Source organism: Festucalex cinctus, chromosome 16 (assembly GCF_051991245.1).
Source record: "Festucalex cinctus isolate MCC-2025b chromosome 16, RoL_Fcin_1.0, whole genome shotgun sequence".
Taxonomy (NCBI): Eukaryota; Metazoa; Chordata; class Actinopteri; order Syngnathiformes; family Syngnathidae; genus Festucalex; species Festucalex cinctus.
The window spans coordinates 10,285,108-10,407,003 of NC_135426.1; the positions used below are offsets into that span (position 1 = coordinate 10,285,108).

At 40.3% G+C, this 121,896-nt stretch overlaps 4 protein-coding genes and 2 long non-coding RNA genes across 11 annotated transcripts; 2 read left to right on the top strand and 4 right to left on the bottom strand.

Annotated features, from left to right (window-relative positions):
* Positions 1-669: 669 nt before the first annotated feature.
* myf6 (myogenic factor 6) lies at positions 670-3,266 on the bottom strand. Of its 2 annotated transcripts, none has more exons than XM_077499818.1 (3): positions 2,756-3,266; positions 949-1,042; positions 670-867 (listed from the first exon to the last, which is right to left on the bottom strand). In XM_077499818.1, the coding sequence occupies exons 1-3, from the start codon at positions 3,146-3,148 to the stop codon at positions 767-769; spliced, it is 588 nt and encodes a 195-aa protein (XP_077355944.1). In that variant the 5' UTR covers positions 3,149-3,266; the 3' UTR covers positions 670-766. The 2 variants fall into 2 exon arrangements, with proteins under 2 accessions (XP_077355944.1, XP_077355943.1); XM_077499817.1 differs by having other exon boundaries at positions 2,660-3,266.
* Positions 3,267-33,036: 29,770 nt separating this feature from the next.
* Positions 33,037-40,699, bottom strand: LOC144003494 (uncharacterized). The gene is made up of 4 exons (XR_013279001.1): positions 40,475-40,699; positions 37,730-37,792; positions 35,669-35,768; positions 33,037-34,536 (listed from the first exon to the last, which is right to left on the bottom strand). It is a non-coding gene; the product is annotated as an uncharacterized LOC144003494 (long non-coding RNA).
* A 1,319-nt stretch (positions 40,700-42,018) lies between these two features.
* Positions 42,019-43,548, bottom strand: rps16 (ribosomal protein S16). Its single transcript, XM_077499419.1, has 6 exons — positions 43,431-43,548; positions 43,289-43,340; positions 42,716-42,817; positions 42,534-42,630; positions 42,297-42,344; positions 42,019-42,218 (listed from the first exon to the last, which is right to left on the bottom strand). Exons 2-6 carry the CDS (start codon positions 43,334-43,336, stop codon positions 42,073-42,075), a joined length of 441 nt encoding a protein of 146 aa, XP_077355545.1. The 5' UTR covers positions 43,337-43,340; positions 43,431-43,548; the 3' UTR covers positions 42,019-42,072.
* A 10,558-nt stretch (positions 43,549-54,106) lies between these two features.
* Positions 54,107-90,283, top strand: ppp1r12a (protein phosphatase 1, regulatory subunit 12A). Of its 5 annotated transcripts, none has more exons than XM_077499414.1 (27): positions 54,107-54,665; positions 55,383-55,842; positions 67,400-67,530; positions 69,664-69,782; positions 73,582-73,741; positions 74,415-74,559; positions 74,644-74,718; positions 74,788-74,879; positions 74,945-75,111; positions 75,284-75,405; positions 77,298-77,528; positions 77,598-77,689; positions 77,930-78,043; positions 79,177-79,329; positions 79,533-79,739; positions 79,882-80,034; positions 81,069-81,159; positions 81,263-81,427; positions 81,507-81,678; positions 82,650-82,771; positions 82,858-82,923; positions 84,095-84,111; positions 84,181-84,307; positions 84,386-84,490; positions 84,572-84,619; positions 85,972-86,022; positions 86,739-87,078. In XM_077499414.1, the coding sequence occupies exons 2-27, from the start codon at positions 55,606-55,608 to the stop codon at positions 86,874-86,876; spliced, it is 3,300 nt and encodes a 1,099-aa protein (XP_077355540.1). In that variant the 5' UTR covers positions 54,107-54,665; positions 55,383-55,605; the 3' UTR covers positions 86,877-87,078. The 5 variants fall into 5 exon arrangements, with proteins under 5 accessions (XP_077355540.1, XP_077355543.1, XP_077355544.1 ...); XM_077499416.1 differs by lacking the exon at positions 86,739-87,078 and adding an exon at positions 88,772-90,283 and having other exon boundaries at positions 54,185-54,665; XM_077499417.1 differs by lacking the exon at positions 79,177-79,329 and having other exon boundaries at positions 54,178-54,665; positions 86,739-87,079.
* A 798-nt stretch (positions 90,284-91,081) lies between these two features.
* Positions 91,082-118,010, top strand: pawr (PRKC, apoptosis, WT1, regulator). Its single transcript, XM_077500507.1, has 7 exons — positions 91,082-91,245; positions 91,449-91,934; positions 108,608-108,739; positions 111,917-111,954; positions 113,788-113,887; positions 115,530-115,634; positions 117,437-118,010. The coding sequence occupies exons 2-7, from the start codon at positions 91,557-91,559 to the stop codon at positions 117,521-117,523; spliced, it is 840 nt and encodes a 279-aa protein (XP_077356633.1). The 5' UTR covers positions 91,082-91,245; positions 91,449-91,556; the 3' UTR covers positions 117,524-118,010.
* Positions 104,333-115,928, bottom strand: LOC144003864 (uncharacterized). Its single transcript, XR_013279104.1, has 5 exons — positions 115,216-115,928; positions 113,665-113,910; positions 111,215-111,356; positions 108,531-108,783; positions 104,333-108,436 (listed from the first exon to the last, which is right to left on the bottom strand). It is a non-coding gene; the product is annotated as an uncharacterized LOC144003864 (long non-coding RNA).
* Positions 118,011-121,896: the final 3,886 nt, after the last annotated feature.

Sequence of the window (121,896 nt, forward strand, 5' to 3'; positions counted from 1 at the left end):
GCAGTTTAGTTCATTTAGTAACTTTGAATTATAATGTCACCTTGTTTTAGTGTCGAATATGGAAACGAGGAACTGCTAATGCGGAATAAATATTTTTGACTGGTGAGTAAAATATGCTATTTGTAGGATTTAGCCTACAAGTACGTTCAAACACACTGGCGAGTATGTTTGAACTTACTCGCAAGTCAGTCAAAAATATTTAATCCACATTGGCAGTTACATGCTTCCGTACATTTTTTATTTTATTTAGAAAACAAATGAATTTTTGTACGTTTGTGAACCTGAGCTGTCCCTAATTTTTTGTCTCTTGACTGCTTTTCAGAACGTATGAGCGCTCACGTGAAAGCAAACTTTCCCTATCCATCCTGATGAAGATGATAAAGCACGGAGGGAAGTGCGGCGTGTCAAGTCATGAGCGGGTGAGTGAAGTGGGTGAAGTCGCGGTCCAGCCCGGGCGGGGGGGGGACCACCATAAAAAATCACATCACTGTTGGTGCGATCAGGTTTCGTGCGTCTGGTGCGTGCTCAAAACAGCTCACACGCCAAACACTTCTTTGTATGGGAGCCCGTTCCATGCGCTCATTCAAAAGGAACAACATTTTTGGAGGTGATTCCAAAAGAACTATTTATTTTTATATATAAATTATTAAATAGTACAACAACTTCTTTAGTTTGTCCTCACTAGATTATAAAATAAATACATCTGAAATCTGACAGTTTTCAAATATGTACACCAAGATAAAGATCAGAGAAACTCTGCGGGAAATTATTTTTCCGAAGCGGCAGTGTCGCCGCCGCCGCTGCTGATGCTGTCCACGATAGACGATAGACGCAGAAGGCTGCACGACGCCGAAGACTCGCTAGACCCTGAATGCAAAAAAACAAAAAACATTTACGTTTAATCATGCCGTGTTAATCGGTAAATGTCATGGGTTTAGCACGCTTTACCTTCCCTCTGGTTGAGCAATCCAGCGCTGGAATGGTCGGCCGCGTTGGTCCAGGTCACACAGGACTTTTTCCAATGGTTTCCTGAAGCAATCGCCTGGAGACACAAACAAAACCCCAAATTTTTAATAATGAAAATATTGCTATATAAATACCTTAATAAACACGTATACCAATTGCCGTTTTGGCGCTTTTTGTAATAAAGTAGTCTCAAAATGATGTAGCTCAATCTAGCTAGCATGTTGGCTAGCATCTGTGTGCTTTGGAACAAATGCAGTAGCTTTCCAGTAGTAGAGAGAAGATCCAAACTTTGAACCTTAGAATTGTGATACAGATGTTAACTACAAGTGCACTATACAGATAGTTAGTTAGCCATTGATGTTCAAGTACTGGATCGCTATTTCCAAGAAGATTTTATTTTTGGATCTTAATGTTTAATGTTGCGTCCTTTTGCACTTCTGGGTTGGGCGTCAAGAAAAACTTCTCTGTTTTGGTTCATATCATTTTCTTTCTGTTGCATTTGTAGTTCTTTGGTTGTCATAAGCTAAATTGTTTATTAGCCATTGATCCTGGATCTCTTTCTCAATAGGATCATCAAATTCAAGTAGCATTGCATTCAACTTTTCCTCGTCTTTTGTTCAGTTTTTGATCTTCTACTCTTTTATCTTACTGGTCGTCACAAGCAGATTCACATGTAAATTGTTAGGTAGTAATTCATGTCAGATGGCTCGATTTCGGTGAAGTCCTGGTTGACTTTCTTTATAGGAGTTTAAGATGTGGTCCTTTGCACTTTTCCTAGTCGGATAACTTGAAACTTCACAGTTTGGATCAGTTTTCATTTATCCACTGCATTTTTTTTGTGTCAGATTTCTGGATCTATGGAAATGTTCTTAACTAATTCACTCCCAGGCATTTTAACTGAAGCAAACTCCTTCGTCCCAGCTGTTTTACTGGATTTGGACTGATTTTGCAAGGCCCACAGTACTAAGTATGTTTGTATCTGTGTTTGTTTAGCAGCAATTAGCATTTGAGTATAGCTAAGTTTCATCATTATTCACAAACCTGTTGAAAACACTGGGAAAAAGAGCTTGTTGCAACATGGCCCTGGCTGATCTCTTATACTCTGCTATCACCTGCTGGCCATTTTTTGTCATAACTAACATTGCTTAAAGCGACCTCTTCAGATCAGAAGCTGCATCAAAGCCTTCTGTATGCTACAGTAAAGTAGAAAAAAACATTTTAAGAAACCCATATAAATACATTTTTGGGAGGGAAGGACAAAGTATTTAAAACATATTTATATGTTTTTGGGGTTGAATGAGTAAATAGCTGACTTGTAGGCATTGAATTCTACTTGTTAGAGTCAGTTATCTGAAAATTATTTCCGTTTTGGTCAGTTTTTGGTCTCTTTGCTGCATTTTTGTCTTGTCGGTCAAAAGCAGATTCAACTGTACTTTTGTAGGTAGTCATTCAGTTTAGACAAGAGGATTTCCGGAAGTTTTCTTAATAGGACCTTCAAGATTCAGTAGCGTTGTATTCCACTTTCCCAAGTCGGATATCCGAGAACTTCTCAGACTAGTTCCGTTTCTTGGTCTTTCCACTTCATTTTTATATTGTCGGTCATCAAAAGCAGATTCATTCACGTGTTAGCAGTCATGCAGTTAGCACGCTTTCAAGTCGAGTACTAGCACGTGGACCTGCCCGGTCCACTTACGCCGTCTCGCTTTGCCGAGTGGTCCTGCTCGTCCAGGCTGTGCAGAAGCTCCTGCAGCCTCTCAATGTAGCTGATGGCGCTGCGTAAGATCTCCACCTTGGGCAGGCGCTGGTTGGGGTTGGCCACCGTCTTCTTCTTGAGCGCGTCGAATGCCTCATTGATCTTCTTGAGGCGACGGCGCTCGCGCAGCGTGGCGGCCTTGCGGCGGTCGCTGGGCGCCGACTTCCTCTTGCACACCTTGCAGGCCCACATCAGGCACTGGCCCTCGCAGTGGGAGCGCAGGCCGGGCGGCGCCAGGACGTGCTCCTCGCCGCTGCTGTCCTCACCCGTCTCGGACGCCGCCGGCGGGCTGTCCTCGTCCTCGGCGGCGGCGCGGTAGAGCGGCGACACCCCCGCCATGTCCAGGTGCGGCAGCGCGCCATGGTCGCTGTCGTCCAAGTAGCGCAAATCGTTGAAGAGGTACGCGTTGGTCTCGAAAAGGTCCATCATATTGTGGCGGCGCGGCGTGTGCTTGCTCGAGCGCCGACTGCTGTGGCATTTAAATAGCCGCGACACTCGGCACCCGCCAGGCTTATATATAGAATGTGAAACTCTATCCTGCACTTTGGCCACGGCCATCTTTTTTTTTTTTTTATACATACAAACACTGTGTGAGGAAATACACACACCCTATACTATGTCACGTCACGTTTCACAACAGGTGTGCCAAACAGTGAATATTTTATTTAAACTCACGACTAAAAATACAATCATGCTTTAATTTACCAATTTAATTGGAATCTTATCTGTTGCCAGGAAACCTCGCTGAAGGTGAACAAAAAATAAAATACAGGGAGTCCTCGAGTTACGTCGGAGTTGGTTTGTTTTATTGGTTTTGAACATGTAATCAAACACATTACAAGTGCAACAAAAAAAAGTCAGTTAAAATAAAATACAAATTTAAAGGAAGAAAGGAAAATTTGTCAAAAATGAATTCCATAATACATGTTCAAGGAGTAGGAAGATGTACACGTACTTATCTTAGTCCTACTCCATATTATTTCAACTAACAGATTGTTCCTATTCAATAATATACAAATAAAATTAAAGCAATAAATATAAACATGCCTATCCCAATGTGCACAGATAATAAAGAAAAGGGAAAGAAACCAAAGCAAAGGCCCACATGTACAACACAAAACATTCTCAGAACATTAGTTGTTGAATAAATGTTGGCACACATTCACATGCCCATACAGGCACAAGAGTACACACACATATATATATATATACAGAAACATGCACTTACAGTACATGGACACACAAATGTATTTGCATTTATACCTGATTTACATATTTTTGGAACATTATCTTATTTAGTTCCGTTCATCCGCTAGCGATGTAACCCGAATTTCGACTTAAGTCGAATTTCCCCATTAAACTCAATATTTATATCAGAATAATTTGCATAAAAAATCTAAAATACATCAAAGTTTAAAAAAAAAAAAGATGCTGTCCGACTGTCCAACTGAAGCCCAAGTCTTTGCCGATGTTCGTCGGTGTCTCTCCTTTCTGCGATCATCTTGTGATGTTTATCTTCGTTTCCATGGTGATTGCTTTGCTTTTGACTTGACCAACATTGATAGAAGACGTCGCTTTCTTCTTCTTTGGGGCCATGATGTGGAAAAAAAAAAAGAGGGTGAAAAAGCCAAAGATGCTCCTGCACAAGTGCACAAGCGCTAGCATTAGCTAAGGGCTAAATAGCGGACAAGGGGAAAACACTGCGGGCTATAGGGCGAACAAGGAGCCAAAATGGTGGAGCGAGCGTAACTGTTATAAAGTGTAAATGCCTTAGGTCGGGTGTGCCGACTCGAGGACTCCCTGTAATAATAATCCATTGACTACTTGCCTGTTTTCACACATGGTGCACCCCCCAAGCTGAGCGTAAACAAAAAACATGGTTGACTGCTTGATAATCGCTAGCATGGCTAAAACACACAAGTTGTGTACCTCCTTTCTCAAAAGTGGAAACAGTTGGGAGGTTGTGAACTGGCCCCACTGCAGAGGCACAATTGGTAAGCAGGAATGTGGTGGATTCCTATTTATACACGTCTGCTTAACCTTGTGTGATGAGTAATCTCTTCTACCTAGCATTAGCTGCTAGCCAGCTAGCGTTGCTGTGCGGGTTCTTGCCTGTAAACACAACAAAGATGGACTTTTGCCAAGCATCATTTACAAAAAAACCAAACATTATTTGTCCCAAATGAGCCCGTCGGGACGCCGTTGTTCTCGCGGTGGTGGCAAAGATGGCGCACGGGTCACTCCACAACCGTTTTTAGCACATGAAGCAGAAAGCCAAATACTTTCTGTACCATGTGAAAGGAGTCATGCATTACTGTGGCAACCATTTGTGATGTTATGAAGGAGTCACGCTTTAATGTGGCAGCCATTTTGTGACGTTGAAAAGAGTCACGCGTTACTGTGGCAGTTATTTTGTGATGTTGAAAGGAGTCATGCTTTACTGTGGCAGCCATTTTGTGATGTTGGGGAAATGCTGAGCACGCACAGTTTTTTAAACATTTAAAAGAAATAGGGAACAAATAAATAAATAAATATAAATAAATAATAAATCAGAAATACATTTAAAAATATATAAAATGTGAAAATAAACATACACATTTTATCTTTGATGTTATTTTTTCCCCAAATAATGACCTGGCCCATCGGTCTGTTTTCGAAATGTTGCCCATGCGGCTTTCAGTTAGGTGATGATGTTCGCCCTTAGCTGACTTTTTAGGAATCTCAAAATTTTTATCTTGAGATACATTTTGAACGTAAAAGTATTGTTCCTTTTCCCCTCCCTGCTGTGGGCCCCCGATTGTGTATTCTCGTCCGCAGGCTACTGTGCCGTAAATCCAGCATTAGCGTCAGGGGGAGTTGAGGAGTTGAGGGGTGCTGGGCTCGAAGCTTCAGCTGTCAGGGAGAATCATGACATATCCTGGGCGCAAAGTCAAGCAGGCCTCTCCGAGCGTAAATCTGTCCTGCAAGACCTCAAAAAGTCGTCAAAGATCACAATTTTGACATTCACAATAGTTATTTTAATGTATGGAGAATTTTGTTTTATTTGTTCTTTAAAGTCAAACATGAAACTATAATATATCATGCACATTATGATAGCCAAATGGATTCATGGAATACAACTAAATAAATGATACAAAAACAGTAATTCTAAAATATTTGATAGAGTACATAGCAGAACTAAAGGATTGTCAAACATGTTATAAAACCGTTTTGTGTGTATGTGTGTCGTCCGTGCAGGTGGGAGCCACTTAGTCGCAGTGCTGACACGGACACTCAACAGCAGACCCTGTTAATGAACGTGAACTTTGGGACCACCCCCTCCCTCCTCTGCAAGCTGTCCGCTTTCCCTTCCGTCCCCTCTTCCCAACGGGACGTCCATCTCCGGGTGGGCTCGCACCGTGACGGATGCTGCCGCGCATGTAAGATGGCCGCACACCTGGGAAATGGATTAGCCAATCTTTACACTGACTCATGTGAAAAAGGAAAAAACGGACTCATCTCAATAAAGTTTTATGCAACAGTAAAAAAAAAAAGAAAAAAAAGAAAGAAAAACGACATTCATGACATACAGCTTTTCTTTCTGTAGGAATCACCACTCATCCGGTTGTGCACTGGGACCTCAACGGGTCTGGAAATCAATGTAAGTATTGATACTTGACACTTGATGGCGTAATTAAAGACATCGGCATGATGTGTCTCATTCCAAGAGCTGTGGAAAGTCAAGAAAACAATTGCTTAATTCATTTCTACCAGACCCATTTAGGCATGTCTTGACATCAATTGCTAACATTCTGGGTATCTTTCTAAGGGGGAAACATACCCAAATAGCTCTGGTAGGACTGAAAGTGTCAAAATAGTGTGATGAGTTGTTATTATCCAGTGCTACCAGACCCCTTTAGGCATTCTGCAACTCTAACACAAATTTTGAACAAATTAGGAAGTTGGAACTGCGATTGTGATCGTTTTAAAGATGGAACATTCCTAGACGGGTCTGGAAGGACTTTAAAAAAAAAAAAACAGTTTGATGAGTTGATTGACTTCAGTTCTGTCAGACCTGTTTTGGGATTCTGCTGCTTAAACAAGAACATTTAGCATTATTGTGGTCTTTATTGATTTCCCATTGATAGTCTTACGGATCCTTAAACAAGTCTGGAAGGTAAGACTCAAAAACAGTGTGATGAGTTGTTTTTAAACCCCATGCTGCCAGACCTGAGTAGACATGCTGCTGTTTTGGTAATTCAGTCCGATCAGACCCATTTAGGCGCTTTGGTGTCAGAGAGAGAGAAAAAAAAAGGGGATGATGTGATGGTTTGAGGATCCAGCATGCCTCAACGGGTCTGGTAGGACTGATAATCCGACCAGACCCGTTGAGGCATGCTGCAACCTTAAAAAGCTCACAATATCACCCCCACTCTCAAAATGTTTCAACTTGATGTAAAAAAGCAACACACCAAATGGGCCTGGTACATAAACACCAAGCAAGCGCCTCCCCCCCCATTGAGCTAAGCTAACAGACGGCTCCTCTCACTCGTGGCCCAAGATGGCGGCCGACGCGGCGGGCTTGGGTTTCAAAGGCGGCCCGGGAAGGGAGGCCCCTGATGGCATCTCGGGGCTAGAGCGGGTAGGGGGTGGTTGGATTCGCTTCAAAGTGCTCTCGGCTGAAGTTTGTCAATTAGCGGCGGGGAGGAGCAGGCCGCTAACTCCCCGTGAACTGGCGGCGTTGGCGTTATAACTCAATAACGTCGTTCTCGCCAATGGACGGTGGGGCTAATTAGCGGCGGGATGGCAGCTGCTGGTCCTTTTTTTTTTTTTTTGTTTGGCTGTGTTTTCAACGGGCCGCTCTCGTAATAAAGGCGGCGTATCGTCGTCGACTTGTCACTGATTCCGTCTTCATTTAGGAAAGTGACGGATTAGTAGCGCCGCCTCCCCCCACCCTAGAGGGACTGATGTGGACTCAGCGGGTAGACGATAGGCCATCTCGTCTGCCCCCGTTGACCCCACGTCTGGAGGCGCTCAGCCAAAACCTCGAAAGTGCAAAATAAAAAGGATTCCGTCAGGCTTTGTTGTCATAGATCCGATTGAAGATGCAAACCGACATCGCTCAGCTAAACTATAAGATTAATCGACTAATTGGATTAATCTAAATTTTGCATTAATGTTCATTACAGAAGCATTTTTTTCCCCCCAAATTACAGTTTATTCACCACTAACCAGTGATTGGTGGTTGTTTCGTATTTTGAATTCGTATAGTGATTAAAGAAAAGGGGAATTGATGTTGTACTATGTTACCGGTTCGGTCATTGTTTTCCAAAGTAAAAACAAATGTTTGCAAATGTAACATTTTGATTAAACACAGAAGATAATCAGTCTTCTTTCATCAAGGACTACATAAATTACTGTTCATATGCTGAAATCAGAGCATTTGGACAATTTTAAATAAAAAAATGGCTCCAAACAATTACTCGATTATTAAAATAGTTATCCATTTGTTTGATAATTGATTAAATTTGACAGCTCCGCTTCCATTGTTGCCATAAATGGACGTTATTTTTTTTGGTATAAAACAAGAAATTATTTCAGATGTAACAATTATTAAGACAAATACAATTCTTTGAAACGCTATAATTAAATATAATTAAAAAAATAAAAAATATTAAATTTGTTATTTTAGATATTTAAAAAAAGCTGCAAATATATAAATCCATCCATCTATCCATTTTCTTGACCACTTATTCCTCACAAGGGTCACGGGTCAGCTGGCTTTGGCCAGTAGGCAGGGGACACCCTGGACTGGTTGCCAGCCAATCGCAGGCAAATATATAAATATAATGTATGTTTTTAATATTTTAATTAATAAATAAAATTATATTTTTTTTATATTCATTCAATTAAAATTTGTATTAATAATCTTTTTTTTTGATGATGATGCTGATTTTGTAATTGAGGAGTATAATAATTGTGGGAACATTCCCACATATGTTATTGTGATTTTTATTCTCCACACTTTTTTGCTACGTAACAACTCCCACATAATACTTCCAATTTACAATGTTCAAATTTTAACTAGCTTCAAAAAATTCACGCCTCCTGGGGTATATATCGTCTGATTCAATATTACTTACATTATTTGCATAATTTTAAACGTTTAATATCAACTTTTTCACATTAGTTTTCAATGGGACAGGCTTTCCACGCCCACTTCCATACATATAACTTATCATCATTACCAGGTGTCTGAGACTACTCGGTGACACAGTTGGTAAAGTGCATTGCCCAGAAACCAGAAGGTTATAATTTCATAATTTATCACTCCATTTACTTCATAAGCATTCCACATGCATTCAAATCTTAGCATTCAGCATTCCCACGCAATTTATCCAGAAATTGCACTTAGTCTAGTTGAAATTGAAATTGAAGTTCGATTAATTGCACAGCCCTAAGTATAATTTTTTTTTTCCTGTTTTTGGTCACATGACATTGCGTATAGCAGAAGTAAGTTGACATTGAATGCTCTTCCACTTGATGGCAGAAGGTACAATTTTTTTTCTCCATGTTAATGTGCTTTGGCGCAATAACGCTTTGTAGACGGGGCTTTTAGATAGCCACAGTGACGAGCGTCCACCAAACAACAAAAGCGGATGGCGTTACACTGAAAAAGAGACTTTTCATAATGCCGGCGGCTCCAGAAACAATCTAACGGGATATTGATGGATGTCGGCGTTGACATCATGCGGTGCGATGGCCCGCTTTTAAAACAACACGCGGCAAATCCGCGCCACGCCGGGTAAAGAACACGGGCCTTTGTCACCCGAAACCGCTGTCTGATCCCGCTGATGCTCCGTGTTGATCATTTATGATGACCCGGCGTGACCGACTTTAATGACATCTCTTTATCTTATCTGCTTGGAATGAACTCGATGACAGATTGATATCGTAATCATAATTAAAGCTGCTTTATTCTTGGCGCCTGAAGGTCACAAACAAGTCAAAATAAAACTGAGCTTTATATATACAAGTTTTCTAACATTAGCGCTAATATTCACTGCCAAAACGTCATTGCTATAATGCTGTAAATGGTGCAAAGCAGTTTAGTGCCACACAAAACACACACTTGATGGTATAAAAGGTGGCAAAGCACAACGAGAACACTTTGTCTAATCACAAGTGCCTCGATAAAGTTCAAGTATGTCACTTATATATATATCTATGCATCCATCTTAAGATGCAGATTAAATGCAATTATAGTCAATTTATTTAATTCATTTGGTATTATTAATCATGTATATGACACTCATGCGGCATTCAACCATGTGGTAATATCAAAAAGTAGTTTTGTAACTGTATTGCATGCAAATGTGTAGTTTTTATATTACAGCACATTTGCAAGATAATTTACAGTACTTTACATTTTCTAATCGTTATAATGCAGAATGCAAAAATACTGTTTTATTTGTATTTAGTTAGTTTTTATTTAATTAGTAATTAATTAATTAAAATTCCATTGACATTGATTGCTATTTTGAGTATTTTAGTGCTCACTATACCTCAAATTCATTTGAATTGAGGAATATTTAAGGTATAATTTATCCTGCTCATGTTGATAAATGGGCTTAAAGCTGCACTGGGAGTGTGTGTGCGTCTTTTTTTTTGCTACATTGTGGGGCCCATACACGCATGTTTTTCCAGGTTTAACTACCATTGTGGGGACCAACTTGAAATTGTGGGCTCATTTCAGTGGTCTCCACAAGTTCAGGCCTCTTTTTGAGGGTCAAGACTTGGTTTTAGAGTTTAGGTTGGAATTGGGTTATGGTTGAGGTTAGGGTAAGGAATGGGGGTCGGCAACCATTTTTGATGGTTGAGGTTAGGGAATTGGTTCGGAAAAACCATTATGTCAATGAGAAGTCCCCACAATGATACAAAGACAAACGTGTGTGTGTTTTGCCACAGGATTTGAATTATTTTCAACAGCTTGCTTCTCCAAAAAAAAATCATCTGGAATAATGTTACTGTCCAAACACACATTGTGCATCGATCGTGCGTGTGTGCATGCGCGCGCGTCACTCAGGTGTGAAGTACACACTGCACACACGCACGCACACTTGGACACGCACACTCAGAGCGTGCCTGGTGCCCAACATTTGAGCGGGCGTGAAGGTCGGCGCCACCTGTTTGATACAATAAAAATTCTAGTGTTACCTCCGTGGATGTTATTGGAGCTTGTGTTTCAGGATGGGTGTGTGCGTGTGTGTGCGCATGCAGGTGCATGCAGGGAAAAATAAAAGTCAGGCGGGATGTTTCACTCTGCGCTTGTTATGGACATGCTGAGAGATAACCCAAATGTCAAATTGCCATTCGAGATTGTAGAACTGTTGTTTGGCATGCTTGTCGAAATTGGCTTCCAGGAAAATTAAGATGGAAACCGAGAAATCAATTGTGTTACTTATAGCATTTTTCTCACTGAAGGAACTTTATCCAACAACAACAGGAAGTACTCTCTAAACTGTCCAGGGTAATTCATGTGTTTATGCTGCATTTCCACGACAGAAACATAACCAGGGAACGAAGAACTTTCAGAGGACAGTGGAGTGTTTACACTGCAACGCCTATTGTATAAATCTACTTATTTTTTACGTGTTCATTTTAACCACAGAACTTTTAGAGGAGCAAAATTCATTCGACTACTGTTTAAATTTAGTTCTCGGGTAATTTATCAGAGCTGTAAGAAGTCCATGCTTAGGGGGTTGGACTTTTGAGAGGGAGTCCTCAAGTTAAGGCACACTCGACCTAAGGTGTTTTGACTTTACGACGGTTACACCCAGTCCACCATTTTAGCTCCTCATCAACTATTTAGCCCTTAGCTAGTGCTAGCGCTTGTGCAATTGTGGTAGTATCTTTGACTTTTTCGCCCTCTTTTTTTTCCCACGTTACGGCCTCAAAGAAGAAAGCTTTGTCTTCTATCAATGTTGGTCCAGCCAAAAGAAAAGCAATTACCATGGAAACTAGATATCGTAAAAAGATCGGAGCAAGGAGAGACACCGACGCACATCGGCAAAGACTTGGGCTTCAGTTGGGCAGTCGTACAGCATTTTAGATTATTATTATTTTTTTTAATTTTCGATGTAAATATTGACTTTATTGGGGAATTTCGATTTAAAGGCACTGTCTTCCGTTTTCACTCAGGAAAATGCACTAAATAAATACAGGATTTATACTCCTGAACTTCTCAAGCTACACCTCTGGGCTTACGTTAATGTGTGGTGGTGATTTTTTCCTAAACCCCCACCCCCCCAGCCTGTATTTTGCCATGTTGTGTTTGTTTTGTCAACAGCGGGAAATTTCTGTGGACAGACAGTTGTTTATCCCTCCAGCCAATCGCAGAGCGGCGGGTGGCGGGGGTTGTGTCGCAGACAGGGCCGGGCGGATTTGATGTCACTTCCGCGGCAACTTGACAGCATGCACGTATTTATTTATTTTTTTTCACTCACTCACTGAGTGAGTGAGTAAGTGAAAAAAAAATAAAAGAATTAATCCGTGCGTGCTGTCAAGTTGCCACGAGAGTGATGTCATGCAGCCGACAAATTCACCCGGCCCCGTCTGCGACACGTCCCCCGCCACCCCACCCCCCGCTCTGCGATTGGGTGGAGGGGTAAACAACTGTCTGTCCACAGAAACAAAACAAACACAACATGGCAAAATACAGGCTGGGGGGGTGGGGTTTTAGGAAAAATCACCACCACACATTAACAAAAGCCCAGAGGTGTAGATTGAGAAGGAGTTCATGGGTATAAATTCTGTATTTATATAGTGCATTTTCCTGAGTGAAAACGGAAGACCGTGCCTTTAAGTCGAAATTCGGGTTACATCACTAGTTTAGAAACGGAACTCTATCAAGTTGTGGAGCAGTCGACGATGCTGAACACAAAACTAAAAGTTCCAAAAACAAAAAGTGGAATTCTAGCTGGATGCGAGGCTTATAATATTCTGTTGCCGTCGCCATTGTGAGTTCAAGTACCAAGAAGTAAAGGTTGACAAGGAGATGAGAGTGCGTTGCGTCCCTGGGCTGCACTTTAATGACTTAATCCAAGTTCACTCTCCTTTTGTGCGTCTCTGCCAGCCAGCGTAATCCCGGCTGGGCCGACGAGAGCCCGGAGATGACCTCACTGTTTGCTTTTACGGGGTCCCCGCGGACGCCACTGGGAGTGAGTGGGGTTGCGGTTTGGAAGCAGGGGGGGGGGGGGGGGGGGGTCGTCGTTCCACGGCAGTCCGGCTGCGTAGGACACGAGGGTCCGCAGGGATGACGGTGGGCCGGAGCTCCTGTTACTGGAGGCTTAGTCACGCTGCGTGAAACTGATGTGCAGCAGCCACGGATCACGTTGCGCAATATCAGCAAAGTGTCCCAATACTGAGGGCCACCGATAGCAATACTCAAAAACTACTCAAGTACTGAATAACTAGTGAGTTACTTGAGGAAATTGTCATTAAGTAATTGTTCATACTCAAGAAACAGCGCAAAATCAACACGTCTTTTGAAAACGCATGAAATCCACAACATATTTGTGTTGTTTATGGTCGCAGAGGAGAAGATTCATACATTGGGTGGGAGGGTCACACATTGAGATAACGCTATACAAGGTGGTCACCGTTAAAGCAGACGCTGCTCGTCCCCCATTTGGAAGGCGGAGCCCTTCTAATGCCTTGCTTCACACTGGGCCTGTCGTTGATGGCTGTAGCCCAGCGAGGACCACCTCGCAGGCGCCTCTCAGGGTGGCGTGGGGGGGGGTGGCTGGACAGGTGGGACCCCCCATACTTAACATGGACCTCCATGAGGGAGGGTTCCACGTTTAAGTTGTCACAGAAGAAGAAATATCGGCCTTTTTTGGTGCCTTCTAGATAACCAAACCTAAGAGTAACCAAAACCTTCCTGGCGGAGGTAAAAGAGTGCATTTGCTCTCCGTGTGTCCGTGCTAATCTCCATTATGGCGCCATTTAGCGTCTCCGTGCTACCTAGCCGAGACATAAGGCTGCATGCGGCCCACAAACAGGCAGCGTAAACAATGTGGCTTCACCTTGGCGTTTTATCTACTTGCCACCCACGGTTAACGCCGGTAGGGAGCTAAATATCCCCCCCAAACCCGAAGACAGACCAGCACTCCTCAGCCCATCTCGAGTGCTTCAAAACATTTCCATGACTTGTTCCCATTTTTTTATTTCCATATTAGTAACATTGTAGTTGACTAAGCCAGTGGTTCTCAACTTTTTTTCAGTGACGCACCCCCTGTGAAATATTTTTTATATTTTAATATTTAACAAAAAAAACAAAAAACTAAAACCGAGTGCTGCGCCATCAATCTGATTTATTAAACTTTCGTAAACTATTTGTATTTATGTGGTCTCTTGAACTATTTGGAAATAAATATATATATATATATTAGGGGTGTTAAAAAAAATCGATTCGGCGATATATCGCGATACTACATCGCGCGATTCTCGAATCGATTCAATAATAGGCCAAATCGATTTTTTTTTTTTTTTTTTTTTTTTTTTTTTTTTTTTTTTTTTTTTTTAGGATTCACACCTTAAGCATGGAAGAATGTTATATGAACGGAACATTAAGCCTTAATATTTTATTTTAATGCTGTTTAAACATGAAACAGATTACAACCTCTATAAGACTGAAATTTCAGATAAATAAATAATACATTTTCATATAAATCTTACACTCTACAAGCTTACTGATTAGTATTTTCTAAATTTGAATGAAAAAAAATCAACAATCGACTTATAAATTCGTATCGGGATTAATCGGTATCGAATCGAATCGTGACCTGTGAATCGTGATACGAATCGAATCGTCAGGTACGAGGCAATTCACACCCCTAATATATATATATAGTGTTCCTCGCTATAACGCTGTTCACTATTCGCGGTCTCAATGTTTGGCGGATTTTTTTGTGTGCAATTTTACGTGCATTTTATTTACGGTAATGTACCTATTTTATAAAATTTATGAAGGTTTGAACATTGAGAACATTTAAACGAGGGAAATGTGAGAAAATGTAAGTGCCTCGATGAGATCAGTATAAACTGTGTTGTGAGGGGGTTTACAGCCTTAAAACATTTATAATAAATGTAAAACATAAAGCTAACTAGTTCACAGATTTTTGGAACCTAATCCAAGCGGAACACTGTCGCTAAAAAAAAAAAAAAAAAGTATAATTAATTTATCTATAAATAAAGATTTGTGCACTTAAAACATAGTTAAGTGTCCTCCTTTGGGATCATAGTAAAGCTCTGTTTTCAAAAAAATTAATAAATAAAATAAAATATTGAACTGAATTTAAAATAAAGTTTACAAGTGATTGACAGGTGATTCTTAGTGGCAAATGACAAGTTTGCTCGAACCATTCTGTTATGGGGAGATGTTGGCTTTCTACGATACTGAAATTGAATATAAAATTAATTTTATCAACTTCGATTTTTATGAAATATTTCCATATACTTTCTAAATATATTTAAAAATATCACATACGCCCATTTGAGAACCACTCCAAAAATTCCTCGTTCCAAGGTAAACTTCCTGATTTTAGGGTTCCTGCAGTCAAAATGTGCTGTAAGTACAAGGGGAGGAACAAGTACACATTCCGGCGTCGTCAACTATAATGTGTATATAATATAATGTAATGTAATTGGTCAACTCTAAGCTTTTAACCTTGATGCAGATGTATCGTCGACTCAACATCAGCTCAACTCATCGTTTCTAACTGTTTAGAATGAACATAATTAAACTCCAGTAGAGCTGAATTTGAAGACCAGTTCATGTCATCTAAATACAGGACACAGTGGTCCTCCTCAAGTTCCAAAGTCCACTTTTTGGTTCCAGTGTTCCTGCAGTCAATTTGCTCGATAAGTAACTCATATTCGTAAACAAATACTGATGTTGTTAAAGTTGTACATACACATAAAACACATACTAATATTCATAAACGGGTAATATTAGTAAAGTACTAATACTGCATTTGTAAAATACATTCCTCTAAAAAGTAAAGTTGAGTGATCATTGTTTATTCTTGTAGTGGTAGTTTGTATTGTATCGCGTTTTATCTCCTTGCCACCCACAGTTAAAGAAACACCCACAACACCCCCCCCATCCCATCCCATCCCATCCCCAGTTAATCACCATAACCGAGACTGGCGCTACAACTCCTAAACCTCCTTTTGGCTCACACTCAAAAAGTCTCCAGTGTCACTTAAAAGTGCTCTTGTTATTATTTCACAATTTCCCACAATGCAATCTGCCCCCAACCCCCCCCAACTCATTTGGACATTCTTTCCAGTGAGCAAGTTTGACTCATTTCTTCACGCTTTCTCCCAAATGATGATCAATAGTCGGCGATGGAGTCATCCGTGAACCCACGTTGGCCCCGTCATAACCGCACGGGTCGTGGCCGCCGCACATCTTTGCTCCCAGCGTGACGCTAATGAATCACCCTGAACCCCAGCGACGTTGCGCTCGTTGGCGACGGGGATTTTTTTGTTTTTTCCCCTTGATGCCGTCTCCCCGTGTGGTCGTCGGACGGGCCTGTTTGCTGAAGGCGACATCGTCACCTGCAACAACACTCGGCAAAGTGCTTGTAAACGTATCAACGTGCTTGAAAGATGCGTGTCAACAACGCTGAGATTGTAACAATCTAATTGCCTAATTGCTTGGGTTCGGGTTTTTAATTGTTAACTAAGACAATCCTATATATGTATATATTCGGGGTGTCAAAATTAGTGCATTAATTTTGAGTTAATGTTTCACACCACAAATTTTTTTTAAACGTGCAATTTATAACCGCCCCTTACTTTGAAAATGTGTATTCCAGTCGCAACACAGCAGACACGTTCACATCAAAATTTAGCAGTAATAAATGTAATAATGCATATATTTGCGGAGACAAGTTGTATATTACCATTTTTATAATGTACAGAATTTCACAAGTTACTCCATGTTAAAGATTAGATATCTCTTAATATGAAAATTGAAAATGTACTGAGCTGTCCCTGTCTTAAAAATGCACTTATGCCATCTAGTGGCAGAAAAATGACCTTTAAATTTTAACTTAATTTTATGAATTATGAAATTACTGTGGGCGGCACAGTGGCTGACTGGTTAGCACGTCCGCCTCCCAGTACTAAGGACGCAGGTTTGACTTCAGGCTTCGGTCTTCCTGGGTGGATTTTGCATGTTAATTATTGAAGTCATGTGATTAACCATGATGAAAATGTTTAATTGCTTGACACCCCTAAGATATATCTATATATAGTCATATATTGGTGTAATTGTGGGGAAAACATCCCCCATTTGTTATTCGGATTTTTATTCTCCTCACTTTTTTTGCTGAGAAACAACTCCCACATAATACTTCCGATTTACACCGTTCAAACTTGCTTCAAAAATTCATGCCTTCCGGGGTATATATCGTCTGATTCCACATTACTTACAGTACTCGCACAATTTAACGTTAAATATGAACTTTTACCATTCATTTTCAATGTGAATGACATTGAACATTTTCTCCCACTTTCCACGTCCACTTTCATACATACAACTGATCATCATTACCAGCTCTCTGATACTGCTTAGTGGCTCACTTGGTTAAGTGCGTTGTCCAGTACCCGAGAGGTCGTGGGTTCGAATCCCACCTCTGACTGTACATTGCAACTATATCCATGGCAATTATGCTTAGTGATATTAATGTATACCAACTGACTATCATATCAGTAAATGCATTAAAATTTCACTGCAATGATTAAAATGCATGTTGTCTTGCTGTTTCTGATTACACTTTTCAAAATCAATACGCCATTAGCCATGAATCTGAACAAGGCAAGTTATCTCAGTCCTTAGAGGAGTTGCCTCCCCCACAGAGGACCTGGATCAAACCCCGCCTGGACTATATTTTAGTACATTCGATGGTTCGAGACCAACTGACTATCAGAAAATGGATTATAATTTCTCGGAAATTATTAAATCCCACCTTAGACAGATTGCAGTTCAAGTTTTCTTTTTATTCATTTATCTTTCAACTTCAAATCAAACTTTGTCATTTTCACGTAATTTGTCATTCAATTTACTTCATAAGCGTTCAGCTTAGCATTCGGCTATTAACGTTCAGCTTTCAGCATTCCCACGCAATTGCTTCAGAAATTGCACTTTATATTTGCCTACCTTGTGGCAATTTAAGGTTCAGCGTCTTGTCCGAGGATTCTTGGACAGCAGACGGACGACTCACTCTACCATCTGAGCCACTGGTGCCCCAATATTGGTAAAACACATCCCAATATTCACCAAACATTTAGCAATGTTTGTAAGTGATTGTTGCACAATAGTCCAAGAGTCAAGTTGTTTTGCTGTTAGTAATGTAATCGTCAGTGTGCCTCATGCTGCTCCACATCATCGTTTTTTTTACAAATGAGTGTCTTAAATTTATGCCGTTGCCACTTGTGGTATTTGTCCTTCCCCAGCTGTTTGCTCTCCTGAGCTCAATCTCCATAAATCAGCCAGAGTTAATCTGCCGTGTGTGTGCGCGCCTCACTTTTGAGATCGGGGGGGTGCTCTTTACCTCCATTGGTTACAGAGCATCCATCAAGTGCTCAATGAAGGCTCAACCGAGAAGTTCCCTGTAACCTCGTCATCACCCCCCCAACCACCCGCCACCGTTCCTCCTAATTCCTCCTCATCTTCCTCTCGAAACTTTATTCGGCGCGCAGTCGCATCGAGAACGCTTCCGGCGTCCGCAATCGTTCATGCCGCATCTCGCGCGCTCCTCGCCATGTCCGAAAGTCGATCCGAGTGGCCCGTCGTCCATCATGTAACTTTAACTGGAGGTGACTCCGCGGCGATATGACGCCTGACAGCAAATCATCCCGCGCGGAGACGGCTGTGGAAATTCCACTCTGCTGGGAAACGAAAAAAAAAAAGAAAAAAGAAAAAAAAAGGACTCCCGAGATTGTCCATTCGTTTGGGCTCCATTTTGCTCAATCGCTTTCTTGAGGCACTTTCATCCAGCTTGTGTTCTGCTAAGCATCGGTTTCTAAGTACTAAATAGGTCTGATAAGACTTCATTCCAACACAGACTTCCACAACTTCACTCCTACCAGACCCATTTGACATGCTTCAATGTTCACATTAGCATCCCCAATTTCCACAAAATGTTAAACGGGCCTATTGAAAAGGGCCACACGTGTAAACGAGGGATGGGTTCCAACTTTACTACAATTTGAAATATGTACGTTAAAATACAGCTACATGACTCAACAGGTCTGCTCGCACTTGATTCAAATAACTAACTCAAATCCTACCAGGGCCCGGTTGTTCAAAACTCGGTTATATATTTTAATCACTGGTTAAGTAGATTTAACCGACTGTTAACTTTCACGGCACTCTTATCTTCTTGTTCGTAACTCTGTTAACTTTAACCAGCTGTGAACTTGCTGTTAAATTAACACACTTGAGGACTGCCGCTGTCTTTTTAGTGTGGTTAACTCTTCGTTCGTGCCTAATGATGCCGTTGAGCACAAGAAAAAGAGACTATCGAGGCTTGACTTTGACATTGGCGATTATTCTGATGAAAACTTTCGCACACGCTATACCGGTTAGCAGTACTACAATGCCAAGTCTCATGCTGAGTCAAAAGAGAAATAATAAAAATTTGTTTTTTTAAAGATTAGCTCTAAAAATGGACAGAGAGAGGGCTTGCCCAACATTTAGTGGGAGGTGATTCCAAAGAGAGGTTACCTGTGATGTTTCTCGTTTGCGTTCACGTCAATAATCAAACAACACTAAATAGCTGATAATTATTTAATTTAAATGAATTTAAATTTGATTTAAATATAATACGGTAATATTTTTTTAATGAACTTTAATTTAAAACAGAAATTAAATCTTTTTAATAATTACAAATAGATTAAGAATACACACAATCGATGTCAATACAAAAACAAGACACATAATTCAAAACTATTCTATCAAAATATTATCCATAAATAGTGCAGCTCACTCATGTTCATAAAATGTCAAATATTTATAAAATATTATATATGTGTATATATATATATATATATATATATATATATATATATATATATATATGTATATGTAATTATTATTTTTTTAACAATCTGTATTGATTCCACAGAACTGTATCTGAAATGAACAAAATGAAACATTATATATTAGAATATATTCAAACATTCTGTCACACTTGTGAATAACTATCCATTATAACTAGTTAATAGATCATTAGTAAACTGTTAATAATTATGAATAGTGTTCCAATAACATACAGTATATAAATTACTAACTGATACACAAGTCACTAGTAGTTTACTAATAGCTTGTTTATGATCCATTCCTCATTTAGTTGGTATAGTTATAAATCATTAACTATAACTAATTACCTAACAGTTTAATTATATGATAACTATCTACAAGCATCATTATACATCCTTAAAATGTGAGCAAACAACACATCATTAATGAGTCATTAACAGTTTACTAATGCTTTATTAACTAGTAATAACAGATAATTATTATAAAGTGTTATCAAATATTCTTAAAACAAATACCAATATGCATAAAAGGTACCAATATTAGTAAAAGACAAACACATTCATAAACATCAAAATATTACACAAAAAATACAAATCAGTCAAAAATACAAATATGTTAGACAAAAAAGACAAAATATGAGAAACAATATCAGACAAAAGCATACAATGTTATATGCTACAAAAATATTTGTAAAAATACAAAAATATTACACAAAATACTCACTGAAAATACACACAGTAGAAAAAAATTAATTATGTATCATGAATTAAAAAATAAATTAAAATTAAAATTGAAATTGCTGCAACCATTGATCGAACTTTTCTTGTCAGCAGAAAACTTCCTGCTTCTTTTTTTTTTTTTTTTTTGACGAGTGCCAGGGGTCGTTTGGATAGTATCCATTCCACTTTCTTTCGCCGACCCGGAAGTAAACAAAAAGAGGAATTGTGGGATATACCGGTGCTAACCAGTGATGTAAACGGCACAGTTAACTTTGACGGTGCTGTTAACAAACAGGGTGGCTTACCATGATTGAACATGACCAATGCATATTTACCGGCCGGTTAGTTAACGGCGGGTTAAGAATTTAACCGGCTGTTAGGAGTTAAACAGTCCTTAAAATAACCGAGAATTGAACAACCAGGCCCAGATCCATTTTGGCTTCATGAAAATGATGACAATAACTTCGTTGACTTCACCAAAATGTTAATTCCAACACATATTCCCACACATTATGTCATGCCAGATCTGTTTAAACATGGCTTGAAAGTTCAAAATAAAATTTAATTTAATAAAACTTCACCAGAGTGTAAATTTAAAATCAAATAGTTCAAATGCAGCAACAAAATACAGTATCATGCAAAAATGTTAAAAAAGTGTATTAAAAAAGGAATATGATATGGGCAGTATGGCCAAAAAATTAAATCTCAACTTTTTTTCAAGTCATTCAGGATGATTACAATTTTAATTGATCAAAAAAGTATTTATTAAAGGGATACTTAACCCATTGAGCCATTTTCAGCAGTAAAAAGATAATATTTTGCCTAAAATTAATTAGATGAATTCATTATTTTTCATGTACAATTAATACCATTAAAAACTCAATTTTTCCATTTGCTGTCGACTAAAGATGACATCACCTGTGCTGAGGAAGCAGGTAACAACCAATCAAAGCTCAGTTTGCTGACCAAACCCAGAAAACAGGTGATTCGTGATTGGTCGTTACCAACTTCCTCAGCACAGGTGATGTCATCCTCAGTCGACAGCAAGTGGAAAGATTGTTTTTCAAGGTGTTAAATGTACATGAAGTAATGAAGTTATCAAATTCATTCTGGACAAAATATTCACGTTTTACTGCTAAAAATGGATGAATGAGTCAAGTTTTAAAGGTTTCATTTATTCATATATAATTCTTGTGCAAAATGTTAGTACAACAATAATGTATACTGATTCTAAATCAGTTTTAACATCAATTTAACATTCATACTTTGTGCTTAAATGTCACAATGAAGTCGTTGGTAGCTTTTGTAAACATGTCCGACCGCCAGACCCGTCCGTCATGTCTTACAGTACATAACCACGAATCAAATCAAAGCCAAGCAGCCCGAGCAGGGAGCACCATGTCGGAAACGTGATACCGAAGGGAAAAAAAAGCTGAACATGAAATTGGCGTTTGCTAGCGGAGCCAAATGTGCGACGGCGCTGCCTGCTTAGGCCGCCTCCATTCAAGTGAAATCTCAGATGGACCGCTTAACGCCGCTCCCATGACATCATCGCTGTTTTGGCCAAAAAAAGAAAACACAATCTCTGGCGCTCAAAGCATCCGCTCGCCATGTGCGGGATTAACGGGAGAATAACGCTGTCATTTTTCTCACGTTCCAGATGATGAAACCTTTTTGTGCAACGGCTCCACTTTGGAGTCGTTTTTTGGGGGGGATGACATTCAGGTGGCGGATGGAAGCAGATGTGCCCCCTCCCTCCCCTCCGTACAGATGTGCGTCCAGAGTGACAGCGCGTATAGCCCAATTACGAATATCCTTCCACACCTTGTTGGCAGGACCGGAACCTTCCCGTGTCTCGTCGGGGGTGGGCTCCATTTGACGCATGAGAGGGGTCACGACCCTCGCCGCAACGCGCTTCCTGTTTCTGCTGAGGTGGTTCTCTGAGGACCGCCGCCATGGCTTCGAAAACAATGACAGACGCAAGGTAAACTAGCGGGATTCAGGTGGATTGGTCACAGGTTCAGACACCAAATAAATACATTGGTTATTATTAATAATCATAATAAGAAAAGAGACAAATGACAACAACACACATGATGAAGCCTGTGTTTGTAAAACACGGACGTGTCTGTTTTGAAAATGTGCTAATATTCTGAAACGTACCAATATTCACAAAGCATATTTTTAATATATATAAATAATGCAGCTCGCTCATGTTCTTAAAATGTCAAATATTTACAAAATATTATATATATATTTTTTTTAACAATCTGTATTGATTCCACAGAACTGTATCTGAAATGAACAAAATGAAACATTATATATTAGAATATATTCAAACATTCTGTCACACTTGTGAATAACTATCCATTATAACTAGTTAATAGATCATTAGTAAACTGTTAATAATTATGAATAGTGTTCCAATAACATACAGTATATAAATTACTAACTGATACACAAGTCACAAGTAGTTTACTAATAGCTTGTTTATGATCCATTACTCATTTAGTTGGTATAGTTATAAATCATTAACTATAACTAATTACCTAACAGTTTAATTATATGATAACTATCTACAAGCATCATTATACATCCTTAACAAACTGTGAGCAAACAACACATCATTAATGAGTCATTAACAGTTTACTAATGCTTTATTAACTAGTAATAACAGATAATTATTATAAAGTGTTATCAAATATTCTTAAAACAAATTCTAATATGCATAAAAGGTACCAATATTAGTAAAACACAAACACATTCATAAACATGTCTATTATTTAGATTCCGATAACCGTAAGTCACATACCAAAGTTTGTAAAAAACAGTATTCAGAACAAATAATGTCATATTTGTGAGACACATCTAATATTTACAAGATGTATAAGTATAATATTTGTAAAAACCGGATCAATATTCATAAAATACAGTACTTATAATTTTCATAAAACATAAGCATGTTCATTAAACACAATCAATATTTGTACCGATATTCATTGAACATGTTGACCAAAATTGCTATATTCCAGTTCCTTGTGAGACTAATAAAGGTTATCTTCTCTTAAATACACAAATATTTGTGAAAACATGTCACTATATTTAAATATTCAGCATTAGTCATAAAGCAGTATGTGTACAATCGGAATGGAAAATGTGTCAATTCACCAACATTGCTCAACACGTACTAATAGAAATTGTTTGGCATTTGAACAAATGAAGTGATTCTGGTCTCTTCCAAACGAACCCAATCTCCGCGGCTCCCTGACCCCCCGGCGCCCCCGTTGACGTCTGTCACATTCTGATTTAAGATGATCTTAAAATCAGGAGCTGTCCACTTTGGACGGGATGAGGACTGCGTATCCGTGTGTCTCCCCCCCCCCCCCCCCCCCCCCCCCCCCAGAGGGCCTGTAAATCTGGACACTTTACTGCGGAGAGAGCAGGAGGGAGCCGGCCCCCCCCTTGCCCGCGCTCGCCTCGCCCTCGCCCGCCGTAATCCCACCACTTCCTCTGGCCCGGCTCACGCCGATAATGCATTTTCTGTAACTAACAGCCGTTGTTTCCCGATTGTCACGCTTCCATCTCGCGGGGAGACGTCGGATAAGGTGTTGGCAGAGATGTATTATTTTATATATATATATATATATATATATATATATATATATATCTGGGTCCATTCAGACTGCCGTTCAAGATGTACCTGTAGGTAGATGCTTTTATTGACCTCAGATCTACAAAGCTTTCTGCTACTAAGTACTAAACAGGTCCAATTGGACCTCATTCAAATAATGCTATATTGCTTAAATGTTCAAAATAGCTTTCACTAAAATTCTTCGCTAACATCGCGAGACCTTTCAGTTGGGAAACCGCAGCATTCCTAAACAGGTCTGGTCGGACTCTATTCAATCAACCCAGCACAGTTTTTCCACACATTCATGTTATGTCCTTGAAAAGTTATCACAATAATGTTTCCAACTTGAAACTGATCTCAACACTCAACATTCATGACTTCTTTTTTTTTTTTTTTTAGCATTTGCAACGTCACCAAAATCTTACACATTTGTATTGAAATCAGCAACATGACCAAACGGTTCTGGAAGGACTCGATTCAAGCAACTCTCCCATCTCGCTGGGTGATGTCAGATGAAGTGTTGGGTGATGGTGATTATTAAAAAAAAAAAAAAAAAAAAAAAAAAAAGGGGGGGAGGCTGGCAGGTGAAGGTCTGGAATTGCAGTTACAGCTAACATCAGCCCTCCTCGCTGTCGGCTGATCCGCTGGCTCAGGCGGCCAGGTGGGACGCCTCAACCTGGGGGCCCCCCCGCTTCCGTCACGCTCACCCCCGAAATAAGAACACATGGGTGTCGAGTGAAAGCTGTGGCGGTGGGGCTGGACGGATGGCACGGCGAGGGCGTTTGGCAGCAGTCTCGGGGCAATCGATTCGCAGCCCTTGTAACATTCTGAGCCACGACGCTCCGGGGCAGCGAGAGGGGCGGGGGGTCCCGCAACAGGTTGTCGGGAGGCTTGCCAAGAAAGATTTGCCGACGTCCCGGTGCTCGCCTTTCGTCCTACGTTTGATGCCTCGTTAAGTGCGCCCCGCTGCTTCGACAATTTTGTGTAAATGAGGACAATTTTGTTACCTGGCAGACGAGCAACAGGAAACATTTTGTTAAGTTACATGAAAGAAAATTTTAGGGCCCGACCGATATGCATTTTTTGAGGCTAATACCGATTTTTTTTGGCAGAAAAAGCTACCGATTACCGATTAATCTGCCGATTATTTATTAAGGCATAAAATGAACCACTTTCTCAATTCCTTTTCAATGGATGCCACTTACACACAAACCTTTGCTATTAAGATTCTCTGCTTTGAATGACAAGCCAATATCAGAAACATTTCATGACGTATACAAGGTTATTGTATAGATTTGTGTCAATAATAAAACCATTCTTACTTGTTTACAACTGCTGTAAAGCATTAACAATTTCTTTGATATATATTTTCATCTTGTGTTACTTTCACAAGTCTTGTACTTACTGGGCTAACCTGGGACCTCGGGGATTGTATTTCGTGCCATGTCATGTAGAAATGTGTGTTAAGCCTTGAATTTTGAGAAAAGAAAGTCTTTGAATTCTTGAAATATCAACTTCACAATATAACTTGAAAGGACAATGACAAAATAAAATCACTATGAAATTGAAATGAGAATAAACTAAAATAATAGCAACTGAAGAAAAAGTAAGAACAAATACTGACTTTTTCTGTGCATTTTGGGCTCTTGGGGGCAGTGTGGTGCCGTGCATCCATGGAGTACACAGTTAAAGTGAGTACAGAAAAAAAGTTGCGATTTAATTCTATTAAAATAACTCGTTTTTCACACATTGGGAAGAATTGTTCAATTGAAAGTGTTATCTCATCTGTGGGCACATGTTCCCACAAGATTTGTGTGTGGATATTTGTTATTTAAAGGAAAAAACACTCCTGAAGTTGATGCTAACTTCCTGTTAGCATTTGCCAACTTCCTGTTAACTTCCTGTTTTAAAAACGAAGCATGTTTTGTATTTAAATATACAGTGGTTGTAATTCTTAACGTTGTGTATTTAGTTTTACAGTTTTACTCCAACTGTGGTGCCATTAGCTTAAAGGACGCTTACGGACAACAGAATAACCAGAATAACGTACGCTACACACTTGCTAGTTGCTAATGCTACGCAAGCAAAATGGTGCTTTCAGGGTAATGTCACAGCATCGGAAACTTCGGTTTTCTTTGATAATGTTTTGCTAGCACTTGATTCAAACAACTCATCTCACTGATTTCCATATATTCAGTCCTTCCATACCCATTTAGGCATGAAACGTTCCTAAAAATGGCTGCAAAGGAACCCTCAACTTCACCAAAATGGTGTTTAAAAGAGAGCGCTTCACTAAGTCATGTCAGGAAAAAACCAAATGTTCCAATCAGAAACAAATATTCTGTTTCATTTCAGGTCGTGTCGCCCAGTCCTGCGACCAATCCATAAATGGAAATGTCAAAATTTGTCAAAGTGCAGTGTTCCAATTAGAAGCTCACAAAAAGAAAGTGTGCTGCTTTAACTGCAACAACAACAACAAAAAAACCGCAGTGAGCGCGAACCTGCAGCCTTCAAAGCATGTCTGGCGTGCCGCCTCGGATCCTGAGCGGGAACCCTGACCTTCCTACCAGACCCAGGTTGGAGGTTGGAGCGATGTGGCCTTGAGCTGGGGTTAAAGTTTGCGGGGTGTGCAACCTCGCGATTGTGTCGGGACGTCACGGTCGAGCTCTCGCTTGCCCTCGAATGACCCCACTCACCCCCCACCCCCAACGTGGGTAATCGATACCTGGCAGTATCAGGAGAAGTTGGATGGAGCAAATTCTCGGAATGACCACAAATGTATCCTTTCCAGTTAACGGAAAGAGACACTATTTTTTATTGTATTTTTTTTTTTTTTAACTCCCAGCCATTTTCATTGAAGAAACTCAACTTTGACAGGCCCACAGAATATTGTGTTCTATTGCTATCAAAACATGTAACATACAAAAACAAAGGTTAGAGTCTCTTCTTTCATCAGGAAAAATATATAATTGTATCTGTTTCCATTTTGCAGCCATTAGCATTAGAATATAGCTACGTTTCATCAATATTCACATTCCTGGTGAAAACAATGACAAACAGAGCTTGTTGCAACATAGCCCTGGCTGATCTCTTATACTCTGCTGCCACCTGATGGTTGTGTTTTTAACAACTCTCATTGCTTTAAGCCACCTCTTCATGTCAGAAACCGCATCAAAGCCTCTGGTATGCTTTTGCGCAACAACAAAAATAAATACAATTATTATTATTTGGAAAGCCTGTACTGGGGAAATTCCAGTCGCAACACGTCCACGTCAAAATGTTAGTAGTAATAAATGTAATCAGAATGCATATATTTGTGGAGACTGGGGTCAAATTATATTTTACAGTTTGAAAAATGTGCAGAATTTCACAAGAACTTCACATTCAAGATTAGATAGCTCTTACTATGAAAAGAAAAATGCACTGAGCTGTCACCGTCTTACAAATGCAATTATGCCATCTAGTGGCAGAAAAATAACAACACAAAAGAATCTCAATTCATTTTTTTATAGAACAGTTCATCTTTTTTCTTTTTTTTTTTTTTTTAAACTCAATTTTATGAATTTTTATGAAATTACTGTATCAATGACTCAAAGATGCGGCCATTTTTCCCCCCACTTTTATGTTAACAAGAGTATGAAAACGTAGAAAAAATATTTGATTGTACATTTTATTGTACACGTAGAACAGATAAAATTAGCCATTAATCGTGAGTTAACTATTGAAGTCATGAGTTTAATTACGATGAAAAATGTAAATCGCATGACACCCCTAATGTAAATATTTGTGAAAGTTGAGTTCAACTGTAGACTAAACGGGGGGCCGAGGAGTGACGTCTCCGGACTGCACTTGAGACCCGAAAACAGGCGAGATGAATCAGTCATCATCGGCCGGTTATGGTAACCACGGCAACGCTGACCAGAGGATTGCGGGACGGGCATGTGTAAGCAAACGTCAGCCATTTTAGATGCCAGAATTGAAACTGGTGATGCAATCAAGTGCAATCGGCCAACTGAGGCTCCCAGTTTTCACTCGTCGTCGTCCACCGCCATCTTGTCAAATATTTTCATATGCCTTCATGTTTTGATTGCACTGCGGTTGTGCCCCAAAGTGCAAGTGACGACAAAATGCATCCTGGCCCGGCACCTCGGTGTTTGCGAGCGGAGGTGTTAACAGAGGAAAGGCAGGCGTCAAGTGTGTGCGCGTGTCTCCAAAAGGAGTCAAAACACATTTTTTTTGGGCAGGATTTTTTTTTTTTTTTTTTTTAGGTGACAATGTGTTGTGTTTCAAGACTTATTGCAAGAGTTGATGACGGTGCATTGGCTTCATAACGAGCCGTGACGTGGGCAGCTGCCACGTTAAAATGGTGATCACGTCTCATTTGACATGCAGACGTTTACAGGGATACGCCGCATCAGGTGCTAAAAATAAAAAATAAAAAAATAAATCATTTCTTACACTGACTTTATTTGTTGTTTACAGTTTGTGATAGCTTTGTATGAAGGTGATTTTCTTGGCTATTTATTATTTATAATGTTTAAAAATGTACAAGCGGACAAGGATCCCTGGAAATGACCCTGAAAAAGACAGCAACGTGTACAACTTCCTGCATGTCTTTTTAACTCCCAAAGACATATTTATACGTTTTTTTGTTTGTTTGTTCTGTATGCTAGAGCATACAGAAGGCTTTGATGCAGCCTCTGAGCTGAAGAGAATGCTTGAATCAATTGTAGTTATTACAAAAACGGCCTGCTGGCAGCAGAGTGTAAGAGATCAACCAGGGCCATAACGCAAAAAAACTTTTGCCACAGTTTTAAACAGATTTGTGAATAATGATGAAACGTAGCTAAATTCTAATGCTAATTGCTGCAAAACGGAAACATAGAAATATATTTTTTCCTGATGAAAGAAGAGATGCTAATCTTTTTTTTGGGAGGTTCCATGTTTTTATAACAAATATAGCAAAATATTCTGTGGGCATTGCAAAATCAGTCAAAATCCAGTAAAACAGCCAGGAGCAAAGGGAATTACTTCAGTGAAAAATGAATGAGTTAAGCATGGTCTCTTGAGATTTTTTGTGGGTATGCTAGGCTGATATTATGCACTTTTTTTTGTGTTTTTTTTTTTGGCCATGTGCATGTCAATCACACAGTTTGGACAATGTTGAACTGTCAACCAAGCTAGCATTTAGCATCAGTGTGGTTAAGCTCGCATTGACTGCTTTTCCTCACATGGTTTCTCTGTGCCCCAACATGTCTTTTTACATACTTCTTGTATGTGTGAGGGTTTTCTATTGATATTGTATTATGGATGCTTTAATTACACAGCACTTTGAGTTGTATTTTTGATGTATGAAAAGTCCTATATAAATAAAGTTTGATTGAATGCCTGAATTTTCAAAACAAATACAAGTGGACATTAATCCTAACCCCACGCCCCACCCCCTTTTTTTTGTCTTAGGTCCCCGCTCTTCTTCCTGGCCGACCACGTCGCCACACGCAGGCACGAGCAAGACTGTCAACCAACTTGTAACTTGTTTGCTTTGTGATTTAATGTTGACTCTGCAAAAAAAAATCAAGCTTGATTACGAAGAATACTTAAACTCTCAATTTATACACATCACATAACTTAAAAAAAATATATTTGGAACGATAAAAATTTGACGTGAGCAGTGGGCACATGCAACCATCTGACACCTCTCACTGACTGGAATCAAAAGTAAGTGCCATGTACTTTGCAACATCATCGCATACTTCTGGACATGTTTTTAAATGTCACTGTTGTTAACAAAGTTGTTGCTGTTGTCACCTAGAATGTGTCACTTAAAATGCTCTTGTAAATAAAATTACGTTGACCTAAATCTGAACATCACTTCAACGAATGTTGCGATATTTTGCAGTGTTTGAGATTTTCCTGCTTATTAAAACGGTTCGGTTTCTATCCACTAGAGGGTGCTAACGCATCTGGGTAAACCGCTCTGTCGTGGTGAAAGTTTTCGAGGAAAAACGACTCTGGCCACGCAAAAATAACTTTCTTTCACAAACTAGGTGTGCACTTTCTTTTATATTTTCCCTTTGTTGTATTTTTTAACCTTTGATGTATTTGACAAACCAATATTCTAAGGAATACACTGCATGTATGATACAGGCTATTACTAGTACATGGTATATTTACTGTACATGGATTTTGATTTTCAACGTTGTGAATGCTAGAAATGTATCAGTGTGTTCATACATAACACATATGTTCAAATAAGAGATCTGATTACATGGATTTGCTTTATCTCCTGTCTTTGGCTCCTGATATAACAAACAAGATACTTGATAAGAAAGCCAATTTTTCACAGTACCAAATGAATGTATTATAACAGGTTCCGCTGTAATTTGTTGGTCATAATGAATATATGGTCCTAAATGGATATTTAAACGATTTCTGTGTAACTGACAACCAATTGTCATATTTACTTTTTAATTTTTATCAATGGCTTTCTACAGTAACCATTTTCCACATTATAGGCCCTGTTTTATCAAGAGTTAAAATCAATAATTCCATTCACTTTGTACAGGTAGGATAATTAAAATCAATTATAATTGTATTTTCAATTATAACTCTTGCTACAAGGTCGAAGGCTGCATTATGCAGTCCCACCTACTTCGAATCGTGTTATTTTACTTTACTTTGTACAACAATGAAGTGCTATTTGCTTTCCACTCCTCTCATTTGACTTCCACTTCCCATAATTTCCTCCCCTGTGGGTCTCCAATGAACCGACGCATGCGTTGTGAGCAACGCGCTATGCTGAGCAACAAGGCATGACTGGAACATGAAAGTGGAAACGCCGATTGCAATACATTATATAATCGCAGTAGCTGGGGAACAACATGGCGTCCATATGTCATGTGACCAGTAGTTGACAAATCACAGCGTAGTATAGCTGTGAAACTGAGTTGGCCAAAAGCTCTCCACAGCGCTGTGTCGCTTGAGCGCACGCCCCCTCCTGTGGCCGATGGTGGTAACAACATGGCGTCCGTGTTTTCAGTATGAGATACGATGCAATACTGCCCTCTTGCGGATGACTGGAGTAACTACATTCAGGGTTGAAATAGATTTGACTGGTTCGTGAGCTGTTAATATATGAAACAATCCAATCGTTGGATTCCTACTTGAGTAGATTACATAGCTGGCTACAAAGACGTGGATGAGGGAATTGAAAGTAATTCCCCCCAAACCCCACACCCAACCCCGCACCCCCGGGAATCTGATGGTGTTAATGGCTAGTGGGGCGGGGTGACGGTTGCGGGTGCCCTTCAGCGAGATTTCGGATTACAAGAAGCGAACTCATCACCTTCAAAATTTTTCATCGCCGGCACCGTAAACAGATAGACCAATGGAAAAAGACACCGACTCTCGTACTGGTGGCATCGCGTTCGATCCTCGCGCTCTCCTCATTTTCAATAATTTGAGAACTACCCACAAAAGCAGAAAATATCGGGCTTCGCACCCGTCTCTGGGTTTGTGGTAACCGAAACTTTAGTTTTACAGACCACTCAACTAAACCCTGTGTTGCCTATTTCGGATCTTATTGAATTTATTAGGGCCATATACTCCTGTGGAAATTCTACAAATACAAAAAATAACACGCCGAAAAACTTCAACCATGATGGCCGACTGGTATAAAACTTTGCCTCCGGTTCAAGTGATCCGGGTTCGATCCTCGCTTGTGCACTTTCGAACTACATAAACTTATATGACGCAATCAATAGATTGCAGAAAGCGAGTCTCGAACCCGAGAACAAGTAAACCAAAGGCAAAGTCGTATACCATTCGACCATCTCGACTTTGGAAACACGAGATCTTTCGCTTCTTTTCATAGAATCAGTGGTCCAGTTCCAAATTCCATTTGTTACCTCATAGGATAAGTATGACCTCAGGGAACAGAGCCAACATGTGAGTTTAGTCAAATGGCTAACGCAACGCGCTTCGGTTCAGACCACCGTGGTTCGATCCCAGCACCGTTCAATTTTCCGAACTCATCGGGATTTTCTGTCCACATGCAGTCGAAATACTTTTTTTTTTTTGTGTGTGGGTCTCTTAGTTAAATAAAGCTTTTGAAAAAAAAAAGCACGTGATGACGTTGTTGCCGAAAACCTATTTAAGGTGTGACTAATTGAACGAGAGATCCTTCTTTTCTTCACCAGTCTGACAGCATCACGTCGACATCGTCCGCCTGCTGGTCTCCACTCATCTCGACAAGATGACCAAAAGCTTTGACAAATGGTTTGTTTGCACATTCTTCGTACTCTCGTGATTGTAACTTAACATGTTCACCTTTTCACCGTGCAAACACCTTGCTAGCATGCTAGCTAAAATGTTTGGTCGATTGCGGTCAAATTAACGTCAACCGCGTGCTAAAATGACACAAACTCATATTTGACATGTTTAGCGATAAATGCTCGCGGTAAGTACTTTATTTATTAAAACTTTTATTAAATGGCACTTTGAAATGGAAGATGTTGAATAACACGGCGTACTTCTTAACTAACTCCCTTTTTTTTCTTTTCCAGCGTCTAAGAGCAGTTTGGCAGAAGGTAGGTTGCCAGCGTTTGTACATTCAATTCAATAACTATTAACTCTGAACTTTTAATTTGTCCACAGGCTTTTGCATCTTGAAGCAAATGGACTTCCCTTGAAATGAAATTGCACTTTATTTTATTTTTTTCCTCCTCCCTCCTCTTTCTGTCCCCTGGCTAAATGTACTTGCATGTTTCTAAATGTCACTGTATCTTTCAACCCAGCCAGCATGCCATTGACACGCACTGTGTCCAGCTCAGTCCTGTTCTCGTCACTGGTGAGACACAAACACTCATACACATTAAAATGTGAAATCATGTTTTAATTAGTTTCAGCACATGGTGAAGATGAGCTACAACATTCTGAATGCCAACAGGAGGCTTCGAGTGATGTGATTCAGGTGCGACATTACAAGCAAAAATGTATGAATTTCTAAGGGCCAGGATTGCAAAATGTTGTGCTGTACACTACCTCATTGTTAACTCCACTCTGTAGGCTTCTCGAAAAACAAGTTGTCTGTTTGGCCTCACGTTGTAGTTGTTGTCCTGGACAAGACTGAAGGAGGGTAAGAACATGTCATGTGACTTGCACTGACCATTACTGACATGTTGCTTTTCTGCGTGCAGGTAAAAACTGCATCTTGACTTGAGCTGCCTGAGGCATAAGAATTGTGTAAGAGGCTGGGTGAGCATGCTGCAAAACAAAATGGCTGACGTTAACATTTGATACATATTTTTGAACATCCCTTTTTGTAGTTTTCCCGACGCTGACTTGAACTGCACTGCACTTCACTTGGGACCCTCAAAAAGGTGCGTTTAATGAGTTAACGTTGGTTTTCTTCTACTTATGTCCACTAGGTGGTGCCAAAGCATCTCTGGGCCATGGAGAAGCTAAACTACTCCTCCAAAACTGGAGGGTTCCTGTCTGCCTGGCCACCAAGAGCCTGTACCTGTGGGGAGAGAAAGACAAACATCTGTCCTGTTTGAAAGTGCTATATAAATAAAGCTAACTTGACTGCTAATGTGTTTGTTTTTTGTTTTTTTTGGGGGGGGGCACATGTTAACGTGAAGTAGAAGTTGGACTGTTCATTGCTTAGTTCCTGTTTGTCCACTGCCGAACTGCAAAGTGAAAGGTTGGAGTAAGCCAAGCCATGTGACCAAAATGTTTTCTTCGTGGTCTTCTTCCTGTGAATGCAGCTGCGTCATCACTGACAGTCCCAGAAACAACTCGCAGGTCGTCTTCTGCACGGGTGAGTTTCATCTTGCATCAAATATTTCCTGCAGTCAAAAGTTCTCTATTTTGTGTGTGTGTGTAGCATCCTTCACTAGGCAGTGACTGTTGTCCAACACTTGTTTTCTTGGTGCTGCATTGATGCCATCAGCTGGAAGAAGTTGACACAATTTAACGGTAAGCTTTGAACATTTTAGACTCGGCGAGTCTCTATTTCTGCCACAGGCGATGCAGCAGTGTGAGCGATTGGCCCAGATCCCCTTCTGTGCTGGTGGGTTTCGTTATTTCAATAACATTTGCTGCAAAAGTTGACTTGCCTCACTGTTTTTGTCTTAGGGCCACATGCTCTGCTTTGGCTTGCTGACGAGTTGACCTGGTGATGACGAGACGGCAATCAAGTCATCCAACTTTAAGTTTAATTTTTTACAACTTTTTAAGTTATTTTCCACTTGTTTTTTTTATTTTTTTTTGCTTGCCATTCAACATGTACACTGCAAAATAGTTGACAAATTTTATCTTTTCTGTGTTTTGTCTTGGGCCCACACAATCTGCTCCAGCTTGCTCAATTCACCTGGTGACAAGGACACAGCAATTAAGTCATGTTATTTTTTGCCCTTCATGTGCACTACAAAAAAATAAAGTTGGCAAATTGAATCTTTTCTGAACTCTTCTTGTAACATTACAAAACCTTAGTTTCACAAAATGTAACCTGTAAAAAAAAAAAAAAAAGGGTGGGGCCAAGTTGCATGGTAGGTGGGACTATGCAAGCTACTGAGCAGGAAGCAATCTGATTGGTAGGTTCAGTAATAGTACCAGAATCTGATTGGTTGGCTCAATAAGTGGGTGGGGTTTATGCAAATTTTTCAATCTGGTGATTTGCATAAGTAGGCGTGGCTATGCAAATTTAGCAATATACCTGTCTGGTGTGAAAAAGTGGGTGTGGCTATGCAAATTTATTTGCATACAGCCAGCTGATTGGCCCAATCTTAGAGGGTGTGGTCACTTATGCAAATTAATTAGGACTTTCCCAAAAGTGGGTGGAGCTTTGTCCATTCATTTGCATGTTGAAGCTTAATGGCAGCAAGAAAACATTTTTTTGGGCCTTGAATGGATTGCAAGTGTATTGTTCGGGTTGTTCTTGAAGATGTTTTGGCCTCTGGTACGAGCAGACTTCCTCGATTCATGCTCAAAATCGCGCCATCTGGCCTTGAAAATGAACCGAGAAAGCCAGGTCGGACGTGAAGCCAAAAATCTTCTAGAACAACCGGAACAATCCACTTGCAATCCATTCAAAAAATGAGAATACAACCGCATGACAATGACAAATAGTCACAATTTGAAAACTCAACGTGCAATTAGAAATAAAACACGGAGACACTGATTCCAGTTGAACAATATATTTGACTTCAGACAAGCAGTTTTTTTGGATACAGCAATAATGTTGGACTCAAGTTACAAATGTTGGTCGACAGGCTGTACATGGAAGCAGCAGCACACGACACCATGTTGTGTGGGTGTGTGATGTCACATGAGCACAAGCGACCCATCTCTACATGGGACAAAACATAAAAAACACACTAACAGAAAACATCTTTCGATGCTTCTGGACATGTGCCAAAGTTTTTTTTTTAAACAATGACAAATGGCTTAGTGACATCACATACCTGAAGCACACAACATTTGCCTTCAAATAGCGCACACACCTGTCCTTGAGCAGCTTGCTGTCAATGTAGCACAGACCCATCCACATGTCCTCAAGTCTTGAGGCTGTTGGCTGCGTGTTAATCCAAGACCTCCTCCATCCTGTCAGGAAACAAAAACAAAACGAGTCAGTCATGCTTATTCACATCAAAGTACAACACTTTGCGCTCGCAGCTAAGTCAAATGCTAACTAGCTCAATCAAAAAAAATGACAGTAAGTAATGATGCCAAAATATCATTAAAATGCCTCAGTTAAAAATAATTAACAAAGGTTAGCATGTACAATCATCAGTAAAAACAGAACAATTTTTCGCAATTTTTTTTTAACTATTTCTATGTGCATTTAAGAAATGAGAGTGTACCTAATATTTGGACACTTCATTAGGTACACTTGAGACGTATTGACTGAAGCCTCATGACTTGTCTATATACGATCATAACCTGTACACATTGGTTAAGACAACAACTAGGGTGTACCTCACAATTTGGCCATTTTGGAAAGTCATTCGGTACATGAGCGCAGCCAAAAACCAACTGGCTGACCCAACTCTCTATGGGGTAGATGCCACAAGTTCCAACTTCCAGGTTTCCAGACATCAGTGCCATTTCACAACACTTCACAGCTAAGTCCAATGCTACCAGCTCAACCAAAAAAAAAAAAACAAAGAAAGAAAAAAAAACTGACAGTAAGTAATGATGCCAAATTGTCATTTAAAATGCCACAGTTAAAAATGAATGGTTAGCATTAATCATCAGTAAAAGCAGAACAATTTTAAAACTATTTCTATGTGCATTTGTAGTAGCACACATCCCTTAATACCATGTTGAAGTTCACACACCAAATGGAACAACATGCAGAGGCTCTACTGTCCACTCATGATCTATCTGTCAATAGATTATGTCCACATGGTCAAGAAATAGACTAAGACTAAGAGTGTACCTAATATTTGGACACTTGATTAGGTACACTGACACCTCATGACTTGTCTGTCTATTATCATAACCTGTATACATTAGTCAAGACAACAAACTAGGGTGTACCTCACAATTTGGCCATTTTGGAAAGTCATTCGGTACATGAGTGCAACCAAAAACCAACTGGCTGACCCATCTCTCTATAGGCCAAACCCAGTTCATCGACTGCACAACACTGCCACACGTGGAACCAGACAACAAGTACATCATTCAATGCTCCTGGACATGTGCTTTGAAGATTTTTTTTTTTTTGTACAAATAGTATTTATTTTAATAAGTAGGTAACATAATATGTCAACCTAATTGATTTTTAAAAAATACATTTGAAAAAACTTTTTATTTATTTTTTATTTGAAACATTTTCTAAAGAATTTATTTTTCAATCATTTGGGCCACACCAATGTGATTTTAAAACAGCACATGTTCAGAATCATTGTATGTTGTTCTGGTGTGTCTAAGTACATCAAGCGCAAGTCAAAGTTCACTGACAAATGGCTAAGTGACATCAGACACACCTCCTCAAGCACACAGCATACATTAGTCAAGACAACAACTAGGGTGTACCTAACAATTTGGCCATTTTGGAAAGTCACTCGGTACATGAGTGCAACCAAAAACCAACTGGCTGACCCATCTCTCTTTAGGCCAAACCCAATTCATCGACTACACAACACTGCCACACGTGGAACCAGACAACAAGTACATCATTCAATGCTCCTGGACATGTGCTTTGAAGATTTATTTTTTATTTTTTTGTACAAATAGTATTTATTTTAATAAGTAGGCAACATAATATGTCAACCGAATTGATTTTTAAAAAATACATTTGAAAAAAGTTTTTATTTATTTTTATTTAAAGTATTTTATTTTTATTTGAAACATTTTCTAAATAATTTATTTTTCAATCATTTGGGCCACACCAAAGTGATTTTAAAACAGCACATGTTCAGAATCATTGTATGTTGTTCTGGTGTGTGTCCAAGTACATCAAGCAAAAGGCAAAGTTCACTGACAAATGGCTAAGTGGCATCAGACACACCTCCCCAAGCACACAGCATGACACTTTTGACTCAAAAAAGTACACGTACCTGTCTAAAAGCAGGTTTCCAATTGCATGGTTGAAGGGCAGACCCATCCACGTCCCAAACAGCCTCGATCATGTCAAGAAAACAGAAACGGAAGAAGTCAGTCATGCTCATTTGCATATTGTAGGTGCTAATTTGCATAAAACACTTAGTTTTTCATACAACCGAAATACTCTTAATATTCGCATCAGTACTTCCTAAATATCATATTATTGAAGTTTTGATGAAAATCTGATTATTTATGATTTTTCATAGAATGCAAGTGATACATGCAGTCAGGTAAGCAGGTCAGTGCAGTCCAACCTAAGCCACTCCCCACCCGCTCACTCTGCTCTGCTGACTCCACCCTTCTCACGCCCATCACCCGCACAAGACCGCCTTCGCTAACCGCTGCTGCGCCGCCCTCTAAAACTTTCATGCTGCATTCAAGGATGGTCGGAACTCGGATATTTCCGAGGTCATGTGTACGGAGCGCCCCCTTGAACTCGGAAATTCCCACTGATTTGAATATATGACTGGATAGCCGATAGGCCAATATTTTTGAAGCCGCGAGGCCGCCATATAGCTCCTCCCAAGAAAAAAATTCTCGGTATACAATCCTGTACATTTTACAGTATCAAAATTGGAGAATATTTGAGACAATACTTAGCATAAATAGAATGGTTTTATGTTTTAAATTCATTCAACAAACAAAAAAAGACATTTTACAACTTGCCTTAAATACATGCATAAATTATATGCTTAATGTTAATTATATGCTTAAAGTAGGAAACGTGTATTTATTTTATTAAAGTTTGAAAACTAATTCAACATAAGATGCTTCTGCCAAATCTAATATAATAAGAATATTGGGGTCTAAAAAAAACTGAGCGATAAAAGAAAAAGGGGTTCGTCAAAGCAGCACATACCGTCCACTTTTTTTTTTTTACTTGCAAGGACACGGAAACGGGAAACAAACCAATTTCCGTTTTTTGTTTTGATGTATATGAACAAATAACGGGAAACAAGTCGTCTCCCGTTTTTGTTGAATTAAAAATGAAAATGAAAAACGTGAAACGGGCCCTTATCCGATGTTCTATTATGTGTTTATTTAGCACAAATCGGGAAATGAAATGTGGCCGTAAACCGTTTTTCGCAAGCTGGTTTCTCCTTGACCCGGAAGCCGTCATCTTTTGCGGCACGTCACGCTGCTGCTGCTGCAGTAGCAGCTTGCTGCCCCCTAGTGTCTATTTCGAGGTCCCTGTTGGCGCCTATTCTTCGGGACTTCCAAACATGGCTTTAGATGGCTATCACAACTTGATAGTGGAAATGAAAAATAACGGCATGACGTCTAGTGAAATCGCTACACATCTGGCGTTGCCAATAAGAGGACTTTCGGAGAGAAATGTCCGAAGGTGGCTCTCAGATCATTGTCTGTCAGAGGCCTCGAAATAGACACTAGGGGGCAGCAAGCTTCCACTGCAGCAGCAGCAGCTTGTGACGTGCGCAAAAGATGAACGGCTTCCGGTCAAGGAGAAACCAGCTTGCGAAAAACGGATTATGGCCACATTTCATTTCCAGATTTCTGCTAAATAAACACATAATAGAACATCGGATAAGGCTCGTTTCCCGTTTTTCATTTTCATTTTTATTTCAACAAAAACGGGAGACGACTCGTTTCCCGTTATTTGTTCATATAAATCAAAACAAAAAAACGGAAATCGGTTTGTTTCCCGTTTTCCATGTCCTTGCTTCAGAAGGAAAAACGAATGGCCGAAAAGTACACGGACCAGATACACAGGTCAGTGGAAATTCCACTTGCGAGGTCGGGATTTAAAAAAAAAAAAAAAAAAAAAAGACGCGAACTTCACCGACGGACTACGAGTGACGTTACTCTACAAGAGCGACTCCTTCGGAAACACAGACCGTGAATGGTAAAACACAATTTACTTGAGTATAAAACTAGATATCTATCTCCCTGCATGAAATTATACGGTGAACTATATAGAATACTTATGAAATACAATAGAAACAATAAATGAAACCAAATTGCGAGAAAGTAAGTTTGCTGGAGGTAAAATTGAGTTTTGAGGACCAAAATAAAAAAACTAACAATATATCACTATCCGCCATTTTGGTTGTTTACGTTCGTCTCGAACGCTTTCCGGTCGGAAAATGGGGGGAAAAAAAGGCGGGGGGGACACTAACTGATATATACGACTTCCGACCATCCTCGAGTGCAGCATTAACTACTCCCACAAGCTATCAGGAACACTCATTAGAAACACAGGTGTCAGAGTCTGGTCCTCGAGGGCCTGGGTGAGTCCTGCATGTTTTCGAGTTCTCTCTACTCCAACAGACCTGATTCAATGATCAGAGATAATACCAGGCTCCTGCTGAGCTTATGAATCGGCTGTGTTGAACGTGGGAAACCTCTAAAACATTCAGGACTCAGGCCCTCGACGACCGGACTTTGACACCACTGCATTACATTTATTTTCACGCGCTCAAACTGGATTTTCTTTCATCCTGCTGCATGTTTTTGTATTTATTATTATTATTATCTCCCACTTTCTCCTTTTTAACAGGCAAACTAACACATTTTATATTGGACAATAGCATCGTTAGATTGTGAAAACGCAACTAAATGTTTTAACTTTTGATCTAATCGAGTCAACTGAGGACACACTAAATAGGAGACGATGGTTCTTTTTAAACAAAAATGTACTTTTAGAGGACCATGCAGTGGAAAAGTTGAGCATGAGTTACCTTTTCACAACACGTGGTTACTTTTCTTCATCTGACGTGCAAGTAGACGGGCAGCAGCCGACGTGGAGACAATAGTCCTTTATTGTGGACGCATCTGTGCATGTAAACAATAAAAAATTACCTACTAGTACTATCGTAACTTGGCTCATGTGGTCGAAATTCGGTCAATACAAACAAAACGCCATGGCCGATGCCAAACTAGTCCGAATTTTCTTTTCCGGTCGGTGTTTAACTTCCGGGTCGCAGCTAAATCTAGAGCTAACTAACTAATGATAATAAATTATCAACGCCGTAGCGAATAACGAACAAGAGGGCAAATTTGTCATTGTGTGTCGAACGGTACATCCAGAATTTAAAGTTTAAACTTTAAACATTTTAAATGACTTGTTCTTGTTCCCACAAACCAGGGGTCACCGCCTTTTTTTTTTTTTTTTTTTTTTTTTAAATCTTACCTTCAACAATTCTTTGACAAATTGGAATCTACAGCCAGAACATAGCATACAGAAGCAAAATAGTAAACTTATTTATTAAATTTACAATACATCATACCTAACAAAATCCCAACAGCAAAGATAAACACTGAAACAAAAGAAAAACAGAATTTAAGTGGAGAAAATAAATGCCAATGTCTTGACAGGCTTCTTATTTTTAGAAGTAAACATATAAAGTTAATATACATCTTAAAAAAAAAAAAGGCACTAACGTGGGACGAGTATCCCATGAGCCTGTTCCAAAAATGGCTCACCAGTGATTGTGATTTTTGAGGAAATGTGAAAATGTAAACAATGGAAATGATATACAGAAATAAAGTGTTGCATATTAGTATTTGTTTCACAATTACTCTGAGAAATCATGAACATGTTCACAGTCGTAAATGATATAGGGCTGTCACTATTACAGTCAGAAAACAAGAATTTTTCAAGGAGGTGGATCTGGATTTTAATGCTGACATTTTTACATGCAGAACTATAAGTGTGAATGTACAGACTAATCAAGTGACCCTGCTGCAGAGTGATTTCATGGACAGTCAAAAGCAATCTGGATATCTTAAGACTTTTTTTTTTTTTTTTAATTACCAACATCGCAATTATGATCTGAAGTTGTCAACATACACCCAACATTGAAACAAAAAAAACATTTTAGACATTTTGTTGAGAAAACAAACAAACAAAAAAAACTACTTGACTCAGTAATGGGGTGTATCACTCAAACCGACACAACCTATCAGAAAAAGATGTTGGCCTATTAAAGTGTTTCAGTTTTCATTATATACTGTAGCTGCCAAGTTAACATAGCAGCTAACACAACTAGCACGTTGTGATAAAACTTTAAAAATAAAAATTAGTTCGTTTAGGTATACATATTAAAAATGCACTCAAAAAAAAAAAAAAAGACCTGAACCAACTGTCCATTTTTTACGTTAACTTCATAAAATAATGTTCACTTATCAAATATTTTTCTTGTCAAGTGCCACTTTAAACAGAAGCATCCAACACAACGGGTGCTGCCGTTCCAAACAACTCGACAAAAACAAGGACAAAAGGTCACTTTCCTTGGATTCACCTCCACTTTTATTACAATGAAAACGTACACAGCCTTTAACGGTAGGACTTCTGGTAGCGGGCGCGGGCTCCGGGTCCACCAAATTTCTTGGACTCGCAGCGGCGCGGGTCGGCGACCAACAGGGTCCTGTCGTACTGGATCAGGATGTCCTTGATCTCCTTCTTGGAGGCCTCGTCCACATCTGCCATGGGGAACAAAATCTTCATAAAATGTAATTTAACAGATAAAATGACAACATGTGTTGTCGTAATGGACTTACACTTCTGATAATACGCCACCAGTGATTTGGAGATGGCCTGACGGATGGCTGGAAGGGAGAAAAACAAAATTAATTGCTGTCAAATTCGCCCTGTGATTGGCTGGCAACCAGTCCAGGGTGTACCCAGAGCCAGCTGAGATAGGCGCCAGCACCCCCCGCGACCCTTGTGAGCAATAAGCGGTCAAGAAAATGGATGGATGGATGCTGTCAAATTCAATACATTGTTTTGCTTCTTACCATAAACCTGTGCCACATGTCCGCCTCCCTTCACTCGGACTCTGATGTCAACTCCAGCAAAACGCTCCTTGCCCAGGAGCAACACGGGCTCCAAAAGCTGAACGAGAAAAGAGGACACAAGGGCTTTTATATCGATCTACTGTAAACACATTCACACATTTATATGCAATCAACTTGCTCACCTTGTACTGGAGGGTGGCAGGCTCTACCATTTCCAGGGGTCTGCCGTTCACTTTAATCAGGCCATTGCCTCTCTTGCAGTGGGCGACTGCAGTGGCAGTTTTCTACAAGACAACAAGTAAACATTACAGCATAAATAAGTAGAGATTGTCGTGATTAATGTGTACGCTAAGATAGCTTCAAAATAAGCCACAACTTGGCTTAACTCAGGAGCCTACTTAATTTTGAACAAAGACTATCAAGTTAATCGCAAAATGTCAGATAGTGAAAATAAGCAACATAACTTTTTATTGAAGGGGAACAATTCAGTCGTGTCGTAGTGATACATCGAAGCCGGCTAGCAGCGAACTAAACAAAAAACCACGTTCCATCATCAAATTTTACAACAATATGTACAGTCACATATTATGTCGACATTAACATAAAAATATGATCGTGAGTGAAATTGTTAAATAATACGTCAATTTTAATAAAATTACGAAAGAACGCATTTGTATACGTTAGCTGGCCTAGCTAATGGTGCCCAGGCCACACTCGGTTAGTCGCACCGCCACACGTGTATCTCTTTTACTTACTTTACGTCCAAAAACCTGGACAGATTGCAAGGGACCTTTCGCTGGCATGTTTCTGAAACACACAACGCACTATGTTTACTTTGGAAAGGGGGACAAAAGTGTTTTATTTGGGGTTAATAGCGCATCGAGGCGGTGGACATACCGTATTCAGCTAGGTTGCCGCACAGAGAGACCGACGGGGCTTCACGGGCGGAGCATCAGGGGCTGTTGCGCGACTGTTGCAGCCATTTTGCGGCAAAACTTTACGACGGTTACTGTTGCTGTACAGTACGTCCATTTTACATGGACGAAGAAAGTCCCTATGAATTAACTTTAAGTATATTTCATTTAATATATTTAATTTTCTATCTATCTATCTATCTATCTATCTATCTATCTATCTATCTATCTATCTATCTATCTATCTATCTATCTATCTATCTATCTATCTATTACTTTTCATCATCCCTATTTTATCTTTTTCTCCCTTTTATCCATCCTACTTACTTTTCACATCATCCTTGTTACCTACTCTTCTCCCTTCCTACCTACTTGCCCCATCCTCCCTTTTTCCATTCATAGCACGTCACCTTTTTGTCCTTTCTATTCTTCTTTCCATCCTTCCTTGCCCCTGCTTTATTAAATAATTTAAGCCATTAAATAATTTAAGTCAGCTGAACATTTTTTGCATTAATTTCACATTTTATCTTCTGTTTTATTGTAAATGTTTTGCGTCTGTTATTAAACAATTAGCTTTTTGCATAAAAAAAATCAGTTATACAAACTTTACTGTCGTTTGTGCAATAGCACCATCTAGCGGTGATGAAAATAAAATAATTCTATTCATTGTTCAGTTTGAGGCTGAAGTTGCATGCAACCACATGCTGACTTTTGAAAGAGAGCACCGATGACAAACATGTTGCTGTGTTGAAGTGAAACAAAACAAGCACCCACTCTGCGGTTTGTACAAATTTGATTGCAAAGCTCGCGTTGTGTGTAGACTCTCCAGAAATCATGATCTTTTGGCTGCCATTGAGGTGCGGTGTTAAAGGCCCAGTCTGCCGGTTTCACTCAGGAAAATGCACTTTTTAAATACAGGATTTAAACAAACAAACTACTTCTCAATTTACAGACGTGGGCTTCTCTTAATTTCTAGTGGTGATTTTTAATAGTTTAACCTGTAATGTTCTTATTTTGATGCATCAGAAGATGCCCTGGCACACATGGAGTCCCGAGGTCAAGACAATAAGTGTCTGGATTAACCTCTGTTTACACAATCCCCCCTCTCCATGTGTCCTTCCCTCCTCCCTCGCCGCCCGCATAGGAACACGTTAAAGCCTTGCTTGTGTGTCAAGTCCACCTCACAGACGTCTGTTGAAAGCACGGCATCACGTTTAACATGATAGCATTTTCAAAAGACAGCATTTGAGCCTCTCAGTCAAAAGTAGTAAATAAAGAGTGCGCCATATATGTGCATTCCCTCACTGCCCAGGCTTTATGGAAACACATCACCTGGAGGCGTGACCCGCTGACCCCGGGCTGTCACAGCGCCGTGAGCACGAGACAAACGCGGCAAGATTTAGTGCGGAGGAGATGCCGTTCCCGGCCCACCGCCGCCGCTCCTTTGACCATAATAGGCCAACGGCGCGCTGGGGGAAACGTGTTGCCGGTAATTGAAGTTCACCCGGGAGAGGAGAAGGACGGACGGGAGAGCGCCCCGAGCTTCTGTGAGGTACACACCAGCGCTGTTGTCGTGGCAACCCAGCCGGCCGGGAGAACTCTTGTGGGTTCAACGGGCGGAAAAGTCCGGCTCGGGATTGATGTCAACACGCCTTGCCTTTTATATCCCTCACAGAGCAGCCTTGAAAGGCTACAGCTACCTGAACAGGCCTCGTTTTACACCTCATTTCACTTTACTGTGCTTGTAGCCTCAAAGAGCATCAAAAAGACTATAATGATCTGCAAAAGGCTACATAGTTAAACTTGGACTTAGAATTTAGCTCATTATCAAGACCATAAAGTCACTACTGTAATCCACAAATCGGGCAAGTTGAAATGAGATTACAGTAAATTACCTTTAAAATGGCACAGATCGAAGTAAAATGACCATAATATACGAAAAACTTGCACATGTTAAAGTAAGATCTCCACACTCCACACAGGTTGACATAAGATTACCGTAACAGCCCAAAATGGGTTAAGAAATAAGACTAAGTCTGGGTCCAGAATTGAGGTTAAAATGAGACAACAGTACTGTAATGTTCCGCCTTCTATTATTCAAGAAATGATACAGGAATATATGTTGTTAGCTGATTGCTATTTATTCAAGCACAGCCATTTCACCTTGGTTCCACCTGGTAACTCTCGTTCTGTGTCCTAACACACAAACATAAGGCTATACTGCCAACTAGTGGATAATGATATTACTGCTATCATTACAAGTACTACCTTAAAAAGTTGTGCCGGTTGAAATAAGACTACTCACTCCAAAAGCACTAATTATCTTACGACAGTAAAAAGTTACACACTTTACCCCCCCCCCCCCAACAAAAAATACAATAAAATTCTTGACAATGATTATGTTCTCTGCAGCCCGACTAGTCTAACTATGGTATCCTGGTTAATATTGCGTTAGTGGAATCTGAGTTAAGCACAAAATCCAGCCGTTTTTATCAGTATCAGAAGGCAGCCATTTTGCTACTTGCTATCGAGTGAAAATGACATCACAGTTGCCCAGGTCTCAGGTTACAACCAATCACAGCTCAGCTTCAGACAACAGGTGAGCTGTGATTGGTCATTGCCTGAGCAACTGTGATGTCATCTTCAGTCGACAGCAAGTGGCAAAATGGCCGCCCCCGCTAAGCTGGATAAAAACGGCTGGATTTTGCTGCATAACTCATTTTCCACAAATGTAATATTAATCAGAATGTCATGTTTAGATTAGTGAGGTCATATATAACATTATTGTCAAGAAATGTTAAAGATGACTTCCTCTTTTTAAATGCAAAACTACCGTAAATCACCAAAAATCTTAAAGTACTACTGTAAATGTCCTAAAAATTGTACAAGATTAGTACAATTGCGTAAGTTTAAAATTAGACTACCGCAACACCCTAAAAAGTAGTACAGGTGGAAATTACACTTATATAACACTATAAAAAAAGTTGCATAAAATAAAATAAGATGACCATAATGCCCTAAAAGTTGCACCAATTAGCATAGACCAGGTACTTGTCCCAAAAGGTAAAATAAGACTAGTGTAAATCACCCATAAAATGCACACATCAGAATGAGAATATTGTAAATCAATCCAACAATTGCGCAGGGTAAAAGTAGACTACTGTAAATCACAAAATTTGCAGGTTAAAAGGAGACTGATATAAACCATTCAAAAATCCTGTTTAAAATAAGACTATCCTAATACCACTAAAAGCTGCACAGGTGAAAAAAAAAATCCATAAATGGCAAATAATTGTGCCATTTAAAATGCACAAAATTCAAAGGACCCTACCGTAAATCTCCCAATAATTGTGCAAATTAAAATGAGACAGTTGCAAAGGTCCTGCGCTCGAAATGTGGTAATAGTTATTAGCTACTTAATGAATGCTGTCAAGTCAAGTCAAGTCAAATTTGGCAACACACGCAAATGCACACACACGCACACACACATCCTCACGGTGCTATCTTTGTGGGACCCTCTCATTGACATAATGTATTTCCTAGCCCCTTCCCCTAACCCCAACCATCAAAAATGATTGCCTACCCCCATTCCTTACCCTAAACTCAACCATAACCCAATTGAAACCTAAACTGTAAAACCAAGTCTTTACCCTCAAAAAGAGGTCTAAACTTGTTGGGCCCAGCAAAATGGCCCCACAAGGACGGTTGGGCCCCACAAGTCGGTGAAATCCCAAAAACTTTGCCCCACCATGTAACAAAAACACACACACACACACACACACACACACACACCACTTCCCCTCTGTTAGTGTCACTCGCCTCCTTCTCTTGTTCCATCGCTCTTATTTTCCGTCATCTTTCTGCCAGTGTGTGTATGTGTGTGTGTGAGTGCGTGAGTTCAAGGGTCACTGATGACTCAGCGGGTTGAAGACGGGGACACGGCATCCAAAGCACTTACAGTATATTGCTTTCATTCTTATTGTTCTTGTCTTGATAGCTTGACTACATTTCACAGCCTGGAAGAGCTTACGCTACGTTACACGCGAAACAAATTAAGCAAGAAATGGCGGCCATTTTGTGTGCATGCGCGCGCATCTCCCGAGAGGATAGGCTGGGAAGCGGCGATGGGAAAGTGGGCCAACGCTGTCAGGCCTCCGCTGGAGAGCTCCTTAAAAGGCGTGGAGAGATGATGTCGTGGACTCTTTCCTCCCGCCCCCCCACCTTGAAGTTTTTTTTGCAGTCTTTGGCCAAACTCATCATGCAGAGAGAGAAGAAGAAGAAAAAAAAACCCGCTGATGACTTCACCCTGCTGCGCCAGCGAAGGCCTGCGTGCATCAGGACGGAGCTGCCGAGGCCTGTTATGAAAGATGAGACTTCGGGAAGCTGGCGTGGCGGCGAGCGTGCCGAAAAGAGGAAGTGGATGCAGAAGTATAGCGTGGTGTCAGTCCTGCTTCCGGGCAACCAATCAGATCACATCCTGACTCCGCAGGTTTCTCCTTTTGACATTTGGACCAGTGATTCACTGATTCACAACCAATAATACACCATATATTTTTGTTCAGATTTCACATGGAATACATTGACATGATGTCATTGTTGTTTCAGTAGGCTGGGGTTTGTCTCATGTCAAAATGACTCGGTACAGAGTATGAAGCTTCAAGCCCTGCTTTTAAAACCTTGCACAGTATCAAGGTGAGCCCTCTACACGCCCTAATTGCTCTGTGTACGTGTGAGTGCGTGCACATTTGCGTTATCCGCAAGCCATCTGCCGTTATCTGGGGAATGCTGTGCACACACTTTATGTACATATATGTACCCTGGCTATTTTTAGCACTGCACGGCCTCCTCCTCGTCCTCCTTGGTGCAGATCTGGATAAATGTGCAGTTTTCGCGCTGGATTATGCAACAAAATTCCGACACATGCGGCACTATAAGACTCGAATTTAATAGCGGATTTGTTTTTGTGGTTGTCGTTGTCATGCTTGGATAGAGAACAATGTCAAGTTTACAGCTAAACCAAATAAATGTGATAAAATAATGAGTTCTGTCAAAGTTAAGGCTTTAAAGCAGGGGTGTCCAAACTTTTTCATTTGAGGGCCACATCCAGAAAATTAGAAGGACGCAAGGGCCACATAATGTTATGAATAGAAATTGTGTTTAGTCCTAAAAATTGTACAAATTATTTTTTTGTGCTTTTGCATATTTTTAAAAATGGTACAGTATATAAACCATTTTATTTGTAATATGGCAGTAGGGTTATTATAGTTTTGGAATTTTTTATTTTAGTTAGTTTTTATTAATTTTCAGAGTGGTTCTGTTAGTTTTTATTAGTTTTAGTTCTTTAATAAATGCTTACTTTTAGTTTCAGTATTAGTATTTTTTATGTGTATTAAAATGCAATAAAAAAATTGCATACAATGCGCAAAATGCAATGCGCAATATTTAAAAAACATTTTTAAAAAATGCAATGCGCAATATTTAAAAAAACATGGGAGCAACGTCATCTGAAGGTGCTTTTCTATTGGCTGTTGCTAGATGACGTCACTTCTGTGTGACATACTTTCATACATCATTATTTCGGTTGATATCAAAATAAATCTGCTAAAAATCACAACAAAGACTAAAATGAAGGACATTGTTGCTATAATGATAGTTTTAGTCAGTTTTGTAAACATAAAATGCAATTTCAGTTTTAAATTTTTAAAAAGCATTTTTGTTTTTATTTTATTTCATTTACGAAATTGTTTTTTGAATTTAATTTGAGTTATTTCATTATTTTTAGTTAACTAAAATAACCTTTAATTGCACCTGTGTTTTTCGACACCCTCCCTTCTTACTTTGACCAGCGCCAAACATTTTTGTTTTTATTTCATTTGAGCAGAGGCAAATGCTATTTTCAGAATATGTCGCGGACCACTGAAAAATGAACGGCGGGCCACAAATGGTCCCCGGGCCGTAGTTTGGACACCACTGCTTTAAAGCTTTCACTATTGAGTAAAGCTTTAACAAGTTAAAGCTTTTAAAGCTTACCTTTGACAGCACTAAAAAATAATTAATAAATAAACTAAAATGTAATTAAAATAGGTGCCAAAAATAATAACAATAATAAAAAACATGTTTAGGAATATTCCAATTGATGTGATCGGTGAAATCTGTTGTCATAATTTGTAACAACATGTCCGAAAGAAAAAAAATATAATAATAATAATAATTAAAAAAAATAATTACTTGCTTCATTGCTGTATAATAATTATAACAATTAAATTTTAATGTAAATTTACAAAGCCCCTGACTTAGGACAAGAAGGGATGAGAAAGTAGTCCATTGCTAGTACGCTAGCATGCTAACACAAGCCACCCAATAACCACATTTCGGTTTGTATTTCTAAGTGAGAATTAGTGCAGGACCGAGTTTGGTTATATTTTAATCTGGGACTTTATTATAGAGACATTGATGCTTTACATACAAGCCGTCACCATTTTGTTTTGCCTGAGAGAAGAGACATTTAAAATGTCAATCTTGTAGTATGCTAAATAAGCTAACGCGTGCAGTTAAAGACATTTATCATCCTAATGAGAAAGTTTCTCATTCAAATGAGAAAACCTTCTCGTTAGATTAGATATTAAAAATAATCATTCAAATAAAATGATGACAATTAATTAAACATCGAAAAAGTAGTTGCACGCAAGATTTTTTTTCTTTTTTTTGAAGAAAGGATTTGCTAATCATATCTGTTTTGATTTGTGCTTGTTTTGATGGTTGCTGGAAAGCAAAGCGAGCCGCCCTGGAAGGCCGCCGAGCCCACACACAGACCTTGTTTTCAACCTTCCTCTGCCATACTGTACTCTTCTCCCGCCTCCGTCCTCCTCTTCCTCCTCCGCTGCCCCCAAGCCCCCATCACTCTCACCCACATCTTCCATGCAAATCTCCCCATCTCAGACGCATTGTATGAGGGGTGGGCAGCAGATATGACAGCGTGGCAGTAACACTTGAAATTGATCCTTTTTTTTTTTTGGGTAAAATAGTGGGAGCCGGACCTTTATTTAGAATGTACAAGAACCAGTTGTCATGGCAACTGCACAGTCAGTATTGGTATGAGCGGCTGGTTTTTAGAGATGATGAGCAGACTTTGGAAAAGATAACCTGCAGGGGTTCGTGAACTTGTTGAGTCCAGAGAGAAATTTTATTTTATTGACATTTAAAAATGGGCAATTTTTGAGAAAAACATCAGAATGTACAATAACACATTCATATTTTCTCAAGAAACAAATGGAATTTTCAAAAGAACAGAGGCAAAGTTTGAAAAGATAAAAATTTGTAATCTTATTTGAAATCAGTTATGATATTAAAATCAAAGTTTAAAATTGAAAAAAAAAAAAAAAGTATTCTGAATTTGACACATTAGAGAGGTTCGTTAATAACTCTGCGAAATTTTAATGGTTACAAAATGGCCAAGTATGTAATATGACATTTCAGAAAAAAACAAAAAAAACAAAAAACACCTATTCTCTCCGATCTCAAACGCTGTGGGCGTGTCCGCTGAATGCGCAACTGTCAATCAAATGTCTCTACCCCGTACTGGAAAATGCATGCTTCCTCATCTAGCATCTTTCTTAGGCCTACACAAAATTGCATGTTTGAGCGTAAAAATATATACACTCAGGGTTGTCGCCAAAACGAGGCGCTCTAAAGCGGCCATACAACCATGAAGCCCCTGTCCACAAGCTAGCTGTCAAGTCTTGCCTGTTTTTTTTTTTCTTTCTCCATTTCTTTTCCTGTCCTTGTGCTTCTGCCTTTCTCATTGTGTCATGCAAGTACTTATGGCTGACAACGAGGCACTCTAAAGAGGCCACAAAGCCCTTGTCAATTAGAGTATCTTTAAACATGTGTAATGTATGTAGAAAGAAAACTTTATAGAGTCTTCAAATGATATCGGAGACTAGTCAGAGACTTTGCTGCCACACCAACCATCTTAAACCATTAATTCAATCTCTGGTGTAATAACCTTATTTATTGATTGATTGAATTATTTTTTATTTTATTATCTGTTCTCATTGCTGCTGGACATGTAAATTTCCCAGAGGGAGCCATCCCAAAGGGATCAATAAAGTCAAGTCTAAGTCTACAATATACATAGTAATTCATTGAAAATGAATTTGCGGACGCCCAAGCTAAGGATCATGGAACCCCAGTTTGATATATATACGACAGCATGCGTGACGGCGGCGTGTGGCCAGTGACAGATGAGGCCTCCCGTCACATTTGAACCTCAGAGAATTCACCAGCTGGCCTGGCAGGGCCTTGGACTGTTGTTTGGAAACAGAAATGGAGATGTTTGGACTGGTTAGCGTTGCGAGCATCTGCATTCTGTCATCCTCTCGCCGCATCGTACGCTACGTCTTTCTTTTCTACTTTGTAGTGCGCGGCCAGAAAAGTGATGAGCTTTTTATTTCCACATAGTGCTGGGCCGCGATGATTCACACGAGCTTTTTAAGCGCAAAAACACATTTGCCGGGCCCTCGGCGCCACGGTCTATTATTAGCGCCGGGAAACAAGGTCACTGGCCCAGCTTTGTCTTATTAGGCTGTCACTGCTCAAGCAGAGGCCTCGTACCTGATGCCAGAAGTGATGCCTAAGCGGCCGCCTTCTCAATAACCGCATGTTGCTGTTTACACTGGATTTGTTTTTGCTGTCAAATTGGCACTTACCCATGTGCTGCCTGAGGGTGACGATGCGCCGTCCAAGGGCCACTTGAACCCAATGGCAGAGTGTTCTGACCGCGTCATCCGTGGAACGTAAATAAAATCCTTACGGGCAGCAGTTTTATTCACCCGGTTTACTGAGCGTGGCTGTTGCTCAGCAAAACAGCAGCACTAAATGACGCATGTCTCTTGTACACAAGAACTGCCAATGTGGAGTAACCATTTTTCACTATCTAATACGTATTTGCGACTACATACACACCCGCAAGTACGTTCAAACAGATTCATGAGTACATTCAAACGTACTTGTAAGCTAAATATTGCAAGCATAGCAAACTCTCCCATAATCCCTCAGGGTATTGACTTGTGAGTATGTTTGAACGTATTTACGAGTATACTTTCAAACATACCGGTATTCACAAATATGTTTGCACGTATTTGGCAGTCAAAAATGTGTACTCCACATTTGCAGTTCCACACTTCCGTACAATTGTGATGCATGATGCTGTAAGATTTGGCACTGATACTGGTGTCACCTTTAAATCGTTGGTTGATTCATCATGAAATTTATCAATCTGAAGGAATTTCTTTGACCTGTTTGTGTCTTTTTTTCCTCCCTCAAATATACAGAATGCCTTACACAGTTGACACAAAAGTGTATTTGTTATTTAAATTACACTACTACATTTGTTTACAGTTTACTAAATGTACATAATTCATTTTAATCTCTATGGATAATAAATTTACAGGAGAGATAGAGAAACTCAATTATCAATGTCATAACACTGATGATAGAATCAATACAAATATTGGTATCGATATTTGAATCAATCTGTCCACTTGTCGGATTCAAAATGTCTTCAAAGTAAAACAGCATGTTTTTCCACAACAATAATAGCAATTAAAATACTAATGTGAGATGCTAATCTTTTCCAATTTGATATGAATTCAGACCAACGTTTGTGTGATGCGTTTCATTGCTGTTTAGTGGGTCAGACATGTGAGATATGGTCATGTATGTAATTGGAAATCTTAGTTTCGACATGTCCCGTTCTGTACTTGTATTTGACTATTGTGTTTGTCTCTTGAAGTGACAACATCTCATTTGAGGAAGCAGTGTTGCATGAGCAACTTAACACATTCTTAAGGTACTTCCTCTTTGGTGTAACTGTCACTGGGCTCATGGCATGCAACAAGCTTCTGCATTTTTCTAACCCTCATATTTGACTCTGACCGTTTGGTAAGTACATAATGGGTCGAAATTGGACAAACAATCCAAATGCTGTTTTATTTATTAGTTGTACATGATTTTGGCATTCCCCAGTCATTGTTCTACTAACTACAACATGTGTTAAGCTACTGCCTCTTTTTACATCACTTTTACATCCACAACAGGCTTTTTGATATGATTCATTTTGATCATCAGAGATGGGTAAACCAGGTCAAGAAAGTAAAAACCCTGCCATAGTTCAGCTTTAGCCACAGGTGCTTCTCGTAATGACCTTGTTTACCTGCCGATTGAGTATGAGCATCTGTAGCTAAAGCCAAACTGTGGCAGGGTTTTTACTTTCTGGGCCTGGATTTCCCATCTCTGTTGATCATGCATAATTCATTTTAATGTGTTCTTGAAAATCCTGTCCACCCTGTCATTATAAGGTAACTATCCCTTTAAGAGGTCCACTGATATTTTCATTGTCAGTGACACCACTACCAGCTTAACATTTTCTGTGTAGTTTGATGCTGTCATAGTAACATATCAATTGATTGAAGAATGTTTCAAAAATGTGAAATATATTTACTAAATGGTGCATAGTCAGCTTGTTAACTTAATCATGTTGTGAATTGTCCACCATGTCCACCCTGTCATCAAGCTCATGTATTTTACGTTTTCATGTACACTGTCTTGATTGCAGTTTTTTTTTTTTTTTTTTTTTTTAAATGTGGGAGCTTGACCATATGCATTTCTAACAACATAACATCTACTTATGACAATGAATATGAATGGAAATCTCAACTTTTTAGGTAGTCGGGAGGTGAAATGACCAAGTCTCCAAGACACCTTATGACGATCTTGACTCGGAGTCTTAATGAACACAGCTAGGCGGCTGTTCTACTTGCAGCGTCTCAGGAAGCCATGGTCAGAGGTGTCAGTGCGCTGATATCACGTAAAGTCAGTTCGGAGGCACCACCCCAACGGCAGTGTCTGGCATTGATTGCAGCCTTTGTAAAAATCGCACGGCTTCAATCACACCCAGCCCAAACGGGCCCAAGTGCTCGCGATCCCGTTTTAGGGGGGCCACCCTGGTACTCACGGAGGGAGATAGTGAGTTTCAAGTGTGGACAATTCCCGCTCCCATGCCCTTCGTGTCACCCATTGCCTGCGTTTGGCGCCTCCGCGATGTGGAGGGCCACTATCAGGAAGATAAGACACGGGACCCGGCTTTTATGTTCTGTACGCCCTCAGAGAGATGAATCACTACTGGAGGAGATTGACAATTGTGTGGAGGGGAGAACAGGTAGGTGATATCCATATCTGCAAATAAAGGCTGTGGCCTTTTCTTGACTATAGTTGGGGGGGGGGGGTCTATTACGAATCACTAACATCATCAACACCCTACGTCAGAGTCTACTGCAATGCGAATCAATATCTTAAACGTGGTGGAGGTCAATCGTGGTAAGTCACAGAGAGGCTGTTTATGTGCCTTCGTATGTGCTGCTGTTTTGGTTAGCAACAGAGTTCATAAACCTGATTCAGACTATGTAAACAATAGCTAATGCTGCTTTCGCTTTTTCGGGCGCCCCCAGTTAGCCACAATGGCTGATGAGATTGCGGTTGCAAACTCTCTATGCATATTTAAAATATTATTGAATGATTAATAATAGTCTACATTTTATTTTATTTATTTATCTGAACATATAAATATATCTTCTATATTCACCAGGGTAAATCAAAAGTTTGTAAGATGTGAGGAAAGAAGAAATGAACGGAAGTTTGGATGGTATAAAGAAAGGAAGGAAGGCTGGAGGCCGTATGACAGTGTGGACATGCATGTCGTTCACCTATCCAATGCGTATTTATATAAATAAAATAGTTGTCTATATGACGTCATAACGGTGCCTACTGACTGTTATGTAATATTTTCAAGCGCTGCCTCGTCTTATTTGGTGTACACAGTCAGTTTATAAAGGATTACCCGTCTCACTCTCTCTCTCTCCACCTTCCTAATCCACAGTGGGTGACGTCACACTGCAGCTCCTCCATCGCGGAGATCACGCGAGACTACGAGGCAACAATCTAACCGCCCTCTTCTCGCGCTGACGCCGATCTCCGATCGTCCCTCCTCCTCCTCCCCGCAAGCAGCCCTCCCTTCCCACGCCCCAGTGCGCTGTGGGATAGTGCCACTATAAAGTATATCCTCTCTCGGAGGAAGATAAGAAGCCCGAGACAGGAGGGGGATGAAGATGGCGGACGCCAAGCAGAAAAGGAACGAGCAGTTGAAGCGGTGGCTGGGCTCCGAGACGGACCTGGAGCCGCCGATCCTGAAGAAGAAGAAAACGAAGGTGAAGTTCGACGATGGCGCCGTGTTCCTGGCCGCCTGCTCCAGCGGCGACACGGAGGAGGTGCTGCGAATGCTCGACCGCGGCGCCGACATCAACTACGCTAATGTCGACGGGCTCACAGCCCTCCACCAGGTTGGTGTACCCACCCTCGACTCACAGCCCGAGTCGGGCCCGGCCGCGATCGTTTCTCTCCGGCGCCACGAATGTCCCTTGAACACCTGTCAAGTGGAAGCCATTCTCCTCCCGTTGTTTACCTACTTGGAGCCCCGGAGCACGGCCGCTTACACCGCCCTGTTCCGAGTGCTCATGTGTTCAATTCCACCCGGTATTAGTTGTATTTTGACTTGTGTACACGTAACCAAGTTAACGGCTCTGCTCGTTGTTACTGGTAGTTTTTTACCTTCGCCTTTTGGAGGCTCCTGTACTTCATGGCCGTCAGCACACACCAGGCGATAATCGGAGCAGTGGGCGCAGTCTAATTGCTGAAAATGCAGCGACTGTATTGCTTCAGTAAGATCTGTCATCTTTTTTTCTTTTCCACGTGTGAATCAGCGTTTTGCTGTTTTTACTTTGGATGGTGTTGTCACCGATTGAGACTTCATTTATTTTACAAGGTAGAAATAAGGGTACTGCAGCTAAGTGCTAGCGGCTAAAGTCGGTTTGTTGATAAACCCTCTGTTAGCAACAGTGGCTATTTGGCGAGCATAACTTATTACGATCGCACATTTGTGTTGCCCACTACTTGATTTATTGTCCTGCTGGTATTATTATTAACATATTTCACAGTGCTATGTTGGTTCCATGGTGAATTATGACTGGGTTAGCAGGTAAATGCTAATGCTACGTTAGCTCAAGTATGTCGCTCCTAGTTAGCCACCATCGGTCGTTCATTTGCGTTTGTCTTTGGAATCGCTAGAAAGAACCGTCAAGTGTGTGGGTAACGTTTTGCCCCGACCAATCTATCATTTAATGACTTTTAAAGTGTGAACGTGTGCTTTTAAATCCCCTGACAAGTCAGCATTCCCGAGCTAGCTTCCACTCCGCTAGCGAGACGAGCAGTCAAATGATGAGATGGCAGCTCTTTGGCCTGACGATTGTCACCATTTACTCGTCCTCCTTAGCCAAACATAATCAAATCTCACATTTGTGTATCATGTGTTAGTAGCACATGTTAAAAGATTGCAGAACTGCGCTTGTTATGAGACACTGTCACAATTTCAAGTGACTCAGACGTGTACACAAGTCTCATTAAATGGTCCAATTTGTGTTGGTACAGCATTTATCACAGTCTATTGTTTCTGATAGCCTCCACTCCAGTTGGGTTTTTTTTTTTTTTTAGCAAGTCTTGATGAAAGCAGCTTTGTTGTTGATGTTTTAACACGTTTGTCCAGGTGCTAAAGTCGTCTGGAGAGCAATGCCAGAATTTTGGTATTAAACCTATAACTCATGCACAGATATGGAGTAATGTCACCTTCTTACTCACTGACGACTAAGCTCATGTGTCATCACCTGCTTACCTTCCTCCACTTCAACACCTGTTAACATTTTGTAAGAATAATCTCTGTCAATCATTGTTAGCTTTATTAAAATGTATAATACATCCCTCCATTCCTCCCTCCCTCCCTCCTGCTCTCTCTTTGCGTAAAGATCGCAGTTGCCTTTTTTTGGGATGACGACTCGCAAGAGAGCGCTGCCCCACAGATGTAACCATCTCTGGAGAGGAGAAGCTGCGTGTGAGTGTGTGTGTGTGTGTGTGTGTGTGTGTGTGTTGAAGGGCATGTGATGTTTTTGCAGGGTAGGCTTTTTAAGGAGCTAAGGTGGCACTGCGGGAATTTGCGCCCTGGCTCGTTAATCCTAGAAGTCAAGATGTTGAGGACTTGGACAGTTGGACTAGACGACTGTTTTCATGAAGAGCTTGCCGGTATTTGTCACATTGGCGAGGGAGGCCTGGCACATCTCTTGGGGGGTGGGCGGTGGGGATAGTGGCATATCGCTCCCGAAAGCCGTTGACCGGGGCAGGGTTATAAATACCGCGGCCGCAAGTTTTCCCGACTGTGTTTCAAGAGATGATGCTAACTTTGGCTATGACTCAGATGGTGGCCATGCTTTGTAGTGGCCCGAGGTAATCTGGCATTGGGAAGGAGTCACCAGCTGCCTGTCATGGCGCAGAATGGCCACCCTAGGTAGAGAAAGGCCATCACGTTTATCAGAAGCACTGAAAGTTATTTACAACTTGAATTTTAATATTTGGCACTTTTATTTGTGGTCTAGGGTCTTCATTTGGTAGCATTTTTTTCTTGGTTGTATTGCTTCCACATGTATTTCGATAAGATTTTTATTTATTTATTTTTGGTCCAATCAGATGTCATTCTCTGTGTGTTTCCAGATCAGTCTTATCTGCCCCGGGCCTTCAGAATCAAATAGTGCTGGTAGTTGCAACTTCAGCTGTAATGCCAATGGGACAGTTTCTTTAACCAATCAGATCTCAAATTTGCCCTCACAGTGATTACGTCAGCATTTTTCCACCTTCAAATTGTTTGGTCAGCGCAAAAACGGTCAACTACCATTAATAATACCTTCAGTGTCTCTTGTGATTCAGATTTTTACTTTTTGGTTTTAAATAGCATTGATGGTTTCTATAGTTGCAACATGATAGTTGTTGTTATTAATAATAATAATAATAATAATAATAAGTGCCCTCTGAAGGCACAAGTACAAAATTTGTGGCCCACCATTGACCAATACCTGTAGGTGCGTTTCTGTTTCCGTACTGGTGTTTTCAGATGCAAGCAACGAGGTGCTCGGGTTGAGGTGGGTGTAAAAAAAAAAAGTGAAAAGCACGTCCTAGAAATGTACTACGGCGTCCTCTTTGCTAAACTGGTCTCGGGAGCGTAGCATTCCGAGCGCCATCGACTCGGCCTCCGCATTCCTCACATGACAGTATTTGGAAACCATGGCAAAGAGCGAGCGGCGCAGACATTCCTCAGCTGTCACCTAAAGCCCCCCCCCGGCCTGTCCCCACGTCGCTGAGCTCCATCAAGCCAATTAGCGTAGAGGTAACCAGGGCTTGTTGTGGCCTCTCGCAGAAAAAGCTCCACGCTGACCCACACCTGAACTATTGCTTTTCTCCCGCTGGGCCAACGCATCTCACGACCAATTCGGCGGGTCCGCCCGCCCACCCCGAAGTCTGTGAATTTATCTGGAGTGGGTGCCATGGTGACGACGACTCGAGCAGAGTGTGTTGGTGGATTTGCATGTACAGAGTGGGAGTTGCATAACCGAGTGCGAGAGGCAAAGCGTTTGGCAGAGCTCAACAGCGAGAAAATGAGTCAGGCTGGCGAGTTGTGACCCATGTTGCCATGGAACGGTCGCAGTAGCCGCATGTGGTGGACCTTGTTGCGTCCAGTCAGCCGGGCTGGGATGGCCACACTCTCTCTCGAGGTTCCCTGATGAATGACTCAGGGAAATTAACCGTCATCTAATTAATTTCAGATGACAAGAGTGAAAAATTCGGCTGGACGTGGAGGCTGTCAAGTTTCGACCGAAAAATACGGCTTTCCTATTAGGCCTTTTTATTATAGTTTTGACTGCCTCAGAGATACATAAATACTCATTCTATTCAGTACTACAGAGTGCAATCTTTAGTGAACCTTACGTTGAGTAGCCTTCCTCTACCAGACATTTCTCTGGGTCATCTGGAAATTTACCACGCTGCTTTCTCTGGCCTTAACCCCTTTTTGTGATTTTTGCCTGGAATCTTCCATTGCTATCAGCTGGTGGCCTCACTCAACATTTGAATTACCCGGTATGAGTTATTGTTAAGCCTCCTTGGTTTCCAATACAACACGATATCACATCTTCCATCTTGCGCTCACCTGTTTTGTGCCTCCTATAAACCACCAGACCCAAATTCTCTCTAGAATAGCGTGCTTTGATGGTGACGTCTGTATTGGTGTCTTTTGAAGTTTTTTCAAGATTTATTCTGAAGGTAGCTCAGGAAACAAACTGGATGCTTAGGAAGACTGACTGGAAGTGTTGAAGAATTAGCAGAGCTACTTGATCCAGGTCAATCCAAGTAAAATTACACTATTTTTCAAAGTTGTTGATGTTCCATTGTGCATTGGTTTATCTGTTGCAGTTTCCTCCCACATGATTGTAAGCCTTTGTATGCAAAATGAGGGGCTTGTTGAGAGTCACTGGTGCATTTTTAACATTTTTGCTGAATACATTAAAGTGCACCTCAATAATTCATGGACTAGATTCTAGAGGTTCTTGATTTGATTTCGTTTTTGTTTTATTTAGTCACTCTTAACCTAGACAGTGCTGTGGATGATGCTAATTCTCACATACTGATGCTGTTTTTTTTCTCCTTCAAATGTATTTTTTCTTTCTTTTTTAACATGTTAGCTGTGTTTATAGCACACTGTCATAATTTTGATGCAATTAACCACGCTGTGTTAAACCGGAAATCAGGTCAACCGCAATCTGTGGCCTGTTTTTTTGTTTTTTTTAAAATGTATAAACAGATGGCAGGAGCGAGCATGTCCGGCTAAGTCAGCTCCAGGAACAGTGTTGGAAATCTCAGTTTGGAACCTGGCAGCGCTCGGGTGACTAAGCGCATGCATTCTCGCGCCTGTAATTGGCAGGTCTCTCCTTGTCAAGCCGACCAACCCCGTAATCATCCAGCAGGAAGTCCCTGTGATGTTGATGATGCGATGCCAGGTCGGTGGCGGCCGTGACTCGACGGTGACGCTCACCTTGCGTTCTCTCTGTTGAGAAACACAAGGCGATAAAGTTATTTTAGAACACGTAAGTTGTCGAGTATTCCGGAGAAGTGCAGCGGCAGGTTGGAACTGGTTCACCCTGGGTCGTGAGGAGGAATTCCTCAGGGGGAGCAAACCTGCTGCTACGCATCCGAGCGGACTCGACCCAGGCCCCAATTTGGCTTGCAAAAAAAATTCAACTCCCGCCTTCGCTTTTGAAATGTTTGCAGGATGACTTCAGCTCATCAAGGCACGCTCGCACCCTGTGTCATCACGTCTGTCTGTCTTCTGCTTCCGAACAAAAATGACGGCGGCGATGACGGGAGGGCCATGGTGGGGGTAGGCTGGTTTGCTTTTTACGAGCCGTCTTGGAAGTGCAAACACCTGGACGGGATGGAGAGACTGCAAATTCCTCTTTGTGGAAGCACGTGTGTACTTTTGTTGTCCGCCGAGAAACATTTCTTTTGCCCTGGTCTCAAAATGGCTACAACCAGCGTTACCGTCTTTTGCGCATGTAATCGCAAGGGTTACGGACCAAGCCCATTCATGAATAGACGCTCACCCTAAAAATGGTAATGGCAAAAAACGTACGCAAAGTTGTGACTCCCAAGCACCTGAACATCATTTAAACACATCATACAATGATTAGCTTCCCTAATTAATTCACCAACAGCTATTTTCAAAGCAGTTCCCCAGATTGCAAGCAGTTTTACAGCATTTTGAAGGCCCATGGAATATTTGTGTATTTGTTCTGCTTTTGATGGCAAAATAATCTTTTATTTATCTGACGTGAGCGACGTTAACTCGCCTCATGGCTTGTCATCTTGTTCACAAGTGAGTCACACAGTTTCAATTTTCAACTGTCTGGGATGCATTGTGTTCAAGTTTGTGAGGTACCAAACTTATCCCACTTTTAACTGATATTTGTTGCCCTAATAATTGATGTGACCAGCCGAGATTTCTGATAATTGATAAACCGATGCAATGCTGCCATCTAAAGCAATATGTTTGTCATTATAGTGGTTTACACACTGGAATGCCAGATTACTCAACTTTATTTAGAGTGCACTTTAAAAACAACATGGCTGCATACAAAGTTCTGTAAGAACCTCTTTCACACCTACATGCTGAAAAACAAACTTCAATATATTCGTTGTGACAGTAAATGTTTACGCCAGGCACATATTTCATTGTATGTTCTAACTTTTTGCATAAAAATTGGTGGCCCGTGGTCCTTATTCTATTAACTGTCAAACCCGCCAATGCGTTGCAATGCGTACAATGTGTAGTTTATTTATCAAAGAGTGTTGACAAGACGTGAGATTGAATTCAATTTGCCCTGGTGCGCTTTTGTGTTTTATAGAGCTTGAAGGCCAGGTCACCCATTCCACTTAAACTGAATGTTAATTGACTGCTGAGTGAATAATTAATGAGCGCCCACCGGAGCAGCTGAGCTCATTTGCATGAGGCGAGTCAAATTAAGATTTATGAGGGATGTCAGGTTGAGTTTTTGTGTTTTTCACAAATAGCCCGAAATGCCTATACTGATAGTTTCAAATTCATAAAAATGCCACAAACTATGATCCCAAACATGGCGACAATTACTGTGCTACTTTCCTATTTAGTCTGTGTGATTCAAGTGAATTGCTTTTAAAAAAAAAAAAAAAAAAAGAGGGGGGGGGGGGGACCCCTACTTAGCAGATTTCATAGCCTGCTGACGTGCAGACTTTCAAGTTGGACACAGGAATGGCATTGTCATTTGTCTTTGTTTTTTATTGAAGGGGAGGAGATTAATCAAAATCACATTTTGGGGATTTTTAAGGCTGTACTGCCCTGCCCTACTTTGGTGGCATCCAAAGATTGCAAGCTAGTAGCTGGGAATTTAACAATTATTTCCGTAATCGATTAATCTGTCATGTTCCCCCCCAGTTTATTGATGAATCGGATAACAAAGTTTGAATTTACAAAAAAAAAACACACAAAAAAAAAAACAGGACATTATTTTAAATTGACAGTACACACAAACAATTGTGAATCAGTTATTAGTTTGGTCTGTAATGTGAGGAAAACAGGCAGAAATGTTGATTGCTCCCCCCCCCAAGTAATAATTTTATGCAGGTCTGTAGAAATTAGAATATTTACTGTGACGGAGCTGAACTTCCGACAATTTGGATGCTATTTATCGATTATCAAAAATTAGCGATTCATTTGGTAATTTATTAGTTGTCGATTTAATTGTTGCACCTCTCCTGGGAATAGTTTGCACAGAAAAAGAAGCCCAATAAGTGAATTTGTGACTAGTGATCACTAGTGACTATGCGTGTGATTACTGAATGACTTTTATCCGGCAGTTTGAAAAGGGTTTCATATTGCAACATTTACAATTGGCATTTCCAGTCAGCTCCCCGCCAAGGAAGGCGACGTTATCTCACTTCCTGGATGTTCACGTGGAGGAGGTGTTAAACAAATGACACGTCGGTGGCTCTCCAGGATTTCGCTGCATGAGAGCGACAGGCCATCGGAAAGCGTCGCTGGAGCTCTGAAGAGCAACAGGAAGTGGCTGTTTATTTTTCTCATTTCCTCTTTGCTGAGGCTGCCTCCTTCCACTCCCCTCTCCTGTTATCATCGCACATGAACGTGTGCATATCCCGCTGCCCGTCCATATTGGCTCATGATTGGAAATGGGGATCTGCTCGGGAATATTCGCAGCCCCTTTCTCCAGCTACAGTCTCACCGGCATTTTTTTTTTTGAACCCTCTTCTTCCTCAATCCTGCTCCTCTTTTTCCACGGGAATCCCAGGCCCTTATATGGTTGTCATCGGTAGCAGCTAGAAGGCAGTGTGTGGCTCTTTCTGTGCGTGTGTGTGTTACAAGTGAGCTCATCTAGTAGTGTGTAGGGACCCAGCTGGTCGCCCTGTAGCCCCCTCCCCCTCGCACCCTCTGGCCTCTCCAACCCAGCTAGCAAGCACAGGAGCTCGATTATACAGCATGTACGCACTCTTTTCCCAAGTTGAATTTCCTCATCTTTCTTTGATCTTTTTGATGTTTTTTTGTTTTAAGCGCTCCCCACCCGGACCCCCACATCCACAGAGGAATTCCTTTTGTGGAAGCGGCCACAAGAGGTGCCGGTTGACGAGGGCCTGCAGGCGTGGCCAGAGCGCCGCCGATGCCTGAAAAGCCCCGAGGCTAGGAGTAATACTTATCTGGGAATTTCTCCACTGGTATGCTAGTCCAGGGCTAAGAGAGGGCACTTTTGTGGTTGGCGCTGTTGGGTGAAAGCACCGTTTGTGGCCAAAAAGCAAAAATAAATCCACACACAGGAGCGCCGGGAAACACAATCCCTTCCTCAAGGCTGTTTGACTTTCAGTCTGTTCCTGTTTCACATTCAAAATTGTCTCCAAAGAAATAATGCAAAATTATTCCATCTTTCTCCAAAAAAATCTTGACAGGTCTCTGGTTGATTGTCAGAATAAAAAGTCAATATTTTTGGAGGTTTTTTTGTGTCAAAAGTAAACGAATATAAAGTCTTTATTTCCCATTCATTCAAAAAATCTTGGCGACTTTCAGCCGTACAAGGTCGTAGGACTTGGTTCCAGTAACAGTTCAGTATTGCCTGTGAGAGTTAAAAAATAAAATAAATATTGCACCTCTAAATGTTTCTTGCCACATTATGGGCTGCCTTCAGGAGCCATGGGAACATCTTGAGCACCTTTTAATTGGCACGCCTCCATTTTGTGTGTTTGGAACGGCACAGCTCACATGAACGGATATTTAAAAAATAAATAAATAAATAAATAAAAAATCATCCTGTCAATTTTATTGTCTGGAATGGTCTGTTTTAGTACATTTGTAATATACCCTTTGCCGTCTACATTTCACAGATGAAATCCCCTTCAATTAACTCGCCGTGACCTTTTGCTGCTCATTTCGCATGGTTCATGGATCATGTGGTTGCTGTCCATTAGCCAATCAAATGGCACATCCATTGGTTGGGGTTAGTGCAGCTTTCCATGATTAGCAGTCTTAGTTTATGTTCTATTTTTTTTTTCCTTTTTCTTTTTTGAAAATTCTATGGGTCAGTAGCTTTCATAGTTCCAAGTGCATCCCCCACAAACAGCAAAATCAGTTAGTGTTGCCAGCTTGGTCCCTCTATTCAGTGACCTTTTGCCCCCATAATGGCTATTATTTTTCAAAAACACAACCAGCAGCTTTTAATTCTTGTGAAGGAACTGTTTTGCGTATCAAAAGAAAGGAGCCTGTGGAAAGCAATCAGGAAGTCATTGGTGCTGAACATTGGCAGAGACGTGGTGGCTGCCTCTTTATACGTTACAAAATCAGGCACGTTTGAAACGTTACCAAGCTCTTTTTATTATGTGAAAGATTTAAAATTGTCTACTTTAACAACCGTTAATTGTTGACTGTTGACAAAACAGGCTTTTTTTTCCCATGGAGGAAGCACTTATTTACACTTTTGAAGTTGATGATGGGGGGAAAAAAGTGAAAGTTCCTTTGACTATATATATATATATATTTTTTTTTTTTGCTAATGTAAAAATTAATTAGAATGAAATGTCATGTTAAGCCTATATCACTTTTTTCCGCAATACCCATCTTGCGGGTTCCTCGCCGCCTTGCACCGGCTAAACAGGTTGAATGACAACGTGCCTGCTGGAGAATGACTCACTGCATGCAGCTTTGAATGCTCCACTGTGTGCGGCCAAATGGCCTTCATCAATTTATTAAGTTGGCGGCGGTGCGCATCTTTGTCCCTCCTCGAAGAGCAATATGGTCATAAAATAAAATTTCATTTTTTTTCTTTCATTCTGGACAATTGCCATTTAATCTAATAAACCCAACAAAGGTTAAAGGTTTCATTTATTCAAAAATAATTCCTTCCCAAAATGTCCAGACAACAATAATGCATACTGATTCTAAATCAGTTTGAACATAAACTTAACATTCATACTTTGTGCTTAAATGCTGCAATTAAGTAGTTGGTAGCTATTGTAAACTAAACACGTCTTGTAAAGCACCCATCCAGCATTTTTGCCACTTGTGCCAAATTCCAACTCACGATAACATTTGATACGATAACAGCTTTTAATAATCAAGATGACAAGAGTGTGTCTATTTATATGCACCTTGATTTCATGATTGAGCAAATTTTCAACGATCCAATCTTTAAAATGACAATATGATTTAATGCACTGCCCTACCCTGAGGGCATTTCCATCATCTCGTCAGGTATATAAAATTTTCGGAAAGAGCAACATCAATTGTTTCTTCTTTTTAGGAAAGGAGCGAAACAGACCCTTTGAATGTGGTTTATTATGATTTAAAAACACTTAGTAATGACATAAAAAAATCTGCTTTAGCTTTATTTGGCCATTTAAATGCCGCTGAATTTTAATTTTATTTTTCCAAAACATAGCTAGCAATGACGTCATCTTTACTGTGTTTATAAACTAACGTGACGAGTCGGTTGTGCTTCTTGTCCCTCACCTAATATGTTCTGCATTAGAACTAGTGTTGGACTGGCACAAAAATAAATCAGCTCTGGCATTTTAACTTAGGCCCACTGGCCCAGCCTAGTTCTTGCCTAACATGTAGTTCTGCCAATTATGTTTACTGATGATGCTTCAGTTTGCTATCTATATTTAAAATTGGAATGGTCCTTCAAAATTGCGAGCCAGTCTCTTGTGGCAAAAATGTAGGAAAATAATAATTTAAAAAGCACTCAATCGGCCCCCAAAGAGGCCGGCCCACCAAGCATCTGCCCTGTATGCCAGATGGCCAATCCAGCCCTGATTAGAATCCGAATAATTTTATTACATAATTGCCTCTCCACCCTGCGATTGGCTGGCAACCAGTCCAGGGTGTACCCCGCCTACTGCCCAAAGCCAGCTGTGATAGGCTCCAGCATCGCCCGCGACCTTTGTGAGGAATAAGTGGTTAAGAAAATGGACGGATGAATTGCCTCTCCATCATTTTCTTCCTTAGTTTTAAACAAGGAAGAATTGAAGCAGTACTCTTGAATGTGGCACCTTTGCACAATCGAGTGTGTGTGATTGCCCTCCAGGCCCATGAAGTCCTCCAGAGCCGTCATTGTTTTTTAAATATTATTATTTTTTCTGTTGTCATCCACCTGCTACAGAAGATGTTCCCTTCATGCGCTCACACACGCAGGGTGAGATAAGCTGAGCGCAGATACTCGGCAGCCTTGGCCATCTACGGCCGTGCAAAGCAACCAAATTTGGACAAGGATTGCAGGCAGATAGACGTGTGCCCTGAACGTGAGGCCACTCTGTGCGTGCGTGTATATATGTGTGTGCCTATCTGTTGTCAATGACTTTGTTGTCATAGCAACCCCCGGCAGAGAGAGAGAGATAGAGACAATCCAGGCGCTGTGTTGAAGGATAGTGGGTGAGTGGGATTTTTTTTACGAGTGTGCTGTAGTAATTCCAAGGCCAGTGTAGCTATGAGTTCACTTGTTTATTCTATAAGTAGTGTCATGTCAGGCAGCATGTTGGATGAGCAGTTAATAGATTTGCCGCACAGTTCAGGCTTGTGTGGGTTTTGTTCTGGTTACTCCAATCTGTCGTTCCTACCATATACCCAAAATATTGTTCATTGAAGTATTATTTGTCCAGAGCTACAAATGTGAATGCTATTTGGATTAACAGTTTGTTTCCACTCAAATAGATACACAATGCATCTTTTGTTCATGTATCTATGTGATCAATGTATGGTTGATATTGATAAGCTGATCAATTTAATTCTCTTCGACGTCCAATTAACAAGTGTGTGCTTACACTTTTTGTGCCATTTTTTTTTTGGGTATGCTGGCGTGTTGTAAAATATCCACCTTTTGGCAAAGGCCATTGCGGTGTCATGCAAAGTGACTGATTGGACGTCTCTCCCCTCAGGCCTGCATAGACGACAACCCAGACATGGTGACATTCCTGGTGACACACGGGGCCAGCATCAACCAGCCCGACAACGAGGGCTGGATCCCCCTCCACGCCGCCGCCTCTTGCGGGTACCTGGGCATCGCAGAGTGAGTGGCCTCCCCGTAAACAGCATGACTCATCTGATTTGTTTTGTTGAGAAGATGGGGGGGGTTCGCGTGGTTCTTTCCAGGGAAGCAGATGGATATTATTAGTAGGATATCTAAACGGGCTAAAGGGAGTGCTCAGTTCCCGTTGAATGACCCGATTTGCTGTCACTGTATGGCCTGACTACACATTTAGCCACACTTTTTGGAAGCAGAAGGAGACATTCAGTGCTATCCACATGCGGGGGAAAATAGAATGGAGAAGTGGAGCCACGAGTGAAAGCAAAGGGTCAAGTCGCTGGTCAGACTGGTGACTAATGGAGACATTGTGTCACAGAGGGAAGAAGAAAAAGGCTCGTTTTAGTCAGACAATCCAGCAAACAACAACTTGGGACCACAAAGCAGCCAATGTCGAGATTCTACGCACGGGGTCAAAGGGTCAAAGGGGCAAGTGTGGCCCATGGCTCCGCTCCGATCTTTCAGCAGGCACACAGAGGCATTTACATTATTGAAATTCCTGTGATATTTGTTGTTTTTGTTAATGTAGCCATTTTGAATGTCTTTATCACATTGATCTTATTTAATAATGAAATTATTTATCAATCAATCCATTTCTCATAGCACATTGCCCACTTTTGGGTAGGGGCTGAGCTGACTGTGCGAGAGTCAGGGCACACTCTGGACAGTAATTCATTTACTGTAAATAACCACATACAATATATTAATAAAATGAACAATTATTAAACTCATTATGTTAAATGTATATGTGAAATCTCATGAAATAATCATTTAAAAAGTTACATTAATTTTTTCAATAATTAAATTCGACAAGCCCTACGGAAGCGTATTGCATTCACTTGGGGAAAAGAAAAAACTCCTGTTTTTCTGACAATTTTTTAAGGGGGAGCTTTGTTTTTTGTGTAATTTTTTTTCTGTTTTTCTGAATAGTTTTTCTGTTTTATTGAATATCTTTTTCTGTCATTAAAAAAAAAATCCGAAAAACAGAAAGAAAAAACCCCTCAAAAAACAAACAAAATATTCCAAAAAACAGCACCAACTTCTGTTTTTCTGAGTATTTTTTTTTTTCCGACCTCTGAACTCCAAATGACTTGTTGCAGACCACTAACCTGAATAATGACTGGATAGCCGATAGCCCATACGCGCCAGTGCAAACCACTGAAGTCACAGGGCGACCATCTTGTTACTCCCACGTCGCGAGCAGACTACTGTATAAACTATACGGTATACGTACAGATGAAACATATGCAGCTCATAGGCATTTAGTATAAGGCCGGAGGCGGGGTATGAGGTTTGTGGCAGGGTGGTCACTTTTTAAAAAAAAAATTTTTTTATTTTTTTTTATTTTTTTACAAGGAAAAAACAAAACAGAACAAAACACCCACTCCACCTCCAGCCTTATACTAACTGCCTACGAGCTGCATGTGTCATCTGTATGTATACTGTATAGTTTACACAGTAGTCTGCTTGCAAGGTGGGAGTAACAAGATGGCTGCCCTATGACTAAAACAGCTTGCACTAGCGTGTATGGGCTATTGGCTATACAGTCATATATACAGGTCAGTGGTCTGAAACAAGTCACTTGGAGTTCAGAGGTAAAAAAAAAATACTCTGAAAAATAGAAGTTGGTGCTATGTAATTTGGAATATATATATATATATTTTTTTTGAATATTTGTTTTTTCTGTTTTTTTGGAGTAATCCTTTTCAGAGTAATTTTTTCTGGTTTTTGGAATAATTTTGTTTTTTTTATGACAGAAAAAAAAATACTCAAAAAAAAACAAAGCTCCCAAAAAGATTTGTCAGAAAAAAACTTTTTTTTTTTTTTCAAGTGAATGCAATACGCTTCCGTACTTTTGAAATACAATGCCTGTTATTTAATGAACACTCAGTACACACAGTATGAGCTGTTGTGTACGCTCATGAACCTGCCCTTGTGTTTACTATTTAAAAGTGATGCTGTGTTCTGATAACCACTAAATAAGCGCAAACAGCCTCTGGGTTGTCGCAAGTGCAAAAAGCCTCCTTTTTCTTTTTCTTTTCTTTTTTTTCCCCCGCCAACCTCATTCCCTTGATGGCTGGAATCGTTGAAAACATGCGGTCTTGTCTTGACTGGCAGGTACCTCATCAGCCAGGGGGCCAGTGTGGGCGTGGTCAACAGCGAGGGTGAGACGCCGCTGGACATCGCCGAGGAGGAGGCCATGGAAGAGCTCCTGCAGAATGAGATCAACCGGCAAGGTACGGATACAACAAATATGCAATGTTAATGCTATTATTTTATGAATGTATATTTTTAGGAGGATGTTTGAAGGTGGGGTTTTATCTACTTTAATCGGGCTGTTTCTAAAAGTGGTGAGCGTAGAGGGATTAGGGGCCCCGTGCAGTATGTCATGCATGTATAAGTATGCGTTGCTCAGTTCTCATTGACTGTCAGTCACCTGCTTCTTTTTTCCACTCGCTTGCATAATAGCAAAAAAAGTCACATCTTTTCTATTCTCGGCCTCTGATGACTACACCCCTCCCCCCTTGTGTAAAGGCATGCTTGAAGGAGTTTGATGTAGAAGAACAAACCTGTCAAACACCATGAGAATGAAGAATAGTTTCTCATCCATTTTGACTTCTTGTAGGTGTGTAGTTGGGATTTAAAAAGATGGAAAATGGCAACCAAACAGCCCAATAGAAATGGGTATGCACTATACAGTAGGGTTGGGCGGTATTAAGATTTTGACACGTTTCACCGTCTCCCCGTTACACCGGGGTATACGGTAATATCGTCACATTTTTTCTCTTTAGTTTTCTGGGGGTTACATTTTGTTGTGAGTCTGACTCGCTATTTTTATTTTTTACAATGCACAGTTCAACGAGTTTGCGTGCACTGCTTTAGGCCTACCCATGTTTTATGGAAAAATGTATGGATGCTGGATTGCTGGTTTTAATGAAGACTTAAGAAAAAAAGAGGGGATTTGAGGCACCTTTGTGCAGTGATGGAAACTCAGGTAAATTAACGAGTCCGTCCATTGGCAAAAATATTAGTTATATTATTAAATATTAGCAATAGTTCGCGCATTGGCACGACTCCAATTCGTGCCACAAAATTTTGCATGTGTCAGCCTTGCATAGCCACATGGGTCTCCCAGGCGGAGGAGCGAACCCACGCCAACCGGCACTGAAAGCAAGTGATGGTTGCCTCCGGCAGTGGTTTCTGCTCCAGCTCACTCCTCCACAGTGAAGTCTGCCATGCAGGGCCCCATGCATCGGCAACGCACAATTACCGTCTTCATGCACAGTCTGCATATTGCCTCGTGGACATCTACCGGCTCGTTTTTTTTTGTTTTTTTTTAATCGGGCCTGAAGCCAAAATACTGCAAAATTGCAGAAGCGGCGCCTTTTTTTGCGACCAATGTAGTTAACGCGTAGGGAGCTGCAAGCCAACTTGTCTTTAGTTGTTCCGGTTCATAGGCTGTCACATGATTAATTACTGCTATTAGTTTTTTCAATAGTTATAAGTAAATAGTTATATTAAGTTGAAAAGAAGTACACATTTATATTTTCTCTCAAAAAATATATTTAAATATTATTATTATTATTATTATTATTATTATTATAAAATGGCTGTATTTAAAGTGACACCGTTTCTATTTTTAGACACCGCGGGATACCTTATTACCGTATTACCGCCCAACCCTACTATACATTGATACCTACCTTGACTTAAGAGTGCCCCAACTGAAGAGTTTTTTGAGTTGACTGAGACTGGCTAGGGGTTAACTCTACTTTGATACGCTCACTCATCAGGCCAGTCCCCACCTTTTTAAAGCCACACCCACTCAAAGTCTCAGCTATTATGATGAGGATAGTGACAAATACAATTTCCAGCACCCCCTGTGACCCTTGTGAGGAAGAAACGGTCAAGAAAATGGATGGCTGGATGCATGGTTTCACTGTATTTGTAATAGAAGCCATTTTCAGATTATGTATTTATGATGTCAACTGTAATTTGCTCAAATGGGTAACTTGAGCGAGTGCACATTTTTGTTTTTTTATTTTTGGCCCGCCGGCGGCTGCCATTTCTCATTTGGAGATGCCTGATGACTCTTTGACGCGTGTCTCCATGGCAGGGAAACCTCTCGTGTGAGAAGATACGCGACAACGGCAGCATTATGCAACTGGCCGTTGTGTAACACTTGTGTATGTTTGTAACGTGATTTTGTTATCATTGCTACTACATGTTATTTGTGTGTGTGTATAGTCTACCAAGAGATGCACATGATTTTAAAAAAAAATAATAATTTTGGTCCACTGGGTTTGTCTTCATTATTCCCGGTACTCAGGTAGAGGATATGCTGTTCTCTTGTTTAAAAAAAGAAAAAAAAAATGTCAGCGGCTTTGAACTGCTGCCAATTCCTTGCTGGCTGGCTTTCTTTGTGCAGTCCTACTTAAAGGCCATTAGGCTCCCTGCTTTTTATAGACACTGTGTAGGCAACTTCCCAAGAGATCACGGGGACAACCTGCCAGGCCGCACCGACATCAAGTCCAGTCCCGTCTTATATTGTTGCTCACTTTGGAGTCTCAGCATCATTGTCCTTTATTGAAGTGGAAAACAATGTTGAAGAGATTAGCATGGATCCGGACAACTTTTCACTTGCTGTAGTTGGATGCTATCTGTGGATTGCTATGACTTGCCAAGATGTCTCTACCAACCAGGAAACAATTTAGGAAATATCCTTATGCAGAATCAATATGGATATCTATTTGAAATTTACATGCTCTTGATGGTTGGCTGTGTCGTTCTTACCCGTAGTGTAGTTCAGCGTGGGACAAAAGTATCTATACAGTGTTCCCTTGTTTATCGCGGGTGTTACATTCCAGAAACTACCCGTGATAATGGAAGCCCGCGAAGATAAATTGGCTTTATTTCCCCATTAATCATGTACATTTTTTCCTTGTTTTTTTTTTCCTTTTGGTATGATATGACAGCAGAGGAGACGCTACATGGAGGAGTTTTATTGACAATATCCCACAGTCACTTAGCCAATCATGATGCAGAACACTGTAAAAACCAGAAAAAAACCCCAACACGCTCTAAAAAAATCTGCGAAACAGCGAGGGCGCGAAAGATGAAGCCGCTATAAACGAGGGAACACGTCACACTTTTATTTATTTATTTTTTTAATTAACACTTAACATAAGTAATGGGGCAAATTACTTGAGGCAAGAACAAAGAAACAATTGTAAAGCAGTAGTAAACATATACCACAGGTACCTGTAAAAATCTAAAAAGTGGGCTTGAGAGAAGGACAGAAGGAGGAAAATCAGGTTTAAGCAACGGAAGAGCAGATGCGCAGTCAAAAGTAGATCAAGAAAAAGAAGAGAAGGAAGGATGAGGCTAGACCCTGGGAAAAAAAAAAGCAAATCGGAAGATTGAAAGTAAGGATGCAAAAATAAAAACGAACTGAAGTAACGATGGACGTCAGGAAGGAAGAAGGAACTAAACTGCCAATGTAAAAACATTTTAAAATATTTACTGTACCTACTGTGTGTGTTTAAAACTGCCTTTTATTTATTTTTTTTTATTTTTTTTGTGATGTTCTGAACCCTGAGGAAGCTTACGTGGCAGCTAAGAAATCCAATCCAATTTGCCCCCCAGTGTTTCTTGAGAAGCACCTTTTTGACAGTGAAATAAACTGCCTCCCATACGTTGTGGCCCCTGTCCTGTCTTCAGCTCACTGTTTTTGTGTAGTAACACTCAGCTGACAAGTCGCTAGTGTTTTCTGCTGATTTAGTTTAGAGAGCGGACCAGGTGTCTTGAGAGACAATGCAGGCCTGTTTTGTGTATTGCGCCGACACATTGACCTACTTAACTGGCCGCTAACTCACTGTCACGTTGACACAACGTTGGCTTGAAAACCCATGCTGCAAAGCGCGGCAATCGGACAAACCTTTAAACACAACCGACGGCGAATTAGATCTCACGGGCCTGCTTTTTTTTTTTTTTTTTTTTTTTTTTTTTTTTTTTTTTTTTTTTGCTATGTGGCAGGCGTGGACATCGAGGCGGCCCGCAAGGAGGAGGAGCGCATCATGCTGCGCGACGCCCGCCAGTGGGTCAACAGCGGCCAGATCCAGGACATCCGGCACGCCAAGTCGGGAGGAACCGCGCTGCACGTCGCCGCAGCCAAAGGCTACGTGGAGGTTTTAAAGTAAGCGCTCGACACCCGGACGACTCACTGAGGACTTTTGATGCGTGCACAAGGCTGGGGGACCACAGCTGTGTCTCCATTTGGTCCGGGAAGGATGGTAGCTCAGATGTTCACGTAATGAGACAAGGGTACAAATTTGATCAAATTGGCCTCGTCTTGCATTTTGCTTCTTTAACGGTAATTCCCAACCACTTTTGCTGTGAGAGCTCATCAGGTTTGCCAATGGAAATGCCGGTTTCACTTTAATAGTCCAGCAGTGAAGTATATAGTGACAGGTAGAACTAGGGCAGGGTTTTAAAAAAATCGAGTAATTGTTATTGAATTGATTTTCCTTGTCGAGCATATTGATTCATAAAACCATAAATCGCTTATTTTAATCTTTTTTTTTTTTCTCTCCCATAAATTAACAGGAAAATCTAAATTTAAAGGCCAAATTTTTTTGTATCTGACTGTTGTCTTGAAATTTGCTATTCACATGAATTTAAGTTTTTTTCTTGACTTGACTTATTACATTTTATGACAATTCAGAATCTTTTTAATTTATATTTACAATTATTGCATTAGAATTCTGAAAAAATCGAATTAAGGAAATTAGAATCGATACTCAGCCCAAGGTAGAACAATTAAAAATACTAATTATTTGTATTTTATTTTTTATTTTTGTATTGCGCAGGCTTTTAATCCAAGCAGGGTATGATGTAAATATTAAGGACTATGACGGCTGGACTCCTCTACACGCGGCCGCACACTGGGGAAAAGAGGAGGCCTGCAGGATACTCGTGGAGAACCTTTGTGACATGGACGTCATCAACAAAATGGTTTGTGTTCCCAACATTCACCCCACAATATCTATTTACATTTTTATTTTTGTTTTTTATTTTTTATTTATGACTTTGCATCAGGGCCAGACACCTTTTGATGTTTCGGACGAAGACGTTCTGGGATACCTGGAAGAGCTGCAAAAGAAGCAAAATCTGGTAGGAGTTTCCCCAAGTGCTGCTAATCACCTGTTAAATGTTCAGTCTCATTTTAAATCTTCATTCCAGCTGATGAGCGAGAAGAAAGATGACAAGAAGTCTCCTCTGATTGAAACCTCCACTACGGGGGACAACAACCAATCACTGAAACCACTGAAGAGGTAATCAAAGTGAGGTGATGTCACGTATTTGTCACGTTGCGACTCTAACGCCACCTGCGCCTCAGCAAAGAAACGCTGCTGCTGGAGCCGGAGAAGAGCGCCCTGCGGATCGAGACCCTGGAGGCCGAGAAGGTGGACGAGGATGAGGAGGAAGAGGAGGGCAAGAAAGACGAGTCCAGCTGCTCCAGTGAAGAAGAAGAGGAGGAAGATTCCGAGTCGGAGAACGAAGCAGGTGAGTTCTCCATCTATCTCTAAACTACTTGGAATAATTAAAAATGGGGAAAAATAAACTAAAATAAAATTCAACTGATCTTTTATTTGAAGGTTGCATTGCTCAAGTCTCGTCTGAGCATTGCTTTGCTCTCGTTATAAATGAGCTAACTGTGATTTCTTCTTCTTTCTAGAAAAGAGCAAACCTTCGGCATCGGTGGGCAACAGCACGACACCCGCCCCGGCCAGCATCACTGTATCATCCCCCACTAGTCCCACCAACCAGCTGACTAGGCCCTCGTCGCCGACTAAGAAGGTAACGCGCACCAAATGGGCAACCCAAAACACATTTCAGCCTTCGCTAAGGTTTGAGTACATTGAGTTAGTTGGCTGTAAAAGCGACAGGCACTACATTTCTGCATGATGCTAACATCTGCAGGCTAACAGAAGTGCCATTTGTCCTCATTTGCAGCTGCTGCCCTCTGTTGGTAAAATGGACATATTAGTAATTTCTCAGTAAAAAGAGGGTTGTACAACATGGTGTTGAATAAGTGATATTTTATAAAAGAGGAGTACCCTGCTATTTGAAACTCAAGGTTGTCTAACAAATGTGTTGGTGTACCTGAAGTGGTCTGGCAATTGCATGCCTCCTCCTTCATTATTGCTTATTGAAAATCCAAGGGCTGCTTTTTTTTCTATTTGAGATGATTCACTTTGCTGGGTGCGTTTTCTGTTCTGCTTCTTTTTCATGCAAATTTTATTTATTTTTTTTAATCCTCCTTTGAAGCCTAGTAACCCACACATTAATCTTCTGTGGAAGAAAATGTCCTAGTGACACAATGTTAACAGACATTTGCACTTGGCAGCAATGATTGTGTGGTGTTAGTAGACCTCAAACAAAAAGTCTGTCCTTACTACAAAGTGTTTCTTTTGCTGCTGCTGCTTCAACCTCCTCCCTTCTCTCTCTCTCTCTCGCTCTCTCTCTCTCTCTCGCTCTCCTTTTTTTCCTGTGTGCTTCTGCTGGCTCTGTGACTTTTGGTTGGCTTTAGTTTGATTGTGTTGCCCCCCTCATGCCCGTGGCGGAGCCGGGCTGTCCCGCATTGTGGCGTCAAGGCTTGCGCAAAACTGGCATTTCTCTAGTCCCCCAAAAAGCCACGGTGAGGCCAGTTCGCACCGGAGTTTTCTGTTACCTCACGCACCTGTACTAAACAACCCATTACCTCCCCTCGTAACAATCCTGGGTTACACAGACACTCACTCATCAGACCCACATGGTTTGCTTTTGTTTTTTTAAATCAGTGAATGCATAATTGTGTTGTCACTTTGTGTTGACGTGGCTTATGTTTTGCTTGTTGGTGATATTTATGAGCACAGTCAGTGTTTCTTTGATAGAGTGACCATGAAGGAGAGGTGGGAGATTCGAGTCACCAATTTTAGGATTTACTTTTGGAAGTACAGACACTGAGTGATAATTTAGACAAATGATTTGCACAAATGTGATTTACTCCCACCTCTGCCATGATGTAAGAAATACAGTTTTGTAGGGCTGGGTTTAAAAAAAAAAAAAAAAAATCGATTTTTTTCCTTTTTGAGCCTGATATTGATTCATAAAACCATGAATCAATTATTTTAATCTTTTTTTCCCCCTATAAATTCGTAAGAAAATAGAATTTTAAAGGCCAGTATTTTTGCATCTTACTGTTTTCTTTAAATTTCTTGTTCACACGAATTCAAAAGTATTTTCTTGCATTTATGAAACAACTGACTTATTGAACTTGAAGACCATTCAGAATCTTTGTTTACAATTGAGTTAGAATTACAGAAATATTTTCATGTCATCCTTGCTGATGTCAATGTTTGTGTAACACTTAAGTGATTATAACGTGTTATTTTCATTAATAAACTAAATCATTTAACCAATTACAGCTTCTGCAAAAATTTAATTTGGAATTTGTTTGTGGAGTTTTTGATCATTACCTTGATTTTTTTTTTTTTTTTTAAAGAAGAATTAGCAAATATCGATTGAATTAAAGCGGGAAAAATTGAATCAAACTGAACTCATTTGAATCTAATCGATACCCAGCCCTAACAGTTATTCTGGTTAGATGTGATCCTCTTAACAGGCATGTCCCAACAAACCTGACTCTTAACCTGGATTACTCATTTTACTTCAACTGAATTGTGACTAACATTGCGTTTGCTTCCTAGATTGCCACTCAACCCAGCACCAAGGTCTCGTCCAAAGTGGAGGAGGAGCGCAAGGACGAGTCGCCAGCATCCTGGCGCCTGGGCCTGCGGAAGACTGGCAGCTACGGTGCGCTGGCGGAGATCACGGCCACCAAAGAGGCACAGCGTGAGAAGGACACCAGCGCGGGGGTGATGCGCTCGGCCTCCAGCCCACGCCTCTCCTCCTCACTGGACAACAAAGACAAAGAGAAGGTCTGCGCACAGAGGAAGACTCCCCCCCCAAAAGATTGAATGTGTAACCAACTATGACTATTTCCACAGGAGAAGGACAAGGGAACTCGGCTCGCCTATGTGGCGCCAACCATTCCCAGGAGGCTGGCCAGTGCATCGGACGTTGACGAGAAGGAAAACAGGTGAAAAAAATGCTTCAAGGTTTATACCGGTGATTGGCATTTATTTTTTATTTTTAATATAACGGACAGATGGGTCCCTTTTTTCATATTTGAAGTATTTAAAAAAAAAAAAAAAAGAGGGTAAATGAGAGTGAAAATAGGATAGAGGGTTTGAGGGGCCGTGGGAGCAACAAGAGAATAGGCACAACAACAGCGTAGGTGTCGTGAGAAATTAAGCAAGCATGCTGTGTGCCTCCACAGGGACTCCACCACGCTGATCCGTAGCGGCTCATACACCCGGCGGCGCTGGGACGACGACATGAAGAACAGCGAAGGAACCACCTCCACCAATAGAACCTCTAGCTACCAGCGAAGGTTAGCCGCCGCCACCACCACCACCGTCATCCCAAGACCAAAAGCTGGAGCTGCTCCACCTTCATGCACATTTTGGCGAGGTCCCCGTGTTGTCATGCTTTCATGGAAAACGCTTTCACAAAGTCAGCTGCTTGACATATGTTGCGTTCATGTCATGTCAGGGCTTTTCATGGCTCAAATTGAGACACCACTGGCTCTGATACTTTTCAGCCAAGTATTGTTTATCTTAAACCATATATTACATTAAGATACAAAATGAAAATACAGGAAGTATAATCAATACTAAATTTAATACAGCGAACGTGCACATGCAAATTTATATTCTATTCTAGTATCTGTAATTTTGAGTGTGCTAATTTTGTGATTTAGTCGTAGAGAATACTCCAGCTATTTATTTATTTATTTATAAAATATAGGTTTGTTGAGCAATGTTTAGGGTTCGTAAAATGTTAGTTAAAAAAAATCTTCTTCAATAGACATCTTTGTTTTAAAAATCTAACAAAGTTCGGGATCTTCCAGGGGCAATAGAATATCTTCAAAAGTTAAATAAAAACTTAATAGCTTCTTATTGTTTGCTACAGTAAAGTTTTTGTTTTTTGTTTTTTTTTTTTGTTTTGTTTTTTAATTTCAAAAATATCTTAAGTATTAAAATGTTACTTATCTTAGTTTTAATTTCAGACAAAAACATAAAGTGCAGAGTTGCCAGGGTCAGAAGCATCTGTGAAAATTTTAATAATTAGTTTCCTGATTTTTATTTTATTTCTTTCCCCGAAACACTTTCTTTGAATGGATTTATCGGCCGATGCCGCTATTCGTCAAAATGCTGAATATCGGCGCCGATAATCGGCCTAGCCAATAATCAGACAATCTGACTCTCTAATAAATATATTGGGGATTTTTATAGGACATTTTAGAGTACTATAATATAATTAGAAATTAGTAAATAATTCCAAAACAGCCACAATTTTTACACTGTCATTAATTTTGCAGCCCCAAATGTGGCCTATTTTGAACACCTGTGTGACATGAAAGCAACAAGTGTGTGTCACAAATTTGTGCGTGTTTATATATGTATGTTTGTGCGTCTCCACTGCTAACATGCTTCTTCCACCCGCCTGCCAACCCCCCGCCAGCACGTCCCACACGCTAGCGCTAGGGCGGAGCGGCAGCACGCGGGACGTGCCGGCCAAGTCTTCGTCCACTTCCAGCTTGGACCCTAACACCTGTAACACTAAACCCTGGCAGCCGCCCGCCTCCCACTACCAGTCATACAGCATTTACCGCAGGTACACCCATATGCGCGCCACTGGTGTCCCACACCAAACCTGTTTATATGCTAGCAGACATCTATTCACAGCAGCCTTTTGCTTCTTGTTTTTCCCATATTTGGGGGAAAACCCAAAAAAATCTGGCAGTACTTGTGCCGAGAGGTGGCAAGAGTACTCAGTTCTGGTTTGTCCGTAACTTTGCGCGTTTTTCCATCCCATAGCGGCTCTTTTGGCAGACGGTCTGACGACTTGAGCTCCTCGACGACAACCACCACGCCCACCTCGGCCTCCTCTTCCTTGTCCTCCTCCTCGACGACAACTACTACCACCTCCTCATCATCGGTTACCTCGCCCATGGGCCACCGAGGCCTCCTCTCCAGCCTGGGCTCTGCCTCCACACGCACTGGCTCCACCAGTCTCACCAGCAGGTAGAGTGGATGCCTGCTTTATATATGCTCCCAACTACTGTTGTGTTGTGCTTTTTTTTTTTTTCTTTCTCCCCAATCTAGCTAAGATATGTTCCTCTGGTTCAGTTACCGGTTGTGACACACTGGTGTAACTTTCCAACAGGTACTGGTCAGAAGAGAATGCGGAGAGGGAAAAGGACAAGGAGCGTGAGTCGGCCGCGGTCATCCCCACCATAAACACTGGCTCTACTACCACCACCATCGGCACGTCTGGCACAAACATCATCACCACGGGCACGGGCCCTGAACGACGCAGGTGAAGAAAATGTGCTCAGAAACCAGATGAGAAATAACAGTGATCCCGAGGGAATGATCAATGTCCCCATCTAAAAAAATGTTTAGAATGGCCTTTATTGGGTAAACTCATGTTGCTGTAGTCTTCTCTGTGTGGTAATGCTAACTTTATCAGTCTTTTTTTTAATTTTTTTTATTTAGTTTCAATCATGCTTATTAGCTTTTGTCATAGTCAACCTCATTCCATTTCCATTTAGTCCATTTTTATATATCTTAGTATAAATCTAGAATTTTAGTCTTTATTTTAAGTCCAGGAACATTTAATTTTGTCTTATTTTAGTCAAACAAAAACTGTCAACATTTTAGTCAGGAAAATTATTTTACCCCTATTTTTTTGTAAGCAGATAATGTTGAACATTTTGGATCTAAAACTATTTCACATAACATTTTCTCATCTTTTTTTTTTTCCCAATTGACGCACAATTACAGTATATCAACAAGTCGCTACTACGGCTCCATGCTATAAGCTAGTAAGTTAAACAGCATGAGTTAGCGGTCGGATTAACATTGTTGGAACATTATAGCTGTTGTATTAATGTTACGTTTATAGCTAGAAATTACTTTTATTTATTTTTTTCAAACCGTGAATCCACCTCCTGCCTATCCCCACTTGCTAGCTGCAGATTTGAAAGGGGGTGTGTCTGTGTACATGACAGAATAGCATAGATGAGATTTTACACAATCATTATAATTTTTGTCTCGTTTTTGTTCATCAACTAAAATGTCCATAGATTCTAGTCCAATTTTAATTAAGTCGATGAAAATGCAAACTGATTTAGTCCTTGTTATTGTTTATTAATACGAGTTTTAGTCCAGTGAAAAATGTGCTTTGATGAAATTATACTTTTTTGTTGATGAAATTAACACTCCTGTGTAGAACAGCAGACATTTTATCTATTATTATCATTATTATTATTATTATTATTATTATTATTATTATGATCATTATTATTATTATTAATTTTATTTTTTATTTTTTTTCTTCCCAATTTGTAGGTCGTACCTGACACCCGTACGTGACGAGGAGTCCGAATCGCAGAGGAAAGCTCGCTCCCGACAGGCCCGCCAGTCAAGGAGGTCCACCCAGGTGTGTTGATTGGAAGCCCCCCTCGCCCCCAAACAAACAAAACAAAAACCAGGGGAAAAAAAAGCATTATTTTATTTTATTTTATTTATTTTTTTCTCCACAGGGTGTCACTCTAACCGACCTACAAGAGGCCGAGAAAACCATTGGCAGGAGTCGCACCCCAAAGAGCCGTGAGGAGGAGAAGCAGGACAAGGAGAAGCAGGAGGAAAAGAAGGAGTTTGAATCCAAGGAGGACGACTACCGTCCAAAGTACCGCAGCTTTGAAGACGTACGTTCTACATGCATTTCCTATTTAGCCGTCGGCCTCATTCTAGTATTTGACCCGGCCTTCCTCTCGTTCTAACCAGCGCTACCGCACCTCCTCCGCAACGTCGTCCTCAATTTCCACGCTCAGCACTGCCTCGGTCCCGTCTTACTCCAGCACCGCACTGACCTCCAGTTCCAGCTGCCTCAACAGGCCTAACAGCCTGACGGGCATCACCTCCTCCTACGGTCGTTCCTCCAGGGATACCGAGAAAGGTCCGCCCACGTTCCTCTCGCAACACAAATAACGACTCCATCGGGTGTTGGCGCACCTCAATATAATCCTCTTAGGTTGATTCCGGTGCCGTGATGATCAGCAGTGTGTTTTTGTCACCGCTGACGGGAAATTGGGTAAAGCTGTGACGCCTCTCGGGAGGAGAATAGAAGGTTGCTGTAGTGCGTTCATCTGAAGGAAAACACTCGCTGCTTTGTCTGCCCGTGACAAAGGCCGCTTCTTCCCTCTCCAACTCCTGATTATTACTTTTTTTTTTTTTTTTTTTTTTTTCCAACGTGGGCTCCGTTTACCAGTGATGTCAAGGCTAATAACATGGTTACAGTGGTTCCCCACTACATCACGGTTCATCATTTTTTTTCAGTGGATATTGCTCGTTTAGTTATTACATTGCAGTAAGTAATTGTTTCAGACCCACCCGTAGTGTATGAAAATCAGAGATATGACGGGATCATGTAAGTTTATGTATAATTTTACGCCTCGCACAGGTTTTAAACACATTAGATTTTTTTTAATACACTTTTGAAAGCATTCATTACCACCGTTTCTCTTTGACTCGCACAATTCTGCAGTAAGATACCAAGTGTGCTTGCTTTAAGCTGATTGTCACTCCCAGTTCCAGTTTACTGTAAAACTGACATAAAACTAGGGAAGTCAAAATGGTATATTTCTAAACAAACCAAGAAATTGTATTTAACATGTCTGCTAGCTTAATGACAACAATATAAAACATCAAAGACAGGTTAAAAAAAAAAAACTAGCATAGTTGTGCACATTTTTTTTAACACGCCTCTAAAACCTATGGGTGACTTTAGAGCATTTGTCAACATTTTTTTTGTAATAACCTATTAATTTTTTTTTTTTAATATAATCTGTCTCATAGGTGGGTTGGTATATTGATTCGCTGTAAGTGACAGACATGCTTAAAGGAAAAATGTGTTTGTTTTGGCTTTAGAAACGGACAAAAAGGAAGAGGAGAAGGAAGGTGACGACAAGTCTCAGCCTCGCTCCATCCGGGATCGCAGGCGGCCCCGCGAGAAGCGACGATCCACCGGCGTCTCTTTTTGGACCCAAGATGTGAGACGCAATCAGCCCTCCTTTTTATGTCTGTAATAAAGCAAGTTCTTTCGGGTCCTTACGTGTGCTGTCGTCATCATTCACAGGGTGATGACAACGACCCTGACCAGCAGTCCGACTCAGAGGAAGGCAGCATCAAGGGAGAAGTGCAGGTAACTGACTCAAAATGGCTCCGTGACATTTTAAAAATTCAGCCACCCCAAGCTCTTTTTGGATGGCGAGACGTCAGCTTTGATATTCGCTCTCACCTCACCCTCAGCCTTTGATTTGAGATTGACCCCCGCGCACACACACGCACACTTCCTCCAATGATTGTCAAAGGCAAGTATCCTTTTATCAGAGCAAGTGGGCACAAAGTGAAAGGACGTAAGCCTTGTTGCCTACAGATAATTGACAAAAACACGCATCGTGTCCTTTAAAAGTAGTCAATTGTGCAAAATGAAAACCAATCTGAAAAAAAATACATCATTAAATGGTTTGAATTTGTAGTCAGTTAATATGCCCACTGAGCAAATGATTACATTAGCAAGTGTGCTGTTTTTTTCCCCCCCCTCTCAGATGGATTAAAATTTATTTATTCATTTTAGTTTGTGTTTTTCATTAAATATTTTATTCATTGATTTAACATACCATAAATAAATATTTGCAAAACAAGCAGTTTGGCATATACAATGTATTAAATAATAAAAATTAATGTTTCTCCTTAATTTATTGTCGATAAATAGGAAAATAAAACCTTTGTGATAAAACACAATACGATTATTTTTTTTTAATTAAAATATGAGTATCTATATTTATTTAGTTTATTTTACCTCATAACTTGGAGAATCAAATGTAGCCCTTAAACGCACCAGTTTGCCCTCCCTTGAATTATACTTTGAAAGTTGTATACCAACAATATTAATATATTGAGCCAATATGAGCGGCTGCCTAATTAACTCATTCACTGCCAGCCATTTTAGAAAATTTCAAAATTATCAATACCCACGCGATATTACGTTTAATAATTATATATAAACCGAATCTACCAAATGACAGCATAGACTTCCTACTTTTTGCCTCGTCCCGTTCTTTTATAATTAACAGTCGAAGAATGTAGGTTGCACAAAATACAGCTTTTATTCCCATGGACTCTGAACCTGTTTATTTCGTATAAAATGGGGCGATTATGTCATCTACCGGTGGTTGGGCATCAGTAAGGCTGTTGACCTAAAAAGAAGTTTTAAAATTTGCTACCTTGAAGCTTCAGACACCCTGAAAATATTTTAAGACACAAGCCTTTAAAAAATATTTTCTAACAACTACTTTCTGGTTTCCTTGCAGGTGGACAGGTTGTCCAGGTGAGTTTAAGCCTCGTTTGCTTCATTTGAGAAAATCCGCCCATTTCTTAATGTGCGCTCACATTGCAGAAATGACAGCGGCACCACGGCATACTCCCTAGACCGCAACGACCCGCTGCTCACCCGCAGCTACGGCGAGAGTCGGAGGACATACTCCAGCCGGCTGGACAGAGATGACGCCACCGACTACAAGAAGGTAAACGAAACGCCGTTTGCTTTGAATGTCACGGATGGCGGGTTACTGGATTTGAATGGTGTGCGCTTTCCTCTTCAGCTCTACGAGCAGATCTTAGCTGAGAATGAGAAGCTGAAGGCGCAGTTACGTGACACAGACCTAGAGCTGGCCGACTTGAAGCTGCAACTGGAGAAGGCCACGCAGGTGCTTTCTCCTCCTGTTCCACATCCTCACCACAAACCTTCGCATTTGTTGACTCTTCCCTCCCGCTTTTTGTATTTGCAGAGGCAGGAACGCTTCGCCGACAGGTCACAGCTTGAGATGGAGAAAAGGGTAGGTTGATAAGTCATCACTACTAAAACATACCAACAAGCTTTTAGGTTAAGCCTCCAACTATTATTCACCATATTACTTGCAAATTCTAATATGGAGAATACTTTCGGGATATATTTAAATCAAGTCTCAGTCAGTACAAATGTAGACAATAGAGTTAAATTTTTGTATGTGAAAGACTTTGTGCTGATTTATATATCTGTAAAAATGTTAGCTTATCAAATAAATGCACAAAGCTGTTGGCATATCGATGCACATATATGTGCAAATTCGTGTTTTTTTTTGTTTTTTTGTTTTTTTTATGCTGAGTGCCAAGCAGGGAGGCAATTGGGTCCAATTTTTATAGTCTTTGGTATGACCCGGCTGGGGGATTGAACGCACAACCTCCCAATCTCAGGGTGGACACTCTACCACGAGACCACTGAGCTTGTATTTATTTATTTTTTTATTTTTTTTTTAAAGAAAATGACCATGCATCTAAAAAAAAATTACTTTTGTTTTAAATCTTTTTATTTTAATTTCAGTATTTCTGTTGGCGGTTTATATGTTCAATAAACAAACAATATGAAATAAGGCTCCAAATAGTAGCACTTAACTACATTTATATACGTAAAGCTATGTACATTTTGTCTACTGCTTAACTCATATTCAACAAACGCAATAGACTAGTGTGGGGATATGCTTCATATTATTGTAAAGAACATTATTGGGTTGACTTCCCCTTTAAGGAAAATTCTATAGAGTTGGTAAAGTATGATTAATTTTACCGTTCATTGTTACATTTGTTCAATAAAATAAAACTGCAATATTTGTAAAAAGAAATAATGTAATTGATTTGACATAAATGAATAAAATACTGTTTGGTATAGCAAATGAAATAGAAAATAAAATTAATTGTCCAAATATTTGACACTATATTATCTTTTGAATATATCTGAAGGTAACGAGCAGGCCTCAGTATCATCTGGGCGCTGGTATGAATTCAAGCTGACTTGACCTTTTTGCTGCTGTCCCTCGTAGCCGTGCACCCCCTCCACCTCCTTCCTCTTCTTTTTCTTGTCAAGCCTCCGAGGCCGCGTGTGGTCACCACTTGTCCAGACGTCTCATATACATATCAATATGCTTGATTATAGTGCATGTGTTTTTGGTGCAGCTGAGGTTACTACAACAACACCACCACCACGGCAGAAAAATGACCTCAACCACGTGTTGATCACGGAGTGTGCTGACGCTTGTAGACGCCTCACGTGTGCGCTCTTGTGCCGCGCGCGTGCATCATCTGGCACCGCACGCTTTGCTGCCATCACCACTCAAAAAAAGTGACTAGTCTCTTGTCGTCTCACCCCCAACAGGAAAGACGAGCACTCGAAAGGAAAATTTCTGAGATGGAGGAGGAACTCAAGGTATATACACATGTATGGATGCCAGATTGATGCTAACGATGAGCGTGAGCTTTCATTTATCGGACACACTTAGAATTGTTTTTTTTTATTATTATCTTTATTTTTATTATTTTATAAACTATATAAGCTTTATAACTAATTCATTAGCAGCAGCAAAATATATTTTTCATGCACTATTTTTTTCTCGAATAATTGAGTACATTTTTGTAAATAATAAAATATTTTTTGAGGTGACCGAATTTAAGTGACCTTTTTTTTTTTTTTTTTTTTTTCTTCCCCCCCACCCCACCAATCAAGGGTTCCAAAAAGTGTTGTGGATCACTTGTTTTAGTTCCTTTCAAGCAAGTTGGAATGGTGCCTGAAATGATTTATGACAATTTTTGTCACCAGCCACTAGGGAATGATGTAGAGCTTTTATTTAGAGTTCCTCGTGGACTGCTTTGTTTATGAGGGGGGGAAAGTTGCGATGTCACCATGTGTTGTTGAAGTGAGTCCACACGGGTCCAAAATCTGTCCTCCATTTTCTAACAATCTTCCTTTTCTGTTTGCTTGTCTCCTGCTGTGGCTTCCTTCGTCTATTAATGTGCTCTTCTCTTTTCTTCTTCTACTTCCTTTTCCTCCTCTTCTTGTTGTTGTCCGCCACATTTGTTGTTGTTGTTGTTGTTGTTGTTGTTGTTGTTGTTGTTCCACTGCTGTGTGTGTGGCTGCCCCTACAGAACCTCCCCCAGGTAAAGCAGGTTCAGGCTCTGCGTCAGGTTAAGGAGCGGCTGCAGGCCGAGAACCGGGCGCTGGCCCGTGTGGTGGCGAAGCTCTCGCAGGCAGCCTGCAGCCAGCTGCCTGCCGTCGACCTGTAAAAGCCGGCCACACTTGCTCCTTTTCACCCCAACGATCCCTTTATCCCTTGCCCCCACCCACCCGTCATCCATTCATGCCCCGCCCCCGCCCACAGGTGCCTGACTGGTTTTCACATCCCTACAGTTGTTGGTGTTTTCCTTGAAGAGGGGGGTCTTTTGGTTGCAACTAGGGCTGGGCGATTTCATTTGTATCCATTCATTTTTTTTTTTTTTTAGTCGTGGTCATTTTTTTTTTTTTTTTTTTTTCTGTAGTTCAAAGCGCTAACACCAGCGTCCAACTATGGCCTGTGGAGGGCCACTTGCCTTTAATTTTTCAGCGGCCCGCGGCATCTAGTCAAAAAAATAGGTGCCACAATTACAAATGAATCGCTTCATATATTTTCAATTTATACAACGATACAAATAAACTATTGACAACTAAAATAATGCGGATGTTTTGACATTGTTTTAGTGCTACATCAATAATAGAAGAACTCAAATAATTCAAATACAAAAACGATGTCAAAGAAAAATTGCTGCCCTGAAGCTTCTCAATTGTTGGATCTCTACACTCCCATTCAGTGACACCCACGTCACTCACCAAACCAGGCCCCACCCACCCTTTAAATCCATGCATGCAGGTGCTATAGTCGAATTTTTTTTTCTTTTCCTCCGTTTTTTTTTTTTTTTTTTATATATATATATATATCAGGAGAAATACAGTAAAATAAATCCCAGAAAGGGAGTATTCACATAAATCTGTTTTGCGCTTTTTTTTTTTTTTTTTTTTGATAAGCAAAGGAGAAAAAACTACCATAAATCAGATTCTCCTGTGAAACATAATTATCAATTTTCAAAGTCCATATCGCCCATCCCTAGTTTGAACACTTACCTTTGTGTCGGCACTTCCAACCTGTTTAGAGCTTGAAAGTGGACGTGCACACAAATGAAAGTGGGCCTCTCTAGTTTCTAGTTGAGTGTCTTTGCCTTGCATGAAGTGGCAAGACCCCCCCTGACCCTTGAACCCTATTTGTACGCGCGGGACAAATGATAACTCCTTTCCGCCATTTGATTCCCACTTAGTGAATTTGGCCCTTTGGATGTTTGTTTTGTTCATGTGTAGTTTAGCTGGATTTGACCAAAAGTGCAAACATCAAACTGAGAAAATATGACACTATATTTGCAAAAGTATTAGGACGCATTCTACAGGAAGTTGTCTGCGGTCGTACTTTTGAGAGGTCCAGGAACCTTTGGGGTGGGGCTTCTCTGAAGAGAATCCTCAGAAATGTTATCCCAGACTGAGGAACTTTTGGAGAAGCGCTGGATGCAAACTTGTGTAAATTGAGTTCTGGGTTTGTTTATCAGGGCTCAAAACAAAAGACTGTGCTAGTGGCTAGTACTTCAGACAGGTTTCGACACTTTTAAAAGAACATTTTATGCTAGTCCCAGGACGAACTAAAGGGTTCTGGGGCTTTAGAACCACAACTTGACTCCAAAGCTAGGCACTGAGTTCTGGGGTAATATATCAAAGCCAAAAGAAGTGTGCACAAGGGTGGTACTTTTGAATGGCTTAGAAACTTTGGAACTTTTTTTTTTTTTTTTTTTTTTTTTTGTCAGGAACTACAAGATTCTGTGATGTGACCCAATACTTCTGTCCACATAGTGTCACGTGATCCACTGCAGTGCAGAGTGATGGCGGCGGACATTTATTTTCTTTATTTACAGTGTTTGACAATTGCCCTGTTGAGGTGTGGGCCGGATTCAGTTGTTCATGCATGTTTTTTTTGTTTTGTTTTTGTTTTTTGTTTTTTGTTTTTTTGGTTGTCGTCTTGTTTTTAATTTCCTGTGAGCATCAGGTTTGGCGCCGCCTTGTGGTCCAAACATGTCTAAGCCCTTTTCTTGTTGTTCCCATGCAGACGCTCCCCGACTTGAAAGCAGACAACCAGAGGCTAAAGGACGAGAACGGCGCGCTCATTCGGGTCATTAGCAAGCTTTCCAAGTAGAGCAGACCACCACCACTATCACCACCACCACCACCCGCCTCCCCTCTCTCGCCCCTCTGCCAGTGACTAATGGAATTGCACAGTTAGATTGAATTGCAAGAGACATCAGACTTTTTTTTTTTTTTTTTTTTTTGTCCATCCCCGTTTACAAGCCCGACGTCATGTAACCAGTAAGCCTTAGTTGTACATAAAGAGGACCGCTCTTGAGGAACAGTTGTTGTTGTTATTGTTATTATTATTATTATTATTATTATTATTATTATTATTATTATTATTATGACACCACCACCTGATTTTATTTGTGCCACACCGCCTTTTACTTCCTCCTGTGTTGTGTGCTGTGCCCTCTTTCTCCCTTCCCTCTATGAAGTGCCACTTCCTGTTTTTTTTGTTTGTTTTTTTTTAAATCCTTACACGTGCACTCACTCGCACTCATTACTACCCCCTCACCCTTTTCGTTATACCTCCGAGAGGGAAAAGGAAACGGGGGGGGAAAAAAAAGAAAGAAATCTCGAGGCGGACCAGGTGGAATTTAAGCTTTCACTGAATGTGCAATATGCATTACTATTTTTTTTTTTTTTTTTTTTGTTGATTTATGCTTTAATGACATCACTTGGTTAGTCAGATGTGTCACTCTTCCAATTTTTCCCTTTTTTGTGTGTGTGTTTTTGGCTTGTAGTGTTAGTTGGTTTATACTCTGTATGTGTCACCTTGTTTTAGGAGGTACTGAGTGAAGCTGTGTGTAAATGCATATATATAATATATATGTGTATTTACATATGGCTGTATGTATGTTTGAGTGCAGCACACGCTGAGTCTGTTACTATTAAAAGTATACCAATTCCACACAGGACAAGCAGGTGTCTTTTTCCTCCTTTTTTTTTTTTTTTTTTTTTTTTTTAATTAGAGGCAGAAAATGCTTCATGTTTAAAAGTGGGACTGCCGACGATGCCCTCCCCCACCCTTTTTTTTTTTTTTTTTTTTTCAAAGGAAGTCTTCAAAAACAAACTACATTTCACTTTTTTCTGTTAACTTGGATGAGTGCTGTTTTTTTTTTTTTTTTTTTTTTTTTTTTTTTTTTTTTATAAATAGCTGTAGTGTTATAGCCAATGAATCTCAGCCTCCTTTATACAAAAAGTCTGTGCACTGTCTACGCCGCAAGTCCAAAACATGCCGTTGAAATATTCCACGCCAACTTTTATGCATTTCAGTGGCCTTTCTATTATTAAGCATATTTTAGTTGTGAAAACAAAAGAAGTCGCTGCAAATAGACTGATGAGAATTATGACCATCTACTCTGGTTAAGTTTTATTTTGGTTTTTTTTTCTTGTAAAATAGGTGTGTGGCTTAATACATGCAAGCTGTGCTGTGACTACCAACCACTGAAGAGTTAATTAAAAATAAACTTGTACATTGTAAAGTCCACGTCTTGCTCATTTTTTATTTAATACATTTAAATATTCAACTTTTAATTTATTAAAATATTAACATCTGATATTTTTCCCTTTACCATTTCATGTCTGTGCATTTTTTTTTATTGAACGTAAAAGGACGTTTAGAAATATTTAGATATTTAGCACACTATTTTATTTTTTTTGTTTATGGCAGGCCCTCAAAATTGCTAATGCAATACTTCATTACGCCCTTAAGAGGGAGACATTTCTTAAGATAGAATTCGTTTGTTGGTATACCGAGTAGAAGTGCTCAATTTAGATCAATCCAACCCCCAAAAATAAATCAGCCATTTTGAGTTATTTTACACCATTCTGCGTTTGTGAGCTTGCAGTCAACATTCCTTGAGTATCTTACATCATATCACATTCCAGGGTATGATTAAACTCGCAAATGAGATTTAAAAATACGCATTATTGCCGAGAATCATGAGTCATTGAAATAAAAATATCTGGGTGCTAACGCGGTAGCGTGGGAGTGCTGCCTTTGTTGTGACTCGGCCCAAATGACTCAAACATTCCTGTCATTTAAATCGTATTTCATAATGATCGTACATATTACCTTGCAATTATGATGGCTTATGTAGCTAACCTTAGCACGTTCATTAAAAGTGAAACAAAACTTTAAACACACATACACACACACAAATCCAAGCACTTTATTTATTGTAGGCTACATGTTCATATCAAAACATAATTTTCATATTTCCCACCGCTTTATTAGGTCATAAATGTCACATACAAGACAGTCTGCCGCTGTTGTTTTCCCAAGATCACTTCGGCTCCACTCGGAAATCTTCGGTCATATCCGGACTCGGGCCGTCGCTCAGTAGGGCAGAGGGAGCTGCCGGGGCTCTCAGTGCGCCAGTCACCAGAGTCAGGCGTCGGACACACCTGGTCGGAAGCTCCAGTTTGAAAGCCAAGTACCTGACGCAGGTGAGTACCCGCCGAGCTTCTAACGCGCCATTTTGACAAACTTTGTGTCTTTAATGTTTGCATAAACTTTACTTCCATTACTTTTGAATGCGTTTACAACACGAACAACTCTCGCTTCCAAAGGAGCATTTTTTTTTTAAATGTTATTTTAATGTATTTTATTTAAAACTTCTTGCCCCTTTTCGCCTTCTACCTGCCACCAGCTCCCGGGGCACTCACTCGAGGAATGCGGCGTCTTTAGGGGAGGAGAAAGTTGTCAACTCAAAACGTGTCGAAAGCGACGATCGAGGACGAGCCTGTAAAAAACTAGCATGGCAACCGGTGGCTTCAAGTCGAGCGCAGCCACCGACTTCCTGGAGGAGTGGAAGGCCAAACGGGAGAAGATGAGAGCCAAAATGCTCGGGGACATCGCCGCCGCCACTGGGGCCGGCAGCAGTAGCAGTGTCGGGAGCTCCTGCCGCCCGCCCGACGAACCGCAGCACCCGGCGGGCCAACTGAAGGGCGACTCGCCGGAGTGTTGCACCTCGGACGGCGGCGACCGGGACAGGGAAAAAAGCCCGTCGCCCGGGAAGAGCAAGGAGAAAAAGAGCAGCGGACCCAGTGCCAGGAAGGGGAAAGGACAGATCGAGAAGAGGAAGCTGAGGGAGAAGAGGAGGTCAACAGGTGTCGTCAGCATGCCGTCCAATGAGGTGAGTTGAGCTCCCTTTGCCGACATTTTGGATTGCACCTGCTTGCTGTTTACAAATGTGGTTTCCAAACTGAGGGTGGAGGAGGCAAAATTGCCCCCCTTACCCTCACTTTGGGAACCATTTTGGGTCCTGGCCCTTATGCTGCATTCGAGGAAGGTGGGAAGTCGGACTTCTCCGACCTCATACCAGGAAGTGTGCACTGGAACACCCCTACGAACTTGGAGATCTGAAAAAGAGGATCCCCGGATCTGCCTGCTGATATTACTCGACAATGGAAATCCCCATAGAGACACGTACCTTGAATTGCAAAATATACACGATTACGAACACATTTGTCTATTTATTAAAGCATAAATTTAGTTATTCAAAATAAGTAACTTGACTGCATTAACCAGAACAACAAACAATTTATTGGAATCAGCTATCTTTGTTGTTTACATTCACCTCAACGCAACAACAACAATCCGAGTCAGATATTTCCGACTTCCCAACTTCCTCGAACGCAGCATTAATTGGGACATTATATTGAGTTGTCATTAAGAGTGCTATTTTGTCTCCCCCACCATTCATTTGGGAACCACATTTGTCATTTTGGAAGCCATTTTGGTGTCCTTCTCTTTTCATTTTATTCTTCTCATTTAATTTTATTATTAGTCAGATTTTTTTTTTTAATATTGGAATACAGTATTTAAAAAAATAATCATAATTTTAGAGTTTTTCTAAGTTGCAGGAAGGTTTACACTATTTTCTTCATGTGTTTTATTATAATTTTCTTCCTTGCCTTCTTTCAGACATCCTACTTGTCACATTATTTTTCCATGCAAAAATGCATTTTATTTCTTGTTTTGAAACAGCTTTTCTGGAAATGTGCATTGTTACATTTTGGAGGTTAGTTTTAACTTTTGAACGTGTGTGTAAATGGGTGGATGTGACACATTGTAAAGCGCTTTGAGCACCATACAGTGTAGAAAGCACCATATAAGCTCAGTCCATTTACCTTTTACCGTTTATCTTTACGAGCGCTAGCGTCGGCACGTTCCTCGCTAGCGTTTGTGTTGTGGCTCCATAAATAATTGTGGCCAGGAGGAGCTGTTGTTCCCCCCCCCGCCCCAAATTCCTGCCATACATGTGTCCGCTCTAATCTGCTGCCGCTCTTTGGAGGAATGAAAGCAGCCTGCAGATGTTGGCCAAGGAGGAAGAAAAGAACAGAGGGCAGAAAGTGAGGATCACCTGGAGTTTGTTTACATTCTGGAGACATTCCACGTACTTTATCAACATCTCATTCCACATGAGTAATTGAATCCAAAAGCAAGTATATAGTAAATGAAGACACTTTTGCGCTTAGCTGATGAGTGCATGCCGAAGAAACAGGTGGTGCTATATTCCTCAATTGTAGACTGTTTTCAGCCACTTGTCAGCAATTGCACAAAATAAACAAGAAAAAAAAAACATTAAGTAAATTTTTAATAACAAAAACAAAAACATGCAATTTGTGTATTGGCTAAAATTCTGTAAATAAATATGTCCGCATTTAAACTCCAGCGTTGATGTGGCTGTGGCCTATTACGAAGATGACATAGAATAAGGTCTTGCCTCTGATGAATGATGTCAGTGAACAAATATCTGTTGAGTCTAGCAAGCATGTCTTATCTGTTGACTCCTTATCGTGTGTCTTATGTAATCATGACACCTGACAGTGAAAGTTATAATGTTGACAGTGAATGATACCCGCCATTACCTTGTAAAAAGAAAACGTCGTATAGTTTCCTTGCGTTAATTAGCGCGTGGGAGGGCATGTTGCCGTGAACGCCTTGTTAGTACGTTGCTAAAACTAGTGGCTAACATTGTTCAAAACATCCATTTTACGGGTTGCACTCCGACGCCATTTTGTGTGTGCGCGGGGACTGTCACCAAGGTGCCGAGTCACACTCCCAGTGGGGAATTCCCACAGGAAGCAGGAAGTCAACCATTCTCATTTTCGCCCTCCAGTAACCTCCGCCAAGGCTGTCACCAGGAAGCGCATTGTCCCATTTAGAACTTGTGGGGAAATAGCAAATTCTGCACAGGATTATTTAAGATTTTTTTTTGGAGGGAGTGGGGGGGGCTATTATTAAGTACAGAAAGAATCAACTCCCCGTGTCCTCGTCTCACCCGACTCAGCCTTCGTTCTTCTGTTCGCCTTATTTGCATATTGATGACCTCATCGCTTTTCCCAGCCTCTGTGTGGTTATCATGGAACATTGTGTCCGGATGAGGGTGGGGGTGGATAATTTTTTGGGGGGGCACGCGGTAAGAAAGCAGGAAGCGGTTCGGCATCTGGGAGGACATTCCTGCTTTTGCCAGTCAATTCCAATCAGGCGGCTCGGAATCATGAGGCCTTTGGGAGCCCGCTTCTTAAGTAGAATTTTGTTGACATTCCGCACGCGTTTCTTTTTTGTCCTTCCACTGAACTGCCTGCACAAACATCTCAGACGCTTTGTGGCATGGTGTCGCTGGATCCTGCAAAATAAAATTGTATGTTTTAAATACTTTTTTAAAATATTATTATTATTATTATTTTTATTTATTTTTTTAAAGCAAAAAATTTGGGAATGCATGCATGGAGTCGGACATTGACAATAGCAAGTAGCATTATTGTAAAAATCCATCAAATTAAACTGAAAATTACAAAAAAAAAATACAAAATGAATTTGTATTAAGTATAAGTAATTAGAGTAAGTATAAGTAATATTCTTGGGTATGATTGGCTGCAGGTGATCGCGCTACATTGCTTGGCCTATCTGTGCCGCAGGGAATTTGGTGCGCTCAGTAGTCGATTTGTGGATGTTGTGATGGTACGTTGTGTGATTTCGTTTTATGTTGTAAGTACCTAATCATTCATACTAACTATGTTGAAAAAGAAAATGGTCTAATGAATATGTGCAATATGAGTTCACATGTATAATGGAGCGCTGGTGTTCCACAGGGTTCAATTCTAGGGCCTCTCCTATTTTCATTGAATCTGCTGCCCCTGAGTTCCATCTTAAGAAAACAGCAGTTGTAGTTGTTTTAAAGTGCTTTATAACTCTCGAGTTGAGAGATGGGAGTGAGCGTCGATCTATCCTGCAAAAGGAAAGGATCATTTCCTTTAGCTGCTTGGAGAATATGAATTGAAGGTAAAGAGAGCCACTTCAATCTAAAGGCCACTCTCCCTGTTCATTTTGGTCACCAGTAAACCCTCTGTGTTGAATTTGGAAGGGGAACATTTTATTTTCCAATAAAGAAGGGTTCGGTGAATGTGCATAGGAAACTGTGGGTTCAGTACCTCCAACAAAATTAAGAACCACAGATTTTTTATTTTTTATTTTTTTTATTTTTATTTTTTTTATTTTTATTTTTTTTTACAATTAAGATGGGGGGGAAAAAAACAACAAATAAGACTTAATTAAAATATTTTTTAATTCAAAAACCCATACTCAATCTTTATTTTTATTTATTTATTTATTTATTTATTTTAAAGGGGCACGAAGCAGGATTCAGAGTTTTTGCACATTTGCAACCCCTCCGGTGAAACGTGACAAACGCTGCTCCTATATTTATCCGCGTCCTCCCGTGACGCTAGTCTGAAAGTTTTTTACTTCTCTTTGTCTTCCGTGGAGTCTCCATAAGGGATTGAGACGTATCGGGTGCAGGGCTCTTCAAGTCCATCTGTCCTGTCCGTAAAGTTGCGTGAACAATCGTGAGAGCTAACAGGGACAATAGCGTGTATGCGCATGACGTCATGCTCCGAGCAAAAGCTAAGGTGTCCGGCCCGAACGCTCCAACATTTTTTCCTTTTACAGAAAAATAGGGGCAACAGTCATTGTGCCACAGTCGTGCCTCCTGTCCATTATACAATTCTTAAAACATGTGCGGGTGAAAAATATGGTTATTTTAACACTCAAATTTGAGTCTAATCTTGCATCATGCACCTTTTAAATAAAAACTTCTTAAAAACGCTGACTTTGGAGCCAGCCATAATTTGGTGTTAAATGCGTGCCTTTTGTGTAACTTAGTGGCTGGATGTCGGTAGGCCGAAGCCGCTTTGAGCTGCTTGATGACGTAAGCGGATGTGTGCGTGACGCGCACACACAAATGCTCTGTTGCTGCTCATTCAGTCAGACTAACACCGACACCAGGACCACCTCCAGGTCTCTGCCTTGCTGCCATTTGTCGGCTGCACTCACACAACTTTTCCATTCCAGGCTCATCATCATCATCATCATCATCATCATCATAATCAGCCCTTTGTTGTTAGTAACAAATAAGTTCAAATCACGGCACATTTTTGTATGAATATTAAAAAGAAGCTGAATCAGCAAAAAAAAAAAAAGTAAATTTAACTAAACATAAAACTGGAGTTTTGCTGTTTGTATAAAAATATGAAGGATTTAGTAGTACAGAGAAACGAAAATAACTTTAAAACTGTATTCAAAAAGGTTAATATGCTCAAAACTACAATTGTTATATAAAAACAAAAAATACATAAGGTAAAAGTTTTTTGTAACATTTGTACAGTTACCCAATATGCAACTAAAACTAACTAAAAATATAAAAAAAATAAATTACAACCAAAACATAGAATAGTGTGTTACAGAATATAAAGCAAAATTATATAAAAAGCTAAAGATACCCAAAATATAAAATTGCATTATTTGTATTAAAACAGGAAAATAATACAAAGTAAAACACTATATATATATATATATATATATATATATATATATATATATAATATAATATAATATAATATAATATAAATGCACATTTTTAATTATATAAAATATGATAAAACTACAACACTGTCCCAACAAACGATATCCTCAAAGCATAAACGTAGTATGTTTAGAATTTTGGATTAAATTCCAAGCATATATATTTAGTATTTAATGAAACAATATTTTTGGAAAAATAATGCTAAATAATTGCAACCCCCCCCCCCCCCCCCCCCCAAAAAAAAAAAAAAAACTGTTGATTTTGTAGTATAAAATCAAACCACTGCTTGTAGCCAATGACAAACATTTTGTATTATTATTATTATTTTTTTTTTTACAATACTTACAGTGGTTGTGATGTTGCCCCTAGTGGAGTCACATTGCACTGCGCTTTCCATAAGTAGTCTGCTGCCAAGCGTGAGTAAGGCAGCACCAGATTAGATCTTCCACCTGCGCAGGAACAAGACTCATCTGAGTGTCATTTAGCCATGGAGTGAGCGAGGCGAGGCTGCGTTGCGGCAGCTGCCATTAATCGGGCCCGGCAGCCCGGCAGCCTCATTTGCATGCAAAGCTTCCCCTGGTGATGCTTCAAAGAACAGATAAAAAGCCCTCGACTGGAAGCGAGGAAAAAAAAAAGCTGGGACGGCACAATCAACCACTCGCACGGATACGTGACAAGCGGCGCTCGGTGCGCTGGGACGCCCGCGTTCACTTTGTCAAGCGCACTCTTAGACAAAGGTCATCTCAGGAACGCCCCCCCCCCCCCGCAAATTACCACTTAATCATTTTACAATACATGTCGCATTTTACTGTGTTAGCATTAACTACACGAGTGGCTTTTCCCCCCCAGTTATAATACGATAAGATTCATTTTAAGTACGATGCGATATGTTCACATTGAAGCTACTCAGATTTCAATTGCAATGTGAAACAATCTCAGATTTGTGATACAAATTGCTTCATTGTCAGTAGACCCTTTTGCTCCAATTTTGATGCGATACGTTCATGGTAAATTTACTCCGATTGACCTCAATTCCGACGCAACGCCAATTGTTCCACTACCAATGTGATTCAATTCACGATACAACACAATATTTCAACATTATCGTTAAAGACACACCGATGTGTTACAATTCTCGATAAAGCAAACCCCAATGCAATATGATTTGCTCCTATTAAATTAAACTACAATGCAATTCACTCTAATTACGTTGCGTTATATTTGCTGTAAACCTAAATACGATAGTCCAATTCTCATGCAAAGTAATTTATTCCAATTCCATTATGACACAATTCACTCTGATTATGATGCAGTAAGGTGCATTCCCGATAGTTACTCCGATGCCTTGTGATTTCAGCCAATTATAATGCGATATGTTGACACTAAACCTAAACCCAATTCTATACAATTCACTCCAATTAGGAAAGGATGCACTCTCATTCCAATGCAGCATAAGTTGACGAGTTGCTCAGAAGCGTTACAATATGATTCAGTCTAATTTGGATGCAATACGAGTCTCTTCAATTATGATGCAATAAGATTGTGATCGATTGGGAATCCAATTTTGATACATTCGATAAATGAGTCACTCCAATTTCAATCCAATATTCACAGCAAAACTGTTGTAATACAATTGGCCACAATTCTGACGTAATATGAAACTTGACTTTAAAGCTACCCTGAGGTGTTACGATTCACACCAATTACGATGCAATATGTTAACAATAAAGCTCACGCGAAGCGACACCATTCGTACACATTCCGACGCAATACGACTGTGATATGATACACTTCAATTACGATTCAGTGAAATACGATACACTCCAATTAAGATACAAGGCGCCGATTACTACACGATTGGATTGGAGCTAGTTTTTCAAGCAAGTACGTACTTTACGTACGCTTCACTTTCAACTTCTGCCATTTGGCTTGAGTGTGTAAAAAATGTTGTTTTTAAAGCAGCCCCGGCGCACGTTACAATTAAGAATTGTCTTCTTAAGCCGGGCTTTGGCCTTTCAGCTGCCGCCTGAGTGCACATTCCTTCTCTCCATCGGCTTTGTCTTCCTCCCACGCAGCCTGATGAGTGCTTGGGCTTCTTCCAAGGATGTCCATTACAGAACAAAACTCTGGCCTGCTCACTCGCTCGCCCTTGCTCTCCCTCAATCCCAACCTTTTATTTGGGAACTCGTGTCCAGGCAGATAGGCAGCCGAGGGGAGGGGGGGGGGATTCACCGACGTCGACCATTTCTTCTCAAGAAGCTGTCCGCCGTATAATTATTATTCTGGAGCCAGCGTTCTCATGAATAACAAACGTAGCTGACCCTCACGCCTTCAGGGCTGCTTCTTCAGGTTTCTTCACTGTGGATTCTTTTCAGCAGCAAACACGCCGACGGCCTGCTTCCAAATGAGATGTTAAATCCTTGGTAGAAAAAAACTGTACAGGTGGCCAGTTTACGAGACTTAAACCCTAAGTCTGATTTATTTATTTATTTTTTTGCATTCTATAACTAAGCTAAAATACTATAATTAGAGTTAACGTAAATAGTAACTGGCTGTGGCGACTTATCCGATAAAATAAGAAGAAATAATAATCAATTGATTAATAGATGATATTTCGTCATAGTCGATTATGGAAATATTGTCCATGTCAGAAGTAAATTTTCACTTATGTGACCAGTAAATGCATATTTACTTTATCAACATCTGTAACTTTGTCCTAACTAATCCGATTAACAGTTTAAACTTTATTTCCCTATAATCAGACAAGAAAATTCTGTATGTCATAGTCTAGACAAAGATGTGTTGCATACCGGAACATGTAAAAATAAGCCCTAATTATATGTTAACAACAGCCATAACTTTGTCGTTACTTATTCAATAATCTTTTAAAAAATATTCCCACCCACCATAGTCAGTTACTGCTGAGTTGAAGCAAAAGTAAATTTTCCCTTACCAGACCTGTAAATGTGAACATTAATTAAGTGCACATTACCGACATCCTCAACTTGGTCGTAACACAATTTGATAATATTTTGAAAAAGAATAAATTGATCAATTGCTTGTTAATTTTCCCCCTTGTTGACCAAGAAAATTTAGTCAGCCGTATTTGGGATAAAAATGAATTCTTATTTACCTGACTGGTCAGAAATGCACATTACCAACATCGCTAGCTTTAACTTAACCAAAATTTAGCTCGCTGTATTCCAGACAAAAGTCATTTGCCACTTACCTAAATTGCAAATACTTTAAGTGACTCCCTCTTACCTTACCTGATAAGCTTTTAAAAATAACAAGGAATTGCTTAAATGATTAACATTGATTGTTTAACATGATTGTTTGTTTGCTTAAATGAATTCCCTGCTAACTAGCAGAGTGTCATTTTAGTGTAGTTAGCATGTACATTTGGTTTCTTTGTAACGCACTTTCAGAAAAAGTGGAATTATGCAAACAAGTTTGATTTGGAAAATTCCACAGCTTGTCAATCAGTGACTTCCCAGAGGAAAAGGAATCCAAAATAAACTGGAAAAGGGAAAGCGTGTGGAGGAAACGCGCTAAGCTCCGGGCCTAGCCGTCCAAATAAACGTGAGCATTTTTTTCACACGGAAGCTTCCAAGTCATCAAAGACGAGCTGCAGGGAAGCGAGAGTAAGCCCGCGCTATGCCAGGCATGTGCAGACATTTTTTGATGTTTAAACTGCAGACTTGATCACGGTGTAGAAACGCGTTTTCACTGAGTCCTCGCAGCCTCACCCTCCCTCTCTCTCGTCAGCTCCAATGTTGTGTATCAAACATGTTTTACGAGATCTCCCATGGGCCGGCTCGAGAGGGAATGTGACCTATTGTTCTCCCTGCTACACTTTGGCACGGATTAGCGCCTGAGTCGCAACATTCCCATCATTGCCGGAGAAGACATGAAGGGGAAAGGAAATTGACTTCCAGCTTCTGTTCGTCCCACTTTGGATTCGTGCAACCTGGAAGGGAATAGGAATGTTCATTAGCTTGTGACATTCTTGACTGGCGTTTCTTGGGGAGGCCGCTGAGTCGGCATTTAAACATAAACAGGAAGTGGAATGTTACGCTTGCCTGCTTTCCACTTTCAGAAAAGCTGAAGGAATGTCGGGAGTTGGGACCCCATGGGCAAGCACCACCATGCCAAACTATTCGTCAGGCAACTTGCAACCAACGATTTCTGAATTGAAATCGTCCATTTTAAAAACATTTCAGATAAGTTTAGTTATACGGGTAAATCCCCCGTTTTTTCACAGGGGATGGGGAGCTAGCCATACCACCAGTGGTGTAGTCCAGGGTATATGCGGGTGGATACCCACTTCTGTTTCAGTCAGCATTGCGTACACTCACTTCTACATCCCCTCAGATGCGCACCATTCAGTAATATCTGTAAACCAGATTACCCCTAAAATACTCATTAATTTCATTTGAGACATTCAAAAATCTACTCCCATTCGAAATTCAAATGGTTCAGCTCATTCAGTTCGCCTTGAAATCAAATTTCACCGCTCCCCCAAATCTCACATGGCAGCAAAAAAAAAAAAAAAAAAAAAAAAAAAAAAAATCCACATTTTATTATTGCATATTTTTCACTGACAAAATTTCAAGGGAAGGGACTTGGGGTTCTTACTAAACGTACCCCATAGTGAGTTTACCATTCATTTTCAATGGCACATTCAAAATGACAGATTCCGATAGCTCCCATTTGAAATTGAAATCATTCTGCTTATACATTTCACCTTGTGAACAATATTAAATATGTCAACATTTTGCACATACCAAAAATTCCACATTTTTCACTCATATAATTGCACATTTTCAACAGTATCATTTCACCTAATTCCATATGGTTACCAATCAATATAATTCCACAACATTCAATGCATGCATTTCACCACTGCCGTTTAATATCATTTATTATTGGTCCAAATCATTGTCATTTGACATAATTCCATGTTTTTCAACATTCCACGTGATTCAATATGATTCCACATTTCTGTTTGTTTCATTCTGCATTTCAGCATTCACACAGTTCACTCAGAAATTGTCATGACTAGGGTCATGCAAGGGTTCTGTTTACTGTCATGACTAGGGTCATGCAAGGGTTATGCTTGGGCCATACAAGGGTTAATCTAGTTTTTAAAACTTATTTTGTGATTAAAATAATCCTTTTCGTGTATTTAAAAAAAAAAAAGAAAAAAAAAAGCCACTTATTGATAAGAATAATATTGTGAGATGAGTTTGAAATGATATTAGTGTTTCGGTATCACATAGATTGTTTAAATATTAATACAAGTAATTGTGAACATTTTTTTAGGGTTCGAGCTTGTTAGATGTTTTTTTTTGCTTACGTGATAGCGTGTTTGTTGAAGCAGCTGTGAATGATCAACTCGGGTCGGGGTCAAAGTGCGTCTCCATGCAGGACAGCTTTTTGCCCCCCCCCGCACAGGCTTTCAGTTAATCACCCTTTTATTAAAACACAGCAGCGACACTGGGGCTAATTAGTTTGTTTGAAACGGGCACAGCGGATTGATGCGTTAAGCAGCACTTATTCAATTTCCGGGCACCAAATCAAAGCGCTTATTTCACATTTGGGCTAATGTGAGCTAATTGTTTGTTAGCACTGGAGTGTAGCAGACACAGAGGAAATGAAATGAAGCGGTTGAAACAGGCCGTCGGTGACATCTGTGCTCGCTTTGTCTCACCGTGCTTCTTCATTTCCACCGTCACGTGATAAGACAGCTGTGTTTTTGTTCGTCTTGCAACCCCGAATATTTGCCAATAAACCTAATTTCTATTTTACCTACTCACGTGTTTTTGTGCTCAAATCGTTTAAAAAAATATTACCTCGTCATACCATCTGGTGGCCTATTGGTGCCACCAGCCCCAGACGTTGGGCCACATTTTTGACATTTTCACTAAGGGGTGTACTCTCTTTTGTTGCACGCATTTTTTACAATAAACATTAATGGTTGTTACTCACACCTCAGATACTTCTGTGGTGTTCATGGGGGGAAAGTTTCCGGGGGTGCGGGGCCAAAGTAAATCTCGCTGCTGGGACCAACTGGCACTTGATTGGAATTCCTCTCATATTGAAACTCGGATTACACTTCTTCACACAAGGATTACCTTTCTCTCCACTGTGCCTCTTACACCTTATCGCACCATACAAGGATGATATATGCTCACTAGCACATGCACTGAAAATCAAATCAATATATTGTCCCTCCCAAGGGGGTCTACATCCACATATGACAATTTTTCAGGGGTAAAAATGCATTCCCTGGCCGGAAGGTGCTAGTTTGCAAATCATAAGCTGTCATTCCTTCATACAGTGTGAGATTTTACACGTTTAAAAATGATGTTGTTAACTCAATGTAATTGTAATTCAATACTATGCAAAATTTTATGTAAAAGTTTACATTCAGTACCTACCTGTTTGTGTCTGCCAATGCACAAATAGTTCAAAAAGTAGCCAATCACCAGCCTTCTTGCTCAACATCGATTTAGTTAACACTTGAAATGAGTCAAAATTTGAATTAAGGATGTTCAAAAATCATTGTTTCTATCATTATGCGAAATGAAATACACGGTCGGGTGGCTTAGTTAAACGCGTCAAACATCAAAAAATCTATTTGTTTTTTTCACTTTTTTTACAATGACCACTAAATGCATCATTGTTTTTTTTTTCCCCAGTTAGTATAACTGCATAACATTTGCATCAAGAAAGAGTGGTAGTCAGGCTAATGTAGCACAACCGACCGGTTGGGCAGCTTACGTGTTTTTGATGTACGTTAGCACGTCACAACCTGTTTCTGCTGTCCTACTTGTGTGAGATCTTAGCACTACGCTAAACATTCCACATGTTGCACGGTGTCCACGCCCGCCATTTAAGGTCAAATGAGGTGCTGGAAGACTTTCTCTGATTGTGTGGCAGAACAAAGGAGCCAGGGTGTGATGTCATCCAGTCCCACAGTGGCCAAAAGATTTCATGTGAATGTATTGTACTTTCAAGTTAAGTCCAACTGAACTCTACTGTAACATTATGCACAGTATAAACATTTTCATTCGGTGATTCTTTCATGTACCACTAGAGGGAGCTTTAGTTTAAGTGGATATTTTGAACTGATCTCCCCCATGCCATGCATCCCATAATCACAGCATAATCCAGAGCTAATAATATAAGAAGACGATTTATTTCCAACAAGGCCACCTAATCTCTTTTCTCAATTAGATTTTTTCAAGTCACCCTCCGCCTGGCAAAGATGCTAGCGCCAAAATAATTAATAGCAACCTGCCGGGAATGAAGGAGCTATTTGATTTGATTTTGTTTTAGCTCACATGAGACATTATCTCCTTAATTAGGCTGAGAAATTTCACTTGGGCAGGCCGGTGGCCTTTGAAAAGGAACTTTGCTTTTCTTCACCACAGTTTTCCTTTTTATTGGTGCCAGGACTCTTTATGACTTGCAATTAAAAAGACACACATCCACATAGTACATACAGTAATTACACTTGCATGTATTTATTTGTTTATTTATTTGTTTATTTATTTATTTATACATACATACAAATTCCTTTTTTAATCACATAACAACAAACTAAATGTATACCATCGTAAGCATTTTTTTTCTCAGATTTTCAGAGATTTCTTTGCCATCAGGTTCCATTTTGCCTTCCACTGACCAGTATAAGGGAGTGTGAGAGCGACAATACCAAATTTAACACATTGTAACACTAATGAGTTGAGAAGGAAAATGGCTAAATGGATCCAATTTGGATATTGTCACTTAGGAGTGTACTTACTTTTGTTGCCAGCAGTTTAGACTGTGGCTGTGAGTTGATTTTGAAAAAATATCATCAAATATTGACATAAATCAAACTTACAATGTGAATTACCAGTAATGCTCCTTAAAAATGCACACTTTACCTTTAAATCCGCCGTTCCTAGGTCTTAAATTTGGTCCAATGCTCTTAAAACGGTCTTTAAAGTCTTCTTTTAAGGTGCAGATGAAGCTTGTTGTTGTTGTTGTCAGGTGTTATTGATGTGGCAGCAGCCAAACAGAATGGCTCAGCAGCGCCATCAGGTGTCCTCAGGCTGCTACTGCTGCTTTCCAAATCTCCTGAGCCCCTTTTTGTTTTCTCAACAGCTGTCTTTACCATCCCTGCAATCAGTCACTCGGCAGGTGTCTTTATTATCCGGCGCGTCGTGACGATAGCAGAGCGCACGAGCAAAAGGAGCCTCTCAGCAGGAGGGTCGCTCTGCGCTTTGCAAGAGAAAAGCTCTAAATGATCCAGAGGTGATTCATCGTTTTGACCGCAATCAAGAGCAGCGGCAATATTTGTAGTTTTTCAGTCATCGAAGCTCTTTCTTAGTCATTTTTGTGATGCTAATTAACCCTGCAAATTCGAGGGGCAGCCGCTGAAATGCTCTGAGCTCACTCGTTTTTGACACCACTGGAACGTTTTGCAATGTTTGGGGCCAAAGACAAGGAAGGTCAGTGACACCAGAAGGTAAACATGTTTGGCATCCACCTGAAGTGACACAAACACACGAGGATGGACATTCCGGGGCCACTGGAGAGATTCTGTTAAGGGTAAGGAGTTAGCATTAGGGATGATTTGCAATGCCAAGTTGAGCAATTCTAGTCAAAAGTCAAGGAACACTTCCTTAAACTGCATGGAGATGAGGAATACAAGAACGCAATGCTTTCTGAATTCAAAGGGAAGAAAGCCAGATTCCACGAACAGGCTGCTCTCCCTGCTCATTTTGTTGTCAGTAAAACTGTGTCTTGAATCAGAAAAAAAAATTATATTTTAAAAAAAGACAGGTTCAGTACCCCAACTAGGTTAAGAAACACTGCCCTTGTGAGTTGTGACAGAAAAGAGCAGATGACGACATGTTTTTCTGCCCTGGTGTAGTCCTCAGGTGTTGTTGTTCAATTAAGAAAACCCATTCTCTGGTGTTTGCAGTAAATGAAGTCGGCTCGAAGCTTTCTCAAAGAGGTGAGCCGCGGGATATTGCCACTTTTGTCTCCTGGCACTTCATCTTGTTTCTTTGCGTGACATTCCACAGCTGTTCAAATCCTTCCGCGCCCTGACAGCAAACCGGTTCAGCGGCTTCTCATCCAGTGAAAATGTTTGAGAATAACCGCTTGCGTGAAAAAATAATCCTTGGAACAGGAAGAAAGACGTGAACACAAGAATAGAGGTTAGACACAACACAGGCCCACTTCTTTTCAACCCGACAGGCCTCCATGCCACATTCTCAATTCCATACCTGGTCTGGTCTGTGGTCAGAAAACAAAGACGTGAAAACCATCCTAATAAAGGAAATCTACCGACAAGGAGGTGAATACTGTGGATCCACTTTTCCTGAATTTCGCTCACTGCCGGAGGGTCACATCCGGAACTGATCAAATGCTAACATGATAAATGAACAGTCAGGCAGATTATTCCTGGAGAATGTTAGTGGTCCAAAACAAAATAGAGACACTTACGTAACTACATGATTTGGGTTATTGAAACCAGATGTGGTGATAATGATAAATGCTTTGGTGTCAAGTCTTAAAATAGTTGCATGTGCATGTTGGTTCTTGTCCAGACCACTCGTAACACTCTGTGATTAAACCGCACTTGATACAATGACAAACAATGTTTGTGGCATTACACCATCAGATTCATCAAGTCTTCATATTTTGAGATTTTTTTTGTGCGTGTTTTTTGGCTCAGGATCAAATCAAACTATTTAAATAGCACCTTTCATACATAAACATGCAACTCAGAGTTCTCTGTGATTAAAAGTAGTACAATAAGAAAACCCATACCCGTCACACAACAGGGCACAGAGAAACTATGTGGGGAAAAGCATCCAAGGGGAGCTCATCTACGCTGAGAGGGATGAAAGGGAAGCGATGCCATCCCCGAGACCCCTGGCTCGGATTGCCATCAAATTTGGAACATGTTCAGAATATGATTGCAACGAGAAAAACGGTTTGAGAGCGTAGAGGTTTTGAGAGTGTGGCATGTGGCTTTGCAATATTGCAACATTGAACAAAGGAAGCAGCTCTCGCTATGTGCTGTTACCCTCACAAGTCTGTGCTGCTCAGTGAGGTTTGGGCTTAAAGGAAAATGCGATAAAAGGAACTAAGAACTAAAAGACAGTAATATTAATACAGTAAATTGAAAGTGTAACAGAGATCACTGGAAAGCCAAACTAAAAAGCTACGTCTTGAACTTTCTCTTAAAAATATGAGCACTCTCTGCAGACCTGATGTCCTCTGGCAAGCTATTCCATAGTTGAGGACCATAATGGCTGAATGCAGCCTCGCGTTGTGTTTTGGTCTTCACCTTGGAATAGTAAAAAAGGCCGGTGCCAGAGGACCTCAGGACCCATGAGATTGATATGATAAGAGCAGGTCAGATAAATAAGATGGCCCTGTACCGTTAAGACATTTAAAAATGAATAAAAGCACCTTCAAATCAATCATGAACCACACGGGGAGCCAGTGCAGCGATTTGAAATGTCTCCTGGCTAGCTGGCTACTGAGGCAAGCATTCAAAAGTATGTGATATGTGATTGTTAGCCTTGGTGTTAACAAGTTGCCTCATTTAAGGATAATTGAAGCACTATTAAGTCAGTATTTTTATTTTATTTTTATTTTTTTGACGAACCAACATGTGGTTTATTAGCACTTTGTTTGCCTTTGAAAAACAAAAACAAAGGGTGACATGCACGAGGATCCATCCAGAATGCTTTTTATACTTAAGTAAACATTCTGGTGAGGTCTTGAATCTCTGACTCTTCTTGTAAACAGGAAGCAATGAGGGCTCTGGATTCTTTCGAGCGCTCACTCAAGTCATGGCTGAAGTCTTCCGTCTGTACTCTGGCTGCCCGCTGAATTTTCAGCTCAGCTCAATCATCCTTGTACTTTGACTTTGCGCAAACCACACTTAATGATATCATTGGCGAAAACATCCCTTTTATGGTTACAAGCCATTTTGGAGTCACAACTCCATCCAAAGTCAACTTTGAGAGTCCTGATTGCAATGTAAATCAGTCCGACACCAAGAGGTTCAAGTTACGTCCGGGGAAGAAGTGAAGTTCAGAGGCTGTGAGAGTGAGAAGTAGCTTGGAGACCTCCCCAAGGAAAAGTGATAAAGAATTTGGCAGGAAAGGCCTCGCAAATGACTTAATTCCCAAGAAGCTATTTTTAGCAGCCTGTTGAGTGACTGGACATCTTTTGTACCGCCTGCAGCGTGAAACCGAAACTGTTTGTTTGAATTTGGGACATCCACAATCTTGAAAGGATTCAAAATTGTTTCAGCATGTGTTTCTGAGAACTGAACTTGCATGGTGTCCACGTATTCCACAGGACGCCATTCTGGAATTCCTCTTGATCACAAAACTGATATTCAGTCAGAGAAGCAGTGATTCTAAGAACTGTTTTACTTTCGTGTTGCATGGAGCACCCCAGGATGATTGGACGACATTCCACAATTTTTGTATATCACCCCATATTTAGTCAAAGAAGCACAGTTTCTAGGAGCTGCTTCACATCTATTTGTATGAGTCTACATATCCAGCCCAAGACCTCTGGATGGCATTCCAGAATTCCTGTTAACCATCAAACGCATATTTGGTTATAATGACCAACTTCTGACACCTGTTAGTTGCTGGCAATTGGGTATCTGTCTCTTTCTACCCGAGGAGGTGAAAGGTTGCGGAAGTGGAGGAGGCTCCTGTTGCTCCTCACTTCTCCTGTCATAAGAGGATTAGAAGTGTAGAGTCGGAGGTTATCTCGGCCCGCCAACGATCTGCACTCACCGCACCCTGTGTCGAGCGACCCACTTACACTTTGCTGCTCCGCTGAGTTCTCATCATCGCTCCCGTTTTCGTCCCCCGCCCCATTTTTCTTCTATCTTCCATCAGAGCTTAGATGAACTTGATGATGACGACGCTGCGGAAAAGGACGGGCGGGAGGAGGAGGAGGAACAGCTGGTCCTGGCCAACACCTTCCAGAACGAGGCGATGACGGCGGACCCGGCCACTGGATATGTTACGGTAAGAGTGAGCCTGACGAGTTCTAGACAACTTTATGCTTGTCCCTGGAGAAATGGGAGACAAGTTTTGTCAAAATTGGCATTTTAGGCCGAAGTTTATGTCCCTCGTTTTGAAGTGACACAAACACAAATCATGCACAGCAAGATGGACATCAAGTCAATCACAATTACATATTGTTAGTTTAGTAGTACTTGATAAGGAGCAACATTATTCCTCCAACGGGTTACATCTTTGCACTACATTCATTAAAAAGCATGTAGCAAGCCTAGTTAGCTCCCGTTAAATAGTGAAGTGCTGCATCATCTAAAGCTGGCTTCTTTTTGTTTAAAAGCAGGCTTGTTAGCTTAATATTTATATACAATATCATATATTATATATATTAAGTAGTGCTGCCTGTGACTATCAAATGTTTTTAGAATTGATTAATCTATCGATTATTCAATCGATTAATTGATTAATCGGATTCATTTTAATTTTACTTTAACGTGTATTACAAAAGTGTCTACCCCCCCCCCTTGATTGCTGGTTATTAATCAGTGATTGGTCTTGATTTTGTACTTTGTAATCGTATAGTGATTTAAAAAAAAAAAAAAAAAAAAAGGGGGGGGGGACTTGATGTTGTACTATGTTACTGGTTTGGTCATTGTTTTCCAAAGTAAAAACAGATGTTTGGAAGTGTCTTATTTTGATTAAACACCGATGTTAATCAGTCTTCTTTGACTGTTGGTATGCTGAAATCAGAGGATTTTGACAATTTTAATTAAAAAAAAAAATGAAAAAAGTGAAATCCAGCACCAACCAAACTCTGTCTTAGCTTAGCTAACAGAGTAAGAGGCAACACTGTTTCTGTGAATCTTGCTAGCTCTCTGTAGTCTATCACTTGATCTAAAGGAGCAACACTAATTCAAAAGTTTGTAGGCTAGCATCATTAGCTTTGCTTTACTATTGAGGTGTGACACTGTTCTTCTAAAACTGGCTAACTGTTTATTAACTGCTTGTTATTGTTGTAGTTAGCTTTGTTAGCTTAGCTTTGATAGTAAGGACCAACGTAGGCCTACGTAGTAGCGCTTTAACATTTGGAGCAAAAAGTAGCATGGCTTTTCAAATGGCTAATACCTGAGAGAAGGAACATTGAGGTTTGTAGTAGTGCCAAGCTGTTTGCTTGATTTGTAAGGCTTGAAACCAGAAGCTGCAGTTCTTTGTGGATACTTAAAAGAAGCTTTCGAAAGTAACAAATATTAACTTGGTGATGTATCTGCTCTTTGGTCGTCCGTCTTGAGGCATCGCAAGCCTGTCAGTTCCGCTATTGCAGTCACGAAAAGCCCTAACACGGAGCAGATGTGACCAAGCAGACACTCCACTGTGTTACGCCGCATTCCCGTGCATCATCCTGCTGCTGAAAAAGCGCGAGGGCCGAACGGTCTTTCCAAGTCGGCGTTCTGCAGTCATGTGGTCTGGGTTATAGGCCTCTATGAGTCCTTTTTGCCATCCTGGACCGTACAGAACATTCTGCAGGATCATCTGCTTTTCATTGCAGCTCAGCTTTCGTCTTTCTTGGAAATTCCACAGAGGCTATTTTAGAAATGTTGACGAATTTAAATTTGTGGGAAATGACAGGACAATGGCATCTTCCAATGGTTTCCCCATTAAGGGTAAATTAAAATCATATTATCAAGAAACGTGTTCATATTGTCTCTTGTTGGCAGACAACAGTTAATAAGAAGCAAAATGTTTTGTTGTCTAGCCGAAATGTCATCTTCTTGATTTGTTTGAACAGTGGGAAAGCCATTGAAAGGTCACTACAAGCCCTAAGTGGAACACCAGCAACCCAAACATCAGAATTGAATGTATAAACACCTTTTCCTGAATTTATTGGACGTTTCTCGTCATGGTGTTTAGTGACAGAGGACCTGCGTCGGCCCATTTGGACGTCGAGAGAAGCTCATATTTAACCACCCGCGAGAAAACGCTTCATCGATCAGCATAAATGCTGCTTTGCGCGACGCTTGAGTGTGTCGGAGGCGCAGCACTGCGAAGCAAAACGGCCTCGCTGGTGCACCCGGTGCGCACGGAGGCACATCAAGAAGTCATCTGTGCCACTAAGAGCTATCGCTGAGATTTGTCTCTGTGTATTTTTTGGTCAGGGGGCGCGTTAGACTGCTGTTATTGGAACTGTCACTACAAGAATGATAAAGTGTGTGGTGCACTGATGTACTATAATCCAGATATAGTACCTTGTGTTCCTTGTCATTATCATCCACAAAACTTAAAGTGGAAGTCAACCTTAACGATTTCTTAACAATAATGTGATCTCACTAGTCTAAACATGACGTTCTGATTAATATTACAATTGTGGAAAATTAGTTAATGAGTTAGTATTTATCCATCTCAGCGGCAGCCCTTTTGCCACTTGCTGTCGACTGAAGATGACATCACAATTGCTCAGGGTTCAGTGAATGACCAATCACAACTCACCTGTTTTCTGAAGCTGCGCTGCGATTGGTTGTTTTCCACCTGGCTGGTTTTGTGACCTCGCCTCAGACTGTTTGAACTTCCAGTTCAAGAAGCGTTTTTCATCATTCTCATTCATGTTAGCAGGTTAGCATTGTTGGCTAGCCTGTGAGAAGAACACACAAAAAAAATGCAAGCAAATCAAGATTCGGGTTCATTTGTCATCTCTGTAGCGCAAATAGCTCAACTTGTATTGGTTTCTTGTAGACAGGCTGTGTTCTCTGCTCCATTATTCAAGGATCAATCAAGCCAGACCTCGAGGGAGGACCTGCATCAAGCTGTTTTGTTTTATTTAAATGAGCAAGTTTATCACAAAAGTCAGCTCATTTCCCTTCTTCTGATGGATATGTTGGATCCACTCTAAAGATGTTTCAGTCCAATTTAGAAAGGAGACTGCTTTGGTTTCTCGGGGCGAGTGCTGCTTTCTTAGCGTATAAATCCAAACAACTCCTGGATGAACATGTAATGGAGGGATGAAGATAAACACGATCTAGATTGCTTTTCCTCCGCTCCAGGCTGATGGATTCAACGCAGCAAAGCTTGTGGATATGTCTGCTCTGGTGTGTGTCCTGATAAAAGATGATGCGAGTGAGAAAGTTGCAAACCATTTGCACAAAAACTGCTTTTCCAACACACTCACGTGTTTTCCTTTTGTATCTATTTCAGGAGAACCTGGGAAGATCTGTGAATAGCCGCACTAAGAGGTAAAAATACATCAGTGCAACATCCCGATATGAAAGTCATTTTTTTTTTTTTTTTTTTTTTTTTTTTTTTTTCCCCCGTTTGAATCCTTTTCCTCTCCGTTGATTCTTCAACCGATGGCCGCTTTGGCATCATTTGACATGGCGCCATCTGGACCCCCCCTCGTCCTCCGCCCCGCCCCGACCCTCTCGCAGGGAGCGCCGGGAGCAATTGATGTGCTTGGAAAGGTTCGGGTCGGACAAATGCGCCAGTTCACTGGAGTCCAGATTGCTTTGACATTTGATCAAATGACAGCAGCAAAGTGGACAGTAGCGGCATGCAACAATTGCAAGAGCGAAGAAATCAACAATCTAAAAATAAAAATATCCATGGACATATTTACAGTGTGTGTAAACCAAATTACATGAATAAATACATACTAATGTAGTCCCTCTCCTGTGGCTACCTGTGGATCTCTTTTAAAAAAAAATATATATATATATATATAAATTGTTTTTTACATATAATTTTTTTTTTTGGGTAAAATATTATTTAAATCAATTGATTAAATAGAATATGAATCATTAAATATTCAAAAAATGTTAGTCCAAAATTTTTATTTGAATTAATATTCAAAATTAATTAATTAATCTAAAATTAATTTGGAGACAAAAGGTAGGTGAAAAGTTAAAAAAATAATAATAATAAAATACCAACCTAAAAAAATAATAATAATAAAATAAAAATACCAGTCCTAAAAATGTCCAAAAGGGAAGAAGAAAAGCAGACGATTACAGTAAAATGTCCATGAAATTGCCAAAATATGTCATAGAATTGAATAAAAATGGCAGAAAAGAAAATATTCAAAAAGCAACTCTAAAATGTCCAAAATCAAAAGACTAAATCCCCCAAAACTACCATAAAATGTCCCAAAAATGGCAAAAAATGTCAGAAAAAAATGTAAAAAAAAATTAGCCACTAAATTTCCAAAAAAAAAGGAAGAGGCAGGAAATTAACATATGTCCATAAAATTGCCAAAATGTCTGACATTTAATAGAAAGGCAGAAAAGTCTAAAATGTATGAAAATAAAATATATAAAAAATAAAATATATATTCAAATGGAAGACGAAAGGTAGAAGAAAATGAATCTCAAATTGGATGCTACGTATTTTTCTGTTGTAGTGCAGCTCGAATTAGTTCTTGGGCCCTCAGAATGTTAGACTAACACTAACACACACTTTCATTCATCACAATCTTCAAATGTTTTGTTGCTCCAGACAGATTTTTATTTATTTTTTTGGCCTAAAATGGCTTTTAAGACAACAACACTTGCTGAACCTGGGCTAAGGGACTAGCGTCTACATACATTTTGTTATCATTGTAGGTTTTGACAGTATAAAGTAGAAATATAGATCCAATTTTACTAGCTATAATAATGCTTTTATTTTCAGCATGGCAAAAGTGGCATTTTGTTGACTTTTGAGGCGATCACACTCAATTTGTAGATGGTCGTTCAAACAAAGGCAATCTTAAAAACGAAACTTCAGCCCTCACAAGTTTGGATTTCCGCTGTCGCTGCGTAAACGGTGACGCACGCTCGGCTATCCTTTTTTTTTCTTATCATTTATTTATTTATTATTTTTTTTATTTTTTTTTATTTTTAAAAAGCACGCTCGGCTATCCTGATATGTAAAGCATTCAAAGCTCTTGGACAAAAGGCGGTAGCGCTCACCCCGTTGAACAGAGCACGTCCGCCGCACCGCCTTTTTTTCCCACCCATTTTCAATTCATGCCCTTTCATGAATGGAATTGCTTTCAAGCAGCAGGTGTGCTCATCATGTTGTGTGTGCTGCAGCTGCAGCAGCATGGACGAGGAGAGCCGGCATCGCCACGTCCCCCACGTCAGAGACGCCACGCCTGCAAGTCTGGACAAGAGGCTGGAGGAGCTGGAGCAGGTACTCCATTTGCTGCTTTTCTACTTCATTTGCAGGAGGGTGAAAAACAAAGGGAAAAAGTTACTCAAGTTAAAAAAACAAAAAAACATTCATAACATACTATAATAATTTTCTGGTGGTAAAATTTTGAATTTCCAAAAATTCCTGCTCAATAAAGGCTTAAAGTGATACTTGACTCATTGAACCATTTTCAGCAGTAAAAAGTTCATAATTGTCCATAATTAATTTGATAACTTCATTATGTTTCATGTACAATTTACAAACTGTAACAAATTGTTCCACTTGCTGTTGACTGGAGATAACGTCACTTGTGCTGAGGAAGTAGGTAATAACCAATCACAGCTCACCTGTTATCTGGTTTTGGTCAGAAAACTGAGCCATGATTGGTCATTACCTACATCCTCAGCACAGGTGATGTCATTTCCAGTCAACAGCTGTTATGTTCTGGGGTTGGATCCCAAAAACGCAGACACAAATAAGATTTTAACTATTTATTCACATTGAGAGGCGTGGAACAAACTTGACTAGACGAGAAACAACGAGAGTTGCACAGAGGAACAGAGATAATAATCCGACAAAAACACACACTTCTCAGACAGCTTATATAGACAGTGAATCGATCTGATTGGTTGTGGCTAGAGATGTGGGCTGTTACCCGTGTGTGACTGACATGGAATTATCTGATTGGCTGTTGACTAGATAAAGAGATTAAAGATTCCTGACATCACATAGCTTCTGACATCACATAGCATATTACCAGTTGAAACTAGATGCCGATTACATCAGTTCAAAACGGACACTTGACCACACGGTCATGACCCAAACATAACCCTTGCATGACCCAAACATAACCCTGTCATGCCTTGCATGACCCAAACATAACCCTGGCATGACCCAGTCAAATGGAACAATTAGTTTTTACAGGTATTAATTAATTGCACATTCAACCATCCTTAGTTGCGCATGAAAAATAATAGTTATCAAATGAATTCTGGACAAAATGTGAACTTTTTACTGCTGAAAATGGCTCAATGAGTCAAGTGAAGGTAAATTTTACTGAAAATATTCAAAAGTCAGATGGTAAAAGTTTCAACCCTATTCGGTACCTTTTCATTTAGCCCAAATACTCACTATTAATTAATTAATTAATTAATTAATTAATTAATTATTGCGACAAATTTTTAGGGGTTCAGGTGCTTTGAAATAAATGAAAAAGTAAAACAAATTGAAATATTGTAAAATCATTTTTTTGCAGTCAAAAATTGTGACCCACCCCAAGAAATAATGGCTTATTTTTTTAAATGAAACAATATAAGAACGGCATATACCTTTGATGGATGGATTTCTCTTGGCTTGTGGGCCGATGATGATGATGATGATGATGATGATGATGATGATGATGATGAAATTCCCTTGATGGCCCGCATGTCTTTTGATCAAGGCCCGGCCCGGGTCGCAGCACACTTGTTCCGACGAGCGGCGCATTGAAGCCACATCCGCACTTCAAAGCCAAGAGTTCCTTTTATGTATCTCAATCTATATAGCGGTTCTGTTCTTGGTTTCCATGGAAACGCATTTGCGCTCGTCAAATTCCTGATGTGAATTCAAAACGGCCGATGACCTCCTGGGTCCTTTTTCGCAGGAGCTGGCCCACGAGCGGCATGAGAACGACAGGCTGCTGAAGGCCCAGCAGGACAAAGACAACCTCATTGACAAACTCAAAGAGGAGATGGACCTGCTCTATCGGGTGAGCATTGCCACTATTTCCTACTCTCATGTACTGCCTAAACGGGCTGCAGGTTAAATAGCGCAGCGGTGTTTTACAAGAATTGGCTCTCCAAGTCATTAATTGTTTGCAGTGGAGGGCACGCTTGTCTCAGACTCGACTACCGTAGGTGATTGCCTGAAGGGGCTGCAGGAGGAATTAAAATAGTCTTGGCGTGTCTACCAAGGACTGACATCAATAATTGATGATTAGTGTCAGAAGACTTATTTCGCTCAGGCTACTACTATCGCTGGCTGCCTCCATTTGCTGCAAGTGGAATTCAGAATATTGAGGCCATTCAACTCAGGTTTTGCCATCATCAATAATTGTTTTGATCGCATCAGAGGGCATACTTTAGTTGACTAAAGTGGGCTACAGGAAGAATCAAAAATTGTGTGGGCGTGTCTACCAGATTAGCATCAGCTATAATTAGGGCTGTGCAATTAATGGAAATTCAATTACAATTTCAATTATTACACTCCACAATTACAAAATAAGCATAATCATTAAACAATTATTAATACTAATTTTTGAGTTTTTTTTTATTTATACATTTGCACCTTTATTAAATTAAAATAATTTAATACATTTTGTTTCATTCAAAAGAAACTTGCATTATTATAGTGTTTCAAATAATTTTATTTGTCTTCAAATTTTTTATTTGTTTTTTTACGCTAAAACATTTTCTTGTTTTGTACCAAAAAATAAATGATTGTCCTTCTGCACAGTGCACATTCTGCACTTCAACATAAATAAATATATATATATTATTATAAATATATATTATAAATTCTGTTTGGTCCAAAAGGAACTTACATATTTATAGTATTTTTTAAAATTATTTTATTGTGTTTTATTTTATTTTATTTACATATTTATAGTATTCCTGTTTTTTGTTGTTGTTGTTTTTTTTAAGTTGGTCTTAATATTTTTTAAATGCTTAAACATTATCTTGTTTTGCACCAAAAATAAATAATCGTTTGAGTAATTGTGATTTCAGTTATTGCCAAAATAATCAGGATTATTATTTTTCCCATAATCGAGCAGGCCTAGCTATAACTGACCTTAGCACCAGGCCTGAAGACTGATGCTGACCGGCTGCCTAAATGGGCTGTAGTGGGAAGTGAAATAGTTGGGCGTGCCTACTACCTACTTGGGATTATTGTTATTGGTAACTGATCATACTGGAAAAATATATATAGCACAAGGTCATGCTGTTGAATTATTTTGTTGAATTGTTACATTGAACGCGTCTTGACTGCTTGCTGTCATTTCTTTGTCTTGATCAGGGGCAGATATCACAAGTTTTACTTCTTTCTGTCCCCTTTCATTTCTTTTTTTTTTTTTAAGCGTGAAATAAAAATTTTGAATTGAATCATTACCAACACAGGGTTAGCTGAAGCCACTACTACGGAGGCGGCTGGCTAAATGGGTTGCAGGAAGAATTGAAATCGTTTGGCCATATCTGCTGGAGATGGAAATCTTTAAAAACAGATTTTTACCAGCAGAAGACTTAACTGGCTCAGTCCCTATGACTGTTGTTGGCTGCCTAAAGGGGCTGAAGGAGTATTTGAAATGGTGTTTTGCCATTATCAATAATTGACCGTTGGCACCCATTTAGGCTACTACCTAAATGGTTCTGTGGCCTTGTCTGTAGAGCATGACATGGTGACAGTTATGAGGAATTGATGGTTACCAGCAGAGGGCACAGTTGGCTTCTGCTCTATTCTGTTGATTTGCTGCCTAGATGGGCTGCTTGAAACGTGACTGTGTTGTCCTGGCAGGACCTGGACGACGTCGAAGATGAGAACGAGCAGCTGAAGCAGGAGAACAAAACTCTGCTGAAGGTGGTGGGTCAGCTGACCAGGTAGAAGCAACTTCAAGCCACCGTCATCAATGGATGCATATTTAATGTAAATGTTTTTGTACATACGGATCATTTAGATGGACATGAATGTATTGCGCTTTAAAAAGAAAAAGAAAAAAAAGTGTTAGCTGCTTTTTAACGACCAGTCATGCCTTGTGCGTTAATCATATCACTTTTTTTTTTTTTTAATGCTTTGCACATTTCAGTGTTGGAGGGGAAAAAAAAAGTGCTGGTCAATGATTTCAGGGCATTTGAATGAAGGTTTCTTGGTGTCTTTGGTTTACGAGCCTCTTTGTGTTCCAAATGAAATGAGTCTATGAACGCATTGTGAAAGGGAACAAGCTCCGCGCCTCTCCTTTGTCTTGATAATCTTTTTAAAACTGTTTTTTAAGATTTTAAAATGCGCGTAAGAAGGGTGTTTAGTGTTGCATTATGCATATATGTGTACAGAAGATGCAGTCGTTTAATAAAACTTTGATTATCTCCCCTCAGTCGCCTCGCTTGTGTTCATTACGGCTAATTGGATGTGATGATAGTGCACCGCTCGCTCGCTAATGCAAAGCGGCGGGCGCTGAGACAGACACACACACACACATGCACATACGCATATACAGAAGTGACACAAATCCACCTGCCAATCATCCGATTTGGAACTTGTATGCGAAAGAACCATCATCAGATCTCTGTTAATGACAAAATGGCGTCACAATGCCTGATCGCCACACGGTAGATAACATTTTTGTTTATTTCCAAAACAGGCTGCAGAAGAAGTCAAAATAGTGTGGGTGTGTCTTCTATGGTTTGGGGCGGGGATTAGCACGAGCCATCAATTAGCGATAATTGATTTTTGCCAGTGGAGGATGTGTCTTTTTTTTTTTTTCCCCCCCTTTCCTTTTCCTGAGAGCTCTCAGTGTTATTCATTCGGTAGCCTTCCCGAATCAACATGTCATTATCATCACTCTTTTTTTTTTTGTGTGTGTGTGTGCGTGCGAGTTTGTGCTCTTTAATTCACTTGTAAACTGCTGTAAATCAGACCCTTCACGTTAACCGGATACTTCAAAGTCCCAACCAGAGTCGTGAAGTTGTCAGGAAACCAACGGAAGGATCAAAGGAAGGAAAGCTGAAGCAAATTAAGATCCATCTCCAAATCCAGAATCTTTCACCAACCCCAGATACATCTGAATTCCACCAAAATTAGGGAGACATCAAGAGAACTAATGTTGTGCTATCTTTTCAGGTCGACACGATCTTTCAATTGTTAACAAATAATTGTAAACCAATAATGGCCACAGTACTGTGATCTTTACTACCTAAATGAGAAATCGGAATCTCCACCAGAATGTGCAGTTGGTATCTGTCATTTCCTGCCTCATTGGGCTGTTAAAACAATTTTAGATATTGCTTATTGTTGACAGGAGAAATGACAATATCCTGGGCGCCTTGGAGAGATTAGTGCAATCAATCAGTAATCGATAGCTAATCATTAGAAGCAGAGAGCACAGATAGCTGTTAGTTACTGTCTTTTACTGCCTAAATGAGCTCCAGGAAAAACTTTGTGGTTCCAAACATTTTTAAATATTGCTCATTCTTAACACTTGTGAAAAAATACTCTCAGTACTTGGCAGCAGTTATTTCAGGCCCAACTACTGCTTCGACGGGCTGCTAAAATTGCAAATTGAAATATTAGCTTCTGCCGTTTGCTTGTTTGCTTATGTGTTTCCCTGTCAGCTCCAAGTGGGAAATCTAAGAATTTCCCAGCAGATGTTGAACGCGGCGTAAAAGCTTAGAGGGCAAAAGCCCGAAACGTATGAACAAGAGATGCCTTGCGATAGGCCGTCCTTATCTTGTTGGCGGGGAAGGTCGACCATATTTCACCCTCTGCAACCAATCTCCTCAATCTGGAGCCTGCTGGGAGGTCAGATGCCCGATTAGGACGCGCTTGGAGAAACACCGCCAAGAACTCAACCCGTATACTCGCTCTTCTTCTGTTTTTGTGGGACCTCCACCGTGTTATTCGTCATTATCTGGAAAAGAGAGAGGGGGGGGGGCGATGGTGACACGTGCAGGATGCGAGCCTTCGGTCAAATGTGCGCATCGACATTGATGGCCAATCAGACGCTCGCTACGGAAAGCTTCTTAGCGGCTTGATAGACTCGAGTGGCCGCTTGCTCCGCTAGGGATTTGAGTCATCGCCGCCTTTTGATGTCTTCCCTGCGTTGTCGTGGAAACGGCGTAACCGAGCCTATCCTGATCGATTGGTGGCTTGACAAATGCTCGCGTTTTTCTCCTTGAGCAACCGAAAACTGTGATCCGTGCCGGTTTTTGGTACCTGATGAGTACCGAAAGGGCCAGAAATTGAAAAACTAGAAATAATCCAACATACACAAAAATAAAATCCAGGACACACTGGAAGTTATGTCATACAAACACTGTAATGTCAAGTCAAATTGCTGTGTACAGTAGAAATTATTGAACGGCAAGAAATAATCGACAAAGTCAAAAATGTTCACAACGTGCTTGGTCAGGTCACACTCAGGCAAATGTGCCATAAAATTCATGATGTTCTTTCCAGTTATCCATGATACCTCTCCCATACACAATTGAAATAAACAAAATGACTAGAAAGGATCCACAAAGTAGAAATAACAAAATTCCACACCACATTTTGTCATATAATAAGATTATTGGAGTGCAATTGTTCCTTCCTCATTACTCATAGTCATTGCCACCATGCCCAATGGAAATAATCCAGAGTTAATTACTGTGATGTGCTTTGTCTTTTATTTATGATAACCCAATAAAGATAAACACAACTTTTTGAAATAGTCCAGAGTTAAGAAAGTACAACATAGAGATTATAGAATTAATGCAATGGCTCATGTTGTTGGCAAATATTCATAGTAGCCACAAACATGCACAATAGAAATAAAAAATGACTAGATAGTCCACACAGTCAAACGAAAATGCACACTGCACATGCAACACACAATATAAATAATGTGATAGCTCTTCTCATCACCAGTTACTCATGCTAACTACCGCCGTGTAGAAATAATCCACAAAGTCAAAAGAAGTCCACTGCACAAATTCCATATCCTAAAATTAATGCAAAGACTCATTTGTACACATGCAAACCGCCATCATGCACCATAGAAATAAACATCAGTAGAAATAATCCAAAAGGTAAAAAAAAAAAAAAAAAAAAAAAAAAAGTCCTGACATGTCGTGTAATTAATGTGATGAATCCTCCTAATAATCCACAATACAAATAATCCATGGCATGAATGGGTTCATGTGCAAAGGCAACGTCATAAAATTACTTAAATAATATAAATACAAATAAATAATATAAACGATGAATCAAATAACTTCTAATTTAATTGTGTGAATGTTGAAGCATTCCCACACGTTATTGTGATGTTTATTCTCCACACGTTTTTGCCATGTAACAACTCCAACATAATACTTCTGATTTACACTGTTCAAATTTCAACTTGCTTCAGAAATTCATGCCTCCTGGAGTATATATTTGTCTGATTCCACATTATTTACAGTATTCACACAATTTAACATTAAATATCAACTTTTTCCCATTCATTTTCAATGGGATAAACATTGAACTATTCCTAAGTGTCACTTCCCACGCCCATTTCCATACATGTAACTTATCATCATCAGCAGGTGTTTGATACTGCTCATTGGCACAGTTGGTGCATCGTCCAGTAACAAGGAGGTCATCATTTAATAATGTATCTCTCAATTTACTTCATAAGCATTCCACTTTCATTCAAATCTTAGCATTCGGCTTTCAGCATTCCCACACAATTTATCCAGAAATTGCACTTAGTCTAGTTACAAAATAACTTTGAAGCAAAAATTCTGTCTGGCATCTTTGCAGGGATAATTTTTCCACGCGGACTAATATTACTGCAGTCGCACGCACCACGCTGTTGCCGCAACTCGACACTTTCAATTGCTGACACCCACGTCACTCACCAGGCCCGGCAGCGCCTTTTAAAGACATACACACTCAAAATTCAAAGCAATCTAAATATAATTTGAGAGTAGCATCTTTCCATGCCAGTTAATCATCATAACTCAATCGGGATGAATGCAATGATCCTCCCAGTCCGGGAAATTACCCCCTGTGCTGCCAGTGTGTCCTGCGAGGAAGGACGGAAGACGTCTGCCGTGCGCTCGTCCTCCAGTAAGTGTTTGTCTGCAAGTCATTTCGTCTTTTGTCCCTCCCAACGGCCAACTTGTTTTTTTTTTTTGTTTTTGACAGGAGAACCCGTGACAGGAACGCGGCGGCAGATGACTCGCGGAGTCTGAGCCGAGCGGGGAGGCTCGCCCGTGAAGGTCAATTTGCCGTTGCCA

Coding starts and splice junctions, on each gene's coding strand:
- myf6 (XM_077499817.1), bottom strand. CDS start 3,148: ATGATGGACCTTTTCGAGACCAACGCGTACCTCTTCAACGATTTGCGC. Junction 1,043..2,659: donor ACTCGGCAAAGCGAGACGGC/GTAAGTGGACCG, acceptor TTGTGTCTCCAG/GCGATTGCTTCAGGAAACCA. Junction 868..948: donor ATTGCTCAACCAGAGGGAAG/GTAAAGCGTGCT, acceptor TTTTGCATTCAG/GGTCTAGCGAGTCTTCGGCG.
- rps16 (XM_077499419.1), bottom strand. CDS start 43,336: ATGCCAGCGAAAGGTCCCTTGCAATCTGTCCAGGTTTTTGGACGTAAA. Junction 42,631..42,715: donor CTGCCACCCTCCAGTACAAG/GTGAGCAAGTTG, acceptor TTTCTCGTTCAG/CTTTTGGAGCCCGTGTTGCT. Junction 42,345..42,533: donor ACATGTGGCACAGGTTTATG/GTAAGAAGCAAA, acceptor TCTCCCTTCCAG/CCATCCGTCAGGCCATCTCC.
- ppp1r12a (XM_077499414.1), top strand. CDS start 55,606: ATGAAGATGGCGGACGCCAAGCAGAAAAGGAACGAGCAGTTGAAGCGG. Junction 69,783..73,581: donor GAATGAGATCAACCGGCAAG/GTACGGATACAA, acceptor GCTATGTGGCAG/GCGTGGACATCGAGGCGGCC. Junction 84,491..84,571: donor AACTGGAGAAGGCCACGCAG/GTGCTTTCTCCT, acceptor TTGTATTTGCAG/AGGCAGGAACGCTTCGCCGA.
- pawr (XM_077500507.1), top strand. CDS start 91,557: ATGGCAACCGGTGGCTTCAAGTCGAGCGCAGCCACCGACTTCCTGGAG. Junction 113,888..115,529: donor GGCTGGAGGAGCTGGAGCAG/GTACTCCATTTG, acceptor CCTTTTTCGCAG/GAGCTGGCCCACGAGCGGCA. Junction 115,635..117,436: donor AGATGGACCTGCTCTATCGG/GTGAGCATTGCC, acceptor TTGTCCTGGCAG/GACCTGGACGACGTCGAAGA.